The 144179-nt window shown below is 44.0% G+C and overlaps 4 protein-coding genes across 5 annotated transcripts in view; 3 read left to right on the top strand and 1 right to left on the bottom strand.

Annotated features, from left to right (window-relative positions):
• Positions 1-48660: 48660 nt before the first annotated feature.
• On the top strand, positions 48661-50165 carry LOC311223658 (piggyBac transposable element-derived protein 4-like; the record flags this gene model as incomplete). Its single annotated transcript, XM_084308431.1, has 3 exons — positions 48661-48833; positions 48970-49573; positions 49707-50165. 3 exons carry the CDS (start codon positions 48661-48663, stop codon positions 50163-50165), a joined length of 1236 nt encoding a protein of 411 aa, XP_084164557.1.
• Positions 50166-80852: 30687 nt separating this feature from the next.
• On the top strand, positions 80853-103136 carry LOC311224168 (elongation factor 2b). Its single transcript, XM_084309039.1, has 13 exons — positions 80853-80959; positions 82361-82575; positions 82860-83041; positions 90766-90977; positions 91235-91413; positions 91804-91909; positions 92244-92496; positions 93961-94156; positions 95745-96111; positions 98031-98384; positions 100843-101025; positions 102462-102594; positions 102751-103136. Exons 1-13 carry the CDS (start codon positions 80957-80959, stop codon positions 102942-102944), a joined length of 2577 nt encoding a protein of 858 aa, XP_084165165.1. The 5' UTR covers positions 80853-80956; the 3' UTR covers positions 102945-103136.
• A 140-nt stretch (positions 103137-103276) lies between these two features.
• On the bottom strand, positions 103277-135272 carry btbd2a (BTB (POZ) domain containing 2a). Its single transcript, XM_084309040.1, has 9 exons — positions 134732-135272; positions 134174-134293; positions 132912-133068; positions 128238-128343; positions 126413-126610; positions 115896-116088; positions 115503-115590; positions 107164-107310; positions 103277-106836 (listed from the first exon to the last, which is right to left on the bottom strand). Exons 1-9 carry the CDS (start codon positions 134974-134976, stop codon positions 106675-106677), a joined length of 1416 nt encoding a protein of 471 aa, XP_084165166.1. The 5' UTR covers positions 134977-135272; the 3' UTR covers positions 103277-106674.
• Positions 135273-136723: 1451 nt separating this feature from the next.
• The window catches only part of hmg20b (high mobility group 20B), a 14838-nt gene continuing 7382 nt past the window's right edge, over positions 136724-144179 (top strand). The window contains exons 1-4 of one of the 2 annotated variants that reach the window (XM_084307467.1): positions 136724-136760; positions 137261-137384; positions 142428-142631; positions 143525-143645. In XM_084307467.1, coding sequence (XP_084163593.1) covers positions 137292-137384; positions 142428-142631; positions 143525-143645 — 418 coding nt within the window. In that variant the 5' untranslated portion in view covers positions 136724-136760; positions 137261-137291. Of the gene's footprint in view, positions 136761-137243; positions 137385-142427; positions 142632-143524; positions 143646-144179 lie in introns of both variants that reach the window. The other variant, XM_084307466.1, reaches the window with a different exon arrangement.

Raw genomic sequence — 144179 nt, 5'->3', positions numbered from 1 at the left:
AAATAATGCAATAGTGCATTGCAATAAAATAGTTATCATCGTATTTTTTTGGGAGGCCGGTAAGGAGTGCATTACAGTAGTCGAGTTGGCTTGAGATAAAGGCATGGATCTGGTTTTCAGCGTCCTTTTGATTTATAAATGGCCGTACTTTAGCTATGTTTCTAAGGTGGAAGAATTAAGTTTTTGTCAACTTGTTGATTGTGATTTAAAGCTTAGGTCTGAGTCTACCATAACACCAAGACTTAACTCACTCAAATACAGTTAGCAGCTGGATAGACCACAGATGGAAATTAGCCTCTGCTAAATATGGTGCAAACATATTTTCATGTAACAATGATGAATAAAAAAAAAAAAAAAAAAAGGAAATAGATTCGGGGCTTTTCAGAATACATTCGGGGCTTGAGCCCAAGTAGCCACCCCCTAGCCCCGCCCCTGAATTAGATATCAACAAACCTCATACAAATTTAGATTTTGTCATTTTTGTTTGAGTAATGATCTATCAAAGAATTTGGTAGCAAACAGACCTACGGTTTAGGAGGAGATTTAAACTTTTTTATTTTTCAAAAAACTCAATATGGCTTTTATGGACTTTATTCGTCCTTGGGGTCAATTTGTAGAGTAAGGATAGATTGATGTCTGTACCAAGTTTCGGACTTATGACGTAGGAGTTATGACCTTTCAAAGTTCAACATTTTGATCTTTAATTATAGCGCCCCCATCAGGCCGATGTGGTAATATTCCTGGAGTCACATCCTTGTCCTGCTGTCAGCATATGTGGCGTGTCAGCCTTTATGTGATTAGTGATTACATCAAATAAAACCAGCCCAATAATTATTGTACTTGTATGCCGATATTAAATATAGTTTGTAAACTCATTGCAGGCTCTGTAAATGTAAACAAATTGCATAGGGAGGCGAAGTATACAGTAAGTATAGTAGTTTATAGTAGTAGTATAGTAGCTCGGAACTAGGCAAAATCTGCATATGGCTCGCTGATAACAAACTATCATTACACATGGGCAAAACAGAGTCCATTCTCAAATAACAAACTCAGCAAGACCGACGGCTTCTCAGTTACAGTGGGTGACAATATTGTCACAAGGAAAGAACAAATTACCTACCTGGGTTCCATCCTAGAGGCAAATATTTCCTGTGACAAAATGGCATCCAATGTAATAAAAAAAAGTCAACCAACGAACTCGATTCTTGTACCGGATCTCCTCACTGGTAAACAAGAATACCCTGAAGACTCTGGCAGGAGCACTCATTCAAGGGTACTACGACTATGCTTGCACCTCATGGTACCAAAGCACCTCAAAGGCGCTAAAAACAAAATTACAAACATCTCAAAACAAACTGGTCAGACTACTGCTTGACCTTACTCCTAGAACCCACCTCACCCCTGCCCACTTTGACAACCTAGGATGGCTTAGAGTAGACGACAGAGTACAGCAACTTGCAATGGGCCTGGTCTACAAGATACACTACACGACCAAGGTACCCATTGTTACGACCCTGGCTCATGGGTACGCAACCTATGTGTAACCAACACCAAAAACCCTGTGCTCTAACTCAAAATGCTACTAAACCAAGGAACTATTAATGTAAATGTAAACTAAAGTACTAAGGTAAACCAACGGACAAGGACTGAAGAACCTAACAGCTCTTTCTCTAACCACAGACAGTGCATGTGTGTTTCCCTGGCTGGTTTTAAACCTCCCAGCAGGTAACCAATCAGCACTAATTAACTAATTGGCAGCCCTCACCTACATGCCCCGTGACACAGGAGTGATCAGGCCTCTAGTACATAACACCTCCCCCACCAAACTGGTTGCCCAAGAGGCAACCACTACACAACAACCCATAGACAAAACAAAAAACAACCGTGACCCCTTAGTTGTCAGGGCCACTACCACAACAGCGATAACGGGTACCACAAACACCGGTACTATGATCGTGAGAGGGCGTTTGCTAGCACGTTGTCCCTCCCACGATGTGGCGAATATCCAAGTTATACGCCTGGAGGAACAAACCCCATCGCATCAAACGATGGTTCGAGTTCACCATGCTGCGAAGAAAAACCAAAGGGTTATGGTCTGTATACACAACAAGGGGTAAACTGGAGGATCCAACGTAAACATCAAAATAGTTCAAGGCAAGAAACGGGTCGGCCCCTGTCGAACACGACCACCGATACCGATCTGTCAAAATTATACTGCAAACCAAAATCAACCTGAGAACTGCGCTTAACAGAACAGAAAACAGCACAACAAAACTATAGATCACTGATACCACCACCGCACCCATATCCATCCCACCTGGCACTGGCAGTTCAGGATACTGCACACCGTGAACATCCAGAGTAGGCTGTACCGCCTCAGGTACAGCCCCAGTGTACCGGGAACATGGCAGTATGACAGTCACAATAACGTCTGGAACACCATCTAAAATGGCGTCACCCAAAATAACTTTGTCCTGATCAAAATCAAAATGGCTGCCACTCAACAGACCAGGTCGCGAAGGCGGCTCCTGCTCCACAGGACACAGGTAACTAGGTTGACCATCACACCTAGTGCATGGCAGAGAATCAGTGTGGACATGTGGATCAATGTCAGAATCATCACCTGACATACTGGGACCATCCCTGCCCACAAGTGAAACATTAGGGACAATAGAGCTATTGTGGGAAGGCTGGCAGCCTAAGTCAAGCTTAGTAGCCTCTCCAACTAGAACGGTGTCACATGAAACAACAGCACCTCTCATAGCATCCTTCCCACACTCATCCTCCAATTCGTTCGTGGCCTCAGCCACCGTACAGGCTGGGAAGACCTTGAGACACTGCGCTGCCATATCATCTCCTGTCACATGCTTCTCCGGCACGCCTGTCAACTCTGGTTTCACCACCGGGCCTAACACAAAACCACAATCAAGAGAATCATTATGCAGAGGTACATCCACAGTGTGCTTTCCAAAATTCTCAACAGGTACACATTTTAACTCAACAAAGAATGTGTCACTAAGTGTAATGTCCCAAGTCGAAGTATCAACAACATCACTTTTGTCCTTTGACATTTCTCGTGCCACAGCACACACAGGAAACACTCCTGACCTTACTCCTAGAACCCACCTCACCCCTGCCCACTTTGACAACCTAGGATGGCTTAGAGTAGACGCCAGAGTACAGCAACTTGCAATGGGCCTGGTCTACAAGATACACTACACGACCAAGGTACCCATGTACATGACAAAATACTTCCCAAAGGTCAGTGAATACCACGATCACAACACCAGAGGGAGCTCCACAAATCATGTTAAACCCAGATTCGGCTCAAACAAGGGACTTAACACGTTTCGCAATTATGCCACATCAATGTGGAACGCCCTACCCAAAGCTGTAAAGGAATGTGAATCACTACCCACTTTCAAAAACACTCTCAAAAAACACCTAAGGGAGACTGCAACTCGAAACTGGCCCCTGTAAATGTCCGAACACAACCCCCTCCAATGTACAGTAAATTACCAAGTATGGTCTTGTCAATAATCCAATGTACAGTGTTTGTTTGTACAGGTGTACAGTGTCCCCCACCCACCCCTCCTACCCAACCCCCCCCCCCCCCCCCCACACTCCTACCCATCCACCTCCAATGTACAGTCCCCCCCCCACCCCCACCTACCCAATCCAATGTACAGTTTCTACGTCTAATGTATATACTCTTTTCTTTCTGGACTCTTTTTGTATCACAAACAGTACTGTAATTGCAAATCTGGTATGTCATAAATGTATAGATGTAGCAGTACTGTCTATCGGTATGTCATGTATGTCTCATATGTTACGATGAATTGAAAATGGGGGACCCTGATGTAAACAAGACGAAAGTCTTTCTCTGGTCTGCATCCCCTTAACAATTGTATGTATTGAACTGTACTGTACTGTACCCATTCTGCAATCTGTTAATAAAGTTTTCAATCAATCAATCAATCAATGGATGTTTCTGTGCCAGCTCATTAGAGACCTCAGAAACCACAGGAATGGGAGTTACAACCGGAGTAGCCAACACTTTGTCACCAGCCAAATCATTCCCTAGAATGAAGGACACCCCCTTTATGGGAATGTGAGAACATACCCCCACAACAACATTGCCTGATACTAAGGGAGAATTGAGCGTGACCTCATGCAAAGGTGCATCCACAAATCCACCCCCAAAGCCCCGAACAACGACACCAGAATGCAAAGAAGAGTTTTCTGAGAACGGCAAAACCCCCTCCAGAATGAGGGACTGAAAAGCACCGGTATCTCTCCAAATTGTTATAGCCTGTTTGGACTCTAGTGCATTAGTCAGGGAAACAAATCCATTCATCATAAACCTTGAGGAACCCTCGAGTTCTTTGTCCACACGTTTGATACTTTCCCCATCCCCATCTAACGTTGGCATAGGCGTCCTGCATATGGTTTCTACCAGAGCCACGGTTCTGAAATTTTTCTGCTCAAGCACCGGGCACCCAGCAACGATATGACCAGGTTCTTTACAGTAAAAACAGATAATCCCTTCTGGGAATGCACCAGCAGACCCACCCCGCCTAGGAGGTGAAGTTAACTGACCAGCAGACACAGGTTTTGGGAAACGGCCCCCCTGAACAGGACGCCTATCCCCGGACTCAACACGGTAGTCCTCCAAAAACACTGACTTGTGTGTCAACACAAACTCATCGGCGAAGACAGCGGCGTCGCCTATCTTCGATACCCCACGCTCATTTAGATGTGTGGAAACGGTATCAGGAACACATCTTTTAAATTCCTCTAGGAGAATCAACTGCCTAAGCTGCTCTCTTGACTCTGCCTTCTGAGAAGTGCACCACCTGTCAAACAGGTTCTCCTTCTCCCTACCAAACTCAACATAAGACTGCCCCTCCAACCTGCGATAACCTCTAAAACGCTGACGATAGGCCTCAGGGACCAACTCATAAGCCCTCAAAATGGAAGCTTTAACCAGCTCATAATCAGCGCTTTGTTCAAGGGACAGAGCAGTGTAGGCTTCTTGTGCCCTACCAACTAAAACACATTGCAGCAGCAGTGTCCAGGCGGTATCAGGCCACTTCAATGTGGTTGCCACCCGTTCAAAAAGGGGAAAATATCTTTCCATGTCTTTCTCAAAAAATGGTGGCACCATCCTAATATTCCTGCCTACATCAAAACCGGAACGTGACTCTGGATGCAGAGCACCCGCCTGCAAGGCAGCATGCTTATATTCAAGCTCCTTCTGTGCACGCTCGTGCTCCAACAACATTTGTTTCTCCTTAAACTCACGCTCCTCTCTCCTCTCCTCACGCTCGTGCTGTAGCTGCCTTTCCTTAAACTCCAACTCCCTTATCCTCCAGTCACCCTCTACACCAGGTAATAGCGGAGATGCGCCAGACGAAGGAGGCTCCTCCACCCTCTCCTCAAGCACCTGTTCCCTAATGAGCAAAACCCTCAAAGCACCCAAGGCAGATGGTTTCAAACGTTTCTCACTGGGAGTAAGCTCGACCTTGTAGTGCACAGCAAGCTCGAGAAGATGTTCTTTTGAAAACCTCTCCAACATGTCATGTGAAGGGTGATCCACAAAATCCTTAACGGAAGCCATCTTTTCTGCACCAGCGCCACAACCTATTCACTTTAGAGTCACCAAAAGCTGCCAAAAGCACCCTAGTACACACACAATCCACCTAAAGAGCCACCAAAGAAACACTAAAGAACCACTGAAGAACGACTAAAGAACCACGACGAACCACTGAAGAACCATACAGAATGCCAAAGCCACTAATAATAACCATACGCAGTGGCAATGTGTGCTACGGAGCGCACATTTCTAGGACGCAAAAAAAAACATAAAAAAAAAAAACACACTCACCCCAAATAGACGTGTCATACACGCAGGGTGTTAGGTGCTACCAGGTATGCTCACCAAACACTCAAACAAACAAAATAAATCCAACAAACAATTCCAAACAGGTGCGCCTTCTAACCTGATATGACTACATATGCTTCTACGTCTAAACTGCAGAAAAAACCGGCCCACCACATGTCTACCCTAAGAAACACTAAATCAAGCCCTACCACACTACCTGTGTTTTCTGGCCGCCCTAATCTACCTACCCTTAAACTAATGCCCTGTAGACCTAACTTTCTTCAACCACACCTGCTACCAGTCAAAGATCATATACCAATCATTTCATTGACCGCCCCAGGAGTAAGTGGTGCACAGGACGCTAACCAACAACCAGAAAATAATGTCCCTATCTACATGTGATGCCCACTAAACTATATATTTTAACAGCATAAGTAGTCACATCAAATTACAAACAAATACGGCATACTCACCTGTTTGATGAAATGGCTCAGCCCCCACGTTACACCATATGTAACGAACACCACCCAAACCATAATACGATGACACCCCGTGCAACACAGAAAAAAAAACACCAAACAAAGTTCTAGGGGTAAAAGATCCCGGACGAGCGCCCAACTGTTACGACCCTGGCTCATGGGTACGCAACCTATGTGTAACCAACACCAAAAACCCTGTGCTCTAACTCAAAATGCTACTAAACCAAGGAACTATTAATGTAAATGTAAACTAAAGTACTAAGGTAAACCAACGGACAAGGACTGAAGAACCTAACAGCTCTTTCTCTAAGCACAGACAGTGCATGTGTGTTTCCCTGGCTGGTTTTAAACCTCCCAGCAGGTAACCAATCAGCACTAATTAACTAATTGGCAGCCCTCACCTACATGCCCCGTGACACAGGAGTGATCAGGCCTCTAGTACATAACACCCATGTACATGTCAAATTACTTCCCAAAAGTCAGTGAATACCACAATCACAACACCAGAGGGAGCTCCACAAATCATGTTAAACCCAGATTCGGCTCAAACAAGGGACTAAACACGTTTTGCAATTATGCCACATCAATGTGGAACGCCCTACCCAAAGCTGTAAAGGAATGTGAATCACTACCCACTTTCAAAAACACTCTCAAAGAACACCTACGGGAGACTGCAATTCGAAACTGGCCCCTGTAAATGTCCTAACCCAACCCCCTCCAATGTACAGTAAATGACAAAGTATGGTTTTGTAAATATTCAAATGTACAGTTTTGCTTGTACAGTTGTACAGTGTCCCCCACCCACCCACCCCTCCTACCCAACCCCCCATCCCCCACCCCACCCACCCAACCACCTCCAATGTACAGTCCCCCCCACCCCCCAACCCCACCCTACCTACCCAACCTCCTCCAATGTACAGTTTCTACGTCAAATGTATATACTCTCTTTTTTGCACTATTTTTGTATCACAAACAGTACTGTATTTGCAAATCTGGTATGTCATAAATGTATAGATGTAGCAGTACTGTCTATCTGTATGTCGTGTATGGTTATGATGAATTGAAAATGGGGGACCCTGATGTAAACAAGACGAAAGTCTTTCTCTGGTCTGCATCCCCTTAACAATTGTATGTATTGAGCTGTACTGTACTGTACCCATTCTGCAATCTGTTAATAAAGTTTTCAATCAATCAATCAATCAATCAAGTTACTGTACACCCGCCCACTGGTTAACTCATAGCTAACACTATTTTCCATGTACTGTACACACCGTACATCCTGTCAAAAGTTATGAGTTTCATAGGCCAGTTACACATGTAACTGGGTAACTTAGATAGCATAAGGCTCATGAAACTCATTATAATATTTGATACAATGTATGGTTTGCAACCATTTCCTCAGTAAAACATGAAGACAAATCTGATTTTATCGTGATGGTTTTTGAAGGCTAAAACACTAGTTTCAGGGTACAAAAAAGAAAGGTGGTTCTCCTATATCCATCCAATAATTTACTTTGGACCAAGACGTTCATCCTCTCCCCATAACACAACGCTAGTTAGTGTGTCGTGACACACACATTACAGATGACTGCATTAAAGGAAAATCAATCTCACCTTATTTTCCATCTCCGGCCCTGTCTGGGTTACCTTGTCTAATCTTGTCCCGTCTGAGGCCTGGCTGGGCTCCCTTCTGTGACCGTAGAAGGTTCTACTTCACTGCCTGCCTGGTTGATGTGTGCCTTCCTGCGCCTGAAGATTAAGCAAACTGGTCTCCAGGCGCCTTCGGAGTCCCTCTCAGGAGCCTCTCTTAGAAAGTAAAGAAAGTCACAACAAGGGCAGACTGAGTGGAGTCCTTATTTTTCCTGCCAAAAAGCACTTGTCTCTCTCTTTAATCTCCTGAAAGGTTTGTGTGCGTGCGTGCGTGCGTGCGTGCGTGCGTGCGTGCGTGCGTGCGTGCGTGCGTGCGTGCGTGCGTGCGCACATAATGTGCCGCCAAACACGAATATAGCCCACCATGCATTTGGATTGAGCTATCTGTTGTACTGTTGTCTGTAGAGCTATTTTTATACGTTTCTGCTGCCGAGTTGCACACACTACATCCAGACTGTGATTATTGCATTGCAAATTGGAGTTTATTTATAGATGTTTATGCTGCTATTTTTCTAGATTTCATTGATGTCGCTGCTACAATGTCGAGGAGCCAAAAGACATTTAATTTCACTCCTTTATACTGTCGTTTGGATGACGTGATAAATAAAATCTGACTAAAAGATTGACAGACGGTAGGGTCTTAAATGAGTCAGTCACCCTTCAACACACACACACAAAAAAAATATGTTAGAGGTTATTACTTCTGCTGTACATTTTTATCTATATTTTGGGAACAATAGATGGAACGGATGAAAGATAGTCTTCAGCATGGATAGATTAAGCTTTGCAAAATCGTATACGAAGACACCTAGAATTCGATTCACACTAGAATAATGCTTGACCTACATTGTGACAACACAGTTCTTTGAGTCCCAGGAGGAAGTAGACTTGTGAATCATTCTCTATTCCATCAATTTAACACCTCTGCAAGCCCCCTGGAACTACTCACAAAGGAATCCTGAGCCATCCTATTCTGAAAAATTCTGTGTTTGGAAGTAGGTATGGATCGGTGAAAGGAGATAAGTAGGGTAAACCATGTAATGTATCAACAAGCGTAAGAAAATAACCAATATTGTCTCATTAGCCAAATGCATCAAGTAAAAAGTGTTCAGCTTTATCCAAAGACAGATTGCTTTATCCTTCTCACTATTTTTACCTTAGGAGGCAAATAAATGCAATGCTACATCAATTTAACCTGTTAAGCCCTAGCCATATTTTCAAAAGATTCACCTAAAAGTACATACCCAAGTAAATGGAAGATTGATCCACTTCTACAAGGTTCTTGGTATCTATGGACCTCAGGGAATGTATTCCCAGTTTTTTTTTCATCTTTGACGGTGATGTGGTGTTGGGGAAACGCTGTTTGGGGCAACACAACACAGACACTGTATTTATGGGTCAAAACAACATGTTTATTGTCCATAGGGAGAGAGGAGAGTGTTAGAGGGGGTTGCCTGGCCCGTGGTGAACCCCAAGGTATTCCGTGAGGAAAAGTAGGGGCGGGGGGGCAGCCGGTCCAGGCGTGTTGTCCCAGCAGTCGTCACGCTGTGGGCAGCCGTCAGTCTTCTCCATCTTCTCCATCTAGGGCAGGGGTGCCCAACCTTTTTTGAACCAAGATCTACTTTTTAATTTGCCACCTAGCCGAGAGCTACCAGCCCAAATTTGTCCTACTCTCGGCTAAGATAAGATAAGATATTCCTTTATTGATCCCCTTGGGGAAATTCAGGCATAATAGCAGCATGGGGGAAGGGGGGGGGGGGTACAGGTAGTAAAAACAACACAACTGTCAATATAATTTACTATCTAACTAACTGAAAAATATATTCACAGTGTCATAAGGTGCATACGGCTAGTATTAGTAGTAATAGTATTACCCATTCAATATGCACATGACAGAAAATATTATATGCCATATAATATTTTCTGTCATGTGCATATTGAATGGGTAATACTATTACTACTAATACTAGCCTTATGCACCTTATGACACTGTGAATACTGTGAATATATTTTTCAGTTAGTTAGATTCTAACTAACTGAAAAATATATTCACATTATTCAGTGTCATAAGGTGCATAAGGCTAGTATTAGTAGTAATAGTATTACCCATTCAATATGCACATGACAGAAAATATTATATGGCATATAATATTTTCTGTCATGTGCATATTGAATGGGAATATAATATAATATGCTATTTTATATATCATTGTAACAGTGTAGTGTAGGACTTACAAGAATGACAAGACTGTAACTGTAACTTCTCAAGTTTATTTCACACTCTGCATATACAACACTGACAACACACACACTCAGTTCAATGGGCATGAGAAAACATGTGTTTACATTGCCAAAGCAAAAGTGGAACAATACAATAAAAATATATGTACAATAAAAAAAGGAATAGGAATGATGTGTAAACAGAGCTGTCACATTGCAAAATGGAATACAATCAAAAAACAATTCCACAAAAAGGTCTGTCAACAGTCACTGATAGTTCTCCTTTATCTGTTTTTTTTTTTTTTTTTAGTGTCTCTACCTTAGTGAGAACGCTGGCACTGGGAAGAGGTAGCTAGTTTTTCAATGTCTGGGTTGTAGGAGCTGGTTGCAAGCCTCAGGCAGTCCACAAGATGGTCATCTGTTAATGTGGTTCTGTACTTGGACTTGATGATCTTCATGCGGTGTCCTCACCCTGACGTTGAAGTTCTGCTTGCATGTGAGGAAAGTCGCGTAGGTCACTGCGTTGCAGCCTTCTCGCCCACATGGTGAGCTTGCTTTTAAAAGCATTCACTGAGCTGATCATGTTTATTACACATTTATCCTTTCCCTGCAGCTCTAAATTCAGGTTATTCAGCATGCCAGTGACATCGGTTATGAATGCCAAATTCAAAAGCCAGTTGTTGTCCTCTAGATGTGTATATTCGGCATGTTTAGCAAGCTTGAGAAACTCTTTAATTTCAGGCAGCAACTCGCTGAATCTCTCCAGAAATTTACCTCTGCTCAGCCACCTTACATCTGTGTGCAGCAGCAGGTCTGTGTGCTCCGCCCCCGTCTCCTCCATATGTGCACGAAATAGCCTCCTCTGTAGGCTCCTTGCCCTGACAGAGCACACAATCTTCATAGCGATATCCATAACGTCCTTCATATTTAAAATCTTTGCACACAGCACTTGTTGGTGAATTATGCAGTGGTAATTAAGGAAGTCCGGGAAAGCGTCGCTTTTTTTGCACAGTCCGATGAACCCATTATTACAGCCAACCATGGCTGGTGCCCCATCGGTTGTAATAGAGATGAGTTTATGGAGGGGTAGTTTGCTCTGCTTAGCGAACTCCATGAAGGCTTGAAAGATGTCTTCACCTTTAGTGTATCCTTTAAGAGGCAATATGGTGAGCAGCTCTTCTTTTGCGCTCATGTCGTCAAAGGCCATTCTAATGTAAATACATAGCTGTGCCACATCTACCATATCAGTCGATTCATCGAACTGCAGGGAATAACACTTGCATGTATTAATGTCCCTGGTGGACATCTTCGGACATTTCCTCACAGCGCCGGGTCACAGTATTACGTGACAGCTGAAGGTCTTTAACAGCATCCATAATCTCTGTGTGATACTTGGAATTACCGAAGAGTGAATCGGCAGCGGCAGCCAATGCCTCTTTTACACATTCGCCGTCTTTAAAGGATTTTTTCTTTTTAGCGAGAATGTGACTGACACGATAAGAAGCCATTGTTGCAGCTTTTGCCTTGGTGCTGGGCTTCGTAAAAGTGGACTATTGTCCCACTAGTGAAGTCTTCAGCTGCTGGAGTGCTGTTCTTCGTAGGACTGTTTTTGGAGGAAAATCCGTGCAGTGTTTCTTGTGCATCGTTGTATAATGCCGCTCCAAATTACCCTTTTTCGGCACAGCCACAGTTTGTTTACAAATCAGACATACTGACTTTGCGTTGAAATAAACAAAAAAGTAAGCCTCCTCCCACTCTTCATGGAAATGATATGTTTTTGGTCTTTTGGCTGCTCCGGTTCTGCTTGCGGCGCTGACGCTGGTGCTATCCCGCAGCTCATCGGAGGCGGCGTTGGAGCTGCTCCCTGGCGGCGGCTTGCTGCCATGCTGCCTGTGCTGCCTGTTTCTCCCAGCTCTCTGCTGTGGGGCTCCATGGGCTGGTGAATCCCTCATCACAGTGAATAACACCTAACATTGACCAAAAGTGAGAAATCGCCACTGAGCTCATTCAGCATCATTCTTGAGATCAAGTGTAAAAAAAATCTATAAAGGACACATACAAAAACACAACAGAACAAGTACACATTATAAGAGGATATGTCTCTCAATCTCCATCATAATAGGCCTACTCCACGGCACGGCAGCCACATGACGGTGCCACCGCAGGGCAAACAAATATGCTTACCCCGCAATGACACCGCCAGGCAGTAACTAGCTAACCCGTAACCCTAACCTGCATATAGGACAGCTATGCCCCACATCCCCTCACCAGCGCAGGAGCCCCACCGAGGAAGCATGTACAGTTAACCATAAAGTTAGAACATAGAGCTTTTTTAAAGAGGTAAAATGAAGGTACGTACAGCCATATGGAGAATACGCCCCACAGCGCAAACACACCCACATGTGGTCCCTTTTTCTTGCACTTATCGTCTAAGACACTCTGTACTATGTAAGCAGGCACTCGCGAGGTCCGTGCGAGAACAGCGTGCGGCACACCAAGTCCCCGACTTCAGTTCAGAGCGGCGAAAGTGCACGGAGAAAGGCACATTTACATTGGAACAGCTGCGTTTTCTTGTTCGCCCAATAACGTTAACCAAAGGAAACCAATGGAAAGTGTTGAAATATGACACGTATATCACGTAAATGTATAGCAGAGACATTCTCCCATCACTCCACCATACAAACCCCAGTTTCCCTTAAATTCAAATTCTCTCTCTCTACGGACATCTAGCTAGCCAGATGGCCACTCACAGATTCTTAACAGTGACCATAAAAACTCACACACACACACACTGCAATATCCTCAACTGCCCCCCAAGACACACACACACGCTGTAATATCCTCATCTGCCCCCAAGACACATTTAAACAGCTCCGGAACACATAGCCTTAACTCAACTAATTTGACACGAAATGCCACAAGTGACTAAATTATGACTGGCCTAGGATTATCTCGGGATTAGAAGACGGGGCCAGGTAGAGTTTAAGTACCAACGAGAAGATACATACACATATAAATCTCCCTCCCTCTCTCTCCCTCCCTTTAACACACACACACCCAAACAGAACCCCCCACTCACACACACACACACACACACACGCGCGCGCGCGCGCACACACACACACACACACACAAATACACACACACACACAACGTGCACTCAGGACGAAGAGCACAACCACACTGTACGATTGGGGGACCAATAAAACACCCTGACAGAGGAAGGGACGGGACTTCACTTCTCTGCTTGACTTGGACTGGACACTGCTGCACTGACGGACAGACAAGACTGGACTGACGGGACAATGACTTGACTGCATTTTCTTTTCTACACGACCGGCCGGTTGTAACAAACTAGATTTCAATTGTACCTTGCTATATTCACCTTTTATAATACTTTGCTTATTCACTTTTTATATTGCATTGCTTGTTCACTTTTTATAATAAATACCTTCAAAAGTGTTTCATCTCTTATATCTTTAAATATCTTATTACAACTTTCACGTCCGAGTCTATAACGTGACAAAAGAAACACATGCGTCGCCGACACACACACACGCACGCCAACAAACACATCAACATTCTCCCCCGCCGGACTCACAGGCACAGCTCATCAAATAAAAAAAAGAAACATACTTTTCCGGACAGATCATCTGAACTCCACTGTGTTTAAATTCAAATAATCATCTGCCATTGTTGTAACATGTCATCTGTTCTCTAGTATTCAGTCTTTTCGTGAAGTAAAATTCTCTCTAGAAGTGAAAGTGAAACTTAGCAAGGATAAGTTGTTAAAGGGGCAGTAGGCAAGTGGATGCCTGAACACAGAATGACACCAGTATCACTGACTACCACGGCAAGCCTATAGAAAATTATTCTATTTAATAATAATAATTATAATAATTATCATAAATATAATATATACATTTTAAAAAAGATAAAAAAAATTAAAAAATTATATTAATAATTATTATTATAAATATATTTTTTCTGTTGTACCGAACTCGTACCGAACCGTGACCCCAATACAGAGGTACGTACCGAACCGTGGCTTCTGTGTACCGTTACATCCCTAGTACAGAGTGTCTTAGACGTGCAAGAAAAAGAGACCATCAACTGTTTTAGATAGGCAGGATAGTCATAATGGATACATTTGAAAATCAATTGCAGCCAATGTCTCTGTCTTCTTAAAGCAGGAGAAGGCCAGTCTAATGTTTGATACATAGTACAATGGTGCGTTTTGAATGGACAGCCAAGAAATAATCTGCAGAGTCTATTGTAAGCCACATTGAGAGGTGATAGATGGGTTTTGGAGGCAGCTTGATAGACAACATCAGCATAGTCCATTAATGGCAAAATAAGTTGTTGTGCAAGTTTCTTTCTAACACAATGTCTAGCTCTATAAAGGACTCCAATGCTGAGATTCATTTAAATAACAATAGAGGTAATATGGAAATTGAATGAGAGTTCGGGGTCAAGCCATACTCTCAAATACTTGATGCGCTCAGCTTTTTGCAGAGGTGTATTATCGGCACATAAGATAACGCATGCCTGGCGGCTACGTGGCGCAGTGGGCAAGGCGCTCGCAACGAATGCTGGAGACTAGGCTCGAACAGGATGCCTCCTGTTCGAGCCCCGCTCTCCACATTGCTTTCAGTTTAGCTGGTCGTCCACAGTAATACACATTGGCCGTATTACGGGGAGGGAAACTGAAGGTTGGGGATCGGGCGTTGTGGACAGCGACTCCTACAGGTCGGTTGGTGCGTCTGCGCAGTAGAATCAAGAAGCGACGGGGGCGGGGCCCCTCCAAAGCCCAGACCCCCGATGCTGAAAGATCGAGCCGTGCAGGTGAAAAGATGCGACAGCTGTTACCTCCAGTATCGGAGGGGACTCGTGCTATGTATGACTTAGTCCACATTGCAGCTGGCTTGTGGGAGGCAAGAAACAACGTTTGAAGACAGGGGAGGGTTGAATTGGACGATATGAAAATTGGGATGGGAGAAAAATAGAAAAATGGGAGAAAAAGTGGATAAAAAAAAAAGATAACACATGCCTTAGCATTCAGCATTCAGAGTACCAAAAATCATAAAGTGCGATTTGGTTTTATTTAGTATTAGTTTGTTCTCAGCAAGCCATTTCTGTAGTGTCTCAAAGTCAGATTGTAAGGCTGATTGAATCTGGGCTACATTATTTTTGGATGTATATAACACTGTATCGTCTGCATAAAGATGAACGCTGCAATCAGAACAAACAGAAGGTATATTATTTATAAATATTGAGAAAAGAAGTGGACCAAGGGTTGAACCTTGCAGCACACCACGTTCTTGGACCATTGTATCAGATTGGAACCCTTGGATGACAACACATTGTTTTCTATTATGAAGGTATGTATTGAACCAGAGTAATGCATTGCGTGATAGGCCAACAGAGTCTGATCGCGATTTCCAGTATTGATGTCCATCGGGTCCCTGACATGAAATGGCACACAATATGCATGAAGTGTGCTGAACGCGTTACAAGGTGCTCAGATGAAGCGTTTAACTTTGGGCGATACTGCCACCTAGCAGGATTCGGCCGGCATTGCACTCTCGGGGTCTCAGAATGAGTTCCAATGATAACAGAATGAGGTTCGTGAGAGTATATAGGATATTAAAAAGAAAAAACTGATCTAAAAACGTAATATTACGTTTTTGGCGCTCAACGGTTGGCGAGCAAACACGTAATATTATGTGATTGGCCGTCAATGAGTTAAAAATAGAAATACCTTGTCTCAGAGGGACTGCTACCTTATCATTTCACATTCACATCACATTGAGATAATGTGCACAATAAAAGTGCTCCTTTTATTACACTGGGGCCCAAATGACCTGCTACCACAGCTGTCAAATGTGTGATGGACAGTTTCATCCCATCCTGTGACACTCAGCAGCTGCAGCATTAACCTCCTTTTCCTGTATGCATATGAGCTGCTGGTTCTGCGTTGAAGCCTTGCTGGCATGGATGTTAATTCAAGTTCAAAATGAATTTACAGAATATGGTATGTTATGGTCTGGACTCTTCATCTCCAGCCTGTCATGGAGTCCAGGGCCCTGTTTCATGTACGTGGTTCAACTAAGTCGATCAAGATGTCCATTATCCAGCTTCAGTTAACCCGATGTTCGAAGCCGGGATTTTCCTGTTTCACAAAGGTGGATTCAGTCTCGTTAACTCAAGCCAGACTTGCGAGTTAGGCTAAATGCGCGCGCCCGTTTTAGGTGAAAAGCCAGCACGTATCGATGGCAGAGACCCTGATTCTCAACGGCATTGATTGATTAATTGATTTAAGACTTTATTGACAGATTGCAATACGGCTCAATCGCCTCGCCGACAAGTTAAATGCGTTATCTATAGGCTAATTCTAAGTCCCTCATTACCTCAATCAATCAGATTATATTTCTTTAAACTTGCCTGCTGGATTGAATAATCAAATGAGATCTTGCTAGCGAAAATAATTAGTTAACTGTTATACAGAATTACGATACGGCCCTCTTGCCCATTGATTGATGTATAGTCAATCTTTAACTTATCTCCAATGTGGTCTAACGAGTTGTTCTTTTGACTTTCACACGGACGACCGGGGTTCAAGACCCTAGTCGTCTCCTTTTTTTTGCAATATAGGAATAATTCAATTTGGTGCACGTTGAGAGCTATATAAAGAATGACATCCTCAATGCATGTAGATTTATAATATTATAACTTAAAACCAGGCTACTTTGGCATATAATCATTAATATTATATTCAAAAAAATCATATTGGAAACACCGGGATTTGAACCCGGGTCGCAAGGTTGGCAGGCTTGAGCACTACCGCTGGGCCACTGTGCCAGATGTGATAAATTCATTGTTTATACATTAATGAACGAGAGACCCGTGTTTAGAATATTCCTTATTTTGAATGAAGTTTTATTTCTTTATCCTCATTCATTCATGTGACGTCAACGGCTCATTCAATTTCTCAAATCCGTCAAACAGCGCATCTCATCAGACATCTTAATCCCAGTTACAATTAAAATAACCACATAATGTGTACATCGCACGAGCGAGCGCCACCGTCGCCACGGTATATATAACGTGCATTATTTAGGACAAAGTGAATTTAATATCAGCATTTCGGGTCTATTTTACATTTCAAAAGCCCCCTCTGGAAGAATGGAGCACAAAAACGTAATTCAGAATGGTATAATGCAGATCGTAGACTGTGGGAATAGTTTCAGGAAACGAGCTGTCACTTTCTTTGCGGGGGCGTGGCGATGGTTCAGGCTAAGTTGAACTTGAACTCTGCTTTCGACCAGGCTCAAACTTTTGGATATGTTGTCATGGTGATTTGGAAAATCCACGTACATGAAACCGGAAAGTCCGGCTAACCCAGTTATCCAGTTAAAGTTATCCGGCTAACTCAGTTATCCAGGTACAAGAAACAGGGCCCAGGGATCAAAGACGCTGTAATTTATCAACAGCAACACATAACAATCCCAGTGGGTCAGCTGTTAGGAGCTATCCACACCAAACCCTCACTCTGGAAATAGCCAAATAGTGAAAATAATAGGGTTGGGTACCGAACTCTGTACTTTTACCAAATTCCGTCAGTACTACCAGGTACTGATTCATGCTAGATCAATTGGTGCCAAATTTCTGTACCTTGAGCAGGTAGATTAAGAGCCGCCCAGGTAGAAAATAATCAGAATTCCAATTACGTGCAATTGATTGATTGATTGATTTTATTGTGGATTAGAGACATCATCCCAGGGATAAAAACATGATACAAGCACTTATTTCCATCATGGTCCCTGGTATTAAGAGACAGGACATACATCAACATAAAACATTGAACATCATCATAAAACATTGAGCAACTATATGCATATATAGAAGATGAAATAAAATAAATATGCTACCCTCTTTCCTATACCGATGGCCAGGTTCGTACAGACTTTTTGAAGCAAGTTAACCTAGGGGCCTGTTTAATGCTGCTGGGCAGGCTGTTCCACAGTACTGCAGCTGAATAAAGGAAGGTCTGCTGGCCGTATGAAATAAGTTTTAATCTGAAAGGGACTATGTTTGTGTCTCTACCTCTGGTTTCATGGCTGTGATTATTTTTAACATATTGAAAGTAATTGTTCAGGTAGCTTGGCACCAAGCCCCCCCCCCCCCCCCCCCCCCGTTTAGAAATCTTATAAAATAGGCATCTTTGATTGATTGAAACTTTTATTAACAGATTGTAGAATGGGTAGAATACAGTAAGGCTCAATACACACAATTGTTAAGGCGATGCAGACCAGAGAAAGACTTTCGTCTTGTTTACACTAGGGTCCCCCATTTTCAATTTATAATGAATTGTAAGTAGGGTGCAACTAGCACCGTGCAATCCATTCTTTGTGGATCTAGCCCCAAGTCTACTTTCTATCACTGCTTTGTTTTTGTTAGACACCACGAGAGCTGAATCGTCAGTGTAGAGAAGTAAATCACATGAGCAGGCTGACTGCATGTCATTGATATGAGGAAAAGGCCCCAGCACGCTGCCCTGAGGTACCCCGCAGTCCATCGCAGTCCCGTAGTCCAGACTTACCCCTGCCCATTTTGACAACCTAGGATGTCTTAGAGTAGACGACAGAGTACAGCAACTTGCAATGGGCCTGGTCTACAAGATATACTACACCACTAAGATACCTATGTACATGTCGAAATACTTCCCAAAGGTCAGTGAAGTCCACGACCACAACACCAGGAAGTTCCACAAATCATGTTCAACCCAGATTCGGCTCAAACAAGGGACTAAACACGTTTTGCAATGCCACAATAATGTGGAACGCCCTACCCACAGCCGTAAAGGAATGTGAATCCCTACCCTCCTTCAAAACCGCTCTCAAAGAGCACGTACGGGTGGCTGAAATTAGAAACTGGCCCCGGTAAATGTCAAAATCCCCCCCCCCCATCCACCCAACCCCCTCCAATGTACAGTTTCTTCCCCTTCGGATGTATATATTTTTATGATCTCTTTTTCTTAGACAGTACTGTATATTTGTATGTCTTGTATATCATAAATGTCTTGATGAATTGAAAATGGAGGACCCTTATCTAAACAAGACGGAAGTCTTTTTCTGGTCTGCATCCTCTTAGCAGTTGTTTGTATTGAGCCGTACTGTATTGTACCCATTCCGCAATCTGTTAATAAAGTTTTCAAACAATCAATCAATATACAACACTATATATTATCCTATACAACACCATATCTTCTCATACAAAACACCATATCTTCTCCTATACAACACTATATCCTCTCATATACAACACTATATCCTCTCATATACAACACTATATCTTCTCATATACAACACTATATCTTCTCATATACAACACTATATCTTCTCATATACAACACTATATCTTCTCATATACAACACTATATCTTCTCATATACAACACTATATCTTCTCATATACAACACTATATCTTCTCATATACAACACTATATCTTCTCATATACAACACTATATTTTCTCATATACAACACTATATCCTCTCATATATAACACTGTATCTTCTCATATACAACACTATATCTTCTCATATACAACACTATATCTTCTCATATACAACACACAACACTATATCTTCTCCTATACAACACTATATCTTCTCATATATCTTCTCATATACAACACTATATCTTCTCATATACAACACTATATCTTCTCATATACAACACTATATCCTCTCATATACAACACCACATATTCTGATACAAAACACCATATCTTCTCATATACAACACTATATCTTCTCATATACAACATTATATCCTCTCATATACAACACCATATCTTCTCCTATACAACACCATATCTTCTGATACAAAACACCATATCTTCTCCTATACAACACCATATCTTCTGATACAAAACACCATATCTTCTCCTATACAACACTTAGGGTTGTCCGATATTATCGGCCTACCGATATTATCGGCCGATATTGGCATTAAAATGTGATATCGGAAAATATCGGTAGCCTATCGGTTTTCAAAAAAAATTAAAAATTAAAAAAATTAAAAATTTACATTTCTATAACCTTTATTTACCCAGGCAAGCATGTAAGAACAAATTCTGATTTATTTATTGTCAAAAGTATGCATAATATTATGTTAATTCCACAACAAGACAGTAATGTTAATTACCTGAAATTATTCAGTTTTTTGGGGGGGGAAACCCTGCATATATCGGTATCGGTTGATATCGGTTGATATCGGTATCGGAAATTAAGAGTTGGACAATATCGGTATATCGGTATCGGTAAAAAAGCCAATATCGAGCATCCCTAACGACACTGTATCTTCTCATACAACACCATATCTTCTCCTATACAACACCATATCTTTTCATACAAAACACCATATATTCTCCTACAACACCATATATTCTCAATATACAACACCATATCAACACACCAACACATAGTCAGAACAAAGGATCGGAAAAAGGACACATTTGAATCAAGATCTGTAACCTATAGAGTATGCATGTGTGTAATGTGCTGTGGAAGCAGAGGGTAATGGGTCCAAACCTGATGATGACGCATGCAGGCTTTATCCACGTCATCTTCATTGCCATTCATTATTAGCCGCTTCAGTGGGAAGACACTCAAACCCCACACCCAGTGGATATGCTGAAACTGTAATTACTCTAGCCATTCAAACAAGGTGCTTGAAAATTCTATTCTGCATTGAAACATACTAGATGTCGGGCAACAATGGTACAAGTGTGTGACCAGTAATTGTATTCCCAAATCAAAAACAACACCATGGTTTTCAAGTCTTGTTGAAAACAAATGGGAGCTCCATTGCTGTGGAATGAGCGGCTAAACGTGTTCCAACCCGGTAATTCTCTGCCCCCAAAAAAGCGAACAGTGTTTTCTTCAAAAACCTTTGAATTACCTCAACATTATTCTCCATGATGATGAGATGGTATATCCTTCAATATGTATAAACACACTTGTGCTGTGCCGTCTCACAGCAGAAATAGGGTTTTTAAATGCAAATACGCCTCGTTTAAGCTCACTAACTTCCTCACACAACACAACAAGCCAGCTTGTCTGTTCCATGTATCCCTAGTTGATCCACTTTCACAGGGTCATTCTGAATGCTTCTAGACAAGGTTAGCTGCTTATTTTCTATTCTTGCTAATGGCCTGCTAGCCCTATTCAGAAAGCTCAATATGTAAGGCGTTATATTCCTCCTGTATTCTCCCAAAGGTATCCCAGTCAGGGTGTTATTAATCTGTTCAATACCCTTCTTCCAAACTGAGTCAACAGCAAGAAATCTATCCGTCATTGTATTTAGCATAGGCCTTTCATATAAAAATTATGTTAGGTTGCAATTAGTTTATGTTATTGTTCCACAGCCACTGTTATACTGTGTATTATTATTTCCATTCAGGCACTTCTTTGGACAGCCCAGGGGTATTATTAGTCCTAGTCAGGCATCTCTCAGTCTGGACAGCCCAAGGGTCCTTCGTCTGGTAATTAAATACAGGTGGTGAATTGCCGGCACCTGTGTTTCCATTGCAGACTGAGAGCGCGTTCCTGAAGAAGTAAGTTACCAACAGCCTCCAAATGTAGTGCCTATGGTTTATGTTAGATAGATGTCATGTGTAGCCTGCATTGTGTTTCGTTAAGATAGTGATGGCGAGATGAAGCTTCATGAAGCATTGAGGCTTTCCATCCAATAGTACCACACATGTGTTGAAGCTTCATGGTGTATTTGCTCTACTGTGCCATCAAGTGGACAATAAATGTAGAACAGGCAGAGTGATGATGATGCCAATAAACAAATAATAATGTGTCTGTTTTTCTAACAGAATGATGGCAGGGACAGAGGAGAAAGTGCTTGTGTTACTACAACATTCTATAATTTAATATAGTGTGTTTTTCTAACAGAATGATGGCAGGGACAAGTGCTTGCTTCATTCATTTTTATTCAGAAAAAGCAACTCAAAATCGACATGCCATCCTGCATTTGGATCATACAGATGTGATCAGATTAGGCACAGCAAGTTAGACATTGTAACGGAGATGATATCATATGGTCACCTTTTTTGCATTGTGTTTAACTTTCTTCGATGCCCCGAGGGACTTTAGAACCCGGGTCTGCCGTGACACGGGCGACAGGTGACAGCACAGACCGCTACACCAAGGTGAATTCACTCTTCATGACGTGTAAAGTGTGTCTTTTTAAGTGGAGTGAGTTTAACTCGCAGTACCGCTACTCGCCAGTCACTTCACAACGCTTGAAGTCCATCGTGACTGACAGTGCCTCGCGCTACCATCTGTTATATATATGTTGGGATTATTAGGATACACATTTATTTGTCTTTCCCAGTACTCCACGGGATTCTCCAACGCAAAGAAACTCGTAATGAATTCCTATGTCGACACTTGTGTTGCGGGGATGTTCCGGGGAACATAGGGATGATCCCGTGTTGGAGACGAGTTGGGAACCAACCCCGAAGCCATTTCCTGAATCAGTGACGCGGAGTGAGGCTTCGGGGGCGGTACACCCCCGACCGAGGCTTCGGACGTCATCAGTACGTCACCTGATACGCGCTTCGATACAGGCTCCACATAAAAAAAGCTGGATTGCTCGACACAAGCTCCGAAGCCTCGCTTCAAACGTCACATCACTACGTTAAGATGCTGTGACTTATGTGTATGATTATGACTTGGGGGTTGCTGCTTTGTGTCGTGTTTGGTTCGTGCTGCTAATTGAGCTAATGCTAGCCAGCTGGTTATGCTATATGGCATATTGCCATTAGCGTGTTAGCATTGGCATTGGCTCGGTTGGCCGCATGGACCTGGCATGGCACGGAGTAGCGACTAATCATGGTCGTGCATATGGGTCACCTAGCAGCCTGGTGCAGGCAGTGTATAATGTATAATGCATATGACATTTACCTCTGCTAATGACTGTATTGTTTTCTGCTTATGTGTTACAGAAACCACTCTGAAACACTCAATCTCTCATTGTTCCATCCAGCCTTACAACCTGGATGGAAATCACTCACTCAATCACTGAGATATCACTCTCATTCAACAACATATCCTAATTAAACTACAAAGGACTGTTCTGTGTCTGTGTCCGCTCTCTGACCAGGGTGGTGCCGTTTTGGATAAAGTGGCTCCAGCAAACAACATTACAAAACATTATATCTTCAATAGCCACACTCTTCTAGCTATCTTCTCTTGTGAATAGAAGAAACGTGTGCCTGTGGGAGGCATGGCCTATAAGCGTTCGAGACAGGGGAGGGTAGAATTGGACAATACGAAATTGGGATGGGAGAAAAATTGAAAAATGGGAGAAAAAGTAGATAAAAAAAAAAATTACTGATATTTTGAAACTATTTAAGACCAAAACATGCAAAAACAACAGCGTGACACTGGGAATACATTCCCTGAGATCCATAGATGTCCCACAAAAGGTTTAATTAGCAGGCAGGATTGCTTGAGAGCTTGTGTGTGTGTGTGTGTGTGTGTGTGTGTGTGTGTGTGTGTGTGTGTGTGTGTGTGTGTGTGTGTGTGTGTGTGTGTGTGTGTGTGTGTGTGTGTGTGTGTGTGTGTGTGTGTGTGTGTGTGTGTGTGTGTGTGTGTGTGTGTGTGTGTGTGTGTGTGTGTGTGTGTGTGTGTGTGTGTGTGTGTGTGTGTGTGTGTGTGTGTGTGTGTGTGTGTGTGTGTGTGTGTGTGTGTGTGTGTGTGTGTGTGTGTGTGTGTGTGTGTGTGTGTGTGTGTGTGTGTGTGTGTGTGTGTGTGTGTGTGTGTGTGTGTGTGTGTGTGTGTGTGTGTGTGTGTGTGTGTGTGTGTGTGTGTGTGTGTGTGTGTGTGTGTGTGTGTGTGTGTGTGTCCACGTACAGTATAGCCTATGTTTGATGTAATTTGGAGATGATAAGGTTTCATTTTCTGTGTTTGTATTGGAAACCTGATAACGATCAGTAGTCATTGTGATTCCCATCTTTCCATATAGAGGACAAAAACACAAAACAAAGTGACTGCAAGTGGATTGCATCACCTTGCTCAGGAGAATGACAGTCTGGTTGTCAAGGCAAATCAATTTGTCCTCCTAGCAACAATGAGAAAAATAACATTTTTGCCGCTTTCACCTCCACAGTTGTTCCCTGCGGCCAGTTTGATATCAAATGTTTTGTTAGTATGCCCTCAATAGGACATACATTTCATACATTACTTCATCAAGCTTTTTTTCTTGTAAGCAAGCTGAAGCATATTACATATTGTGTGGGAGAAAATAAGCACTCCAAGGCAGGGGGAGGAGGACATTTCTAAACATTGCATCGCTGTCAGGCAAAAACCATGTACTGTTACCGTCAACAACATAACGCTTTAGTCACACATCATTTTTGTCCAGGGGTATAAAGTACTTGAGTAATTGTACTTTGTTACAATACTTAAGTACTGTTATATTATCATACTGGTCATCGCGTCTCGCTCTTTGCCATTATGAGATAACTCTTATCTCCTAGCATCGACTGTGCTCACGAACAAACAATTTGCACTCATGCACGTGACCAGGCCACGCCCCCTGCTATAAGACGCCGGACATGGTCACACTTGACTCTACCTTCCTCTTTTTTTTTTCCAACATGGACGTTGCAGTGCACTCCGTGAACTAGTTGTTATGAAAGGCAGGGAGAAATTACACAATGTTGGGTTTTCGCCGGAGGTTCACCAGCCCCTGGAATCTTCTCGGCACATCCTAACAGCGCATCGGACCTGTCCTGGGGTTCCCTCATCTCGTGACAGCGGATCGAGGGACGTCGCTCGACGCCTAGCAGTCGAGCTAGGTCGCGCACAGGTAGGGTCTGCGCTGCCAGGCATTAATGCTAGCATTTGTGATACTGCTTGTTGTCCCGTGAGACAGCCGAGTTGTGTATTGGCGCGAGGGGCAGGATATTTGGGTAAACATGGTCGTCATGACTCTGAGTTGGATGTTTTCCCGGCTATCCTGGAGCGCGCGGCTAATGCTAATGCTACGATGCTGGGTCACTGTTCCTTTGTGTCCCGCCCTGGGCTGTCACCACTCTTCCCTCCTCTTAACCGGTTCATTGCTGAAGGTCAATCGGTGTCTAATGTGGGGGGTTTTGCTGAGGCTTATTTACCCCTTTTACGGGTGGATGGGCTGACAACAGGGCACAAGGCAGGTGTGCCGTGGCTTGAGGGCCAGGTAGCATCGGTCCTTTGCCCTGGCATGGTTGAACGGTGTCCCACCTGGAAGCCGACGCCAGAGCGCGAGTCGGCCCGGCAGGTGGCTGTATGGGCTGATGAAGTTTATACCGCCGCAGGACGGAATTTAGCGGCGACCAGTGTCATTACTCAGTTGACTGCTTTTCTGTCCACAATGGTGTCAGGTAGTGGGGCCTTAGGGCCAGCCGACGTCAAAAACATCGCCCGTGTTTTTGGGGTTATAGAGCTTTTAACTCAGTCGCAAGCTATAACCGCAGGGAGGACCAGGATGCTGTCAACTCTTATTCACAGGCATCTTTGGTTGGAGCTGTCTTCCTTTGAGGAGGAGAAAAGACTTCTTCTCCTCAGGGCTCCCCTCTCCGCAGAGGGACTCTTTGGTCTTTCCGCAGGAGCGCGGGCGGTATTTGACCTAGGCCCCACACCGCCTCGCACCACGCAGCCAGAGGTCAGGGCGCGGCCTCGCCAACGACTGTGGCGAGGCCCTCAACCAGCGGCCATGTTTCCCCCGCCTGAGGTACCCTGGACACAAAGAAGACAGGTGATCGCAAGGCCGACAGCCTTGGCGGCCGAGGGATCGGCTACATTAGATGAGCACGCCCTAAAAAAACTTCGCCGTCTAACTGTGTCTAGCTCGCTCTCCGGTCACTCCCCCCCCCCCAAACACCAGCGGGATACAGGCTCTGATTTGTTCCCTTTGGCTGCAGGCCGCGTGCCTTCAATGAGGCGCAAGCGGCCCCACGTTTCGCTTCTCATGGGGACAGGGGCTGACACCCAGTTGCTGGCTAGGCCTGGGTCTGTCCGCTCCCACGCCACATGTTCTGCGTCTGTTTGGTGAGCCTGGTGTTGTGTCTGTCAACGACGAAGGTTGTCAGCGGGGGAACTTGAGGCCCATGGGGTCGCAGTGCGAGTTCCCCCAGCCCCGCCCTCGCCAGGCCGGTTATCACGTTAGTGCCTCCCACGGCGGGAAGACCGGTGGTGGTCAGGCAAGCGCGTGTGATTTGGGTGGTAGTAATATCACTGCAGGGCTACGGTAGGAACCCACCCTATCGGGCAGTGTGGGGACCTCGCGCCTTGCATGTCCAGCTGTAGACCGGTTCCTCAGCAATCCATGCCGGGGAGGTGTTCTGTGGGGGAGCTTTTGTCACCCAGTGTGATGTCGGCTTCCCCCGTATCAAACCCTTTCTGTCGGGGTCCCCCCTTGGGTGCGATTGCCTCGTTGGTAGTGTCAGGGTGCGATATCCCGGCGCCATGAGACGCCCTGCTCACGCGGTTGGCGGGTCCAGGGTTGGCAACGCACAGCGGGTGGGACCGGGCCGCCTATCTACGATTCCTGGCGGACCAGCGCCAAATGGCGGTGGGTGCGCTTTGGGATTATCATCACATATGGCTACAGCAGTGCCGTATGTCGAAGTGGATGGAGAGAACTCTGAGGCGGGGGCTTGTGTTGCAGTTTGCGCTACCCCACCCTCCGTTTTCAGGTTTGGTGCAGACCTTCTTGTCAGGGTCAGCAGCAGTGACAGCTCTGGCCGACGAGATCCAATCTCTTTTAGCGAAGCAAGCCATCGTCGTGGTCCCAAAGGAGGACGTGATGTGTGGCGTTTACTCCCGGTATTTTCTGGTGCCCAAGAAATCGGGGGGTGTCAGACCTATTCTGGATCTGTCTGCTTTCAATCGGCTGATTGTGACGAGGCGGTTCAGGATGTTGACCGTCAAACACCTGATAAGCTCCGTCAGAGTGGGGGACTGGTTCACCTCCATAGACCTGAAGGATGCGTACTTTCACATCCCGATCTTCCCCCCTCACAGGAAATTCCTTCGCTTCCTTTTTCAGGGTGTAGCGTATGAATACCAGAGGCTGCCGTTCGGCTATTCTCTGGCCCCTCGCACATTCACCAAGTGCGTAGAGACCGCGCTGGAGCCTCTACATCGTCAGGGGAGTTATTTTCTATCTCGACGACATTCTGCTCCTCAGCCGAATGTCGGAGGAGGAGGAGGTCGCCAGGTCTCATACCAGGCTGGTGGTGGAATTCCTCACCAGTCTGGGTTTTGCTGTGAACTGGAAGAAGAGTACTCCTCTTCCCAGTCAACAGGTGGAGTACTTGGGCTTGGTTCTAAGCTCAAGGCCCATGAGGGCAACCCTCTCAGATCGGTGGCGAGTGGATATTCTCGGCGTGCTCAGGGGGCTCCGTCCTGGCAGGACTGTTACGACGCTGTCCGTGATGCGCCTGCTCGGTATGATGGCATCTGCTCACTCTGTGTTCCCTCTTGGCCTCCTCTTCATGAGGAGGATACAGAGGTGGTTTTCCAGTATGAAAATAGACCTGGTGAGAGGCAAGTGGAAATGACTGAAGGTTCCCATGTCAATACTGGGGGATCTCGACCACTGGGGGAGGACTAGTACCCTCAATGTGTTGGAATTGAAGGCGGTCCTTCTGGTCCTCAAGCGGTTCGGCCACCTGGTGGTGGGCGAGCACGTGTTGGTCAGGACGGACAACACGACGACAGCGGCGTATATCAACAGACAGGGTGGAGTACGCTCCGTCTGTCAGCACTGGGCGGCGGTCGAGCTCTGGCTATGGGCATCTCTCAATCTGCGCAGCCTGAGGGCGCTCCACATCCCTGGCAAGGAGAATGTGGGCGCAGATGTGATGTCGCAGGCGGTCCTCATCCCGATGAGTGGGGACTACGTCCAGACATAGTCAGACAGGTCTGGGACCGGTTCGGGGAAGCCACGGTGGATCTGTTTGCGAGCAGACAGTCTCACCAGTGCCCCTTATGGTTCTAGGTCAGTCGGGGGGACAATCCTCCCCTGGGGGTGGATGCCTTCTCGATGTATCCATGGCCGCCCGGGATTCTGTATGCGTTCCCCCCCATACACCTGATAGCTCAGCTGTTGGAGCGGATACGTCGGGAGCACAGGACCTTGATCCTGATCGCGCCAGACCGGGGCATGGCTGTATGGTTCTCGGTCCTGATCCAGCTCTTGGTAGCCCGGCCGTGGCCTGTTCCTTGGTCACCGCGGGCCCTCTCTCAGGCACACGGATCTCTTTCTGTTCCCTGTTCTGGGACAGCCACTGAAGGTTTGGCTGCTGAGGGGGTGAGTCTGGAGGGGATGGGTCTTGACCCTTCTGTGGTCGACACCATCCGAAACGCGTGTGCTCCCTCCACTATCGCGGTTTACGCGGGTAAGTGGCGTGCTTTTCAAGAGTGGTGTAAGGTGGGGGGCTGGGATCCGGTGTCCTACCCCCTGGACGTTGTCTTTTCCTTCCTTCAGTCTATCTTTTAAACAAAATAAAAATGTAAACACCCGTGAATATCAAGTCCCTTCCTCATCCCTGTACCTTGTGAACATAATTTCCTTATGTGACGTACCTTGGGTACGTGGGTTGGTCATTACCATTATTACTGTATTTATGACACCTTCTGAACATCAGGTTAGTATATTTAATGTGTTGTTTTGTATATGATGTGTGTGTGTGTGTGTGAACATGAGAGTAATGCTGTCTCTTCTCTCCCTGTCAGGTGCTGCCCATCCCTACTGAAGAGTGCTGATTGCCTGATGAATGACAGCTGATGGCAATCAATCTCGAGAGGGATGGGTAGCCAAATACCTGACAGCACACACACGTCTCGGCGCCTCATTCTCAGTCAATTGCTCAGTCTTTGAGTAGAGTGAGGTTGCCATTGTGTTTACATGTTTGTGGGAGATGTATATACTGTTGGCCACCTTGGATTCATCCTGCACATGGGTAGAGTGGTGTTTCTATGTTTAAGAAGGTGAGCTTGTATGTTTAAGTATATGTATGTGGATCTTGTTGGCTTCATGGCATCCTAAACCATGAGCTGTACGGTTAGAGCGGTGGTTCATCCCACACTCCATGTGATAGGAGGTGGATTGGTGTTCATCCTAAACTGGAGCGGCATGGTTAGAGTGGTGGTTCTTTGTGTTTGTCCAGACTTGGTTACTATTATACTTCCCTTGTTTGTTCTCCCCTTATATCTCCCTGTTTGTTAATTGTTGTGGGTTGAAATCCCCACCGACGACATCCCCTTTTCCCTTTGGGAAAAGGCAGTGGGTTGAAACCCCCACATTCCAATAAAACCTTAATTTACCATTTGAAAACATCTTGTGTTTGTTATTACCTACCTGCCCGGGACTATTTTGAAAACATTTACTGAGAGAGGCTGTTTCTGTTCATGTACAGCCTGTTCCAGATACTCTTCAGGTGCGGTCGTTAGACCTTCGTACATGACATGGGGGCTCGTTAGTTTGCACAATTGTATAGTTCCTTGTTGTTATGTGACATGTGGACTTGTCGATTGGAGCGTGTCAGGTAGGTGGCGTTTTGTTCATTTGGTAAGTTATATTATTATTATCCATTTTTCCGTGCTGCACACTTGACTGTTGTAAACCATTGTTGTAAGTTATGCTCTTAACCATTCTATTTTTTTTCCACATAGGTAAAGGGTGGATCACCTGCTTGTTAGGGGGAGGGGGGCACGCGTCGTCTATTCCGGTGGAGTGCGCAATGAAATCGGTAAGCGACTGAAGATATATGTAGCCTTCATTCCGCTAGGGAAGTAGTTTAGACGGGGTAGTTAGTGTTACCCAGTGTGATCCTAATTAGGTGGTTAGAACCAACATTTATTGTTTTCATGAATGTTAGATGTGGATATTGAATCGAATTGGTCAGGTTGTCATACTGCATAATGTGGCTGTTGAGTGTTGCACAGGGACATTATTGAGTACCATAGGTGAGTGGCTATTTTGTGGGGCTTATTGAAGTCTGATTCGTGTAGTATTGTGTGTTGCTACGGGAGTATATTTTCTTTCATAACTATATTCTGCAGGGTGCAGAGTACAGAGTACAGAGTACAGAGTGCATCCTGGCTGATGTCTTGCCGCTAAATGAAAACTCTTACTGTCAGTCTAGTGCGATGGTAAGAGGTATAGAAATGAGGTGTATGCGCATGCCGTTACATAAGGTGCATGTACAGTCAGATCTTATCACAGGTTGTTTTCCGGTCGCCTGTTGGCCTTCCTAGATTTCATCCTAAGCCGTGAGCTGTACGGTTAGAGCGGTGGTTCATCCCACACTCCATGTGATAGGAGGTGGATTGGTGTTCATCCTAAACTGGAGCGGCATGGTTAGAGTGGTGGTTCTTTGTGTTTGGTCCAGACTGGCTGGGGAGAGTGTGATCCCTGTGTTGGAGATTGAAAACGCTCCATTAACTGACTTGTGTTCTGATGTATTGATTAAATAATCACCCCAATGTTTTTCTGCTTGTGTTGTCACCAAGGCACAGGACAGGTGGCCATCTAGTGGCGCGATGGGGGAGAATGTGAGTGGTGTTCAGAGGACGCGGGTGGAGTCAAAGTTCCCTGACGTGCCCTTGCCACTGGCACGTCAGGCGTTGATTGATGCCCAGCGGAATGATTCTTCACTCACAAGCTGTTTCGCGGCAGTAGCCAGTACTGCTGATAGTAGGAAACACACCTTTTTGATAGAAAAGGGAGTGTTGATGCGCACCTGGGTGGCTAGGCCAGGTGTGACAGGCTTGCAGTCTGGAGAAGACTGGAATACAAAGCGTCAAATGGTGTTGCCGATGGTATGTGGACATTACATGTACATGGTGGCACGTTGACCATGTGTGGTCTGCTAATTTAGGTATTGCTAAAATGTTACTAGTGGGGACGCCAAATCAGGGGGTGCATCCGGCTCCCCTGCGCTCCATTCCGGACATGAGGGAACCTTTTGAACATGTGTCTGTCATGGGCCTAAAACAAGGGCGGAAAATCATTACATGTTGACAATTATATGTGGTTCCACCCGTTTCCCGGAGGCGATACCTCTGAGGAAAGTCATTGTTCCAGCCGGTACCAAGGTTCTAATTTGAGTGGCATCATTTTTTATCCTGACCATGTTATTTTTGTGACGCAACAGGAGAGAAGATTTTCCCTGTGTGCTGTCCTGTTGAGCGTGATGAGATGATTTTTTGTGTTTATTTGTTTTTCCAGGAAGTTCCAGTTTGTTGTCTCCTGTTGACAGGACGTTATCGGCAGTGCGGCCTGTCAAAGTAGAGGTTGTTGTTGTTTTGGTTTTTCCTGGTGGGTGGTACTAATCGGATGTTGGGTAATAAGTAATAATGTTTTGCTAACCCTACAGGTTCGCTCTTATGGGGGGAGGTGTGACGTACCTTGGGTACGTGGGTTGGTCATTACCATTATTACTGTATTTATGACACCTTCTGAACATCAGGTTAGTATATTTAATGTGTTGTTTTGTATATGATGTGTGTGTGTGTGAACATGAGAGTAATGCTGTCTCTTCTCTCCCTGTCAGGTGCTGCCCATCCCTACTGAAGAGTGCTGATTGCCTGATGAATGACAGCTGATGGCAATCAATCTCGAGAGGGATGGGTAGCCAAATACCTGACAGCACACACACGTCTCGGCGCCTCATTCTCAGTCAATTGCTCAGTCTTTGAGTAGAGTGAGGTTGCCATTGTGTTTACATGTTTGTGGGAGATGTATATACTGTTTACTGAGAGAGGCTGTTTCTGTTCATGTACAGCCTGCTCCAGATACTCTTCAGGTGCGGTCGTTAGACCTTCGTACATGACACCTTATAAATCAGTTTGAATTGTCTCATGTTTGGACATTGCTTTAGCACCACATTTAGACTGTTCCACAGTTTCACTCCACATATCGAGATGCAGTGTTTTCTCATGGTAGTGCGTACGTTTAGCACCTTTAAATTGTGTTCTCCCCTCAGATTATAACCCCCCTCCCTATCAAAGAACAATTCTTGAATGTTTCTTGGAAGTGCATGACTTTTTGCTTTATACATTAATTGTGCCGTTTTAAATTCCACAAGATCATTTAACTTCAATGTCTTTGACTCCAAAAACAATATGTTAGTGTGATCACGATAACCTGCAATGTGAACTATCCTTATGGCCCTTTTTTGGAGTATAAATGATATAATGGCAATAGCATGATCCTTGCATGTGATTGGCCGCATCATCCACATGGTGTCAAAATAAGGTCCCATTAGTTGGGCGAAAGTGCCAGGTGATTAAAACCAAAGACCTCCTAATGAGTAAAATCTATAAATGTTCTGCATCTCTGACATTGCTGATAAAATATAATTAAATTCGACTCAATGTATCACAGCTAATTTTATTCAACTAAAATTGTGTAAAATGCAATTAATAAATTGTTCAAATTCGTTGAATTCAGCCCAATTTTATTGCATACGGCACATAGTCTTTTTTATTATGTATAAGTTACTAATAATTATTTAATAAATATTAATTAACCCCAATCCCAGTTTTTTGAGTTCAGGCTCATGCATGTGCTATAAGTATAAAGTATAAAGATCAGCTTTGCAAAAAAAGTATGCAGTCCTCAAGTTCAATTTAAAAAATGGCCACTTTTCTGGGCACCAGTAAGAGGTTAAAAAAACAGTCACAGGCTGCAGGACCTCTTTTTCTGCATTCATAGTCATATAATGTAAATGATTTCCATTTCATGATTTCTCTCATTCTCCAACTATTAAATAAACACAATAAAACCTGAATTACCATTTGCATTCCGTTGCAAGGAAATGTTGCCTTGCTCACTTGGTCAAAGTTCAAAATTGTTCAACCCTGCAAAGTCATGACTCACTAATGTTAGAGGCAGAGCAGTTACTGTGAAAGGAGTTCAGCTTTTGAGCAATGATTGATTGAACACCAAGCAGCATCATATTATACCTCCTCATATGCCACCTTTTACGTGATGTCAGGAATAGCGATTGGCAGGGAGCACAGTTGATAATATCACAACCTCAGTAAAAAATCTTACAGGCTGAAACATGTATAACCAATGACCATTACAGGAACATACTGAAAGGTTTTTCTATCCAGGAGAGGGAAGTAATCTAATTGTAAGGGACATTGTTTGGAAATTATTTGAAACTATCACAAATGTTGTCATGTTGGATGGGATCCAATGGGCAACATTTTCCCACGTGACTGAATGGTTGATGTCCCGCCTCCCAGCCAATCAGAAAAAGAGCCATCAGTGGTGACACAGGTTAACAAAGAACACAGTCCAGCCTGTTCTCCTGCAGTCTGCACAGTCATCTCTCACACTGTCATGCAGTCTGCCAGGCTGTCATTACAAAAACAACTCCGTTTTGAATTGCTCTTGAAGGGGCACTTCACCGAATAAGTCAAGTCGAGAGTTTTATTTGTCACGGCATACACGTATACAATGAAATGCGGGTGGTCTTGCCCGCAACGATGTGCAATACAGTAGTACAACATATAATAGAATCCAATAGACAACATTGTGCAATAAACGGGTAACATAGTGGGACATCACGGTATTTGTACATAGTTATTTACAGAGCATGAAGGACATGCTAGGTCCCTTGGTAGTGCAATACACTGTTACTATTCTATTTTTAAAGTGACCTTTCCTTTGTGGCCATAACAATAACAATGATAATTTATTTTGTACATAATCTCACACATATATAACAGTTTTGAATACATTAATTTAGTTTGAGAGTTAAAGAGTTTTAATATGTCCTCCAGCAGTGATATCAGCGGAAGACAGTGAATCCTTGTGTTGTGTTAATTACGGTTCAGTGAAATTGTGTAGATAAAGAAATAGAAGAAGAAGGCTTTATTTGTAATGCACACACATGCACACACATGCGAGATGGGCGACACACAGAACACACACACGCATGCATTGGGTCGCCGATGAAATGCCTCTCTGCGCTTGACCCATCCCGTCATCCTTTCCCCCCAAGGGCAGCTGAGAGCAGACATGTTCTGCAGCGTGGGCTGCGGAGTGGGCTGTGCCCCGGGGACCAATCCAAGTGCTCCTGTCCCTCTTCGTCAGGGACGCGTCAGCATTAGCCATCTGTTCTGCATATGTTTTTTCATTTCCATCCCTTTTTTCTGTAGGGGAAACCATTGTGAGCATGGGGAGAAGAACATGCAAACTCCAGACAGAAAGACAGTGTCAACCACTACACCACCGTGCCTATAGCTATCCCTATTGCTATTTTTCATCTACGGTATATCAATTTGTGCAGAACTGTTCAGAGTATTTATAAATAGGCCTAAAGGTTAAATAATAAGAACAAAGATTTACTGGAATTGGCTGAAACGCTAAACTTCAACTTTAAATGGTTAGTTAAGAGTATGAACCATTGGGTTTTTTACACTTATCTTGTCAAGTCAAGTAATTTATTTATATAGCACATTTAAAAGCACAAGAGCCAACCAAAGTGCTGTACAATCAAAGCTTAAAATCAATGTCCTAATATAAAATACACAAATACAAAAAGGCACAGCAGGACAAGACAGTACATTCAGAGAATAGGACAGTAGGACAACACACGGATAGGGGAACACAAAGTACAGTAGCACACAGGGGACAGAGGAGCATAAGAAGAGATACAAGAGGGAGGGGGCAGGATAAAATTACATGGGAGCGTGTGAGTTAGGGTGTGGGAGAATCAGGGTTTATTGAAGGCCAGGGAATAGAAGTGGGTTTTTAGACGGGCCTTAAATGTCTCCAGCGAGGGGGCAGATCGGATCTCCAGAGGAAGCTGGTTCCATAGCTTGGGGGCCATGGCCTTGAAGGAGCGATCGCCTCTCTTTTTGAGTCTGGTGCGGGGGGGGACCAGCCGAGCCTGGTTGGAGGATCTTAGTGACCTGGGTGCTGCGTAGGGGGTGATGAGCTCGGTGATTTATAGGACAGGATAGAGGGCATCTACCCTCTGGGACCAACGAGTCCCGAACCTTTTTTGATGTCACTATTGGGTGGGGGGTTCATATTAAGCAGGCACAGGCCTTGGTAGATTCAGGGGCAGCGGGGAATCTTACACGAAGGTTTAGCCCGGGAGTGGGGGGTTCCCTTAGAGGGTTTAGAGGAACCAGTCCCCGTCCTGGCTTTATTACTCAGTGCACAGTGCTAGTGCGTCTCCAGGTTGCAGGGGGCCAGTGGAAGTCCTTGCACTTTTACATTATTGTTTCACCTACTTCTCCTATTGTTTTGGGTCATCCTTGGTTGGTAACAAATAACCCATGTATTAACTGGTCGACGGGTGAGCTTTCGCTGGAGAGAGGCGCTCGGCCGGTCTCCATCGAAGGTTCACCCACTTTGCTCTCTTCTCTGTCTCCCTCCAGGGTAGCCGTAGGCACTGCAGACTCTACGTCCTTCCCCAATCCCGACTTAACAGGGGTCCCCAGTATTTATTGGGACCTGGCGGAGGTTTTTAGCAAAACCTGTGCTAAAGCACTACCTCCTCATAGGCCATATGACTGCACTATCGATCTTCTACCCGGTACCTCGGGCCGTATGTTCTCCCTCTCCCGTCCAGAGATGCTATCCATGAATAGCTACATTGAGGAGGCACTGGCCGCGGGTCACATACGTCCTTTCCTTCCACCTCACCCACGGGCGCAGGCTTCTTCTTTGTAGCTAAGAAGGATGGAGGCCAGCGTCCCTGCATAGATTATTGTGGTTTAAACAATGTTTCTATCAAAAACCGTTACCCCCTGCCCCTCATGGACACCGCCTTCGAGTCACTACAGGGGGCGCAAGTTTTTTCCAAATTTGATTTACGTAATGCCTATAATCTAATTTGGATTAGAGAGAGGGATGAATGGAAGACTGCTTTCAACACACCCAACGGGCATTACGAGTACCTAGTCATGCCCTTTGGCTTGGCTAACGCTCCTGCAGTCTTCCAGAATGACGTGCTGCGGGACCTAATGGGTGTGTCGGTCTTCATGTACCTAGATGACATTCTTATTTTCTCTCGTGATATATCGCAGTATCAACATCACGTCCGACAGGTTCTCCAGTGTTTCCTCCAGCATCAGCTGTTCGCTAAGGCCGAAAAATTTGTTTTCCATACAGATACGGTGTCCTTTCTAGGGTTTGTATTAACCAGGGGCGATCTGCGTATGGATCCGGCCAAGGTGAGTGCTGTCTTAGACTGGCGGTGGGGGGGGGTGCTCTCTCAGAGATGCTTAAAGGACGGGAAAGTGCTTAGAGGAATGGAGACAGTGGTTGGAGGGGGCCGCACAACCGTTTATTGTGTGGACCGACCACAAGAACCTGGCTTATATCCAGGGGGCTAATCGCCTTAAAGCTCGCCAAGCCAGGTGGGCGTTATTCTTTACGCTCTTCCGCTTCTCCATCTCCTTTCGGCCCGGGTCTAAAAACGTCAAACCTGACGCGTTCTCCCGGCTCATGTGGCTCGCTGTCGCCGGACCTGGAGCCAGGTTCGGGCGGCGCTGCGGAAGGCCTCTGTTAGGTCTCAGCGTCAGGCCAACCACAAGCGCCGTCCGGCCCGGGACAGAGGGTTTGGCTTTCGACCCGGGATCTTCCCCTCCAGGTCGAGTCCAGAAAGCTGGCTCCACGCTTTGTGGGTCCCTTTAAGGTGGTTCGTCGGGTTAACCCAGTGGCCTACAGGCTGCTACTCCCAACTTCCAATGCGGATTCATCCGACGTTTCACGTTTCTCTTTTGAAACCCTTCCTCACTTCGCCCATGTCCCCACTGTTCCTCCGCCCCGCATCCTTGATGGACAGATGGTCTACACTGTGCGGAGGATCGTGGGTTGCCGGCGGAGGGGTAGGGGGTTTCAGTTTTTGGTGGATTGGGAGGGGTACAGGGTAGAAGAGCGATCCTGGGTGCCTCAGAGGGATATTCTAGATCACAGTCGTATTGATGACTTCCGTCGACGGCACCCTGAGGCCCCTAGGTGAACGTCAGGTGCCGTTCGTCGGGGGGGGGGGGGGGGGGGGGATACTGTAACGTTTGGGCTTTTGCTCTCCCCTGGGAGTGAAAGCCATGGCGTCACTCTGGAGTATTTCACCATTTCCTCTCTTCTAAATTGTCTTGATTGCTCTAATTAACGCCCGCTGTGTGTAGTTTACTTTCCTTCATAATGTTCCTCTGGTAGTTTCAAGTTTTTCAAGTTTCTTTAATAGTTGTCATACAGAAGTACAGAATACTTTCATACAAAATGCTTCTTACTGTTATGCTCCAGAGACTGTGCTAGACAAGATAGTATCAAATAACATAGTATAGCATGTAAATTAGAAGTAGAAAATGAGGTCACAGTGTTCAGTATAGACATATGTACAATGTTCGATGCAGAATAGACGTAACTGAGTTACCATATAATATACAATACTATGCAGTGTACTAATGTACAATACTATATAGTGCAAAGCAGAAATGGGATGAGGTACAATTTAGGTACAATTTACAGTAAGGTGTACGAGTTGTAGTGCAATCCTTCATCAATAAATATAAAGTGTGGGGAGTGGGTGCTACAGTGTGTTTGTTTAAAGTGAGTGTGTGCTATAAAGTGTGGGGAGTGGGTGCTACAGTGTGTTTGTTTAAAGTGAGTGTGCGTGTGGATGTGTGTGCTATGTGCGTTTGATGGTTGTTGTTGTGTAGTGTTCATTGTTCGTTGAGCAGCCTGATGGCCTGGGGATAGAAGCTTCTTCTGAGTCTTTCTGTGCTCGCCTTGAGACTCCGGTATCGCTTGCCTGACCGCAGCAGTTCAAAGAGGCAGTTGTTCGGGTGACTGGAGTCTTTAATGATTCTCTTAGCCTTGCCCCTGCACCGCTTGTTGTAAATGTTCTGGAGGGTGGGGAGCCCCCCTCCAATTGTGCGTTCGGCTGAACGTGTCACTCTTTGTAGTCTGCTTCGGTCTTGTGCAGTGCTATTCCCAAACCAGGAGGTGATGTTGCCAGTCAGGATGCTCTCTATTGTACATGAGTAGAAGTTCTTAAGGATCTTCTGACTGACTTGGAACTTCCTTAGGCGCCTGAGGAAGTAGAGGCGTTGTCGTGCCTTCTTCACAACACTGTCAATGTGTGTGGTCCATGTCAAGTCCTCGGATATGTAGGCTCCGAGGTACTTAAAGCTGTTGACTCTCTCAACCGGTGCCCCGTCGATTCTGAGGGGGCTGTAGTCCTTGACCCCCGACCTCCTGAAGTCCACAATCATCTCCTTTGTTTTGCTGACGTTCAGGGAGAGGCTGTTTTCCTGGCACCATCCCGCCAGGACCTTGACCTCTTCCAGGTAGGCCCTCTCATCGTTAGCAGAGATCAGGCCCACCACCACTGTGTCGTCAGCAAATTTGATGATTGTGTTGCTACTCCGCTGAGCCACACAGTCGTGTGTGTACAGGGAGTAGAGGAGGGGACTCAGAACACAGCCCTGGGGGGCCCCTATGTTGAGGGTGATGGATGAGGAGGTGCAGTTGCCTGCTCTCACCACCTGGGGTCTGCCCGTCAGGAAGTCCAAGACCCACTGGCAGAGGTCATAGTTCAAGCCCAGGTCCCTGAGCTTGGCTATGAGTATGGAGGGGACTATGGTATTGAATGCCGAGCTGTAGTCGATGAATAGCATTCTCACATAGTTCCCCTTCCTCTTGTCCAGGTGTGATGCTGCTGTGTGCAGCACATGGGCTATGACGTCCTCCGTGGACCTGTTGGGGCGGTATGCAAATTGCAGGGGGTCCATGTTGATGGGGAGGGAGGAGCAGATGTAGCCCTTTACTAGCTTCTCAAAGCACTTCATGGCTATGGAGGTGAGAGCTACAGGGCGGTAGTCGTTGAGGCAAGCAGGCTTGGATTTTTTGGGTACAGGGATAATAGTGGACTTCTTCAGGCAGGTGGGGATGACAGCCTGTTCTAAGGACAGGTTAAATATGTCAGTGAATACCGGGGCCAGTTGGTCGGCACAGACTTTTAGGACGCGGCCGGGGATGCCGTCCGGTCCTGCTGCCTTCCTGATATTAACTTTTTTAAAGGTCCGCCTCACCTCATGCTCTGTTACCCTGAACACTGAGTCTCCATCAGCAGCAGACCCCCCCCCCCCCCCCCCCCCCCCCCCCCATTGCCGTGGCTGGTGGGCTGGTGTTGTTATTACCAGCATCAAACCTCGCATAGAAGGTATTGAGGTCATTTGAGGGAGGTGCCTTTGTAGTCTGTCCGTTTTGAGCCCCTGCCACATAGCTCTGGAGTCAGCCTGTTCAATTTTATCCCTGTGGCGCCGTTTGGCCTCTGTCACTGTCCTCCTTACGTTGTATCGCGCCACCTTGTGGTCATTCATGTTGCCTGCCACCAGGCCGTCGTTGTATGCTTTGGTGCGCGCTTTCAGAGCTTCACGGACGGATTTGTCTACCCAGGGTTTTTGATTTGGGTAAACTCTAATTGTGGTAGTGGGGATTGTTTCTTCCACCAGAGTATGAACATAGTCCAGCACTGTCTCCGTGTAGACATTAATGTTATCTGTGTCGCGGAACACGCTCCAGTCTGTGCACTCAAACGCAGCCTGGAGCGCCCCCCCCCCCCCGACTCCACATCCCATTTCTGCACCTCTCGCGAGACTACAGGAGTGCTCTTGATTTTTTGTTTGTACTTTGGAGAAAGCAATATGGCCGCGTGATCAGACTTACCAAAGCCACTAGCAGAATGAGCCTTGTAGCCGTGTGGTATGCTGTTCTTTGTCAGTTCTTCTCTGATCACAGACGTGAGTACTCTACCTGAAAGCATTTGTTATCGCTCACGTCGGGAGCATAATTGTGATACCACGGTTGGTGTCGTGCTTTGTTCATTTAGTATTCATTTATTCATTAAAGTATTTATCGTGTGGATGTTTTCCCTGCAAACATTTCTCAGTTCGAGTTAGAACTGCTTCCTTGTTTTTGGAGACTAATGTCTTCCCTTTTCTTTCCCTGTTTTAAAGTATTTGTTTTGTCGTGTTATGCTTCATGTAGACCAGGGGTGCAGTGCTGGGCAAACGCGGTCAAACGACGTTTGGGCTTCGTCACTGAGGCCGAAGTGCGCGCATCCTATTATTATGCAAAGTCTAGGTGGTAAGTGCCGGCCGGCCACACAAAAATGACTCACCTAGACTTTGCATAATAATAGGATACCGACAACCAAATACAAGCCCTGTAGGTGGGGTGTTGCTTGATCTCTCGACTGGAAGGATGAGACAAGGTGTATCGTCTGTTCTGTGCGCAACCGAGGGAACATGTATGCGCCTTCGCCCATATTACGACTGCACCCCTGATGTAGACAATAAAGAAACTGTTTAATTGTGAAAGAACAACTATCGCATTCCGCCTCCTCTGTTCAACTCTGCACTTGGGTCCAACACGCCTACCCCATTGTAATAGCTATTAGCCTGTTTTATTATAAAAGTACAGTGTAATTTACTTTACCAAATCCACCTACTGTCATTGACTTTAAAGCAAGTATTGCCTGAGGATCCGGTGGATCTACATAGAGCCTACTAACCTGAACAATGAAAGTAATTGAAATTCATCTCATATATTTGCGTTGGAGGGGCGTGACCTTCCAACTGAAATTAATCCTCCTTCCAACTGCTAGACTAGAGGCTACTGCTAGAAGCTGTCCTGATGGGAGACTGGGCCACTCTGATGATCGTCAACATGTGGAAACACCCAGGGGGACGATGTGCAACATGGATATTAGTAACCAAGGGATGATGAAAATGAAACATAGATAGAGAGAGGGGGGTAGAGAGAGAGAGAGAGAGAGCATGTGTGGTCGAGGGACAAATTGGAGGAAATAAGTGGGGATGTAATGTCAGAATCCTGTCTAATTCCATTGTTTGAAATGTCACATAGTGCCAGTAACATAAGGAGTTTTCATCCCTTGCCTTACAAGGCACCAAGGTTAGCTAATAGACGGAAGTGTGGTGTCATTTCAAGCCATAGCCAATTACTTAGAGTCCCCTGCCATCTCTGGCTGCCAATCATTTTGTCTGTGTGCTTCCAGGGTGACAGCCTGCTCCATGCTGGAAGATACAGCTTCAGTGGTGTGGTGAAGTAAATGACGTAATTTTACAGTTTTCTTCCTGTTTGCTCAGATAATTGGCACTGTCAGATTCGTGTGTGTGTGTGTGTGTGTGTGTGTGTGTGTGTGTGTGTGTGTGTGTGTGTGTGTGTGTGTGTGTGTGTGTGTGTGTGTGTGTGTGTGTGTGTGTGTGTGTGTGTGTGTGTGTGTGTGTGTGTGTGTGTGTGTGTGTGTGTGTGTGTGTGTGTGTGTGTGTGTGTGTGTGTGGTCTTTCCACTGGTTAATTGTTTTCAAATGTTGGTGTTTCTCCTCCCGACACACATGCACACGCACACACACAGTAGGATTTGTCAGATAATCCTTTTCTTTGTGCAGAGAGCATGTGTGACACTGGCATGTCTATTCAATTTGTCAGCAGGGACCATAAAGAAGAATCTGTCATGTTTAATTTGAGTCATATTACTCTCAGAAGGAAAATGGTTTCTCAGCTGGTTATTGCTAATGAAACAAAGAAACCACCCTGAAACCCGACAAGGGATGAGCGCAAGGGGAGGGCATTCATGCCTGGCCGCATGTACAGGTAAATCAAATCAAATGTATTTGTAAGGCCCGACAACACACGTTAATGTCCCCATGGGCTGGACACGTCTTCTTTAAACAAGTCAAGAAGAAACATCACAATAAATCAAGAACAAAACAAAAACAGCATAAAGTCCAAACAATTTTAAAATAAATACAAAATAAATGCAACACAAGAACAACTCACTAACTACCTAGCAATAGGAAAAAATGCACCAGAGGCAATGTGGAGGAGAGAAACCTTAGAAGGGCCATTCAAGGGGGGGTCTCCCTTCAGATGTCAGTGATAGTGTTGCAATAAACAGGCGAACAGTTGGTAAGCACATGTATACACACACACACATACACACACACATACACACACACATACACACACACATACACACACACACACACCTTCTCTACATTCTTTCCTCACTCCATAGAAAAGAGGGGTGAGTCATATAATCAGCTTTACCTATTCAGCTCTTTGTTGCCGTCTCGCTGGCCACAGTCACAGGACCCTGCTCTTTCAGACACATGCTTTGCAAATCAATTCACATTTTCTGTGTACTAGACCTTGGAGGGAAAGTAATATGTTTTTGTAAGTAAGTAAGTAAGTAAGTAAGTAAGTAAGTATTTATAAAGCACCTTTCATACATGTCATGTAGCTCAAAGTGCTGTACACAATTATAGGCATATATAACGATAAAAGCAATAAAGTCATAGTGATCAGTTAAGATCAATGTTTAAAAAAATAATAATAATAATAATAATAGTAACGTAAAAATGAAAATAACGTAAAAACAGTCATTTGCTTACCAGTTTGGGAGAACAGGTCCGCACAAACATTTCCGCTCAGTGGCAACCGGAAGTGCACTAAACCAATGCACTTGTATGGTAGGTAGCAATGTTTAGGTCTTATAATGCTAGTGTAGTTACGTTTTTATCAGTGGTCATAGTTGGGTCCATAGTGCTTTACCAAGTCCCATGGATCCATCAGTGGCCGTGTATTGTGTGCGTATGTACCCGTTCGCTCATGTGGTCAGTGGCCAGAGTTGGGTCCACAGGACTTATCCAAGTCCCATGGACCCATCAGTGGCCGCGTCTTGTGGTAGAAAGAAAGAAAAAGAAAAACGTATAAAGAAAACAGTCTAAAGTTTGAAAGTTTGGGAGGTCCGCAAAAACACGCCTTCAGCTCAGAAGCTGAGGCGTGTCAAAAACTTTTGAAAAACTGGAGGCGTGTCTCCTATTGTACCCATTCCTTCATCTAAAAAGTTTGAAAGTTTGGGAGGTCCGCAAAAACACGCCTTCAGCTCAGAAGCTGAGGCGTGTCAAAAACGTTTGAAAAACTGGAGGCGTGTCTCCTATTGTACCCATTCCTTCATCTAAAAAGTTTGAAAGTTTGGGAGGTCCGCAAAAACACGCCTGTAAAGCACATTCCCAGTATACACAAGTGTGTTCTAGATGTCAAACCTCGGGAAGCTGCGTTACAGAGGCTGATAATGATGATTTAATGTTGAGTAACATGACGGGATTAAACTCATATGAAATATTAGAAATGTCTTCCCCCAATTGTTGACGGAGTAACAGTACTGTATAAGTGTCTGCTGCATCAGGACTCTAAGCAGGTGACACTTATCTCTTCAAAGACAGGTAAACTGACAGGCCACTCCAGACACCTTTGCCTTTTTATCGACATTGTAACTAAAAACAAATCATAAACCTTTAATTTTGTAACAGCCAATTGAAGGTCTGAAGATACAGTAATTTACCTCCACATTCCACTTCTCATAAAAGAAAACCATTGCTAATTAGGCTATCCTTATTCTCAGTTATTCAGATTAATTAACATTGCATGATGTTTATGTGAATTGTAGTCTAGTACACTCAAAATATGTTACCAATTTTGGAGTTGTTTATATATTATTATTTGTTTGAGATTTCCTTTGTATTTAAAAAATAAAATAAAAAATGTACAACATTGTTGAGTACTTTCTTTTTGCTAGCTGTAACAAGCAAGTTGAGAACCAAAGTAATTAAGTTCACATATTACGTTGATAAAGAGTTAAATAAGAGGCCAGAGTAACATTTTAAGCAAATTATTTTAATATATTGATTGATGATTGATTAATCAATACAAGTCATCTTAAGCTTAAATTGTAACCTAATGTTAAACATCATCAGACTCCTTCCTCACTCTAGCCTCTTTGCAGGATTTAACAACATAATACAATGTGAAGGTTTTGTAAACCTAACTTAAACCTCCTCAATCATGTCCTCATCAGAGTCCACAATCTCATTGATTTACTACAGATGACTCTGGTGTTATGTTAATGAGTGTGCGTTATACGACAGAGTGTACAGGCCACCATACTCGGGGTCAAGGGGCAGGTACGGGAGGGGCGAGAGATACCTGTGTGATGTTGCTACGGAGTTAAGCTAATAAAGGATATTCACAACCACAGCAGAGGACTCGCGTATTTGTACTGTGAAGTAACACGACAATGACAAACGTGTTGTTTCTGTTTTTCTTTTTGACATACTTGCGGCACACCGAACACGTTAACAACTCACCACTACAGCCCCCAGTAGCGCTGCCTAGCCAGTCTCTTGAAACACTGCTATCTTCAAACTTCCACTCCTCTCGAAACTTTCTTTTGTTAGGTGGCCCTGCTCATCCTTTTTGTCTGAGAAAGCCACAGTGGGTTTTCTTTTTAGCGGCTGGCTTATTCCTTCCATATGGTTCCACATATTTGTAACGTTAAATTAGATATGTCATATTTTCAGAATGTAAACAAGACGAAAGTCTTTCTCTGGTCTGCATCCCCTTAACAATTGTGTGTATTGAGCCGTACTGTATTATTTGTACCCATTCTGCAATCTGTTAAATAAAATGTTCATTAATTCATTCATTCACAGACAGTAACACAGGACAAAAACACATTTCAACCCCCTCCCTTCCCTAATTATAATTTAAATTGTCATTCACGTAAAAGTAAGCTTACTATTCTAACATTATATTCTTGTCTCCAAAGTGTGTGCATGTTTTTTTTCTTCCTGAGGATGGCGCCATCCCCCCATCTAAACATGATGTGTTTCTTTTCTCTTCTTGATTGATTGATTGAAAACTTTATTAACAGATTGCAGAATGGGTACAGTACAGTACAGCTCAATAATTGTTAAGGGGATGCAGACCAGAGAAAGACTTTCGTCTTGTTTACATCAGGGTCCCCCATTTTCAATTCATCATAACATATATGACATACATGACATACAGATAGACAGTACTGCTACATCTATACATTTATGACATACCAGATTTGCAAATACAGTACTGTTTGTGATACGAAAAGAGTCCAGAAAAGAGAGTATATACATTTGATGTAGAAACTGTACATTGGACGAGGTTGGGTAGGTGGGGTGGGTTTGGGGGGGTGGGGGGGACTGTACATTGGAGGTGGTTGGGTGGGGGGGGGGGTTGGGTAGGAGGGGCGGGTGGGTGGGGGACACTGTACAACTGTACAAGCAAAACTGTACATTGGAATATTGACAACCATACTTGGTCATTTACTGTCCATTGGAGGGGGTTGTGTTAGGACATTTACAGGGGCCAGTTTCGAATTGCAGTCTCCCGTAGGTGTTTTTTGAGAGTGTTTTTGAAAGTGGGTAGTGATTCACATTCCTTTACAGCTTTGGGTAGGGCGTTCCACATTGATGTGGCATAATTGTGAAACGTGTTTAGTCCCTTGTTTGAGCCGAATCTGGGTTTAACATGATTTGTGGAGCTCCCTCTGGTGTTGTGATCGTGGTATTCACTGACCTTTGGGAAGTATTTTAACATGTGCATGGGTACCTTGGTCGTGTAGTGTATCTTGTAGACCAGGCCCATTGCAAGTTGCTGTAATCTGTCGTTTACTCTAAGCCATCCTAGGTTGTCAAAGTGGGCAGGGGTGATCAAAGTCCTTTTAGCTTGGCCCTCAGAGCCCACCACTTCTAAATATTCTATATATTTTTTAAAGTGACATATAAAAATGCCACTGTGCACACGTGTATGTGTGTGTGGGGGGGCCTCCACAAGAATCTGGCCCAGGGGCCTCTGAAGTCTTAATCTGGCCTTGCACAGCGGGCCAATGAATTCATAATCACTGTAAAATATATATATATTTTAAATGCACTCACCACACAACAGCCAAAGCAGTGACCGATCTCATCTTCCATTGAATATTGTAGCTTCCCCATCGTGACAAGTCCGACTCGAGTCGAGACACGTTCTTTTATCCCATGGAAAGTGTAAACAATTGACCACTTCCGGTATTTTGAGCTCATGGGAGGTTCGGGGGGGAAGGCAGCGCATTAATTTGATTCCCTCACGCTCTCGTCCCCCCGCCCCCCTCCTCCTCACGAGCTCCATGTAACGCGGAAGTGCAGTGGTCTATGCCATGTCGCGCAGCTCCTCTCTGATTGAGTCTCAGACCGTCGAGGGCTGTCAATCATTAAACCCGCGTTCGTGAGTAGCGTGCACAAAGTTGCACGGGCGGGGCTTAGATGACTCAAATAGCCTATTTTGATTGGATAATAGAATAAAAAGATCAACCCGTGCAGGGAAAGTTGCACTTGAGTGATTGACAGCTAGCCATTACTGACTGCAGGCCTGATCTGAGAGCTCAGAGCTGTCACTTTTGGCCATTTTTGAAGAAAAAAAATTCACTGGCATTTTTTTTACAGAGGAAAACATTTCTAATAAAACAATTAGAATAATAATAATTAAAAAAGAAAAAATGTATATATATATGTAAATTAATAATAATTATGAATTATGAGTGAATTTGTGTTTCACGTGTTGTCATGGAATAACCTCCACTGCTGCTCCCATTACCCCAAGAACATTCCCAATTCATATCTGTTTCATATCACATTTCTGGATGTAACTCTTGCCTACTTGGGAATACTATTAAACATCCTGAAACGCTCCATTCTCTCTTTTCCTCTGTTCAGTGATTGGGCTCTGCTATTCCGGGTCGCTCCTCACGGCGCCGTACAGGAAGTGACGTCATCTGTTTGCGTACGTATGTATGGGAATTGTAGTCCATTTCCGGTTATTTTCGACGCTATTTTATAGAGAACCATTGAAACTACACGCTACTTTTGATTTTGTGTTGATAAACCAATAAATGACTGAACCAGGATCATTTCAATTCGATGGTAAATACACTTTTACGCATGCGTAAAATCTATCGGATTTTATTTGACAGGCGTTACATTTTTATCAATATCTCCGCCAGTCTTTATGCTACAGTCAAACGGAAAACAGTGGGCGGTAGTGCCGAGGGAGCCGGAAGTTCACTGCCGCAAATGAGAGTAGGAGAAGAAGAAAGAACTACCGGAAACTCGTTCACCAGATAATTTCTACTGAACACGCGCAATTTCTTCAGATCAGCAACTAGCAACATCGTTTTTTGGAGGATTTTTGACCATTCGTTTTGCAAATATGAGGCGGCGTGTGTGTGCCCCCCTGTGGGACAGCATCTATCATGGGGATGAACACATGGCAGAGTACCTGGGGGAGACCTCTGCATCCGAAATAGATTAGGATGATTCAGACTATGAAGGCCCATCTTCATAGTCATACGTGGTCAACAACAGCCAGAGGTATGTATTGCTTTTGTAGATAGATGAGCAGTGTTTTATATGTACAATCAATGTGTGTGCCATTTATGTGCAGATATGATGAGCAGGCAGCCTGCTCCAGCTTTGGGTGTACTGTAACTGTTCAAAACGTTACTACCCTTACTGTAGTACGACCAGCAATATATACAGAATATATACAGAATGGAATGTTGAGTGTATATACAGTGTGTGTGTGTGTGTGTGTGTGTGTGTGTGTGTGTGTGTGTGTGTGTGTGTGTGTGTGTGTTGTAGTGTAATAGATGTGCAGTGTTTTATATGTACAATCAATGTGTGTGCCATTTATGTGCAGATATGATGAGCAGGCAGTAACTGTTCAAAACGTTACTTCCCTTACTGTACTCTACTGTATGTGTGCGAAGATTCCTTTTTGAATGTTGAAAATAATGTACTTCCATTGTCTACACCTACAGTGAGGTGGTGGATGAAGAGGCTGGGGGAAATGCTCCTGTCCGACGCAGGCCGGCTGCTCTTCCAGTACGACGCAGGCCGGCTGCTCTTCCAGTACGACGCAGGCCGGCTGCTCTTCCAGTACGACGCAGGCCGGCTGCTCTTCCAGTACGACGCAGGCCGGCTGCTCTTCCAGTACGACGCAGGCCGTCTGCTCTTCCAGTACGACGCAGGCCGGCTGCTCTTCCAGTACGACGCAGGCCGGCTGCTCTTCCAGTACGACGCAGGCCGGCTGCTCTTCCAGTATGACGCAGGCGGGCTGCTCCAGTCCCTCAGACTGACCTCCAGCCCTGGAAGACCGACAGGGATGCTGATTCAGCCCCTCAGCCCCTCCGGTTCATGCCTCGCAGACCCCCAGGACCACAGCTAGATACACATGCTAGATACAGACCAAAGGAGCTCTTCATGCTCTATTTCACTATGGATGTTGTGAAGACCCTGTGTATCAACACAAACAAAAACGCGGCAAAGAACCAGGCAAGTTTCAAGTTTCTTTATTAGTTGTCATACAAAAATACAGGATACTTTTATATGAAATGCTTTTTCCTCTAAAAAATTACTAACTGAGTTACAATACAATATACAGGCAATGGGGCAGAAGACCAAGTGGGTGGATATCATCCCTGACGAGATGTATAAATTCATCGGCCTGCTGCTGTACACCTCACTCATCCCACTGGCATGTCTCCAGGACTACTGGAGACAGAAACACTCGTGTTCAGTGCCGTTGCCTGTGATGGTAATGTTCCGGGACAGATTCAGGTATAATATATAGTCCTGTACATCGTGTCCCATATGTTATTTATGTTTATAGTGTCCCATGTTACTTTGTGTTTAGATTAGATTAGATCTTTTTTTATATGATTTATATGACTTTGCCTTTTGACTTTGACTTCAGGTCCATCTTGTGGAATCTCCACTTGAGTGACCCGGAGGAGGATGCCAGGAACGACGCCAGGAGGAGAACAAAAGACTATGACAAGCTGGCCCGTATCAAGCCTCTCATGCTGTCCATCCTCGAGTCCTGCAAGGTGCACTACCACCCTAAAAAGAACCTGGCAGTCGACGAAAGGATGGTGGCCACGAAGGCGAAAACTGGCATGACCCAGTATATGAAGGACAAGCCGACCAAAAGGGGGGTCAAGCTCTTTGTTCTCGCAGACTCCGCCAACAGCTACACCATAAACTTTACCATTTACATTTGGAAGGCACACGTGCGAACCAGCGAACACGGGATCGCCTATGACGCCGTCATGGACCTCATTGAGCCAGCATGGCTTGGGACTGGGTACCACATTTATGTCGATAATTTTTATACCAGTCCCAAGCTGTTCCTTGATTTGCTGGCCATAAAGCTGGGAGCCTGTGGCACATACCGGGAGAACAGGACAGGGTGTCCCCAGAACAGAGAGAATGCCCTGACAAACAAGGCCGTGAGAGGCAACATTCGTTGGCTCAGAGAAGAGGCCCTGGTCTTCATAAAGTGGATGGACAAAAAGGAGGTATGTACTGTATATTTGTATCAATTTGTTTTGTTATTCTTATTCGTGACTCTTCTGTCTAAATGTCTACTGTGAGCGATTTGTAGTGTCAAATTTCCCTCGGGATGATTCATTTATATTCTATTCTATATAGGTGCACGTGTGCTCCACCATCCACCCAGCGATCACACCTCCTGGTCAGAAGGTCAGGAGGAAGGTCAAGGCGGCCAATGGGACCTGGTTGTTTGTCTGGGTTCCGTGCCCCACCCCTGTCATCGAGTACAATCGGCACATGGGCGGAGTCGACCTATCCGACCAGCTACTGCAATATTACTCGACCCACCGGAGAACTGCCCGGTGGTATCGCACAATGTTTCAACATTTCATCGACATGGCGACCACCAACGCCTACATCCTCAACTGCGACATTTGTAGGGCGAAGCAGGAAAAGCCTCTCGCACACAAAGCGTTCCTGGAGGTGATGATGGAGGAGCTGTGTGGAGTGGACAGCACAGGAGTTCCTGTTGACAGGAGGACTGTGGACAAGCCATATCCCTGTTCCCATCGCCGCTCCCGCAGCGGACAGGAGCCAGAAAGCCACCGCTGGCCTTAAGACCTGTGTACAGTGCACCAAGGTGGGAAAAAGGAGCCTCAGTGCGTGGAAATGCAAGTGCTGTGATGTCGCCCTCTGTCTCATTCTAGACAGAAACTGTTTTGAAGAGTGGCACAGTTGAGCAGTGTCTCTCTCTTCTGCTCTACGGGAGGTTGGTGGTATCTCCATGGTATCTCGTCCACCAACAGGGCCTTCTTCGGTTGATAATGTGTACCTGCAACCTGCACAACCCCGCCCCCACACACACACACGCATTTGATCAACATCAAGCGAGCTTTTGCCCTTCTGCTCTACGGGAGGTTTCTATCCTCCCTGAGCTCGCCTTAGGACGTTACCGTTTGACAGGTGCAATGTTTAGTGCAACATATTTATTCGTGTCATGTGTACTGTATATTATGTATATTGAATATCCCACTTTAGTTTGTTTAGGATCCGCCTCAGGCATATGACTGCACTCTAGTCATAGGTGTACTGTATTTATGTATATTGAATATCCAACTTTACTTTTTTTTTTACTTTTTTACATGGCCAGTACAGAGAGACTCAGAAGGAGCTTCTATCCTAGGAGTTCAAAACTTTTAATCCCTATCTGATTGGATCATATTTGGATTTTGGGTAGTTCAAAACAAAAAAACTGGATTAGGATCACTTTGATATCCGATCAGATCAGGAAATCAAATCCAAGCTTTAATCTGGATCAAATCTTCAAAACGGGTACACAGTATTGGGATCAGTTTGATTATCTTGATCCCACCAGAGGGGTGGATTTCCAGTGGATTACCAGAGCAAAATGTACTATACAATCTATTTAAAAATATGTTTCAATATAAATAAGATGGCAAAGTTTGTTAACTGAAATTACACAATTTTAGCCTTCATGGCAAATCAATTAAATTTGTTATCTTTTGGTCACATTTGTGGTGGCCTATTTTGTTTTCAACCAAATGCTGATGACATAAATGTTTATGCTCATAAAAGTATCACAACAAAGATTGTCAATCACAAATGTAATTTAGATTAAAGAATAAATATCTTCAACATAAAAAGTCCATCTGTCATCACTCACCACCTTCAGCAAACTGAAACCTCACTTAGAATTCAGCTCCTCAAAGCACGACTGGATGATCAGCTGCCTTTGAATGAATGTTTTTTTGTTGTTACCCTATTGGGAGTATTTTTTTTTATTACAATTCCATTGTGATTTTATGTCCTTTATGTATTTAACAATATAATTAGACATTATAGATGTCTCTGCAATGTGGTCCACTCCTTGTCTTCCTTTTTTTTTTCATATCCACTGACTAGATGGAGATCGGTAGGATTAAAGCACTGATATTCAGGATCTAGTAATCTTAAAGTCTGAATCTGGATCAGGGTGATCCTATCCTGGATTGCTTTGAAATACCGGGACAAAATCTGGCGGAGTTGTCTGATCCTGGATCACAAAAAAATGGGATTTAAAAATCTGACCGGATCAGATAGGGATTAAAAGTTTTTAACTTTAGGGCCCTGCAGGCCATCAGGATGCTCAATCACTCCAAACAACCCATCATCTACACTCATCCACATGCACACACACACACACTCACTTTTAAACAAACACTCACCCACTCACTTTAGACACTTTAACACTACATTATATTTATCTATTATTAAAGAGATTTGCACTACATTGTATACCTCATTTGCAATTGCACCTTACCTCAAAGTTTGGTACCTCATTTTCTGCATTATACCTCACTGTTTACTAATTTCTTACTCACTGTACTTAGACTGTACCTAGGTTGTACTTTAGATTGTATATATGTATATTGTATATTCCTCTTTGCTTACTTTTTTTTTTACTACTTTCTTACTTCTTTTTTTTACTGTATGAAGCACACTATCAGGGGCTCATACAGAACCAAGCATTTCACCGTAAAGTACATGTATTTTATTGTGATATTTAATAAACAAACTTGAAACCCCTAAAACCATCTTTGTTTTAATTTTTTCATCTTTGTTTTCATTTGTCATTCCCAGCCAGTGTATTTAATTGTAAGTCTGACCAGAGCTCTTTCTCACTTTCTGGTCAGACGCTCGTGTTACACTTCACTGGTTGTAAACTGAGGATACTTTCTGTGGCCACAGAAAATAAACCACTATCTGAATTTCTACAGTTCACTGCCTTGGCTCCTTTCAAATATTCCACAACAGTATCCATGCAACTGGAAAGGTGGATGGCACCGCTCAGTAAGAGGCTGCAGGCAGCATTGGCTGGTTATGCCAATAACGCTCATACCCACATGTTGCACAGATCTAAGGTGTATATGAAAGGTGTATACGAAATCTACAAGTACAACTCCTAACAGTAAACTATACCATAACAATAATAAAGTATATAAATAAATAATAAATAAAAAATAACATACACAGGATACACTGTACTTTTTCCATCAGTAGAATTCACAAATATCCTCTTACTTGCTTTATTTGTAAGTCCCCTCCTGCTGCTCCATGTTCCCCTGGGTTACCCCACAACAGGCAGGGCAAGTGGTGAACAAGGAAACATCAGTTGGCTTTTGCACACTATATGAACTTGTCAGCAGCACTGAAAAAAGATAAACACTTCTGCCTACAACACAATTTCGTGATACAGATAATCTCAAATTAAAAGAAGTCGGAAAATGTTCAGGGTGAGGTTCCTGCCGTGGCTCTTGCCGGTTCCTGGTCAGATGACTCACTCGTGTCCTCCTCTGGCTCCCAGGACATATCAAGATGTTGGACCATGAAAACAGAAGATGACTCGTCAACATCGCTGTCTGCAAGACTGGTCAGTTTCTCTGTCTGAGTCCCCACACATACAATCTTCGGCTGTATAGGATAAAAAAGAAACATCTACCTCAGGGAGGGGCAACTGGCGGCCCGCGGGCCGCATGCGGCCCTCACCGACGTTCCATGCGGCCCCAGGCCAATATATAAAAAAAAAAAAAATTATAATATTTTTTTTGTTTTTTTATTTTTTTTAATTTTTTTTTTTATTGTATTCGACTAAGAAGAGTTGGCAGTCGACTATGGCTCCTTTCGATCGATTAGTCGACTATTTGACTAATAGGGGTCAGCCCTAGTGTGGACATATGAAACGCTGTTGAAAGTGCCGTGCAGCAATATGGGGGTTTTGATAAACTGTCGGCTGTTGTTACCGATGGAGCACCCGCAATGAAAGAAAAACACACATGATTCGCCGGGCTTCTATGGCAGAGTGGCGTTGAGTGTCCAATGCTGCACTGCATTATACATCAGGTAAGTTCGCTAACATAATTTCCATCTATTGTGGGTCACTATAATGACCAATGCGAGTCGAGTGTAGTCAAATTATATGCGAGAGTCGTTAAATCGTTTTTCTTTTTTTTCATCTGATATAGGAGGCTCTCTGTGCCAAGAAGCTTGACTACTACAGCCATGTTATGGATTTGGTTACCAAGGTTACCAATCTAATTCGTGGAGGCAACAGGTCACTAAACCATAGAAAGTTTGTCTCCTTTTTGGAAGAGATGGACACTGATTATGGCGACTTGCAGCTACACACAGAAATCCAATGGCTGAGCCGTCGGAAAGTACAGGAGCGACATTGAAACACTGCAAATGCAATTCAATGATCGGTTTGAAGATTTCAACGGCATGCAGTCACGGATAGCGCTGTTTGCCGGCCCCCTCACCGCTACGGTGTCAGAGCAGCCCCCACCGTTGCAGCTTGAACTGTGCGAGCTACAGTCAGATCCTTTTTTTCAAGCAAAGAGAAATGAGAGGGGAATTTCCTTTTGGAAACTGCTACCTGAGCCCCGCTTCCCACTCCTCAGGGACTTTGCCCTCTCTATGGCCAGTATGTTTGGGAGCACATACATATGTGAGAGCAATTTCTCAAACATGAAGCACATCAAGTCAAAGTAGAGAAACAGGCTGTCGGATGAAACATTATTTCATCTGATGCAGATTGCATGCACAAACATTGAAGTTGACATTCCTGCTATTGTGCGCCAAATGGAGAGACCACAAGTGTCTCATTAAAGACAGGGGGGGAGGAGATGATGAAGAGGTGTAGAGGGGGGGAAGGAGATGATGAAGAGGTGTAGAGAGGGGGGAAGAGATGATGAAGAGATGTAGAGAGGGGGGGGAGATGATGGAGAGGTGTAGAGAGGGGACCATTATTATTATTATTATTATTGGAGAGGTGTAGAGAGGGGACCATTATTATTATTATTATTATTATTATTATTATTATTATTATTATTATTATTATTATTATTATTATTATTATTATTATTATTATTATTATTATTATATTATTATTATTATTATTATTATTATTATTATTATTATTATTATTATTATTATTATTATTATAACCATTATTGACCCACTGTGGGGCGAGGGTGAATGTCATGCCAGTTTGATAAAGGGTCAATGGGAGGCATGTAGTATTGCACTTTACTTTACTTGCACTTTACTTGTTTACTTTTGTAGTGTTCAGATAACACTAATAACACAAACACAAAGCAGCATTCCTGCTGCATTTCACTACAACAGTAAATCAAAAGTGCAATAATAAATGATTGTTAAATGTATACACTTTTATCCTGCTACTAAACAAAACATTCCTGAGTGCTTCATATCCATAACATGCATTTCAGTGTTATAATGTTTTGTTTAGTAGCAGGATAAAAGTTTATACATTTAACAAAATCATTTATTATTGCACTTTTGATTTACTGTTGTAGTGAAATGCAGCAGGAATGCTGCTTTGTGTTTGTTGAGCAGTGGGCTTTAAGTTCATACATTTATTTTATTAGAAGCCTTAATTATAATTGATAATTTTTGTATATATATGGGGTTACACAGCAATACTTTTAAATTCAGCTGTTTATAAATTCATAAAGTTGAAATTGCATTATGCATTTGAAATGGAATAAAAACAAAGTTACAACAAATTATAATTGTTTATATACCTTGTGACTATTAGGGCTATTTGAGTGATGGGGTACTACTGGCGGGACTGCCGATAAACAATGCGGCCCCCCAGATTGATTGTGGACATTTTGTGGCCCTCACCATATACAAAGTTGCCCACCCCTGATCTACCTTATATAATTGTGCAACATCATACAGGCAATCAAATACAACGGCTCTGCCACAAAATCTGTAACAAGCAAAAAAGAAAACGACCCTGTAGTGTAGGCCTACACCTGTAATGAAAATTCAAAATTTTGTTTTATTTTTTTCTTCTTCTTCTTTATAACTATTAATATTATTTTTAACTTTTATTTATTCATCTATCTATATTTTATTTGATATGTATGTGGGGACGGGTAGGTATGGATATTGGATGTATAGGCTACTATGGATGAATGGATAGGTATACTCGTCCAGGATCAGTAACATCTATACTGGTACTCACTCTTTTGTTTATGTATGCACTTATGTTTTTGTATGGGTGATGGGTAAAACATTAAATTTTTTAATGCTAAAAACTGTGTCAAGCTTTAAAATAAACCTGTACATTTATGTGTGTATGTATGGGTGTACGTATGTATGCATACATGTATGTATGGATATGTGTGTATGTATCTATGTATGTGTGTGTATATGTGTACATATACTACACCTAAATGTAGAGTGACTTCATTGACACAATAAAGTATATATAAAAAAAGGTATTAAAAAAAAAAGCAAAACATTGCAGTATTCAAGTTGAGAACCAAAGTAATTAATATCACATTTATTGTGAGAACAAGCCTTAGTTTATTAGGAAAGAGAAGTTAATTAATACAGTCTGTGTTTTTCAGGAACTGCAAGGCATTGAACACATCATTTGTTACTGAGGTACCTGGCAACCATGGGACCCATAACACCATAGAATTGATTTGTCTTTTCTTTCTCTATTTCCTCATAAAAAGAGATGGGTTTCCGAAGAAAAGGTGCACAGGGTTCAAGGAAATAACACAATACAGAAGGCAATTTAATTTTGCCAAGTACATAAAGCATTTAAAGGGGAACCAACCGAGACAAGAATGTTGATCATGTTCACTAATATTTCTGGACAATAGACCATAGCAATAACATGGGCGTAGTTTCACTTTAACACTTTGAATGCCGACGACGTGTATTGTCATCTTATCATGCCCCCCGTTGAGTGCCGACGACGTGTATTGTTGTTTGATTTTTTTATTAGCGATCTGAATTCATATTTCATCAACGAGTCTCCCGTTGGTACAGCAGACCCTCTAGGAGCTCAGATGGGAAAATACCGCCCCCTATCGTCTATCCCTGTGTAACTGCAGGCCATTCGATTATACTGGGAGATCCCTGTGGGGGGAGCCTACTGGCTCCATTATGCTGGCGATGGATCTGATGAACATGGAAGTGATCGCGAGTTGGAAAGCAGCGTGGAATATATATTTACAGCAGCCAATAATCAATCAATAAACGCGATCGATATTTGGAATGGCGATCAGGAATTGGAATAATCTTTTTGGAGAACATCTGATCTAAGGTAAGGAGTCTATGTTACCAGTTTTAGGATAATCAGAGCTGTATTTACTGAGATATCAGCATGTGCCGTGTGTGTGTATGTGTGTGTGTATGTGTGATGTTGAGGAAATGAGAGAATAGATTTTTCAGCCCGCTTCTATAGTGTGCATAAGTACACATATACTATCGATAATCTAGCGTTTATTTGAAAACGATTCATAAATAGGCCGACAAATGACAACGTGTCTAGTGTATTCGAGAATATTCCAATAAATGCCGTTTATGAAAATCTTTAAATTTTCCGGAAATTTTCGAGAGAACGATAGCTTTTCGAAATGCTATAAAAAGGATATGAACCGATTAAAAAAAACAATCCGTTTCGACAATGTTGACTGCAAACAAGTCATTGATAAGCGACGGGCAGATTAGACACATAGCCATAATTTAAAACATAGATTATGCGTTTTTAACGCTAACATTGAAGTGGATGATGGCATTCAAGGGGGTAAAAAGGGAAACAAGGCCGGCACTGATAGTGTTATCCAGGGGTTAGTTGGTGATTAAATTACATTATCAAGAACATCAATGTTGCTTTTATTTGATTATTTTACTTTTATTTTTATTTAATTTATTCAACCAGTTAGTTCCATTAAGATTAAAATATTGAAAACATTAAAACAACAGTCAAGCTAAAAGTGCAAAAGATATTATGATCCCACTCTAAAAAGGAAATAATGTATCAAGACATGTTAGTGGTATTAGAACGCATATATGTTTGTATTTGTGGAACTCAACATACTACGAAATACAGAGCTCTATGCTAATTATAAAATTATGGAGATGCAGCTGATTATAAACTGTGATTCGTGGCATGCTGGGGACATGATTGGAGCTCAGCACTCAAGGATAAAACATATAGACATGACAGAGGCACCATCTACTGGACGAATAAACAATGTGACAATTCACAAGAAGTCTTCTTCCAGTTTAAATCCCCAATTCAGGATTTTCATCGTCGGGTATGCACATTATTGAGTTTGATCTGTAGATAGGTGACACTTTATTAACCCTTTGCCAATTGTAATATATGCCTAGATGTTTTACTCCAGTGTGTACAAATAGTACCACTTTAAACAGCCACAAAATATAACAAATACATTTAGTCATATTAATCTGGTGTCTAATAGGCTTTGTATCAAGAGCTCACTCACGCAACTACAGAATGAAAGAATGTATCCATTCCCAGTTCTTATATTTGGCCCAATTGTTTGCGTTTGGATCACTGATTGGGCTTTTATTGAATTAAGATAACAACACTATAAATAAGACTTTGCCCTTCAAGAGACCTTCAACCTATTCCATTACCAACATAGTTTCATGGAGCTAGCCTATGCATAAAACGTGCAAGGTACACACTTACCTTGAAGGCAACTCTGACTAACAGAGCAACAAACAAGACTAGTTAAGCTGGATCTGCCATGACACTCAGAGTCACGCATGAATGAGTCAGAATCAGAATCAGAAAGGTCTTTATTGCCAAGTAGTTTTCACATACAAGGAATTTGATTTGGTCGTTTTCGGTGCGACATTAACAAACAGATAATAAAATAAAAAGGTGGAATAAAATAAAATGAAATATGAACTAAATTAAAATAGAAACACAATAGAATAGAATAGAATTATGAAATCATTTTAAAAAGGCAACAGTGGGGACAAAAATTATCCGGCAAGAATGCACACGTTTTCTCACAATATAAAGAATGAATAAGCATAGAAATATGTATGCCATTACTCCATAGGCCTATGGTCTGCTACAGGTATGCTATGTAGTAGCCCATAATAATCATGGAATAGGCAAGGCTGTTACGAGAGGGGGAGAGAAGAACCCAATATGCGGATTGACAGATGAATGGAGGAAACGGACGGCAGTTTGCTCTTCTCAAACACTGTGATCCTTTTATTTGAGAATCACTAGAGCAAGGATATATATTACAGGAACAAACACAAAGCAAAAGGCACAGCCGCGCTGGCACTAGATACAAACACGAACTGTTTACACGAGAAAACAAAGATGCACAAAAACGGAATACTAAACGTACTTACTACGACTCAATACAAAACAGCAAGGCAAGGGAGATGACAGGAGACATGACGAGAAAGGGAACACGGAGGTAACTGGAGGTGACGCCACAACAAAATGAGGAAGGACACACACTTAAATACCAGACTAATTATAAATAGACAACAGCTGGCCAACCAGTCCAAACAGAGAAACCACCAACTAGACACAATAGCATAATACAAACACAACCAGACAGGGGAAAAAATCACACCAGGGAAGGGAACGCCAACAACGACAACACACATAATGAAATCACATTAAACATACTAAACATACTTGACAACAAAGGTGATAGTTTGCACCATCTGATGCACCATCTGATGGTACCCACTAGAGGTCATTGGTAGGACTCCAATGTTTCTCCTCCCATCACAGCCCAACAGAGGGCTGAGTCTGGGCTCGTTACAGGAGGGAGGTAGGGGACCAATGTTACTCTTCCCATCACAGCCCAACAGAGGGCTGAGTCTGGGATCGTTACACAAGGCATACAGTAGGTACCCAGGCTGTTAGGTGCCTGACATAGGCCAGGGATGACAAATTCATCTTTTAGTCTCTAAAAGAAGCATGTGATATGTAAAGAGCATGTTATGTGTAAAGATGCATGTGATGTGTTAAGAAGCATGTGATATTTAAACAAGCAAGTGACAGGTAAAGAAGCATGTGATTGTGATATGTAAAGAAGCATTTTTCCACCATATGATTGGTGTAACATTTGTTGTGATGCATTGGCATACTACTATCTATCAGTGTGCCTAATGTGCCTAACGAGCAACGACACCAGACAGGTATGGCAGGGGGTCCAACAGATGACCAACTACAAACCCAGCCACTCCTCAGCCAACGAGGGTGACCCTCAGCTGGCAGAGGAGCTGAACTCCTTCTTCGCACGATTCGAGGTGAGGCCGACGGAAACAGCCACACTGCACATCAACGCCGCCCCCGAGGTGGTGGCGACAGAAGCAGCCTCACCACACTCACCAGCCCTCAGCAGCATCATCCTCACGGAGCACGAGGTGAGACGCACACTGAAGGGAGTGAACCCAAGGAAAGCAGCGTGGCCGGACAGTGTCGTGGGACGGGTGCTGAAAGACTGCGCTGACCAGCTGACGGGGGTCATCACTAAGTCCCTGTCCCAGGCCATTGTCCCACCCTGCCTGAAAACCTCCATAATCATCCCGGTCCAAAAGAAGAACTCCATCAGCTGCCTGAATGACTACCGTCCAGTCGCACTCACCTCCCTACCCCCATCAAGGTCTTTGAAAAGACACTCAAGCCCCACATCATCTCTAGCCTCCCACCCGGACTAGACCCCCACCAGTTCGCCTACAGAGCCAACAGGTCCACGGAGGATGCCATCGCCACAACTCTCCACTCTACCCTGTCCCATTTGGAGAGAGGGGGGGGGGGAGCTACGCACGGCTGCTCTTTGTGGAATTTAGCTCGGCATTCAATACCATCCTGCCTGACAGACTAGTGCCCAAACTCCTAGATCTTGGACTAAACCACCCCCTCTGCCGGTGGTCGAGGATAGGCCCCCACACCTCCACAGCCATCAGCCTCAGCGCCGGATCCCCCGAGGGCTGCATGCTGAGTCCCTTATTCTACTCCATTTACACCCACAACTTCACCGCAGTCCACCCCAGCAACGCCATCATCAAGTTCGCTGACGACACCACCGTGGTGGGCTGTATCTCAAAAGGTGACGAGACCGCGTACCGCGATGAGGTAGAGCAGCTGTCAGCCCTGTGCAAAACTAACAACCTGCAGCTGAATAAGCTAAAAACCCAGGAGATGATTGTGGACTACAGGAGGAAGAAGACTGACATACAGCCCCTGTACATCGACGGGGGATGCGTGGAGAGAGTCTCAGTCAACAAATTCCTGGGCGTCCACCTGGAGGATGACCTGACCTGGAGAACCAACACCAAGGCGATCGTGAAGAAGGCACAACAGAGACTCTACTTCCTGAGAATACTCAGGAAATACCACCTTAGACAAGACCTGCTCGTGTCCTTTTACCGCTGCTCCGTGGAAAGCATCCTCACCTACTGCATCAACGTGTGGTTCCTCAGCTGCACAGCCGCAGAGAGGAAGGCGCTCCAGAGGGTCGTCAACTCGGCCCAAAAAATCATTGGATGCCCTCTTCCCTCACTGGAAGAACTATATAACTCCTGCTGTCTTAAAAAAGCAGTGAAAATACTTAATGACCCACACCACCCTGGCAACAAACACCTAATACGGCTGCGCTCGGGCAGGCGTTTCAGCATCATGCCCACCCGGACTAACAGACTTAAGTTTAGTTTTTATCCCAAGGCCATAAGTGCACTAAACTCAGCAAAAATGTAAAACACCAATCTCCCCTGCACCCCCCCCCCCCCCACACACACACACACACACACACAACACTAAGGGAATAGTGCAATTTTCTTTTATACCCCTGTTTATGTCCATTATGTCTTACTCTTGTCTTTATTATTTTAATACTGTGTTTTAGGACTGTGTTTTTATTATCTGTGTGACTGCTAGCACCTAGGGCTGCATTTTAAATTTCGTTTTAACATTGTGATAATGACAATAAAGATCATTCATTAATTCATACATGTATCTATCATGTACTATAGCATGGGAAACATAATCATAAACATAAGACCAATATAATTATACTAACTACTGGTCACATACATTGACTCATATTATGTGCATGAGTATGCTAACCATACGTGTGTGTGCATGTGTGTGCGTGTGTGTGTGTGTGTGTGTAATAATAGGGTTCAAGGCCCTGTGGGTTCAAGTCCCTGTGATTGGTAAATCACTAAAGCAAAATTTGATGTGCATACGCTTCATGTGTTAATTGTGATTTAAGGTTTTAAACTGTGTGGATATCAAAGAGGGAAGAAAGTGGGTAAAGAAAAGACGGTTTTAAACTGTTAAACAGTGATTCAGCATTATTTTATTCTGTTTAGAGAGATACACTGCTCTGTTGTGCCACCTAGACTAATTACATCAACACTGTGATTATTGTACTGTAAATGAGGGCTATTTTATTTGATTGAACTATTTTATTGTGCTGCACTATTGCAATATTTTACTCTGTCTATTCTATTTTACTCTTTTTATTATTGTCTATTTTAAAACGGCCATAGAATCAAACCATAAACAAGGTGGCATATTGGGATGTTGGAGCCTAATGTGAAAAACGATGTGATTTTTTTGGACTTTAATTTAAGTGCTCATTCTTTTTTGCTGCTGTGAAGCACTTTGAGCTCCAATTCTTGTATGAAAGGTACTATACAAATAAAGTGTATTATTATTATTATATAAACATAATTGACCTATCTCAAACCCTGCCTTCTTTTCTTGATCCTCCAATCACAACTGTTGCTTCCCGTTTGAGGGAAGCAACCTTTGTAAATGATGAGCATTTACAAAGGTAAAGAAGCTATTAAAAAATTCAAGTTGTCGGTAAGTCGATAAGTCGTCAAGTCGGTAAGTCGTCAAGTCGTCGGTAAGTCGGTATGCTATGGCCCTGACCAAATTTGGTTCAAATGTAACCAACAATGAAGGAGGAGAATGCTAAAATGTGTTTTCTGGTTCCCCCTACTGGTTGATTTAAAGTGCTTCAACGTGCTACAAATGTATTTGTAAAGCCCAAAATCACAAGGAAATGCCCCCATGGGTTGTACAAGTCTTCTTTAAACTAGTCAAGAAGAAACATCACAATAAATCAAGAACAAAAACCACCATAAAATCCAAATATACAAAGGAATACAATTAGGCTTTTAACCCTCTAAAACCGGACGCAACACTATAGACATGTTTTGTAAAACATTAAATATCTTTGGATTTGTTTGTGATAAAGACTTGCTTTATTGTATCGGAATCGATTGTCATCTCAAAATTTAGTGTATCTCTTGAAATATCTAGATTGGTTGTTTTCTCTGGACTGCATCTAATCCGCTGTATCTATCCATTTATCATATATCTATGTCTGTCACTATAGCCAATGGAAATGCTATAATGTACATTTTATATAATATAATATAATATATAAAAAGTACTACGATGACTATGCTTGCACCTCATCGTACCAAAGCACCTCAAAGGCGCTAAAAACAAGATTACAAACATCACAAAACAAACTGGTCAGACTACTACTTGACCTTACTCCTAGAACCCACCTCACCCCTGCCCACTTTGACTACCTAGGATGGCTTAGAGTAGACGACAGAGTACAGCAACTTGCAATGGGCCTGGTCTACAAGATAAACTACACCACACAGGTACCCATGTACATGTCGAAATTAACGCTGTCAAAGTTAACGTGGTATTAACACGTTAACGCCCGATTCTATTAATGCCACTATTTTTTTTAACTCACGATTAACTTGTGGTGTGAGTTCTCAGCCCTTGTGTAGGTGAATGTAACAAGTTCCTAACGTTTTCTTTCCCCTATTATTTCATGCACTTTATTCATTGTTTTAAATTATTATTTTCTTTTAAGTTATTTTGTGCATCACTCTGTTTTGAATTTGATGCAAATTTGCAATGCATGAGGGTCATCCTTTTGTGTTAAATGGCTGCATAAAGCAAGCATTTGTTGACTCATGTTGATAAGAGTATTAAAACTTGAGGACTTCCTGACGGGCAGACCCCAGGTGGTAAGAGCAGGCAACTGCACCTCCTCATCCATCACGCTCAACATAGGGGCCCCCCAGGGCTGTGTTCTGAGCAGTGGCGGCTGGTACTATCTTCCATTTGTGGGTCGCAACTCGACGTTAGGTCGAGTTGAAAATGTAACGTAACGTTAATAAATGCTCTGGAGCAATCTCTCTCTCAGTCTCTCGGATCAATCCAATAAATAATTAACACATGTATATGTTGTCATTTTAAACAACTCACCATTCATTCATTCATACATTATGCATCAGCAGCAGCGAAATTAATGTTATAGTTCACAACACAGCAGCGCGTTTTGAAGTGCTTTTATCATCTCAGCATTTCATAGCCGCATTTCTCGGAGACACAGGATTGTGAGAGAGAGAGAGAGAGCGAGAGAGAGCGAGAGCGAGAGGGAGAGGGAGAGGGAGAGGGAGAGAGAGAGAGAGAGAGAGAGAGAGAGAGAGAGGGAGAGAGGGAGAGAGAGAGGGAGAGAGGGAGAGAGAGAGAGAGAGAGCGAGAGAGAGAGAGAGAGAGAGAGAGAGAGAGAGAGAGAGAGAGAGAGAGACAGAGAGAGAGAGAGAGAGAGAGAGAGAGAGAGAGAGAGCGATATCGCAAATCTACCTTGTTGTTATGTTGACAGCAGGCAGAAGGGCTTGATAAAGTATATCCACTCCATTGTCCAGACTGTGTTGATGTCCATTGTCCATGCATGTCCCTCCACACTGCATCCATATATAGCTTGTTGTTAGCCAACAAGTACTGTGTGAGCTAACAACAAATAGCTGCATCACAACACAACAGCATAAACTCACTTTGTTTAATTGAAACGTGGTCCAGCCGGAGGGCTTGATAAAGTGTATAATCCGCTGTTGATGATGTATATCCAGACCACTGTCCACTGTCCAGACTGCATCCGCCATATAGCTTGTTAGCCAAGTGTTAGCTGTTAGCACCACACAACAAGTACTTGATTTCTTTGTCCATTTCCGCGTCGAACAGACTGCAAACTACCTGGCGTTCTATCGCCATGCTCTAAGACAAACTCTAACCTTAACCAACTTTGAAAGAGTGCCTAAGCTTAACCGTCGAAAGAACTTGCAGTCACGCTCTAAGACAAATAGCTGCATCTCACAACAACACAACTATCTCTACCAAGCTAGAAAACCTAAAATTGGAACATAATAAGTGGCGTCGGCCAATCAGAGAGCGTCTCCGCGAAATGCGGCTACAGAAGAAAAAAAACTGACGTCGGCCAATCTGAGAGCGTCTCCGCGAAATGCGGCTACGGAAATTCTTGACGCTGCTATGGATGCTTGCCTAGACCGCTTCAAATCGCGCCCGGTTTCCAACATAATACATCATATTTCAACCCACAGCGCGTTACGCACTGATTGGCTGCGACGGATACAGCGATCAAACAGTGACGCGCACTCAGAGCGCTATTGCGTCTAGCCCAGGCCGAGAAATACGGCTAGGAGAAATGCGGCAGGAGAAATGCGGCAGGAGTGAGTCACTTCCTGTTCAGGAAAACGAGTATTTTTTATTTTATATGTTAACTGTTATGGTTTGTAACCGACCTCAAACGCAACGGCACAGAGAGAATGGTTCAGAGTTAGCCAAAAGCTAGGGCGTATTTATTTACAGAGTCACAAGATGGAATGAAGTACAGCAAATGAACAAACGGGGAATCTGGCATGTGAAGATTGTTGCGGCTCTGCAGATACTCCCAGTAGGTAGTGGTGAGGAATTGGCTAGTGACGTTGAAGCGGCTCTGCTGATCCTCCCAGCTTTCACTCCCGGTGGAAACGGAGAGAGAGAGAAATCAGAGTTAGCCCAACGCACACACAGAGGCAGAGAGGTGACTGATCCTGTATAAATCCAAGTGACTTGATCTTCGGTGTACCACACACAAGTTAGCAGAGTCCAGAGAAAAAACAATACGGTATCTTCAGTGTTAATCTAACACAAAAATTAGGTGAGTCCAGTACAAACAAAAACGGGATCTCTTCGGTGTTTCACAAACACACAAAAAACTGATGATCCAAAAAGACTGTATCCAAAAACTCACCAGAGCACAACGCGAGAAGCGGGCAGATTACGAGGCGTAGCTCCGAACGGGGAACCAGGTTCTCCACAGCAGTTCTCCACAAAAGATCCTGGAGAGCAAAAAGACAGCAACAGCGACGGGGAAGGCAGGTATATGCAGGTGTAATTCAAAACAGTAGTACACAAAACGACCCGGCATCGAATGACAGAAGGTCAGAGTATATGAAGCCTCTGGGGCGCTGATTAGAACACACATCAGGTGCGTGATGGTAATTGATACTTGACTTAGAAGTGTGCGTTCGGCAACGGACCAATCATCACAGAATCCTCACAGTACCTTAAAGGAACGGAGCGTGTGGCGGGGAACGGACCAATCATCACAGTACTTTAAGAAGCCTGTGGTGGGGAAAGAACCAATCCTCACAGTACCCCCCCCCCCTCCACGGGAGCCACCCGGCGACCCACTCGGCCCCGGCCTGCCCGGACGGGACCGAAGGAAGCCGGCGATCAGGGGCACTGGAGAGGGGGACAAAGACAGAGGCCCGGAGAGGGGGACTGGAGACGGGGACAGAGGACCGGCGAGGGAGGCCGGAGACGGGGACTGGGGCCCGACAGCGGAGGCCGGGCACGGGGACAGAGGACCGGCGAGGGAGGCCGGAGACGGGGACTGGGACCCGGTGAGGGGGCTGGACGGCACCTGAAGACACTGGGCACGACAGGAGGGGCCCCACCCCCTGATGGTGCCGGAGGACCAGGCGACGTGGGGCTCATGCAGCGCGAGCCAAGGCCTGCCCAGGACCACAGGGACAAGAGGAGAGCTGGTGATGAAAAACTGGAGTCTCTCAACGTGGTTACCAGCAATGGTGAGAAGGACTGGACAGGTGCGTTGAGTGACGTCAGCCAGGCGGCGATGATCCAGCGCGAAGACCTCCAAGGGCCTCTCGAGGTCCTCAAGTGGAATGTTGGCCCGGGTGGCAAACCCAACGTCCATGAAACTCCCATCAGCACCAGAGTCAATGAGTGCACCCACCGTCGCCCGCTGGTCCGCCCAGGCTAGGGTGACGTCCGCCAGACAGTTAGGTGGTGCACTGGTGGGGGAACAGGAAAAACGGCTCACCAGGATCTCCCGGGGTCTCGGCGAGCCTGGTCTTCTTGGCCGGGTAGGGCAATTGGAGACACGGTGTCCATCCCGGCCGCAGTAGAGGCAAAGGCCGGACCTGAGCCTGGACTCCCGTTCGGCCGGGCTAAGGCGGTTGCGTCCCAGCTGCATGGGTTCCTCCTCGGTCACGGCTCGGGAGGGAAAAAACCCACCAGTCACGGAGGGGGCAGGACGGTCAGCACTGTAGAGGCGACCGCCGGGAAAGGGAGCCCCTGAGCGGAGGTCGATGGCACAGTCGTAAGGCCGGTGAGGCGGAAAGACCTGAGCCCTGGACTTACTGAAAACCTCCTCGAGGTTGTGGTACTCGGGGGGTACGTCTGGGGGTCCCCGTCGTGCTCGCTCACGCCTTCTCTCCCGGAGGCGTCCGTCGATGCGGATAGCGAGGCTGATCATGCCCTCGAGAGAATCGGGCTCCTCTTGGGTCGCGAGCTGGTCCCTTACTGCGTTGTTGAGCCCCCTCAGGAAGGTGAGACGAAGCGCTTGATCGTTCCAACCGCTCTCCGTTGCGGCCAGTCTGAACTCCAGCACGTAGTCTCTGACACTGTCCTGCCGGAATGTGCCCAACCGAGCTCCTGGGTCCTGGCCACGGGCTGGGTGGTGAAAAACCCTGCGGAGCTCTGCCACGAAGTCTGGGTAGGAAAAACAGAAATCAGCCCCCATTGCCCAGGAGGCAGTAACCCACTGTGCTGCTTGGCCCGTGAGCAGGTTAGTCATGTAGGCTACTCGGGATCCCTCTGACGAAAAACGGCTGGGTTGATGAAGGAAGACCAACTCACATTGCATGATGAATGTGGCACAATCCTCGAAGTTACCATTGAACAGACGTGGTTCGGAGAGACGGGGCTCCCGAGGTGCGAGGTCTGCCGCGGGAGGTGAACTGGCCGAGACTCCTGGGACAGGTGGGGTCAAAAGCAGAGTGTTTAATGATGTACGGAGAGCCTGAAGCTGGTGCAGAGCAACAGCCTGCTGATACTCCTGAGTGCCAATGGCATCCAGAATAAGCTGGACCTCGGCCCGGAGGTCCTGTAAAGCGGCCGCAGCCGCACCCAACTGTTGGGTGTGGTCGTTGACCAACTCGATCTGGACCGCCAACGCTGCCCTAACCCTCTCTGTGTCGGCTGAGGTCGTCATGGCCGGGTCGTAATGTTATGGTTTGTAACCGACCTCAAACGCAACGGCACAGAGAGAATGGTTCAGAGTTAGCCAAAAGCTAGGGCGTATTTATTTACAGAGTCACAAGATGGAATGAAGTACAGCAAATGAACAAACGGGGAATCTGGCATGTGAAGATTGTTGCGGCTCTGCAGATACTCCCAGTAGGTAGTGGTGAGGAATTGGCTAGTGACGTTGAAGCGGCTCTGCAGATCCTCCCAGCTTTCACTCTCGGTGGAAACGGAGAGAGAGAGAAATCAGAGTTAGCCCAACGCACACACAGAGGTAGAGAGGTGACTGATCCTGTATAAATCCAAGTGACTTGATCTTCGGTGTACCACACACAAGTTAGCAGAGTCCAGAGAAAAAACAATACGGTATCTTCAGTGTTAATCTAACACAAAAATTAGGTGAGTCCAGTACAAACAAAAACGGGATCTCTTCGGTGTTTCACAAACACACAAAAAACTGATGATCCAAAAAGACTGTATCCAAAAACTCACCAGAGTGCAACGCGAGAACCGGGCAGATTACGAGGCGTAGCTCCGAACGGGGAACCAGGTTCTCCACAGCAGTTCTCCACAAAAGATCCTGGAGAGCAAAAAGACAGCAACAGCGACGGGGAAGGCAGGTATATGCAGGTGTAATTCAAAACAGTAGTACACAAAACGACCCGGCATCCAATGACAGAAGGTCAGAGTATATGAAGCCTCTGGGGCGCTGATTAGAACACACATCAGGTGCGTGATGGTAATTGATACTTGACTTAGAAGTGTGCGTTCGGGGGCGCCCCAGTGGCGAACCACATAGCGCGCTCAGCCGCGACACGGCCGACCCGGGTTCGACTCCCGAACCCGTCGTTATTTGCCGAATGTCTTCCCCCCACTCTGTCTCCCATTCCTCCTCTGTCTCTCTCTACTGGACTGCCCAGTAGAAATAAAGCGATAAAACGCCAAAAAAAAAAAAATCTTAAGAAGTGTGCGTTCGGCAACGGACCAATCATCACAGAATCCTCACAGTACCTTAAAGGAACGGAGCGTGTGGCGGGAAACGGACCAATCATCACAGTACTTTAAGAAGCCTGTGGTGGGGAAAGAACCAATCCTCACATTAACGTTATATTGTGCATTGGAAACACAAACATACTTAAAATGAGTAAATATTATTCATTTTAAACATGTTTATATTATTTATAGGGCTATAAAACAAAAAACAAACACGTTTTTTTTTTCTTCTTCTCTCATTTAACAGGTGGGTCGGCGCCCTAGCGCCCCCGGTGGCCAGCCGCCACTGGTTCTGAGCCCCCTCCTCTACTCCCTGTACACACATGACTGTGTGGCACAGCGGAACAACAACACAATCATCAAATTTGCTGATGACACAGTAGTGGTGGGCCTGATCTCTGCCAACGACGAGAGGGCCTACCTGGAAGAGGTAGAGAATCTGTCACAGTGGTGTCAGGAGAACTGCCTCTCCCTGAACGTCAGCCAAACAAAAGAGATGATTGTGGACTTCAGGAGGTCGGGGGTCAGGGACTACAGCCCCCTCAGCATCGACGGGGCACCGGTTGAGAGCGTGAACAGTTTTAAGTACCTTGGAGCCCACATATCCGAGGACTTGACATGGAACACACACATTGACAGTGTTGTGAAGAAGGCACGACAACGCCTCTACTTCCTCAGGCGCCTAAGGAAGTTCCAAGTCAGTCAGAAGATCCTTAAGAACTTCTACTCATGTAAAATAGAGAGCATCCTGACTGGCAATATCACCTCGTGGTTTGGGAATAGCACCGCACAAGACCGAAGCAGCCTACAGAGAGTGGCACGTTCAGCCGAACGCACAATTGGAGAGGGGCTTCCCACTCTCCAAGACATTTACAACAAGCGGTGCAGGGGTAAGGCTAAGATAATTATTAAGGACTCCAGCCACCCAAACAACTGCCTCTTTGAACTGCTGCGGTCAGGCAAGCGATACCGGAGTCTCATGGCAAGCACAGAAAGACTCAGAAGAAGCTTCTATCCCCAGGCCATCAGGTTGCTCAACGAACAATAACACTATGCAACAACCATCAAATGCACTCACAACACAACACACACAACACACACATCCATACGCACACACTCACTTTAAACAAACAACACACTGCAGCACCCACTCTCCACACTTTAGAACACCTAGACACACTTTATATTTATTGGTAAAGGATTTGCACTACAACCCATACCTCAGTACACCTTACTGTAAATTGTACCTCATCCCATTTCTGCTTTGCACTATATAGTATTGTATATTAGTATATTGCATAGTATATTGTATATTGTACGGTAACTCAGTTACTCTATTCTGCATCGAACATTGTACATATGTATATACTGAACACTGTGTCTACGTACGTGACTTCTATTTTTACTTCTATTTTTACATGCTATACTATTTTATTTGATTTTATACTTATCTTTTGTGTAGCACAGTCTCTGGAGCGTAACAGAAAGAAGCATTTTGTATAAAAGTATTCTGTACTTCTGTATGACAACTATTAAAGAAACTTGAAAGAAAGAAACTTGAAAAAGATTAAGGTAGATACAAATAAAAATAAAACAATGCGATTAATTTGCGATTAATCGTGAGTTAACTATGGACAATCATGCGATTAATCAGATTAAATATTTTAATCGATTGACAGCACTAGTCGAAATACTTCCCAAAGGTCAGTGAATACCACGCCCACAACACCAGAGGGAGTTCCACAAATCATGTGCAACCCAGATTCGGCACAAACAAGGGACTAAAAAAACACATTTCGCAATTATGCCACAACAATGTGGAACGCCCTACCCACAGCCACAGCCGTAAAAAGATGTGAATCCCTACCCACATTCAAAACCGCTCTTAAAGAGGACCCACGGGAGGCTGCAATTCGAAACTGGCCACCGTAAATGTCCAACCCCCCCCCCCTCCTAATAGACAGTCTCCTCCCCATCATATGTATAGATTCTCTGTTAGGATCTATGGGTAACAGTACTGTATATTTACATATCGTATATGTCACAAATGTAACAGTACTATATACCTGTATGTCATGTATGTCCTGTATGCCATAAATGTCATGATGTCATGTATGTTGTGTATGTCATAAATGTCACTATGAATTGAAAATGGGGGACCCTGATGTAAACAAGACAAATGTCTTTCTCTGGTCTGCATCCCCTTAACAATTGTGTGTATTGAGCCGTACTGTATTGTACCCATTCTGCAATATGTTAAATAAAGTTTTCATTCATTCATTCATAAATGGTCATGTGGACTGGGAGAACCAATGGAAAATTCCTATTGTTTCTCAATAGTCTAGTGCGCTCCACAGAAAGGGCCGTCAGATAGACGCATTGGTTGTGCGTAATGTAAGATAGAACGATAAGAGAGAGGCGCTTGTCTCTGGTTTTATAATAAAATGGCAAAAAGACAAAGATATAATGTTCAGTGCAAATGTGTATGTCGTTTACAGTTTATTATGCCACCTATGCAGCTAGTTTATTTTGTCCATTCTCTGCCTCTGCCACAAATGTATGTCTTAGTTATAAGGTGGTCTGTCACAGAGTTCAAATGTTTTCACTATCAATATATTAAATTAGCCATTGTTTTTGTTTCCGGCCCCCCATACAATGGCTTGGAAAAAATGTGGCCCTTAATTGCCTACAAGTTCAAGTTCCTTTTATTGCCACACGGCCAGGCCGGTGGAATTCAAGCACGGTGCAGGTGGTAGCTGCGACAATACACCACATAAAACATAAAAGGACACATGGAACAGTACAGTACAGAAAACACCACCTAGAACAAATACATGACAGAAACAGTACAGTACGAAAAACTATAGATGTCAGTTCAATGTAACATAGACCCCTTTAGACGTTGTAGGTCGGACAGAAGATGGTATGAAGCTGATCCATGACCTCAGTGGTGCTCATAGGCAGCACGGTGGTGTAGTGGTTAACACTATTGCCTCACAGCTAGAAGGTCCAGGGTTCGTTTCCTGCTTGGGGCCCAGGTTGCCGCGTTGCCAGTTACCCAGGTGGGGTATCTCCCAGGCCTTTCTGTGTGGAGTTTGCATGTTCTCCCCGTGCTCGCAAGGGGTTCCCCTCCCGATAGGATAAACCCAATGGAAGAACATGCAGAACATCACTAACGCTGTCGCGTCCCTGACGAAGACGGACAGGAGCACTTGGATTGGTCCCAGGGCGCAGCCCCACGCCGCAGCCCATGTCTGCTCCCGGCTGCCCTTGGGGGGAAGGACTACGCCGATGGGTCAAACGCAGAGAGGAACATTTCATTGTCAATGTGTGCAATGAATAAAGACTTTTCCAAAGTCCAGTTTAATCTTAACCTTTAATCTTAATCTTAATCTTAATCTTAATAACCAATATGGAGTAGAACAGTCACTGCAATCTGTATAATGACATACTAACACTCGAGTCAACTTTATTCATGGGTACCAAGTTTTACAATGATTAGACCTACAGTAGTCTCGCGAGAGGTGCAGAAATGGGATTTGACGTCAGAGGAGACGCTCCAGGCTGCGTTTGACTGCACAGACTGGAGCGTGTTCCGCGACACAGATAACATTCATGTCTACACGGAGACAGTGCTGGACTATGTTCGTACTTTGGTGGAAGAAACAATCCCCACTACCACAATGAGAGTTTACCCAAATCAAAAACCCTGGGTAGACAAATCCGTCCGTGAAGCTCTGAGAGCGCGCACCAAAGCATACAACGACGGCCTAGTGGCAGGCAACATGAATGACCACAAGGTGGCGCGATACAACGTAAGGAGGACAGTGACAGAGGCCAAACGGCGCTACAAGGATCAAATTGAACTCCAGTTTGAACAGGCTGACTCTAGAGCTATGTGGCAGGGGCTCAAAACGATGACAGACTACAAAGGCGCCTCCCTCAAACTGAACAGTGACATCTCCTTAGCAAATGACCTCAATACCTTCTATGCGAGGTTTGATGCTGGTAATAACAACACCAGCCCACAAGCCACGGCAATGGGGGGGGGGGGGGTCTGCTGCTCAGTGTTCAGGGTAACAGAGCATGAGGTGAGGCGGACCTTTAAAAAAGTGAATATCAGGAAGGCAGCAGGTCCGGACGGCATCCCCGGCCGCGTCCTAAAAGTCTGTGCCGACCAACTGGCCCCGGTATTCACTGACATATTTAACCTGTCCTTAGAACAGGCTGTCATCCCCACCTGCCAGAAGAAGTCCACTATTATCCCTGTACCCAAAAAATCCAAGCCTGCTTGCCTCAACGACTACCGCCCTGTAGCTCTCACCTCCATAGCCATGAAGTGCTTTGAGAAGCTAGTAAAGGGCTACATCTGCTCCTCCCTCCCCATCAACATGGACCCCCTGCAATTTGCATACCGCCCCAACAGGTCCACGGAGGACGCCATAGCCCATGTGCTGCACACAGCAGCATCACACCTGGACAAGAGGCAGGGGAACTATGTGAGAATGCTATTCATCGACTACAGCTCGGCATTCAATACCATAGTCCCCTCCATACTCATAGCCAAGCTCAGGGACCTGGGCTTGAACTATGACCTCTGCCAGTGGGTCTTGGACTTCCTGACGGGCAGACCCCAGGTGGTGAGAGCAGGCAAGTGCACCTCCTCATCCATCACCCTCAACATAGGGGCCCCCCAGGGCTGTGTTCTGAGTCCCCTCCTCTACTCCCTGTACACACATGACTGTGTGGCTCAGCGGAGTAGCAATACAATCATCAAATTTGCTGACGACACAGTGGTGGTGGGCCTGATCTCTGCCAACGACGAGAGGGCCTACCTGGAAGAGGTCAAGGTCCTGGCGGGATGGTGCCAGGAAAACAGCCTCTCCCTGAACGTCAGCAAAACAAAGGAGATGATTGTGGACTTCAGGAGGTCGGGGGTCAAGGACTACAGCCCCCTCAGCATCGACGGGGCACCGGTTGAGAGAGTCAACAGCTTTAAGTACCTCGGAGCCTACATATCCGAGGACTTGACATGGACCACACACATTGACAGTGTTGTGAAGAAGGCACGACAACGCCTCTACTTCCTCAGGCGACTAAGGAAGTTCCAAGTCAGTCAGAAGATCCTTAAGAACTTCTACTCATGTACAATAGAGAGCATCTTGACTGGCAACATCACCTCCTGGTTTGGGAATAGCACTGCACAAGACCGAAGCAGACTACAAAGAGTGACACGTTCAGCCGAACGCACAATTGGAGGGGGGCTCCCCACCCTCCAGAACATTTAAAACAAGCGTTGCAGGGGCAAGGCTAAGAGAATCATTAAAGACTCCAGTCACCCGAACAACTGCCTCTTTGAACTGCTGCGGTCAGGCAAGCGATACCGGAGTCTCAAGGCGAGCACAGAAAGACTCAGAAGAAGCTTCTATCCCCAGGCCATCAGGCTGCTAAACGAACAATGAACACTACACAACAACAACCATCAAACGCACATAGCACACACATCCACACGCACACACTCACTTTAAACAAACACACTGTAGCACCCACTCCACACACTTTATAGCACACACCCACTTTAAACAAACACACTGTAGCACCCACTCCCCACACTTTATATTTATTGATGAAGGATTGCACTACAACTCGTACACCTTACTGTAAATTGTACCTAAATTGTACCTCATCCCATTTCTGCTTTGCACTATATAGTACTGTACATTAGTACACTGCATAGTATTGTATATTATATGGTAACTCAGTTACGTCTATTCTGCATCGAACATTGTACATATGTCTATACTGAACACTGTGACCTCATTTTCTACTTCTAAATTACATGCTATACTATGTTATTTGATACTATCTTGTCTAGCACAGTCTCTGGAGCGTAACAGTAAGAAGCATTTTGTATGAAAGTATTCTGTACTTCTGTATGACAACTATTAAAGAAACTTGAAACTTGAACTTGAGTAGTAGGGTGTGCAGTGTACCATCTCACCGCATCATAGGCGGGATCCCATTTGCTTTTCATTCAAACCCTCAGCCCTAGCATCAAGCGAATGTTTAAGCCTTCGACATTGAAAAAGGATTATGGACTGCATGCAATAAGGAGTGTGAGATCACTTTAAAACTCACATTTACTAGCATGTAACTAGCATGTCCCATATGCTCTGTAAATAACTATGTACAGATACCGAGATGTCACTCCATGTTACCTGTTACCTGTTTACTGCACAATGTTGTTTTTTCATTTTTGATTCTATTATATGTTGTACCACTGTATTGCACATCGTTGCGGGCAAGACCACCCGCATTTCATTGTATACCTGTATGCCGTGACAATTAAAACTCTTGACTTGACTTGACTTGATTTACATCTCAAGCTGCAGTACATTATAATTTTACTCAACATAAAATCACATTACATTTAATTATTTTCTCCAAATATGTTTAATCTTGTTAAAGCCCAACCTCCAGGTTAAACCCTACTGATCAATTATGGGTAGTTTACATCATTGGTATATAATTTCATTATTTATTTTTTTCCATTTGACACCGGAAATGCCACTCTGAAAGAGTTAAAAAGGTCCACGCACGAATAACATGCACGCGCGAATCAAAAAAGCTTATCAAACGCCGACGTCACAACAGGTCAACAGGACAACAGGTGCATATTAATGAGCCGAATCTAAAAGCTTATCAGACGCTAGCACCTAGCACGGCCGTGACGTCACTTCAGGAAACGTATGCCTTATGTCCGTCCGGGTCATAGTACTAGATCAATGGTGGCTCACTCGGTGCATCACAGTTAGCCTATATCTCCGCCGTCCCTGCTACACGCAGTCGGGACCACTACACTCACTGACGTTAGCCTATTAGCCCGCCGTCCCTGCGGGTGGTTCTCTCCTCTTTGTGTGCCCCCGTCCCCGCGGAGGAGCTTGTGGACTCGACGGCGGCGGCGGCCGCGGGGCGCCGGAGCCCGCAGCGCTAGTTAGCTCATAGCTATCGTGTAACACTAGCCTTTGCGGGCTCGGGCGCCCTGCGGCTGCCGCCGCCGTCGCGTCCATGGGCCCCCCGGCAGGGCACCCGTGGGGACGGGTCGGGGTGTACAGAGAGGAGAGAACCATTTTGGGTCGGCCGTTCATGCCGGCCAGCGAGCCGGATGTCGGGATATGTTGTTAGCACAATAGCTACCAAGCTAAGCTATGTTATCTACTAACGTTATAAACACAATATGTGTACAACGACACAATGATTTACATTATTACAAATATGGTAACGTGGTTGTGGCTTTTACAAATAGTGGTTAGCTTTAGAGATGGATGGATGGCTATAATCACGGAGCAATAGTGAGGTGAAACAGATACATTTCCATTCGGCTAGTAGTAGCAAGCATATAATATGGTAGCAAGGCTCTCTGCCTGCCACTAGCTGTGTGACTCTCAGCGCCCCCTGGTGAGCCCCCTGTTGTCCTGCACCTGTTGTGACGATCATTTCGATTACACACGCACGTTATGAAACCATTGATTAAAATATGCACGTGTGTGGTGATTGTGTTGGGCAGACAAAATGTTTGATAAAAACACTAAAACTGGGTCAATTTCAATACTTTTTTTTCCCCTTCTTCATGAAAGCCACTGTTGGCCTAGTCCACATTGTTTATTGAACAAAAATACAACGTGGAGGTTGACCTTTAAAAGTGGAACCTGTAATGCCGTCAAACAGCGACCAATTTGCAAAGGGCAAAATAACCCCGCTTTGTATTGCACTTTGTGTCCATTTTTGTCTTGGTCTGATACAATATGTGCGTTGGAGTTTAGTAACTTATTATTATACTGTGAATTTCTCCAGACCTCTCTTGACAGAGCCTGAGGTGTGACCAGCAATAGCAATACCCATTCAAATACAACGCATAACCCACACATCAGACCAAAACATAAATGTGTGCAGTACTAAGTGGGGCTCTTTTGCCTAGAGATTGCGGTTTGACAGCATTACCAATTCTACCTTTAAGTAAATAACTTTAGTTTTGTTGTTGCTACCATCTTTACTTGAGAGAAAATATTTAAATAAATAAATCAAATTTTAATTGGGGCTGAAGTTAACAGATTTGATCACTTGCTCCAGCTTGCTCCCTCGAGGGTTCAGGGTGTACAGGACTGAACTTGACCTGCATCATTTATGGATTGGACAGACTTTGTGATGTGAGAAAAACAACATCCAGTTTCGGTGGGGATTCCCTGAGGGGCATTCAGCCTCATTGGCTTGATGGGATGTTTACAGATTGGTGGCACAGTAGGTCAGGCCTTGTAATGGAGTAGGTTCAAACACTGCTGATGAAGACAAAACTTTAGACAGTTTGCAAAATGGTTGAGAGGAAAAGAGCTTGGCCACAGAAGAGAAAACAACTTGGGGGGACAAGTTGTGATGTTACCAAAGTCTGTAGTGTCTACAGAAAAAGCAGTTCACTCTGCTGGCATTTTGATAATGTGTACTAACAAGACTGACCGCTATCTCTTTGAATGGGCAGTCAACCGTATCTCTTGTAGGCTCATTATCATTGTTTTTATTTCATATTTGAAGTCACTTGTAAATTACTGACAACAAAATGGTTAATTTGGTCCAAAAAGACAATTTTGCGATAGAAAAAATGCCATTTTCCACTTTGACTAACTACGCATGTGCCATTCAGTGGATTGAGTCCTTAGTTACCATGGCAACCACTCACTACACGATTCCGAGCCTGACACGTCAGACCCCTGCCACGTAGGCAAGCTAGCTCTCCAATACTGTAGGATATCTATATTGCTCTGGGATATCTTGATGCAATAATAGGATTTAGGGTTGGTTAGTCCACAAAAGTGTCCCCACCCTAGGAGGCTGAAATTTGGCATGGAGGTCAAAGTGTGTGTGCATGCGTGTGTGTGTGTGTGTGTGTGTGTGTGTGTGTGTGTGTGTGTGTGTGTGTGTGTGTGTGTGTGTGTGTGTGTGTGTGTGTGTGTGTGTGTGTGTGTTTTGCTTTACAGTTTCCCCCACCCCACCTACCCAACCCTGTGCCTACCCAACACCCCCGACCCAACCACCTCCAATGTACAGTTCCCGCCCCCACCCCACCTACCCAACCTCCTCCAATGTACAGTTTCTACGTCAAATGTATATACCGTACTCTCTTTTTTAGACTATTTTGGTATCACAAACAGTACTGTATTTGTAAATCTGGTATGTTATAAATGTATAGATGTAGCAGTACTGTCTATCTGTATGTCGTGTATGTCATATATGTTATGATGAATTGAAAATGGGGGACCCTGATGTAAACAAGATGAAAGTCTTTCTCTGGTCTGCATCCCCTTAACAATTGTGTGTATTGAGCTGTACTGTATTGTACCCATTCTGCAATCTGTTCATAAAGTTTTCAATCATCAATCAATCAGCCCTACGATGAATGTGGCGATAAAATAATATATATGTTCATGTGACCTCACTGTATAAAATAACTTATTATGACCTCTAGGATTATCACAACATTATGAAACATCCCAACAAATAAAAACTAGAAACCTAGACCATTCAGATAATGCATTTCCTGCTTAGATACAATGACAATAAGTGGGCCATTTGTGAAAAATGTCAGAATGTCAAAATGTCAAAATGTTTCAAATGCCTCCTCTCTGTGAGTTCAGTAGAAAACTATCCGGTTGCAAGCTTAGCACAAATTAATGGAAGCGGATACAGTCTAGCTAGCCTAGCTGTCGGACAAAAACACCTCTCCCAAAGTTTTAAGCTAGGCTAGTGATCCGTATCTGCTTCCATTAATGTGTGCTAAACTAGTATAGCTTGCAGACAGATAGCTTTCTACTGAACACACAGAGAGTGTTCATGCAGAGTTTGATTGATTGAAAACGTTATTAATAGATTGCAGAATGGGTACAATACAGTACAGCTCAATACTAAATAATAAAAAAAGTCAACCAACGAACTCGATTCTTGTACCGGATCTCCTCACTGGTAAACAAGAATACCCTGAAGACTCTAGCAGGAGCACTCATTCAAGGGTACTACGACTATGCTTGCACCTCATGGTACCAAAGCACCTCAAAGGCGCTAAAAACAAAATTACAAACATCTCAAAACAAACTGGTCAGACTACTGCTTGACCTTACTCCTAGAACCCACCTCACCCCTGCCCACTTTGACAACCTAGGATGGCTTAGAGTAGACGACAGAGTACAGCAACTTGCAATGGGCCTGGTCTACAAGATACACTACACGACCAAGGTACCCATGTACATGACAAAATACTTCCCAAAGGTCAGTGAATACCACGATCACAACACCAGAGGGAGCTCCACAAATCATGTTAAACCCAGATTCGGCTCAAACAAGGGACTAAACACGTTTCGCAATTATGCCACATCAATGTGGAACGCCCTACCCAAAGCTGTAAAGGAATGTGAATCACTACCCACTTTCAAAAACACTCTCAAAAAACACCTAAGGGAGACTGCAACTCGAAACTGGCCCCTGTAAATGTCCGAACACAACCCCCTCCAATGTACAGTAAATTACCAAGTATGGTCTTGTCAATAATCCAATGTACAGTGTTGTTTGTACAGTTGTACAGTGTCCCCCACCCCTCCTACCCAACCCCCCCCCCCCCCCCCCACTCCTACCCACCCCCCCCCCCCCCCCCCCCACCCACCCAACCACCTCCAATGTACAGTCCCCCCCCACCCCCACCTACCCAATCCAATGTACAGTTTCTACGCCTAATGTATATACTCTTTTCTTTCTGGACTCTTTTTGTATCACAAACAGTACTGTAATTGCAAATCTGGTATGTCATAAATGTATAGATGTAGCAGTACTGTCTATCTGTATGTCATGTATGTCATATATGTTACGATGAATTGAAAATGGGGGACCCTGATGTAAACAAGACGAAAGTCTTTCTCTGGTCTGCATCCCCTTAACAATTGTATGTATTGAGCTGTACTGTACTGTACCCATTCTGCAATCTGTTAATAAAGTTTTCATTCATTCATTCATTCATACTAACAACTGCTAAGAGGATGAAGACCAGAAAAATACTTTTGTCTTGTTGAAGGAATGAATGAATGAATGAATGAATGAATGAATGAATGAATGAATGAATGAATGAATGAATGAATGAATGAATACTTTATTTAACAGATTGCAGAATGGGTACAATACAGTACGGCTCAATACACACAATTGTTAAGGGGATGCAGACCAGAGAAAGACGTTTGTCTTGTCTTGTTTACATCAGGGTCCCCCATTTTCAATTCATAGTGTAGTGATTGTAATGGTACATAATTCACCCGTCCGCCCGAACATTCTGGAACATTTGTGATGATGTCATAGCCGAACATTCTAGAACATCGAACATTCTGGAACATTTGTGGTGATGTCATAGCTGACGTTCTAGAACATCGAACATTCTGGAACATTTGTGGTGATGTCATAGCTGACGTTCTAGAACATGGGTGGTCGCCGTATGATGTCATGACCAATGTTCTAGAACATTAAGTATATATATATATTCGGCAATTCTCTCAGAGCATTAAATTGAATACATAAATAACCTCCCTCACGTCGCTTTCTCCACAAAGCGAATCTAAAACCATCCGTCAAAATGGTAAGTTGAATTTCTATGTGTAGGCGGTGACTGTGTAATACACGGGAGATCGCTGCTAAGTGAATATTTTGTTCCTAGTCCGAACATTTCCGCGGATATTCTAACCGAATTGTGCATTGAATTGTGCATTGTACAAAAAATAGCAACCATTTTATGATGTGACGTTTTGCCGCACAGTTATGTTGAATTTTGAGTGGACCTAATCCTGGGCTTCCAGCGAGCATATATACCAGCAACTTTTTCAAGTGTAACGCTAGCTGGGTATAGCAGAAACTTGATTATTGCCCGGCTCATCTGGAATGAAAGGGCCAGTGACGTAAGGACGTGACTTACGCACACAACAACACCGGTGACACTCGCGGTATAAAACCGTACGTGTTGACGTAATCGGCCTCTTCCCTGCCTATGCCCTCGTGAGGTGGGCAGTGTAAAAATCCGTGTCTCTTTCTCCACAAAGCGAATCTAAAACCATCCGTCAATATGGTAAGTTGAATTTCTATGTGTATATAGGCGGTGACTGTGTAATATACGGGAGATCTCTGCTAAGTGAATATTTTGTTCCTAGTCCGAACATTTCCGCGGATATTCTGTAACCGTCGTGATTCGTGAATTGTGCATTGTACAAAAAATAGCAACCATTTTATGATGTGACGTTTTGCCGCACAGTTATGTTGCCAACCTTATAGATGGGACTATTGGTCCACTTGTCACTTTGCTAACACATCCTACACGTTCTCTAATATACCTTCTGCCTTTATCTGACTTGTTGTTCCGTTTTTGTAAAGGATTCAGCTGTTTTTAAACGCTTTAATAAAGCACTAGCCCAGGATGAGCAGAGACGTGAGTCATGTCTTGAATTGAGTGATGTGGCACCGGCTGCTGTCGCAGGATGTGATGTGACGTTGTTATCCCAACTGTTCACTGCCTTCTTGTGCCAAGTGTGGAAACCAAAGGGCTAGCGTTGTTACCTCTCTGGTGACACTTGTAAATAGCAAATGTTTACCTAACGTTATCGTAGGCTGCTGTATGGATGAAGCCGGCATTTCGTGTAGTTGGGTGGCTAAGTGTCTGCTAGCTATAGCATGTCGTGCTAACAGTGTGTACACGTGGCCTATTCATACAGAGGTGTCTTCTTGCCGGTCGATGAGTCTTTGTTTTGCAGTGTTTTGACTTATCTCATATTTCTAACTTAATGTGAGCCCGTTAGAAGATGGCTAGCTGGTACGGTTAGCTAACTGTTAACGGTGTTTAAGTTGCTAACTTGAGCTAGCTGGCTAACGTCACCTGCTATAACTACCAACCGCGGATGCCCAACGCCCTTGTTATAGAGGCCTGCTCTAACATCCGTTGCTTTTGCATGGTTTTAGCATGAACTTCTCCTATAACTGCAAGTCAGTGGGTTTTTAATGCACGTTAAATTAAACGTTCGTTGCGTGTTAAACTTAAAGCTAGATGGCTGATGGAAGATGATTGTTCCTGCCGTTTCCTAAAGGAACCTTTCACCCAAAGACGGCTGTCGGCAGATTGCATAGCGAAGTCTATATGTTGCGTCAGCGATAGAACTGTCCATTGGGTCAAATGCAGTTGGGTCTATGCGGTGGAATTCCACAGCCAATGTCCCTATGAAGAATCAGCATTTCCCCCTGGCAGCTGTTGGCCATCGTTATTGTTCAAGTAGAATAATGGGTCAGTGGAAATCCTGGCCCCCGCAAGAACTGAACAGGATGACTGTGCACCTTTCCAACTGGTAATTCTGTCTAGGTGTCAATGAAGTTCAAAGTAGATTTGAGTGGAATACAAATTGTGATGTTCAATCTAAATCTTAATGATCTGGGCCTCTAGGTTTAAAGAATAGTCTACTAATCTGAAATCTGCCCCTCGCAGGTGAACTTCACCGTAGACCAGATCCGTGCCATCATGGACAAGAAGGCCAACATCCGTAACATGTCTGTGATTGCGCACGTTGACCATGGAAAGTCAACCCTGACTGACTCGCTGGTGTCGAAGGCCGGTATCATTGCCGGCTCCCGTGCTGGAGAGACCAGATTCACAGACACACGCAAAGACGAACAGGAACGATGCATCACCATCAAATCAACGTGAGTGTCCCCACTGAATTGCTTTCTCATGTCCTCTATACCGTTCCGCAACATCCCTCTTCATTGGTGCCCTTTGGCCTCTTGCCACCACCAAGTGCTGACTCACCCGGGTGTCACTCCGTGCTTGCCTGTAATTAAAATGCTGTTTACTTTGCGTTAAGTCTCCTGGCACTGTTAAAATGCAGTCTCATTCAGGCAAAATGTTAAATTTGTCAGCTGAATGCAAGACAATATACTTGAGTGTTTACATTATTTGGCTCACTCACTTCTTCCCCTCCCCACAGAGCCATCTCTCTGTACTATGAACTGGGTGAGAACGACATGGCCTTCATCAAGCAGGGAAAAGATGGACTTGGCTTCCTCATCAACCTGATCGATTCCCCCGGGCACGTTGACTTCTCCTCTGAGGTGACTGCTGCTCTCCGTGTCACTGACGGAGCCCTGGTTGTGGTGGACTGCGTGTCTGGTAAGATTGCATGATGAGCTCCTGGACTGAATTTGTTATCAAAAGGGATGCCTTATAATTTTAGATTTCTGAATTTGCAGTGTTTTGCAACTGCCATAACTTTTCCAGGCTACCAAGTACTTGAGCGCACTGCTAGGTTAACACCAACAAACTACTTGCCCACCAGAGGTGTACAGGCATTAAAGTGCTCAGTCTTGAGATGGATTTCCGTCAATTTGATTCGGAGTCATGATGAATTTTCCGTCAATTGGCTGCCTGGTATAATATGATTTGTAGATGCATACAGATTGAAACTAAATTGAGCCAATCGTAGGCGTCAAATATCATGAAAAATGCAATTCCCCCCCCCCCCCTGCCACGCCAAGTGGAGTCATTGGCGAGCAATAATGGCAGGACGCAGCGACTCGAGAGACCGGATTGCGCTAATAGTTTGTAGTCGGAAATGTATAATAATCGCAAGATGCATTCAGACAGTTAGCGGCGGCGTGACTGCTCTACCGGTGAGTCTCAGCCTATTATGATATGAATATGTAATTGTAGTGCTGTCAGACCCTGATACGGGTTGTCTTTTCCTTTTAGCTAACGCTATTAAATAAAAATATGCAGTGGAGGTTAAAATAAGTGACTTTGCCTGAAAAGAATAGTCTGAGATGTTAAGACGGAGATGATGCACCCCGCGGGAATCGACTTTACCATAAATCATAGCTATCTATACGCTACATTCTCTTTAAACATATAAATGTTACAGGACAAAAGTAATAGATTTAATCACTTGTTCTTTTAAACTTGGTCTGACCGACCTTCAGCATACATAGACCATGAACAGGCAGTAGATTGATTGATTGAAAACTTTATTAACAGATTGCAGAATGGGTACAATACAGTACAGCTCAATACACACAATTGTTAAGGGGATGCAGACCAGAGAAAGACTTTCATCTTGTTTACATCAGGGTCCCCCATTTTCAATTCATCAGGACATATATGACATACATGACATACAGATAGTCAGTACTGCTACATCTATACATTTATGACATACCAGATTTGCAAATACAGTACTGTTTGTGATAGAGAAGGAGTCAAGAAAGGAGAGTATATACATTTGACGTAGAAACTGTACATTGGAGGAGGTTGGGTGGGGGGGGTTGGGTACATTGGGATATTGACAACCATACTGGGTAATTTACATTGGAGGTTGTTTGGGGTGGGGGGGGGGGGGTGGCACACTGTATAAACAAGTAAAACTGTACATTGAGGGGGGGGGAGACACTGTACAAACAAACAAAATTGTACATTGGACTATTGACAACCATACTAGTAGGTAAATGACTGTACATTGGAGGGGGTTGGGTTAGGATATTTACAGGGGCCAGTGTTGAATGTAGTAGAAACGCATGTCAGAAAACACGAGTGCTCCTATTGTCCTAAATGTTACAGGACCGTTTTAAAATGCAATGCCTATGCAACATTGTACCCCGGATGTAGCTAGGTTCCCTAGATGGATAAAATTTCCCTTCTCAACCAACAAGCAGAAAAATAAGCATTATTTTTACTTCGGTCGGGATTTCAAAATAAAAGAGCGACTTCTAAAAGCACCGTAAATACGTTTATTTTGTACATTATCTAACGTTAACACAAACCTAAACTAATCTAAAGTTAGTTTAGGTTCGTGTTAACGTTAGAGGATAATGTACAAAATAAACGTGTTTCCGGTGCTTTTAGACGTCGCTCTTTATTTTGAAATCCCCCGACCGGAAGTATTTGTGATGTATTCTGCTTGTCTAACTTTAGGTTAGTTTTAACGTTAGCTAGCAGCAGGGATGGACGCCTTTGTGCAAATGCAGGCAGCTACAGGCACTCGAGGTTGAGGAAGAGCTGCTGAATTTAATTGGCAGGAGGAGAGGGAGCTTGTCAAAGCTGGATATATCCCTGTGGTTTTAGGCACGAAAATGCAGCTCGAACTACCCGTTATATTAAATTAATTGATTGCTGTTTAATAACTTGTCCTTGTCCTTTCGAACTGCCCCACCGTTCATTGTAAACAATGATGCATGTAATTATATTAACGTTACTGTGTGTTGTACATGCATTAAAGCATTCCGTCTCCAGACGGATTTCCGTCAATTTGATTGGGGAGATCCGTCCATTTGATTCGCAGTCTGACGGAAGTATTTGCATGATTTGTAGATGCATACAGATTGAAACAAAATTGAGCCAATCAGAGGCGCCAAATATGGAAAAGGGCTTTTTTTTCCTATCGCGCCAAGCAGTCATCATCACTCAGCGACTCGAGAGACAGGTCGCCTTTTTTGCAGCCTCACGCGTTAACTGCTTGTTTACCAACGTCACAGCCACCACGCTGCTTGCACTCGCTGCTATATACCGATTAGCTAACGTTAGCTTAATAGCGTCTGTTAAATGGAAGGAGTAAGCCGGCCACTAAAAAGAGAACCCACCGCGGGGTTCTCAGATGAAAAAGATCAGCGGGACCACCTAACAAAAAGTTTCGAGAGGAGAGGACGTTTGAAGAGACTGGCTAGGCAGCGCTACTGGGGGCTGTAGTGGTGAGTTAACTTGTTCCGTGTGCCGCAACGATGTCAAAAAGAAAAACAGAAACAACACGTTTGTCATTGTCGTGTTACTTCACAGTACAATATGTGAGTCCCCTGCTGTGGTTGTGAGTATACGTTTATTAGCTTAACTCCGTAGCAACATCACACAGGTGTATCTGTGTAGACAGTCTCCTCCCCACCGTATATATTCTCTCTGTCAGGATCTATGGGTAACATTACTGTATATTTGCATATCGTATATGTCACAAATGTAACAGTACTATATACCTGTAGTATGTCCCTATGCCATAAATGTCATGATGTCAATGTCATGCATGTCATAAATGTCACTGAATTGAAAATGGGGGACCCTGATGATGTAAACAAGACAAACGTCTTTCTCTGGTCTGCATCCCCTTAACAATTGTGTGTATTGAGCCATACTGTATTGTACCCATTCTGCAATCGGTTAAATATTGATTGATTGTTATAACGGATTGCAGAATGGGTACAATTAGGGGTGGGACGATACATCGATCCAGATCGATACATCGATGTAATTATCAACAATCGAATCGGATCGATGCGATGTAATAAGATCGATTCATATCGATACTCTTATTTTGAAAATCCTGTGGCGAGTCTCATATCCGCCCAAGAACAACAGCAGTAGCTCCGTGTGTGTAGACGTTACAGCATAGCATTCTCCCTTTCTGTGTGTGTGTGTGCGCGCGTCTTTGGAAAGACCAGATGAGGTCAGAGGAGTTTGATGTTTAAATGTTATTTAAACATAAACAATATAATACATAATAAATGTAGGCCTATACATGATCATGCAACATCAACAAATTGTTGTAGGAACGGTTTGGGAGAGGGAGGTTGTGAGTTTTGAGTTCCAAAAAATGTAGCTTAAAGTTTAAAGCTCAATACATAAAAACGTGGCACTTTACAGTGAACAGGAGGTCTATTTGTATTAAAAACAATAGATTGATTTTCCCAAATGTCAAATGATATTTTCATTACCTTTTTTTTGTTGATCTAAATGTTACTGATTGTGTTAAATGGGCATATGATATCATCTCATATCGATCGCAGACACCTGAATCTAATCGTATCGTATTGTATCGTGAGAGACTTTGTGATATCGGCAAATATCGTATCGTTGTCCAAAGAATCAATATCGTATCATGATTAAACTGGTGATTCCCACCCCTAGGTACAATACAGTACAGCTCAATACACACAATTGTCAAGGGGTTGCAGACCAGAGAGACTTTCCTCTTTACATCAGGGTCCCCCATTTTCAATTCATCATAACATATATGACATACATGACATACAGATAGATAATACTGCTACATCTATACATTTATGACGTACCAGATTTACACAGTATTGTTTGTGATACAATAAGAGTCTAAAAAAGAGAGCATATACATTTGACGAAGAAACTGTACATTGGAGGAGGTTGGGTGGAGGGGGGGGGGACTGTACATTGGAGGTGGTTGGGGAGGGAAGGGTTGGGTAGGCGGGGTGGGGGGGTAACTGTACATTGGATTATCGACGAAACCGAAACAAGTAGGCTCCCTTAAAACGCCAACGCTATTAAAAAGAAATACAGTGGAGGTTAAAATAAGAATATGACTTGGCCTGAAAAATTTTTCAGTCAGGAGATGTTTTTTTGCTTTAATCCCTGGTTGTAGCTATGTTAATAAATTCTGAATGGCATTGACGTTTGTTGGGTATGATGGAGCATTGAATATCATCAATGCTAGCTGGCTGGATACCACAATGGAGGATGGTATTCCTCGCTGCAGGACTAATATTATTCTAGGACAGCCCGGCCCCCATTCACTACCAACCAATCACTGCTACGCAATATCACTGCAACGGTTGTATAGATTAGATTTTGGGGAGATGTACGCAACATCCTCGCAACACAGTCTACAAGGACCTCTGCAACAACTGCGTTGAAATCGCGCTGATGTTGTGTTGCAGTTGCTTTGAAGTTGCTGTAGCATGTAGAGGCCTTTAGCGAAGTCCTTGCCAAATGCAGTGAAATCTGAGGAGCTTGGTCAACTGAATGAAGAGGTGCGAGCCTACCAGATTTAGGAGCACAGCACAGGCCAAACACTGAGGAGAATACTGAACGAATTGATGTTGACTGTTGGAGTAAGATCTTGGCCATGAAGATGCCAGAAGGAGGGATGATATTCCCCATTTTAGGGAAGTTGGTAAATGTCATTGTTCACTGGCCCTCTTGTCGAAGGATCATTTAACATGGATGACATCATTGAAAAAGACAGGGCCAGGCTGCGTGAATATTAAAGGCAACCAACTTGTGTTCGGCTTTTCTCTGATTGGCCGCGCCCCCAAGAGCAAGCGCGGCAGCGCGGGCAACCAACTTCTGTAGTGTTGGGCTGCTGTTCCAACGCACTTGTGTTGGGCTGCGGTAGCAGTGGAGCGCTGCTGACTGATTATTATGTTTCGCGTTTTTAACAACCAACGGTAGATTCACTCGTCACTGTACATGTATAAACAAAGCCCATACAGTTATGAAATAATAAACACTGTTAGGACTCGCAATAATAAACACTGTCACGACTATATATATATATATATATATATATATATATAGGTACTAAATACCTATATGTCCCTATGCCATAAATGTCATGTATGTTGTGTATGTCATAAATGTCTATATGAATTGAAAATGGGGGACCCTGATGTAAACAAGACAAACGTCTTTCTCAGGTCTGCATCCCCTTAACAATTGTATGTATTGAGCCGTACTGTATTGTACCCATTCTGCAATCTGTTAAATAAAGTTTTCATTCAAATCAAATCAAATCAAATTTATTTATAGGGCCCGACAACACACGTTAATGTCCCCATGGGCCGTACAGGTCTTCTTTAAACAAGTCAAGAAGACAACATAACAATAAGTCAAGAACAGAACAAGAACACCATAGGGTCCAAACATTTTTTAGATGAATGCAAATAAATGAAAGAATGCAAGCACTCCCAGACATACCCCATTCATTCATTCATTCACTATCTGACTCTTAATAATAAACACTAGTGTTAGGACTATCTGACTCTTACTAATAAACACTGTTAGGACTATAAACACTGTTAGGACTATCTGACTCTTAATAATAAACACTGTTACAGTGTTAGGACTATCTCGAGTCACGCGTCACTACTGTAACTAGAAACTCTGGGTGTCACTGTACATCAGTAACGTTATTTCGCGTTTTTAACGTCAGCGGGGCGATGCGGTGGTTTGTCGCCGGCTTCCGTGCACCGCCGCCGGCGTCTCTACTCGGTCCAGCTCCAGCAGCAGCGGCCGTTCCTCCGTTGTAGAACGAAGCCCTTCAATGACCGCGCTCTCATATTTTGCGAATGCATAAACTATGTCTTAAATTATGGCTATGTGTCTAATATGGCTGTCACTTATCAATGACTTCGCGACAGCCATATTAGACACATAGCCATAATTTAAGTTATAGTTTATGCATTCGCAAATATGAGAGCTCTGTCATTGAAGTGGGTGGTGGCAGTGTAACAACGTTCACCCTGATGTAAAGTAGCGATTTTTATTGTTTTGTCATGACAACCCAATTACATAATCCAACATATGTGTAAAGAAACAACATATTCCAGTTAACGGTATATTTTTTAATGATTCATTACGGTATAAATTAGGTTAACTGGAGCTGTGGAGGCTCCTTGCTGAAGAGCCAGCGGGGCAATGCGGTTGTTCATTCACCGGCTTCCGTGCGCCTCCCGCGGCTTGACTCGGTTCAGCGTTCACCCTGATGTAAAGTAGCGATTTTTATTGTTTTGTCATGAAAACCCAATTACATAATCCAACATATGTGTAAAGAAACAACATATTCCAGTTAACGGTATATTTTTTAATGATTCATTACGGTATAAATTAGGTTAACTGGAGCTGTGGAGGCTCCTTGCTGAAGAGCCAGCGGGGCAATGCGGTTGTTCATTCACCGGCTTCCGTGCGCCTCCCGCGGCTTGACTCGGTTCAGCGTTCACCCTGATGTAAAGTAGCGATTTTTATTGTTTTGTCATGAAAACCCAATTACATAATCCAACATATGTGTAAAGAAACAACATATTCCAGTTAACGGTATATTTTTTAATGATTCATTACGGTATAAATTAGGTTAACTGGAGCTGTGGAAACTATTATCTTAAATTATGGCTATGTGTCTAATATGGCTGTCTCAAACACAAGGACCTGGGGGAGCCTCATGCGCATGCGCGGCTCTCTGCCGCGACTCTCTTGTCTCTCTTGTCTCTCTTGCCGCAAGGCCGCGTGCTAGTGGATTGATTGATTGGCCGTGTGGCCAATCAGAGAAACGCTGAACGAAAAGCTGAACACAAGTTGGTTGCCTTTAATATTCACGCGGCCAGGCTGAACATTGAGACATAATTATGAAGGCTTAGCCATTATCAAGTCCCACATGAAGGCAACAGAGAAACGCCTCCAAAATGAAGGGAATCTACTTTAAATATATAAAATGTTTTAAAATGCTATTTTACTGTATTTGCCCTATACACGATACATAATTTGAACTATAGACTATGCTGAATTTGAACTATACACTATACTGAAAAGTTAGTGTTTATTTGTATGACAAAGTCAGTCAACCCTTGCATCAGTTTCATTTAATGAATTGAAAACCGCATTGATATTATGTAAAAGCAAACTGGCAATAGAAAAGATGTTCAAAATGATCTAGTTCCCTTAAAACGCTAACGCTATTAAATATATATAGTGGCGGTTAAAATAAGAATATGACTTGGCCTGAGAAAACGAGTCAAATTTTTTTTTGCTTTAATCCCTGGGTTGTCCCCTCCTGCTGACTTGTTGTACACAACCTGGAATTGCTCTGGATAAAGGCGTCGGCTAAATTTTATTGTAGGTACTTATAATCATGCAGTAGGAATACTTGTGTAACTAGTACATCCAGATATGGATGATGGGAAGAACTTTACTTGAACCTTTTGAGTGCACTCTGTGGATTGACTTGGCGGGGAGCCAACTAGATTCAAATTATGTCTTGCAATATGCAGTTTTGCATTTTTCTACTTTGACAAACGCTTGTGGTTAAAATGCTTGTCCTCGCATGTTCCCAACAGGTGTGTGTGTGCAGACTGAGACCGTGCTCCGCCAGGCCATCGCTGAACGAATCAAGCCTGTTCTGATGATGAACAAGATGGACCGTGCCTTGCTGGAGCTGCAGCTTCAACCGGAGGATCTCTACCAGACCTTTCAGCGTATTGTTGAGAACGTCAACGTCATCATCGCCACCTATGGAGAGGATGAGAGTGGGCCCATGGGCTGCATCATGGTTAGTGTCAACTGATGAGGATGGGGGAAATGAATGGAGGCATTTCAGTGCAATAAAATCACCAACTTTACTAATATGAATTATGACTTTGCATCAGTTTCAAGCTATAAGTGATTCACAAAATGACAATCTGGTATTTTGTTTTAGCTCAACATACCTAAGAATATTGGTAGAATAAAATAAAGCATGAAGAATAAAACATTTTAAAGCACTGAAATAGGTAATTAAGCTCAAACGGTATTGCAATCTCTTTTTAGATTGACCCAATCATCGGAACCGTTGGTTTCGGTTCTGGGCTCCACGGCTGGGCCTTCACACTAAAGCAGTTTGCTGAGATGTACGCTACCAAGTTTGCTGCCAAAGGAAACACACAGATGACACCCGACGAGCGCTGCAAGAAGGTGGAGGACATGATGAAGAAGCTGTGGGGTGACCGGTGAGTTTCTGAAAATATGGCTACTCGTGATGCTAACGATATAGCACAACGCCACTTGCTTATTGGCTACGGTTGTCGTTTAATGGCAGTCAAACCTGTTATTTCCAGGGAGCTCCAGTAGCTCACCACGTACCTCGAGCGCTATTTCGGCGCCGGGGACAACCGTGCTCGTCACGGATCTGGGGTTTAGCGAGTTCGAATCCCGGACTGCAGCCGTGCCTTTCCCAGAGTGTCTTCCCCCCCCATCTGTACCCCTTCAGCCTGTTTCTGTCGGTCATTCTTGACCAGAGTAAATGCGATAAACGCTAAAAAGAGCCAGGGTAATGGCCAAAGTTTAAAAAAAAAAAAACTGTTATTTCCTGTTCTGATGGTAGCTTTTTGAATGTTTAGGTTCTTCGACCCAGAGACTAGCAAGTTCAGCAAGTCTCAAAATGGGCCAGATGGCAGGAAGCTGCCCCGTACTTTTGCCCAGCTCATCCTCGACCCCATCTTCAAGGTGACTGGACTGGAATCTGTAGTGTATACATTACTGCCTTTGTGTAATTGAAGTGACATTAGATGGAAATAATTCCACAGGCCGTCATTTAAACCTTTCTAATGGACTATAGACTAAAAATATGTTAAATGTTAGGATTATTGTAGCAGTCCCTACAGTATTTAGCCTTTATGCCTGCAAGTGATGACATGACATAACATTCTTCACTTTGACCTGATTGTTCAGTGATGAGAATCTTCAGTCTGATCGTGGCAAAGCTAAAGATGGCAGTTTGCGTTTATCTTCCCTCCACCTATGCTCTTGTTAACCCACACTGCTGTGTTCTCCCACATAGGTGTTCGATGCCATCATGAATTTCAAGAAGGAGGAGACCGAGAAGCTGATTGAGAAGCTCGATATCAAGCTTGACGTCGAGGACAAGGCTAAGGAAGGCAAGCCCCTGCTGAAGGCTGTGATGCGTCGCTGGCTGCCTGCTGGAGAAGCCCTGCTTCAGATGATCACCATCCACCTGCCTTCCCCTGTCACTGCCCAGAGGTACCGCTGTGAGCTGCTCTATGAAGGACCTGGAGATGACGAGGCTGCCATGGGTACGACACTCTTCTTTTTCAGTGTAATGAGTTAATTGTTAAGCTCTTGGTTAGGGCCCTATGAAATCTTGTCATCTTCCTGTTTTTGGATTTATCTTTGTGTTTTTTTCCTTTGGATTTAGTTTAACCATACAAAATTAATGTAACTTTAATAACTACATCTGCCGTACAACAGTGCCAGTGCAGTTAAATGATTTTTTTTTTACTAAATAATAATTAAATAGTAATAATAATTAGGGATGCCCCATCAAGTTTTTTGCCACCGATCGTCTATGAGCCATATCGGCCGTTACCGATAATTTTTGGTTTTGTAAAAAAATATATATATATTAATTATACTTGTATTATCTGCGAGACATCGCCACCACGCAACAAGTCAAAATGCTCGCTATCTCCACTGTCTATGATTTGACCAAAGCAGAGTATACACACATTCAGCATGCCCTCAGCAGGGTATATCTGTGGCTCTGCAGATATACCCTACTACCTCACTGCGATGCATGCCAGGGGCTCGAATACGCATTGAATCAATGTTATAAGACATTGATATCAGGAGCTATCTGTAGCTACTGCTAGCTGGCTAGATAACGTTAAGACAACGCCTCTGAACTATTTAGTTTAATGGGACATTTAGTTTTGAACAGTGAGCTAACGGAGCTATCATGCACTACTAGACTATTGCTGGAGCATTTGTTGATCAGTAGCTAGATACCGTTAGACAATGCCTCATGTATTAAACTAAAAGTGAATAGTTGACTGGGTAATTTTGTTTAAACAGTAATGATAGCTAGCTAACGTTAGCTCACAGAGGTCCATGCACTAGAACAGACTATTGCCGGAGCATTTGTTGACACGGGTGTGGGAGGGGCAGGAGGAGGGGCTGTGCGCTGCAGCTCTGTCTGAGAGAGAAGTCAGCGAGTGAGATCTCCGCTTAGAATTGAATCATGTTTTTCGATCGGTTTTCATGATCGGAATTCACCGCTCATGTTTATACTGAATATCGGTCTATACCGATTGCTGGCCATCGGTCGGGGCATCCCTGACAAAAAGAGTTTAAAAACCCTAACTTTACTGTAATGCACTTTACGTTAGGATTATTGTAGCAGTCCCAACAGTATTTAGCCTTTATGCCTGCAAGTGATGACATATAATATTCTTCACTTTGACCTGATTGTTCAGTGATGAGAATCTTCAGTCTGATCATGGCTTATCTTCTAACGACTAATGTAGCTAACGGGGGCTAAACCGGATGTTGTAACCCAAATAACATATTTCCTGATATGTGATTGTTCTAGCAGGCCATGGTGAAGTCTGGGGCATTCATCTAAACTATTTACTATTAACTTATGGATGGAATTCATTAATTGACTAATTCAAGTAATGGAAATGTACATGTTTTTCATGAGATTGTCATGGAATTTGGTCCTGGCACTGAAGACTATTGTCACTGAATAAATTTTTTAGGTATCAAGAACTGTGACTCCAAGGCCCCCCTGATGATGTACATCTCCAAGATGGTGCCCACTACTGACAAGGGTCGCTTCTATGCGTTTGGCCGTGTCTTCTCTGGCACTGTCTCCACTGGCCTGAAGGTGCGCATTATGGGACCAAACTACACTCCCGGAAAGAAGGAGGACCTCTTCGTCAAACCTATTCAGAGGTTTGTTGCAGTGTCTTATAAAATGACTGAATTGTGGATAATTTTGGAAATGTATAGTTTTGTCACATCTTTAAACTATCCAAATATATCAAACCAACATTGAAACGTATCCTGTTGCTCTTGATGAGCCATTCTGAGATAAAAGACTGAGGCAGGGTTTCCGTTAGAAAAAATTGTTGCCGGTCTCCGTGACCTGCAAGATTTCAATCTACCGGACAAATGAGATTAATTCCGGTCATAGTTTATTGAGCTTTAAAACAATTTATAGGCAGACTATATAAAGAATGTCATCCTCAAGGCATGTAGATTTATAATATTATTATTTAAAACTAGGCTACTTTTGCGTATACAGTCATTAATATATTCCAAATAAAATAAGTCCCTCGATACTCCGTGCTGCTGCTGACTTGAAATAAAATAGACCGCGTATGTGGGCAGTCGGTCCGACACTAAACAGCAGTCTGTTATAATCACATTTTTATGAGCTAACGAATTCCGTTATATTGGACATTTGTATTAATTATATCAAGCGAAGAACTGAGAAATTTTGCAGAGAGAGACGGCAACGTTATCGTGGCCGGGTTTGCGTGATGTATTTCTCCACCTCCCAACGACTTGGTGCTGGTCATAATGTCCGGTGAAAACAACTCCCTCCAAGCACAACTTGATCACCCGAACCGTACCAAAACAGGCCAAAATTAAATAGCCCATGCGACGAACGATTCATTACATTCGTTTCATCGTTGCTCCACCAAGCAGCCGGTCCAACAATGAAAGCTGTTATCAGCGCGAGCCGGCAGCAGTTAGTTTGCAAGAAGCATCCAGCTGCAGACCCGCAGAGCAGCTTTCCAGGTCTGGGGACCGCACTGTGCCAGCAAAGCTGGTGGGTTATGTGGGTCTGCAGCTGCATGCCTTCCGCAAATCCAGCAGCAAGCTCTCGCTGAGCGAAGCAACGACAACAAACGCAATGATTGTTTCGTTCACCCAACTCCAGCCCATCCAAATACAATTCAAATAATCAAACTGTGCCCAGAGGGAACTATTTTCACCGGACACTATGACCGGAGAGATTAAATATGTCGGACTTCAACAGATTTTGCCGGCCAAATACCGGTAATTACCGGCTAACGGAAACGCTGGACTGAGGTAGGATCATGTAGACGAAAGCTTGATGGTTCTTAGTTGGCATGATAACATGGATAATATTGAAACAGTTTCTCAGCTAGATTGAACGGTAATATATTTTCTTTCTACATAGTCTTCTCCAATGGCACAAAGCTGTGGCAGCGGTGTCCCTCATTGTTACTGTCATATTTTATACATTGATGATAGGGGCGTGTTTAGAGAATTGTCGGGACATAGGACCAGTTTCATCACGGAACGATACGATATTTGCCGATATCACAGTCTGCCACGATACAATTCGGGTGCCTGCGATCAATAGGAGACTATCATATGCCCATTTAACACAATCTGTAACATTTAGATCAACTAAAAAAAGATCTATTGGATCAATGTATCGTCCCACCCCTACCAAACAGTAGCTAACTGAAATGCTTATAGTTCAATCACTTCTCCCCTCATGCAGGACTATTCTGATGATGGGCCGTTACGTCGAGCCCATCGAGGACGTGCCATGTGGAAACATTGTAGGTCTGGTCGGTGTGGACCAGTACCTTATTAAGACCGGGACCATTACCACCTACGAGGCGGCCCACAACTTGAGGGTGATGAAGTTCAGTGTCAGCCCTGTGGTGAGAGTGGCTGTGGAGGCCAAAAACCCTGCTGACCTGCCCAAGCTGGTGGAGGGCCTGAAGCGTCTGGCCAAGTCCGACCCCATGGTGCAGTGTTTCATCGAGGAGTCTGGAGAGCACATCATTGCTGGAGCTGGAGAGCTGCATCTGGAAATCTGCCTGAAGGATCTGGAGGAGGATCACGCCTGCATTCCATTGAAGGTAACTTACCAGAGTTTAAATGAATGTGTGTATCGTGTAGGGATGCCCCGATCATGTTTTTTGGCACCGATCGTCGTGAGCCAGATCGGCCGATACCGATCGTTTTTGATTATTTTAGATTTTTTAGATTTTTTTATAAATATATATATTGTATAATTAGACTTGTACTTGTATTATCTGCGAGACATCGCCACCACGCAACAAGCTCCACTGTCTGTGTACTCTAGTAGCCTCCAGCTACGGCCAGGATTCTCCGGAGCTGCAGCTCATACGCATCAAATGAGTGTTATAAAACATTGATATCAGGAGCTATCTGTGGCTACTGCTGGCTGGCTATATAACGTTGATACACAGGGCTCTACGCTAACCTTTTTCCCAAGGATCGCATGTGGTCCTAAATGAAGAAATTTAGGAGCACAGTGAAAATATTTCAAGTAACATGAGTTTTTTTTTTTTTTTTTTTCAAAAATAAATGTATATTTGTACTGTGCGTGTAAATTAGCTCTTGCTACAACCCTGCATGTTTACATTTTGTATTTTGTACTTTATGTTCATTAACATGTGCTGTCCCTATCAAATAAACTATCAAATCAAACTACTGCTACAAAAGGTTCAGTCACTTAACTTTAGCTTTTGCCCCTTTTATGCATACAATGCCTATGTTTTGGCTGTGTTGCTCTTCTAGAAAAATAATCCTTTCAGGGTTGCCTATTGAAATACTGTACACCTCCAGTACAGAAACTTTGTTTATGCGTGTCAGGTAGACCATTGATGACAGTTGAGTCTGCCAATTACATCACACCGCTTGCACTCTGGCCGTCCGGCGCTGCAGCTGGACCCTATTGCCCATCTCTGCTGTTGATAACGCTAGCCAAGTTATTATACACAGTGGGCCAGTGACTTTGGTGTAGGGGTGTAACAATGCATCGATCCTAAGGGGGAAATTCAACTGCATCGATTTGAAAATGTTAGAATAGATTATCGCAATTTTAATGTGTACACGTTATGTTATTGTCATGTCCGTTACAGCCAACACACCGACATACGCTACTGCATAAGTAAACAAGCAAAATGAGAGCTGCCGATTGGTCATTTGCTTTATTTCCCATGAAACCAGTCACTTCACTCTACTGTGATTACACCATTGGCTTGAGTGCAATGTGGGACTTGTAGTTTTTTAACGATTCTCTGCGGAGAAATAAAAAGTACGACTGAGGCTGTAATCTGCACTCGCGCGCACGTAATTGATTTTTGAGGTTCGCACACATATTTTTAGGGGCATATGCGAGCAATATGGTCTCACTGTAGAGCCCTGATACAGCGCCTCGGTGAACTATTTAGTTCAGTGGGACATTTCGTTTTGAACAGTGAGCTGGCGTCAGCTAACGTGAGCTAGCGGAGGTATCATACACGTCTACTAGACTTGCTGGAGCGTTTGTTGATGTCAGGAGCTATCTGTAGCTGGCCGGCTAGATACCGTTCTGTTAGACATGCCTCATGTATTGGACTGGAAGTGAATGGTTGACTGGGTCATTTTGTAACGGTAGCTAACGTTAGCTCAGGGAGACCCCGTCCCACTAGACTAGACCCGTGTTTACATGCGTGCGGGAGGGGCTGGAGGGAGGAGCAGACGCCGCACCACTGTGGGAGTGTGTGCAGCTCCCGGTGTCAGACAGAACTCGGCGAGTGAGATCGGTTTTGACGATCGGCGAAAATAAAGCATTATCACCGATCGCATATTTATACTGTATCGGCCGATCGGTGGCCGATCGATCGGGGCATCCCTAGTATCGTATGTTATGAAGCTCTTGAAGACTACACATGCTCTGTAATCTGCTAATGCAGCTTTGACTAATTTGCATAGACATCAAATTGTGTTTGCAGCCATTTAAAATATGTTTTCCCCTTTTTTTTGGTAGAAATCTGACCCTGTGGTGTCCTACAGAGAGACCGTCAGCGAGGACTCCAGCATCATGTGTCTGTCCAAGTCTCCCAACAAGCACAACCGTCTGTTCATGAAGGCCCGTCCCTTCCAGGATGGCCTGGCCGAGGACATCGAGAAGGGTGATGTCTCCAATCGTCAGGATCTCAAACTCCGTGCCCGTTACTTGACTGACAAGTTTGAGTGGGAGGTCACAGAGGCTCGTAAGATCTGGTGCTTCGGACCCGATGGAACTGGCCCCAACCTGCTTGTGGATGTGACCAAGGGAGTGCAGTACCTCAATGAGATCAAGGACAGTGTGGTGGCCGGCTTCCAATGGGCCAGCAAGGAGGTAAGAGCTGAAATAAGATGAGGCTGGATGGTGATTTTAAATGAGTAGTTGTGGTGATCTGTTTAAGCGTAAATGGATGGACGTTTTCCATCCACTTTCCATTCGAAAGCTACGAACATTTTCGCTTTGAATTCTGCTAAAAACATCCTTGTAAGCGCCAATGTTACTTCACCTGTTTGGAAACACTTTGGCTTTCCCTCTTCATCAGTCTCAAAGCCAAAGAATTTAGATGATGCTGTGTGCCGCATTTGCAGAAAGAAAATAAACTTAGTAGGAGCGGATTAACTATGTAGCTAACAGAATAAAGACACTCGCAAACAAATACAGAGGACTCGCGTGTATACTTGTGGAATAACACGACACAGCAGAGTGTACTATCTGCAACGGTGGCAGCAACACTGGAAACTCCATGGACTTAATTAAACACTTGCAGATTCATCATGGAAGGAAACGGTATGTCGAGTTCATACGTGCAATGAAATGCTGAGAGGAAATGTATTGCTACAGCAGTTAACGTAGCTGGAATCCCTTCAGAAGCGCGAGAAACTCCCTGCAGACGGTAAAGCAAAGCTTATAACCGAGAAAATAACAATGTTGTGCTAGCGGTTCCCAAACCTTTTTGGCCGTGCACCCCCTGTCACCTCCCGACCTAGCTGACGCACCCCCAATGGGTTTCTGTTAGAAAAAAATTGTTGCTAGTCTACCCGTGCACAGACTTTATTTTTTATTTTATCTCTTCCCACGGCGACTATGGATAGGGAATTTCTTTATTTAATTAAAATTTTCACGACAACATGGATGCATGTAGTCCAAAAAAAGATTTTATGGAAGTTACCGCGGCAATTTGAATGGCTTCGCAAATTTGTGTTGTGTGGTGCACCAGGTTATGAGGCGAGAACACCTGCTATTACGTTTCCCGCGACATGAAAGGATTAAGACCACCACAAACGTTGTGCCTGGACTCAAGTAATCTTTCATGGACATGGAGGGATGAGTTTGTGCTCTTGTGGTTTTATCAAGTTGGCGGTGACGATGGCTGGCGAACGGTTTGGGTGATGTAGCTAAGGATACCTGGAAGTTAGCTGACATTATCAAATGGTTTGATGAACACTGCAACCCTGCCATTACTGAGACTGGCACGTTATCGTTTCTTTACAAGGGACCAATGTGCCAGTGCAAATATGGACAGCTATGTCACAGAACTTTAATTGTTGGCGAAGACTTGCATATTTTGAACGTTAACACTTTGAGCGCCACGCCGTGTTTTCCTTTTTACCCCCTTGAATGCCACGGTCCACTCCCAATGTTAACGTTAATATCTCCTAATCTAGGTTTTAAATTATGGCGATGTGTCTAATCTGCCCGTCGCTTATCAAAATCATTTTCCAGTCAGTGTTGTCAAGGCAGATTGGTTTTTTATCGTTTCATTTCGGTTTGAGAGCATTTTGAAAAGCACTCGTTTTCAGGTTAAAAACGGCCCATTCTGTGATCGCCGTTTACTGGAATATTTCAGAACGTTGATATTTGTCGGCCTATTTATGAATCGTTTTCAAATGAACGCTAGATGATCAATAGTATACGTGCATGCACGCACGTTCGAGCCGCGCGCTGATAATGGCTGATTTCATTTCCTCATGGATTTTACAGTGAAACGGAGCACATATCACAAAAAAGCGATTCCTTACCTGACATCAGATGGTATCCAAATGGTATATTCCAATTCCTGATCATCATTCGAAAAAATCGATAAGTGTATAGATCTAACGTGTATACAGTAGAACTCATGATCCGCGGGGCTCAGAGGATCCAGAATGAACTCTGGTAACCCCGGCTGCATCAGTGGACTGGAATATTTTTTTTCCCCCATCCATTTTCATTGAGTCCATTCCAAAAGGGTGATTTACCATCTGGGAGACGATAGGGGGCGCTTTTTTCACATCTGATCGCCGGCGGCCCTTGGGTAGGCTAGGGTAGGCTCGCGTGATGCAATATGATTTCAGATAGCTAAAAAAAGATTATCCGAGAAATCTCTTGCGTGGCTTTCAACGTAACTATCGTAAACACAAGATTAGCCGTGAGTGGCTCTCAAAGTGTTAAGAGACTCACTCATTAGGGATCAGAGTGTGAGCAACGAGGAGAGGGGCTACTCCGTGAGAAATTTGACGCTTGACATACGTTTCTATATGTTTAATATGCAATGTTGTGAGCGTGTTGTTCGAATGCAATATGTTCCTGCTGTATAAATAAACACTTTGAGCAAACTAATGCATTTGGTATTTTTAGTTACAATTGATTGATTAATTGCTCGTTAACGTTATCAATGATCGAGTCAGGAAAGTGCTTACAATTTGCAACTCTTGTGGCTGCCATTAAATTAGTTTTCCTCTTCAAAGTATTATAAGTCATAGTTGTGCCTTTTCACCAGTACAACAATATCTAAATGTTGTTTTGTCCCCAGGGTGTCCTGTGTGAGGAGAACATGCGTGCTATTCGCTTCGACATCCATGATGTGACCCTCCACACTGATGCCATTCACCGTGGTGGTGGCCAGATCATTCCCACTGCCCGCAGGGCACTGTACGCCTGCCAGCTCACAGCTCAGCCCAGACTCATGGAGCCAGTCTACCTGGTAGAGATCCAGGTACGTTTTCTTCAAAGTCTTTCACTCTTATGTATTCAGTGCTGTCCCTTTAAGCAAAACAATCCCATGAGTTATTATTATCCACCTCTGGTTTTTAATGAGACTCGCCAGGCTAAACCGCTTTTTACATGGAAGAACTCTTATTTGATAATGAGGGAATTATGCACATGGTAATGTGAGCATGTTGGGACCTTGGTTATTGGCAGCACTGGCATGCAACTCAGGACTTATATAATCTTGTTGGAATATGCTACTGTTGTGCTCATAATTGCACCACGTTTCTAAGCAACTGTTTATTTTATTTGGAACTAAAATGAAGCTCGGGAAGAGGGAAACAATCACAGTACAGTGTGAAGGGAACATCATAAGAGTCCAAAACAAGTGTGAAATATCTAGGAATCGCTCTTGACCAGAAGAAATTGAGAAGAAATCGCAGTGACAGTCCTGTCCAAAGAAAGTAAAATGTCTATATACCGGTAGATACACGTGATCTAAACCTAAAAGTCACAAATTATTAGTTTCATCTCTAATCCAGTGTAATTTCGAGTTGTCTTTCCCAAAAGCTAAAAAAAAAAGTCACATGGGACCGAAGTAGGACTATTACCAGTAGATAAAAGAGAACCCACTTAAGCTAAACCACATGTTTAACATTGTTAACGACGGGGCCCCTGTTTGAAAGGTCATGTGGTTATGGTAAGAGCTACTCAACCATAACACCAGAGCTAGAATTATGTCTTGGCAGTGTTCCTAAAGTTAAGAGTAAGATGGCAAGAAGCTCCTTTTTTTTTTTTACACAGGTGTAGTACTCTGGAATGAACCTACCTACCAAGCAAAGTCAAACCAAAAGCATTTTTAAAACGAAGGCTAAATTATTGGAAGACCAGGGCTAGAGTAGACACGGTACTGAAACTCTAGTTATTCCTACTAGGCTATAGGTGCTGTTTTTTATGTTTTCACTTTTTTACGTTAAGTCTTCCATTGAGCTCCACCTTGGAAATAAGTGTTTTGATTAATGCTTTTTAGGTGATATCATCAGGAATACAATTGGTCATGAATTTGTGATGGGTTTTTTTTATTTGGAAATTAACACCAACCTGAGTAAAGGTGCATTGGAATGAGAAGTTGGTTGGATAAATGCCTTCATTGGTAAAATTGTATTGGGACTTCAAAATTTACTCATCCTGCAATTTGATAGTATTGGTCCTACATTGACATTTTCACTGCTGTAGATGTTCCATAGCCTTTGTCCCCTTAACTATTGTCAACGTGTTTTGAATAGACTGACCAGTGATGTCATGAAGTGAATATTTGCTTGAAATGGATTGCGTCTGGTGTGTTTTGACTGGGAAATCAGACCTTGCCCATCCCCCTTTTTTTTGTTGTCGCTTTAGTTAGTTCTTTAACATGATTGTGACTAATGGCTGTCTGCCCTGTAGTGCCCTGAGGCCGTGGTGGGAGGAATCTACGGTGTGTTGAACAGGAAACGTGGTCATGTGTTCGAGGAGTCCCAGGTCATGGGAACCCCCATGTTCATCGTCAAGGCCTTCCTGCCTGTCAATGAGTCATTCGGTAAGTGTCTGGTCTTGCCTACCCATCTTTATTCTACTCGACTGCGAGGAACCGAAAATGGCTAGTCGATGAGCCACAATACTATTAAAATTGAATAATAAACCTGTATACCTGGCCATTTGTGCTCTAACCTCCTTTGTGCCGTTCCCCCACCAGGATTCACTGCTGACCTTCGTTCCAACACTGGTGGCCAGGCCTTCCCACAGTGTGTGTTCGACCACTGGCAGATCATCCAGGGAGATCCCCAGGATCCTACAACCAAGCACGCTGGGATCGTCGCTGAGACACGCAAACGCAAGGGGTTGAAAGAGGGCATCCCTGCCCTGGACAACTATCTGGACAAAATGTAAAAGGCTGTGCCCCCTCCCCTCCACCACCTCCTGTCATTCCTTCCCTTCCATCATTTCCTCCACAATGGTGGCCAGGACTGTACAGAACACCATGAGCACTAACATTTGCCAAATGGATCGTCGAGACATTACCAATAAAGAAACAGATTTAGAGAAAAACATTTAACGATAAATAAAGGAAAATAAAAATTGTGTCATGGCTCAGGCCTTTTCATTTGTGGGCAATTATGGGGGCTGGTATAGTGGATTACCAAATCTTGTTTAGGCTTATCAAATTGATTCTCTTATCAAGTCACCCTCTTTTCTTGAATCTCCTTGAATCAATGATTGTGGAGGATCAGGAAAAGGGAGGGGCTTGAGAGATGTGTGTGTATATATGGCAAGCAACATGGTAAATTAATTCAAGGTGAGGCGATCGGTATAATTTATTTACAATGTACATAGGCAAGATCATAGATGTGAAGTTACATTTCTTAACATGAAACATTCATTATGCACTTGACATTTTTAGTGATGTCATCTTACAGGTCAACCTGTATGGCACTGTGGTTTGGTAGTGTCATCAATCACCATAATGGAGTTTGTTCCAACATGTTTCCTTTTGAATTTGGCAAAGCCCACACATGTAGAACTGTTTTCTCCTGCATGAATATGTATCATGACTTCACCATCTTGTCATCTAAGACACTTATTCCACTTTGTAATGAAGTGGTACTCACATTTTCTATGCACAATAAATTGACATCAGATCGAGTAAATTGCACAAGTCTTAATTTGCCTTATTCACATAGCCATCTTTATTTTCTTTGGTCTCAACGCTTTTCAATGGACTTACATATATTTCAAAAGATGACCGCAGGGCAAAACCTTGTCGGGTGATCTTGAGTTTGTAATTCCTGTATTCAGCCTGTGATTTGTGGCTCAAGTTTTAACATATTGAAATTAATGGACACATCCTTGTATCAATGTAGGAACATGACATGTAAATAAGGCAAATTGTGGCTTTCATCTAAATTAAGATTGGTAGTTGACCAACATACATTTCTATTTAATTCATATCTGGTCCACTTTAATTTATTCTTAAATTCTGCAAGGAAAGGGATTCTTATGGCCAGAGAATCCTACAATGATTAGAGGATGGTCTACATCCTCTAATGGTGTATTTGTGCTGCTTCCCTCCTGGGCTGGACTGGGACAAAGGAGGCCCTGGCATTTTTGGCTTACACCGCCCCACCAGTATAATATAATAGATTTAATTTATATAGCACACTTTAAACTCTGAGCTCTCAAGGTGTTTCACAGCAGAAAAATAAAATAAATGTTTAAATCAAACATTCAAATAAAATAAAAACAAGAATAAAAGGTTTAAAACATTTAAAATGAATAAAATAAAAGAGCAGGAAGGGTACAACTCTTACAGCTGAGTAACAATGTTCATCAAACAGTGCCGCAACTTTCAAAGACCATGATACGTGTACACCATCCGTATGCGTACCTACTGTACTATTTCCAAACCACTACAACGCTGACTTAAGTGCCGTGGACAAGTGTACCACTCATTCTTGACTCACCATGCTGATCAGAGGTGGCTGTGGAGTACACCATCTAGTCTACACTGTTCCTCCAGTGCTAACTCAAGAACCTGGCTTGATTAGACATAAGGAGAGATGTATTACAAGTAATGAGCGTTGAGGTCCAGAATTGTTGGAATTCCCTGACACAGATGTCCAAAAGCTCTACAATTTAAACTACCATACTGGTAATGAGCAAATACTTTATTCAATGAGTGCATGGAGCTGTTCCATCTTATTTCATTTCATACTAACTTCTGTTCATACAGATTTCAAGTATCCAAAAATGTCAGTCTACAGTTATATCACCTTTTTGTTTTATATTAAGATTCAAAGAATAAGTTAGATCTTTGTATTTGATAGATCAATGGTTGTCTGTGGAGAGTTTGACCTACAATTAATCTGCCTGCCACATGAAGACGGCACCTTACGGTAGATGGAGAGCTACCCAGCAGATACAGTAATTCATATCCTAATAGTTGCCACCATACCTGGGCCTGGCTGAAGGCAAACGGGACAACTTTGTTGCCTGTTGTAAATTAAAACTTATCTTTACCAAGGGATCTCTTAACCTAATAATTGTAATATTAGCTATAATTATATGATATGGACCTAGGTTAGCAACGTGGGCTTAGCCAATGAGATTCTGACAAAATAAAGTGCGCTAGTTAGAATATTCAACTGAAGTTGCGACTGCATTGGGGAACTATGCATGCAACAAACACTGCCAAATTGCATGTGTCAATCGTGAAGCTACTCCATACTTGCTGCTTCAACTACACCCCTTGATTACTGTCCATACTCTGCACAAGCCTCTGCCTGGTAGTCATGGCCGGCCACCTCTCCCCTTTCAAGTTCCACCTGTTGCTGCACAATGCCAGGTACTGTAGAATATGTTGAAGATACTGCAGCAAACATGTCTTATTTTTGCGCAATTTGGCAGCATCCGCCTCTAGCTTTTAAAATGTTTGTTTGTTCCGCAACTTCTCTGCACTTGTTGATCATTCGTCCACAGATTTTTGGCTCTACCACAGCATCTGCCAGGAGAAACCGGGGGAGGGGCTAATAAGAGATGTGATTGGGTCAGCCCAGTGTCAGTATAGAAAATGAACCAATTGGCTGCTGTCCCTACTTTATGGGCCGGTCATTGGCCAAAAAACAATTATGAATTCAATTATATCGGCCCCAAGGTGTGTCGGCCCACCGGCAAAATGCCCGGTATTCCAGATTACCAGTCCAGCCCAGCCCATTGTCCATAAACCACATTGTTTTCATGCACAGTCATTTTATTCCTCATTAGCCTTTCTTGGTATGCATGTATTGAGTCAGTGCATTAGGATTGCTCACCTGGCAGGTATGAGGTTGTTTCAAAACGACATTAGCCTCAACATGCAGCACTTTGAAAACAAAGTTATTTTGGGCAATTATCAAATTCTGATTAACCTATCCTACATTGTCAAGCTACCAGGTCGCTGTTTTTAAGCATGGGTTGGTTGGGCAGTCTACCTTTCTAATTGAAAGGTATAGTTTTATGTACCCATAAAAGTGCTAAGCTCCATCCATACTTCTGGCATCCCGCCTGACATCCTGTCAAAGTGCTTCAGTGCAATTACTACATAACTAGAATGGTAATGAACAGGCAGGAAGGGCTATCAAATGTCAAGGTATGAAACTCATCGATGCTCCTGAAGCCCTGCATGGTTTTTGCATTGTTTCTGCTCTTATTTACATACTGGAAGGTAGTCGTAAAGCCTCACTAATAACCGCCCTGCATGCCATGTTCCCAATGACACCTAGCTAACCAGATTGCCACAGATTAGCAGGCTATCCCAATGATGTGGTGGAAATCAATGTCTTATGGCAAATAAACTTCAGCCACTATGTGCAAAAGCACCCCAGCCCCGTTAGATGACGTGGTGGTGATAAGCTGGTGGTTGTCCTCAGCAGAGGCCTACAGCTATGTGGTAATAATTCTGACATTGAGACACCTATTTGTCCTGGAACTCTTAATTGCCAGGCAATATTAGCTTACAAGGCAGTCAGACAGAAACCTTTGAACTTAACTACTTCAATATCCATGTCGGCAGCGATTGGTATAATAATGGAGGAACTGCCTGCACTTCGACAGTTATTAAGTTCTGAGTTTTTTTTCAGGGTCATTATGTATAGAAGATGACCTCTGGGATCTGTCCGTCCTCGACCGAGGTGCCATTGTTGTTGCCTGCGGCGTAGCAGAAGGTAAAGCATGTCTTGGTGCCTGTGGCAGCGCCCTCGTGGGTCACCTTCCGCATGCCTTTGGTGCCGTAGTGAGAGTCTGGCCCCTATGAAGGATGAGACATGGATCATGAAAAATACCCCATTTGAATCATTCATGGCCTTCAAGAGCTAAGACAAGTGAAAATGTAGGTCAATGAACAGTCAACAAGTACAGTAGAATCTAAAATGCAAGCCTTGCCCACAAAACATGCTTCAGTTACCAAGGCATTCTTCAGGACTACAGCCTAAATATCAACAATCTCTTTTTCTCCCCTTTCCCCAACCATTGTCAATGTATTCGAGTGTTTCCCTGCCTCTCTTCAATTGCTATAGTTCAAATGTCCAAATCCCCCCCCCAAAGGCCACTATGTGCGGTAAACAAAGACCTTTACCTTGAGGGTGGCGCAAGCTATATAATTGACACTGGGAAGAATCTCCACTGGTTCCTTGAACATGACCCGAAATGTGTTGGCGGTGCCGTCACAGCTGAACCCTGTGTCATTCTGGCCCAGGATCGTATTGCTATCTGTGTGAATGATCTGGGAGAAATGGAGACAGAAAGTAGACCGATGTTGTACAGTAGCTTCTACAGTGGTGTTCTCTCTGATGGCTCAGATTGTTGATGCACATGGAGCATGTTAATTATTTAATTAATTATTGAAATAAAAATAACAGTATGGGAATTTCAATATGGCATCTATTCTACCCATAGACAATATATACGACTAGAGACCAAAAACACTATAAACGATATTGCCTATGTGGTGGAACCGGAGAGGTTAAACGTGCGCATGGTCAAATCTTCATGGTTGATACAAATTTAAACATGGCTAATCAAATACTATTTAGGTTATGAGTTCAGTAGAGGCCAGGAGACTGGGTCAAGCACCCACCTAATTCTGTTGGTTTCTCTTTTAACTCATTCAGCGCCAATCACGAAAAAAGTGGTTTTAATCGTTATTTCTTTTATTTGCTATATCCATTCATTTTTCATCCATCCAGCCTGACGTTATCATTGGGAATGGGTCTGAGCTCGCAAAAGGCCAATACCGCCGCCTAACGCCATGCGGCCGGTATTGCACATCATTGGAATCCCTCTGGCTGGGGCTGTGCATCGATCTAAGAAGTCCGGTCCAGGTTTTCCTTCTCGGGCAAGAAAAACGTTATAACACACGGATTGGGGGACACTGGAGAAACGTGGATTCATGTGTTTTGGTTGAGAAACGTTGGATCAATAAACGCGATCAATATTTGGAATGGCGATCAGGAATTGGATTAGTCTTTTTGCAGTACATCAGATGTGAGGTAAGGACTCTATGTTACCAATCTTGGGTTAATCCGATGTTTCTTTCGTAACGATCACAAGTGTGTGTGTGTGGGTGCTGTTGGTGCCGACCAAAGCACGGAGGGGTGACTTTTCAGCCCCCGCTTCCGTGCGCGCATGATGAAACATATAATACCGATAATCGAGCGTTTATTTCAGAACGATTCATAAAGCAAGCGACAAATGGCACGATTTCTAAGGAAATGCATTGAAGCGCCGTTTGCTGGAGTTTATTGGGATTCGACAGGATCACTCTAAAACTATACTCATATTCACCACGGTATGAAACGGAAATGTATGAAAAAATTATCTGTTTTTTGCATGTTGACCAGAAGAAACTCACTGACAATCGACATGTTTATTAGATCCATAGCTATAATATTTAATATAGTTTTAGTACTCGCAAACACCGGCATTATCACCATTGAACAGAGCGCTGGCCTTCTTACCACAAGGTAAACAGCGACCTCTAGGCGCGGAATGAGTTAAAGGTCCCCTATTGTAAAAAATAGCCTTTTCCAGTGTTTTGCATTGTTTTCAAGCAATGTGGGGTTGTACCAACTAGGGCTGACCTTCGAAGCTTTTTTTGACAATCGAAGCTTCGGGGCCGAGCTTCGATTTTAATTCGAAGCTTCGGGATTTTTTTTTTTTTATATATATATATTTTTTTTTTATCTTATGTTGTGGGACTTGTACAGCACTTTGGTAAACGTTGTTGTTTTTAAATGTGCTCTATAAATAAAGTGGATTGGATTAATTAATTAAGTAGCCCCTTAATTAATCATGACTGTGACGCAGCCAACAAGGTTTCACTCGGCTGCCCTGCCTGCTTGTATCCTTTCGGCAAGCAACCCTCCCTTCCGCGTTGCTCTGATTGTCCAGCGATCTTCTACGCTCGTTTCGCCCCTACGCCGGTAACGCGCATTTTGTTTTTGCCACCACACGCCCACACACTCACACACACGCAGGTTTTAATAGGTTTTGCCGCCGCGGCGGTAGATAATAATAATAACTAGACAATTCCGCGCGGGGGAAATTGTGAAAGTGTGGGTGACGCCTGTGCACCGCCGGCCAACGGGGGAGAGGGTCTCTCGCGAGTCTCTATGACAAACGGTTCAAAGGATACAAAAAGGGGGCGCGGCCTAAGGATCGGGGGAGTGGTCAACATAGACCAATCAAAGAGGATATCCCTACTGAGTGCAATGACACAACCCGCAACACTATTACACTATTACACAATATTACACTATTACACACTATTACACACTATTACACACTATTACACTATTACACACTATTACACTATTACACACTATTACACTATTACACACTATTACACACTATTACACTATTACACACTATTACACACTATTACACTATTACACTATTACACACTATTACACACTATTACACTATTACACACTATTACACACTATTACACATTATTACACTATTACACACTATTACACACTATTACACACTATTACACTATTACACTATTACACACTATTACACACTATTACACACTATTACACACTATTACACTATTACACACTATTACACACTATTACACTATTACACTATTACACACTATTACACTATTACACACTATTACACACTATTACACTATTACACACTATTACACTATTACACACATTACACTATTACACACTATTACACACTATTACACTATTACACACTATTACACTATTACACACTATTACACTATTACACACTATTACACTATTACACACTATTGCACTATTACACTATTACACTATTACACACTATTACACTATTACACACTATTACACTATTACACTATTACACACTATTACACTATTACACACTATTACACTATTACACTATTGCACACTATTACACTATTACACTATTACACACTATTACACACTATTACACACTATTACACTATTACACACTATTACACTATTACACTATTACACACTATTACACACTATTACACTATTACACACTATTACACTATTACACTATTACACTATTACACACTATTACACACTATTACACTATTACACTATTACACTATTACACACTATTACACTATTACACACTATTACACTATTACACACTATTACACTATTACACTATTACACACTATTACACTATTACACACTATTACACTATTACACACTATTACACTATTACACTATTACACACTATTACACTATTACACTATTACACTATTACACACTATTACACACTATTACACTATTACACGCTATTACACACTATTACACTATTACACACTATTACACTATTACACTATTACACACTATTACACTATTACACACTATTACACACTATTACACACTATTACACACTATTACACACTATTACACTATTACACTATTACACACTATTACACTATTACACACTATTACACTATTACACTATTAGACACTATTACACTATTACACTATTACACTATTACACACTATTACACTATTACACACTATTACACTATTACACTATTACACACTATCACACTATTACACACTATTACACTATTACACACTATTACACTATTACACACTATTACACTATTACACACTATTACACTATTACACCGAGTACAATGGCACAATCCGCAAGTCTCTACGACAAACGGTTCAAGAGATACACTGAGGGGGTGTGGCCTAAGGGGGCGTGGTCTAAGGATCGGGGGAGTGGTCAACATCGACCAATGAAAGGTGGTCAACATCGACCAATGGCACAATCCCCAAGTCTCTACGACAAACGGTTCAAGAGTTACACTGAGGGGGTGTGGCCTAAGGGGGCGTGGTCTAAGGATCGGGGGAGTGGTCAACATCGACCAATGAAAGGTGGTCAACAGGGGGAGTGGTCAACATCGACCAATGAAAGGTGGTCAACATCGACCAATGGCACAATCCGCAAGTCTCTACGACAAACGGTTCAAGAGATACACTGAGGGGGTGTGGCCTAAGGGGGCGTGGTCTAAGGATCGGGGGAGTGGTCAACATCGACCAATGAAAGGTGGTCAACATGGACCAATGAAAAATGAAAGAGGATATCCCTACCGAGTACAATGACACAACCCACAAGACAGAGGGCGCTGTCCAGCAATTCAGTAGTGCAACACAGTGATGGCCAATGATGGGTTAAGTGGATGATGTCATTGGCAGGTCAGCTCAGCCATGAGCCCTGAGCCTCACAGCTGTTAAGCCTGAACCAATCAGCCATGAGCACAATGACTTGCATATTCTGAAATTTCTTTACATGACTGCATTGTCACGTTGATTAAAAGAAAACTATAAGAGATGAAGCGTTGTGACTCGCACAAGAGCACTACAACGAGTAGGCGAAGGGTTGTGCGCGAGATTGTGGCATTCGTGCGATATTGTGGCACTCCTTCGGCGATCGGAACAGAAGGCTAAAAAAAAATTGATTTCTAGAGGGCGATTGCATGGCGGTCAATGGGGAGGAGAACCTTCAAACAAATGGTCGTCAGTTGAGATAGAAATGTCCAATTCCATTTATTTTTCTTTTGTGAGCGGGATGACAGCCGTGTCATCGTTTTGATGTGTTTGTTTTATTTCTACGTCCAAAATTGAGATCACACTCGCAATTCACCCAAGGTAGGGGGAAAAAGATTATTTCAGCTGCTACACTCTAAGTTGCAATGCATTCCCAATGGGACAGAAATTTTACCGTTTAAAGTCGATTCGTAGCCAGACGGTGCGGTGAAACTTTTACGAGTTCGGAGACCGCAGTTGCCATAGGCAAGCCGCTCGTTTTGATACCTTTCACGTGTATGGTGCGCGAACGCTTACGTGTTGCAAAGTGTTTGAAACTCTAAATTGCACTGTATTTCCGAAATGTTACCGTTTAAAGTCGATTCGTAGCCAGACGGTGCGCTGAAACTTTACGAGTTCGAATAGCACATCGAGTTGGAGCAAGCCGGTCGTTTTGATACCTTTCACGTGTATGGGGCGCGAACGCTCTGGCACGAGTGTGTTGTCAAAATCGGTGGAATAAAGAATAATAAAAAGAGTATAGATATGTATAGTGTGGGTTGCAACCTGGCTTCGCCAGGTCACCCACACTAATAATACTTAGAATAATAATACTTAGACAAACGCACGCAATTGGCACAAGTGTAAATTATGCATTCGTCACTCAGTTTTAACATCGACGCACTTAGCTCAACTAGGTTTTAATAGGTTTTGCCGCCGCGGCGGTAGTTAAATAATAATAATAATACTTACGGCACAAGTGTAAATTATGCATTCGTCACTCAGTTTTAACATTGACGCACTTAGCTCAACTAGGTTTTAATAGGTTTTGCCGCCGCGGCGGTAGATAATACTTAGACAAACGCACGCAGTCACGTAAGGGGCTACTCTCTATATTGACGTGATTCCATCAACACATAGGTAATATTTAGATCACAGGCTGGTCATGCATAATCTCCCCCACCAGGCTGTAAAAATCATCAACTTATTGCCATCATGGACCAATAACAACAGATTGACAGGTGGTGACAAAGCACAAGACTGGGCATTTATTTAAAAAACATACATACCCTAACCACATAACAGATATTTAAAAGGTAATTAACAGGCATGTTCTGCAACATATATCCACTCTTGAACAATGAAAAACTCCTTTAATATGGCGTGTTCTGCGATACCCGCTTATTATTATTAACCTGCGTGTGTGCGAGCGTTGCTAATATGGCGTGTTCTGCGATACCCATTTATTATTATTAACCTGCGTGGGGGCTTGCCTGAGGGGCTTTATCGCGGCTCATGCGCATGCACGCTCGCACGGGCTTAGGGGGGATTATCGCGGCTCATGCGCATGCACGCTCGCACGGGCGTAGGGGGGAAACGAGCGTAGATCGCTGGCCAATCAGAGCAACGCGGAAGGGAGGGTTGCTTGCCGAAAGGATACAAGCGCCCTGCCTGGGTGCAGTGGGGCTGCTCTCACAGCCAACGACATGATATTACATAATTATGTTGCAACCTTCGTCTATCAAGCAAACAATTATATAAATATTTATATGTAGTTGATAGAGACAAAGGCAGAATTCGACTTAATTAAGCATGTTTTATTAAGACATATTTTTATATGGGTCGGGACACTATAAAAAAGCAGCACAATGAACACAAATCTGTCCGACATAGTCTTAAATAACAAACGGCATTGCTTCGCTTCTTCGTCGACATGTCTGCTGCACATGTCCATGTTGTTTTCAACACAGATAATCTCCACATGCTTGTTGTAGAGAGGTGGAGTCGAGGCGCCGCTTACTTTCGCAAGATTTTGGAGGCCAAATTTTTTTTAAATAAAAGCTTTTATTTTTATTTTTTATTATTATTATTTTTGTTATATGTTCGAAGCTGATCTGCCACCGCCCGCCCAGAATCAACTGTGATATGTTGAAATTATGAGCAGCGAGTGGAAATAATGCGGAAGCGGTTTCGACAGCAGAGTTGCTACCTTCAGCTGTTCCACTGTCAGCACTTCCTCAAAAGTGTTCGACAGCATAGCTCCAGAGTGCTTTGGTCGAAATAAGTCCCAGCTTTCCCCCCTGTGCTGTTTCTATGTGCAGTGAAAACTTCAATGCTTCTAATAAGCTTTGCAATGCATCCTCGTTATTCCTGATGCCGAATAATGTTAGCCGCTAGCTAGCCAACCCAGTCACACAGACAGAGAAGACAGCAGCTCCACTAGTAAAAAAGGGTGGGAGGGATTGGGACTGGGGGGCTCTCTCTCTCTCTACTGGTGCGCTCTGAAAAGGTTCCTCCATCCTAGCATATCTGCCAGTGCAGGTGGGTGACTGTCAATCCAAGCGCATTGCGAATATGGGCGGAACCCAGCCAAAAACAGCTTGTACTTTGGAAGGGGAGAAAGTGGTGCACCAAAGTACTTAATTAAAAATACAAAACAATGAATTTGATTGAAAGAAACCTTACAGATGTGTTCCATAGACTCACAGGAATTGTGTAAAATTGCCCAAATAGTGAACAATAGGGGACCTTTAGGCCCTGTCCACACGAGCGCTGGATTTAATGTGACCGAAGTTTGAAAAAATAAACCTCTGTCCACACAGGTGAACAACCGCATATAATTGCGTACACACGGCGGCTGGAAAAACCAGCAACCGATACATGTAGTACAATGCCAAAACAGTAGGCGGCGATGTTGTTCAGACATGAAGGCCATTTCAACCAATCAGAAAAGGTTGAACGCTCACTAAACTTCCTGTTTAGAAACACCATAGCCGCCATCTTTAAATATCATTTTGCCAACGGAACATATATTTTCAGCAAAGAAAGAAACTGCAATAAAAGTGCAATAAACAAACGGATACATTCACTGTGTGTTCTGCCTCTCATTTGTTGATGAAACAAAACCAACAGCAACACAATTTACCACCAAGAGCGGATAGTTTAGTCTCACAAAAGACCGCCGGTGTTGTTAGCTACATGCTAATGTGAATGGCTATATCTATGTATAGTATATAGCTTAAATGCTAACGTAATGTGGTAACGTTACCGCTATGAATGGATGCAAACGTTATTCAACACATTGCAGAATGGGTACAATACAATACGGCTCAATACAAACAATTGTTAAGGGGATGCAGTCTGGACTGGGTTCCTTATAACAATAACTTGACAACACATGAGTTTAGTTTAGCCGCAGCTACATGTTTACTCTGAGCATCAGGTCAGGAATGCGACAACAGACATCAGTCGATCACAACACTCTTCAACACAGACGATACGTTTCGAACAAAAGTTTGTTACAATCATTTTCATATAACGCTACTTGGGACAGCTCTGCTGTAAACACTGGTGTAGCTGGCTCTGCTCTAATCTCTCTACCCCGCGCTCGGTTGCTAACTTGCTATTGTTTGACAGTCTGCCGTGAACATGGGAAATAATTGCGACAGCTCTGCTGTAAACACTGGGAATAACCTCGGTTGCTATGCCCACACGCAACCGCAAAACCGCAAAACTTCACCCTGGACTCCGGTTTTCAAAGACCGGGGTTGCAGTGTAGCAAATCCCCGGTTGTGTGTGGCCGAACAGTGCAACTGCGCACATACAATCATGGTTATATTAAATCCAGCGCTCGTGTGGACTGGGCCTTAAGCTATCTGGGAGGAAATGGGCGGGGGAGGGGTGACCAGGTGAGGGGAGAGGAAAGGAAGATACAGGGGGGAGGGGAGGTGTTAACAAAAGGCCTTGAAAGGAAATTCCACAACTAATTATATCCCAGCAATAATCATATATCCCACCCTCCCCATGCCACGGGGGCAAAGATTTACCTCAGTAGTTGCATTGCCAACCACCACAAGGTAGATATATAAACACCGTGACTTTTATTTCTTCTTACCTGTATGTTGACCTGGTAGTCTGTGGGGCCATGTATTGAACCATATAGTCCAAACCCCACCACGAATATCCTGCGGTTTACTGAAAACCTGGGGATAGACATTGGGCTCAATAATGGATCACAATAAACTCTGTCTGTGTGTGTGTGATTGATTGATTGAAAACTTTATTAACAGATTGCAGAATGGGTACAATACAGTACGGCTCAATACAGACAACTGTTAAGAGGATGCAGACCAGAAAAAGACTTTCGTATTGTTTACATCAGGGTCCCCCGTTGTTTGTGTGTGTGTGTGTGTGTGTGTGTGTGTGTGTGTGTGTGTGTGTGTGTGTGTGTGTGTGTGTGTGTGTGTGTGTGTGTGTGTGTGTGTGTGTGTGTGTGTGTGTGACTCACCGGATGCGGTCACTGGTCCCGCTGTAACCCCAGCGGCTCTCCACCTGACAGAAGCGTGTGATGCTGCACTCTTTGCCCCTCAGGCAACAACGCGGGCGGTCGATGAACTCCACGTGAGGCTTGGGGTTGACTGTGAAGTGGAGGAACAGGCTCACCACCTCCCTGTCAGTCAGGATGCCAGACTGGGCAGGGCCTGAAGTCAAACATAGTGTGTATATATATATATATATGAAATGTTTACAGTGTATAGTGTAGACAGTGGAGTAGAGACAGTAGACTATTCATGACAATAATCAATAATATCAAGAGTGGGGAGAGAAGTGTCAACTTGTGCGGAAAGATCTGATTGCGTTTTACCAGACATATGATGTCAATGTCTTATCTTCATCCATTACATGCTTATTAGATTGCAGATGCATTGAAAACAAAATGCCTGTGTGTGATAGCATCCAACTCAAACACTGAAACACATACATAATCAGTAAACATGGAGAGTGTGTGTGTGTGTGTGTGTGTGTGTGTGTGTGTGTGTGTGTGTGTGTGTGTGTGTGTGTGTGTGTGTGTGTGTGTGTAAGTAAACTTTATTTGTATAGCACCTTTCACAGATAAAATCACAAAGTGCTTCACAGAAGTAAAACATAGCAACATAGAGGTGAACACACTACACATAAAACAATTCTGACAAGCATAGGCATAACATAAGAAAATTAAATAACTAAATGAGTGCAACATAGATGTCAGTCCTAAAAACAAAACAACAATTATAAATAAATAAACAAAGTATACAACCATGAATTAATTAAAAGCCTGTCTGAATAAAAACGTTTTCAACTGTTCCTTAAAAGTGGATAGGGAGTCAAGTGAACGCATAGAAAGGGGGAGGGTGTTCCAAAGGGTAGGGGCCATAAATTGGAAGGACCGGTCACCTTTTGTTATTAACCGGGTCCGTGGGACAACCAGGAGATTTTGGTGGGAGGACCTAAGTGCACGACTGGGGGAGTAGGGGCGCAGTAAATTAAAAATGTACACAGGGGATCTACCTTGGAGGGCTTTAAAAGTTAAAACAAGAATTTTAAAATGGACACGATAATTAATGGGGAGCCAATGTAGAGTGGATAAAATGGGGGTGATGTGGGCACGCCTACTTGTCCCAGTTAAAAGCCTTGCCGCTGCATTTTGAATGATTTGCAGGCGGTTTAGCACAGATTTATCCAGACAGGTAAAAATTGAATTGCAATAGTCCAGGCGTGATGAAATAAAAGCATGGATGATCATTTCCATTTCAGCTCTAGAAACAACAAATCTTAATTTGGCAATGTTTTTGAGCTGATAAAAACATGACCGTGTGAGCTGGTTGACATGGCTGTTAAAAGACAGAGAGTCATCAAAAATTACACCTAAGTTCCTCACATGAGGTTTGACACACTGACTGTAACTGAGGGGTACAATTCCCTGACTGTATTGTTAGATATGATATTTAATACCACTACCTCATGTACTTTAACTTCTGGCCACCCAGTACAAGATATAAGTATGATGAACACTTTCCCACCTGATGAAACGAACCAACACAAATGTACCAAATCGAAGGTTTAATACAGCAAAGGGTGTATACAACGATCACTTAATTACATTTATGATTTGAAATATGGAATATGCACTTTTATGGCAAATGAGTATTCGTAGGTAAATCAACATTGAATGTCCAATCTCTGGTTGCGCAGGGAGTAAGTATACAACCTGGAATATTTAGGAAACGATAGCGATGGTACTTAAATGATTATAGCTGGATACACTAAGGGGGGGGGGGGGGTCCCGCTGGTTGTAAGACAGTAGGAGGGGGGGGTTAGAGAAGCCGCTGGCGGTATCCCATCTGGCCGACGGTGTCTTGGGAGAATCCAAAGTCTTGGACACGGTGCCCACAGAACCTCGGGCCGCAGACGAATACAGCTGGACCCTCTGTGGAACGGTATCTGCCGGTCCACAACGGAGAGACGTGAGGCGACCTCACGTGTAGAGCGCCGTCTCACCTGGAGTCCTCTCCGGGGGGTAATTCCAACACTCAGCAGTGTTGGCCTTTATCCATGGAATAATCAAAGCACACAAAGCATAATCCAAGCCGTGGAAGGCTCGCCGTCGTCTGGGTAGAGTAATCCAATATACAGGTCCAGTCGCTCTTGGCCCGGAGCTCCTCGGATGCAATCACCACTAGGGGTCTGACCAGCCTGGTTAAGCGTCCAGATAACGTCAGGAACGATGGGGGTACTGATAACTGTAGAACTCTAACCGAACGATGCACCATACATAAAATAGACTATTATTAGCTTAATAGAATACGTCCAACTCGACGGTATGGTGCCAAACTATGACCATTCAACTATTAATCTACACAATATCTCAATGCCTATTCTGGGCCAAGTAGGCCTTACTACACCGCACGTGCGTCGTGGGGAGGCTTTTGCGTCTGTCACTCTGTTGGAGGGTAAAGAACTGGACTAAAAGAAAGTTCTACTTTACTGGCGCCATATATATATGCGCTATGAACAAATAGTACCATTCGTATTTCGCCCGACATATTACTGCGCAGAACCGGGGGTTGCCTCGACATGTTAGGCGGCACGATTGAACTTGGACCTAGGGGTATGGCAACCTGGCGCCAGGTTCTCGTCCAATGGTAGAATGAAACTATTATGGGCTGTTTAGTAGAAACGGGGATATTCAATGCATATTGTACAAAGAATATACAGGGGATATCAAACGATATACAAATACAATTAAATATATATATATAAATAAATATACATATTCGGTTTAATCTGATCCTTCACAACAGCCGCCCCCTAATTAGTCCCACCTAATTAGCTAAGCAGAGACAGATTAACCGCACTGTCTTCCACTCAAGGTCCGCTGTAAGGGTCAGTCAACTCACAAAGTCATAGGGTCATGGTCATCATCGATAGTATCTGGGAGTCGGGGCAGTTCTATTAGCCTCGCCACGGGACGTGTGTAAGTGCGCCCTTGGACGAGCACTTCAGCTGCTCGGACCTTGCCATCGGCACCGGTGATCACTTTGCTTACGCGGCCAGCCGGCCACATAGCTCTGGGTAGCGACTGGTCAATAATCATGACGACTGTTCCTTCTGTCAAATTGTCTCTCTCTTTTACCCACTTCTGGCGGGTCTGTAGAGACGGTAGGTAGTGAAGTAGGAAGCTGCTCCAAAACTTGTCAGCTAGTACTTGGCTGTACCTCCACATTCTTCGGCCGTTCGCTTCTTCAGGCCTGTACATTGTCTGGGGTAGCGCGGGGTCCAGCCGCCCCATTAGGAGTGTGTTGGGGGTGACTGGGTCGACATCTGCTACATCACTGGAGACGTATTTCTTTATGATCAGCTCTGTGACCTTGTGTCGGCTGTTCAAGACGATCGGGTGCTTAATGTCATCTGGTAGATCGGGGGCTCTCCGCAGGCGACCACCCACTCTGATGAGATTATGTGCGTCACTCTCTGGTGCCAGGTGAATCAGTCTGCTGTCTGATGGGACGGGGTTTCCTCCCTGTAGACAGTCTAGCTCATCGGGGAACGAGTCTCTCTGGGCTCGTTGTAGTAGAAGAAGTTCTGCTTCTTCGTAGTCAGCTGCTGACATGTCAGTGGTGGACTGAATCTCTGGGTGGTGCCGCAGGAATGTTCTTTGTTGCGCACTCTCTAGGGTAATGCAGTCATCTATGTTGGGGTCTGTGGAGGCGACAGTGCTCAGTCCACAGAACATAGGCTTCTTGTTCTCAGCCTCCTCGTTACTTGCTTCCCTCGGGGTGGGCGTAGGCCAATCTCCTTCCGGGAGCTTGAGGAATGCTGGTCCGTCACTGTAGATGTTGCGACGGGTTAGGTCATCCAGGGACATTCCCCGGGTGATGACGTCAGCTGGGTTGTGTTTGGTGTCCACATACCTCCAGCTTGCTTCTTTTGTTAATTCTTGAATCTCGGTGACTCTGACTCCCACGAAGACTTTGTATCTGCATGAATCAGACTTAATCCATGTGAGTACTGTCGTGGAATCTGACCACAAGATTGTTCTATGCACCGGAATGGTGAGTTCACGTTGGATTAACGTGGCTAGATGCGCTCCTGCGAGGGCTGCGCAGAGCTCTAGACGTGGGATAGATTGTTGCTTACGTGGGGCTATTCTTGAGCGGGCCAGTATGAAAGCAGTGTGTATCTTTCCTCCCATCTCTTGGGCACGCAAATAGGCAACTGATCCGTAGGCTACTTCGGAGGCGTCGCTGAAGACGTGTAGCTCAATCTCGCATGTCTCTGGCCTCACTGTGGATGGGAAGTAGCTGCGGCGTATATTGACACCTGGGAGTGAGCGGAGTTCCGTCTCCCACTCTCTCCATGTTGAGGCAAGGTGTGCGGGTATTGGGTCGTCCCAGCCCTGGTCCTTGTCCCATAGTGCTCGTACAATCATCTTTGCCCTGGTGGTGTAAGGTAGAATACATCCCAACGGGTCATATTGTCTGGCGAGTGTTCTGTACACACTCCGTCTGGTGGTCGGTATCGCCGCCGACCTTCCTTGCTCTGGAGCCAAGGGTTTGTGTCTATAGTGGAGCGAGTCTGTTTTGAAGCGCCAGACTAATCCTAGTGTCATTTCTTGGGCTTCTCCTGGGATTGTCGCCATCCAGGTCTCGCTGCTGGCAGCCTTGTCCGCGGAGGAGAGGCTGCGCAATACTTGCGGGTCGCTGCTGGCCCACTGCCTGAGATCAAAGCCGCCTTTGATTAGGGAGGCGCGTAACTTGATTAGGAGAGCCTCGGCTTCTTCTTGAGTCGAGCCGCTTTGTAAACAGTTGTCCACGTAGAAACTGTTCTTCACACTGTGTTGGACCTCTTCATCTGCTGCTGGGTCCTCTGTGACGTGTTTCTGTAGTGCAAATGTAGCACAGCACGGGCTGCATGTGGTTCCGAAGGGGAGTACTTCCCACTGGTAGATGGATGGGTTCTCATCTCCGATCTTCTCTCTCCATAGGAACCGTAGCAGAGGCTTGTCCTCCTCTACTAGTCTCACCTGCAAGAACATCCCTTTGATATCCCCGCTTATAGCCACCTTGTCCTGGCGGAAGCGCAGTAGCACGCCTAGTAGGGAGGGGCCGAGTGTGGGGCCGGGCAAGAGCTCCCTATTCAGATCTTGGGATCCGATCTGGTAGCTGCAGCCAAACACAACGCGATCCATGCCACCGTGATGGACCCTGTGATGCGGCACGTACCATGATTCGGTCGTCTGATCGGCCTCTTTAATGTCAATCTTTGTTACGTGTCCCGCTGTGATTAGCTTCTCAATCTCAGCTCGGTACACACTCTCTTGAGCGGGGTCTTTGGCTAGGCGCCGCTCTGTGTTTAGTAGATAGCGCTCCGTGGCGTCTTTCTTTGCGTGAAAGGTGGGCATTCCCTCTCGCCTCAGGAGTGGAGTTGCGTATCTCATCACTCCGCCGACTGTGACTCTCTTTGTCCCCTGCTCGAGTAGGTTGATGGCGTAAATGTCTTCTTTAGAGCGAATGTCTTTATTTTCGTTCTTAAAGGGCATTGTCTCTAGGGTCCATAGCCTCTCGACATGCTGCAGGAGAGTGGTGTCTTCTTCTGTCGTTCTGGAGTGGAAGCAGCTAGTGGCTGCTGTTCGGTTGAGAGATTTAGCGAGGGGGCCTTGGAGGGTCCACCCTAGGCGGGTCTCGACTGCTGCAGGACAGCCTCGGGGGCCTGTATGGACCCGGTCAATCGGGACTATGAGTTCTGCATGGTCGGAGCCTATCAACAGGGTCGGGGTAGCGCCGTCTATGAGCGGGATCGGTAATTGGCGCAGGTGCACATATTTATCCATCAACTCGGCGACAGGGCAGGTGTACCGCGATAGTCCTATTTCTTGGCTGGTGAAAGCATTTGTGATCTTGTACCGTCGCTCTGGCTGCCCGTTGGCTGCGATAGTGAAGGAGACATTCTCGCCCTTTATCGTCTTTAAATCTCTTCTTATTGTCCGAATCGTCATTTCGTTCTTGCTCCCCCGCAGTCCCAGCTGGGTCGCAGCGGAGGCGAGCAGAAGGGTCTTCTCTGACCCGTCATCAAGGACGGCGTAAGTGTCCATGACTTTATCTTGGTAGCTCAATGTCACACGGACTACCTTTAAGAGCACTTGAGCTCCGTTGCTGCTGGCGGGGTCAATGTACATGACACTTGCCTTGGTGCCGCTCCGTGGTGCAGGTATAGGCCGTCTTCCGTTACTATCGTGTAGTATATCTAGATGGGCTCCATCGCACCGGCTGCACCTTTTCTTTAGGCGGCATTCGGCTGCCATGTGGGGCCGCGCACATCGATAACAGCGCCGGTTGGACTTTATCCATTGACTCACTTCTTCTGCATTCATCTTTGTGAATGAGTCGCATTGTGACAGCCAGTGTTCTTTCTCACAGTAGGGACACGCTATCTTCCACTTCTCTTTTCTCGAGGGGGTGCTGTGACTCCTACTGCTCGGTACTGACTCTGATTGGTGCATGACAGTCACCGATCTTCTTCCATCATTTATTCTCCTGGGTCCCTCTCTGGAGCCTGGTGTGCTCCGCCCGAAGGTGTCCAGTCGTAAGCTGCTGACCCCTCTCGCCAGGAAGTCGGCCAGATCAAGGAGGGACGGCTCGGGGCCGTCGGGATCTCGGTAGTCCCTCTGCCGCCTAAAGCGCTCCTGTCTTGCGGGTGGCAGCTTCTCCAAAATCCTCTCAACGTTAGAGTTGGCGTATAGCTCATGCATGCCCTTCTCCCGTTGAGCTCCCAGCATCCCCACCAGGGACTGCACCTTGATCGACAGGTCGTCTAGTGAGCGATTGTCTGTGGCTGGGGGTAGGCGGTCAATATGCCTCATCTCCTGGATTACGTAATTCCATATACGTCCATATCTCTGATCCAGCGCTGCAAGGGCTGCTGTGTATGGAGTCGAGGAGGTAGCATAGGCTAGCGCTATATTGTGCGCTCGCGGTACTTTCAGGTGCTTCAGTAATATTGCATACTTGTGGCGTTCATCAGCGACATCCACCATCATTGTCTCTAAGCACATCCGGAGCTCCGTGTACTGTGCTCGACTCTCATAGGCGAAGTCTGGGAATGACGGCGTGGCGTTGTATGACGCCGTGGATGGCTGATACATCGGCGAGCGTTGGGGGAGAGACCTCCTGGGCGAGTCCCCTCTTGCGCCTCGCTGTGGGCTGGTACTGGCAGGGTACCATGGCCCGCTGGTCCAGGTACTGTTTCTCGGGGCTGGTCGTGCGTCGTGCTCACCCGTGAATAGAGTCGGGGGTCTGTAGCGCAGCGCCGCGGGGGTATAGCCTGGACTGTATGGGACCTCCTGGTCCGGTGGAGTACTGTGCTGTCGGCGGGCTTGGTTCTCCTCTTCTCCCTCTTCTTCCTCTATCAGATCTTCCAGATCTTGTAATCGTTTATTTAGCTTCTCCGCAGTGTATGCCGCTCCTTCCTTGTAGCTGGGTCTCGCTTGGACCGGTATGGGAAGGGGGTCTGCGGGGGGTCTAGATTCGGTCTGTTGGTCAAGTTCAGGGTCGCTTGCTCGTTGTGGTGACGCTGCTCTTGACTGTTGTCTCGACGAGTTCCTTGAGCCCCTGGCGGAGGGAGAGGGAGTCTTTTTGATCAGCTGCTCTATTAGTTGCGCTTGTAGTCTGTCGCGCTCTGCGTCTCTTTGGGCACCGGCAGCGGCGCGCTGGGCGTCGGCGGCGGCGCGCTCTGCTTCTCTTTGGGCACCGGCAGCGGCGCGCTGGGCGTCGGCCCGGTCTCTTGCCATATTCTCTTCCATCTGGAAGCGTCTCATCTCCAGGTGTGTGCGCTGTTCTTCGCTCCGTTGCTGTGCTTGGAGGTGGTCGCGCTCGCTGGTCGCCTGTGCTTGGAGACGTTCGCGCTCGCTAAGCGTCTGTGCTTGGAGCCGATCGCGTTCGGTAGAGGCTGTCAGGCTGACGAGGAACGCCTGTTGTAGTGTCCTCTCCGCTTCGCTGGGGGAAGGCGGTTGTGGAGGTGAGCCGCTCCTGCGTGAGCCGCTCCTGGGGGTACTCGTTGGGGAGTCCTGGAGCTCTAGTTCCTCGGCGCTCTCCTCCTCTTCTTCCGTGCAGAGTTCTCTCTCTGTAGGGTTGTCTTCCTCCCGGGGCTGTTCGGGGACTACTTCTTGAGTAGTGGCGGGGGGTAAAGGCATGTCAATTCCCTCCTGGTCCCCACCGTGAGCTTGGTCAGTTGCATTAGGACCTACTAGGGGCTCTGTGGTCGGGGAAACCTGCTCGTTAAGGTCAGACATAATTTTACTTTCTACTTTTACCGCGTTTACCGTTTGTCTAAGGCTAGGTAGTTGACTGACAGTGTAAGCCTCTAAGTACTGAGGTGTCTGTCGTCTGCGACGCGGGCGTTCTAGGTTAGGAGGATCGTTTCGTGGAGTGTTCATCATAGGCCATTTCGATATTAATAACACTATATTAATATTACACTAGTTACCCTCCGGCTCGAAGGACCAATTGTAACTGAGGGGTACAATTCCCTGACTGTATTGTTAGATATGATATTTAATACCACTACCTCATGTACTTTAACTTCTGGCCACCCAGTACAAGATATAAGTATGATGAACACTTTCCCACCTGATGAAACGAACCAACACAAATGTACCAAATCGAAGGTTTAATACAGCAAAGGGTGTATACAACGATCACTTAATTACATTTATGATTTGAAATATGGAATATGCACTTTTATGGCAAATGAGTATTCGTAGGTAAATCAACATTGAATGTCCAATCTCTGGTTGCGCAGGGAGTAAGTATACAACCTGGAATATTTAGGAAACGATAGCGATGGTACTTAAATGATTATAGCTGGATACACTAAGGGGGGGGGGGGGTCCCGCTGGTTGTAAGACAGTAGGAGGGGGGGGTTAGAGAAGCCGCTGGCGGTATCCCATCTGGCCGACGGTGTCTTGGGAGAATCCAAAGTCTTGGACACGGTGCCCACAGAACCTCGGGCCGCAGACGAATACAGCTGGACCCTCTGTGGAACGGTATCTGCCGGTCCACAACGGAGAGACGTGAGGCGACCTCACGTGTAGAGCGCCGTCTCACCTGGAGTCCTCTCCGGGGGGTAATTCCAACACTCAGCAGTGTTGGCCTTTATCCATGGAATAATCAAAGCACACAAAGCATAATCCAAGCCGTGGAAGGCTCGCCGTCGTCTGGGTAGAGTAATCCAATATACAGGTCCAGTCGCTCTTGGCCCGGAGCTCCTCGGATGCAATCACCACTAGGGGTCTGACCAGCCTGGTTAAGCGTCCAGATAACGTCAGGAACGATGGGGGTACTGATAACTGTAGAACTCTAACCGAACGATGCACCATACATAAAATAGACTATTATTAGCTTAATAGAATACGTCCAACTCGACGGTATGGTGCCAAACTATGACCATTCAACTATTAATCTACACGATATCTCAATGCCTATTCTGGGCCAAGTAGGCCTTACTACACCGCACGTGCGTCGTGGGGAGGCTTTTGCGTCTGTCACTCTGTTGGAGGGTAAAGAACTGGACTAAAAGAAAGTTCTACTTTACTGGCGCCATATATATATGCGCTATGAACAAATAGTACCATTCGTATTTCGCCCGACATATTACTGCGCGGAACCGGGGGTTGCCTCGACATGTTAGGCGGCACGATTGAACTTGGACCTAGGGGTATGGCAACCTGGCGCCAGGTTCTCGTCCAATGGTAGAATGAAACTATTATGGGCTGTTTAGTAGAAACGGGGATATTCAATGCATATTGTACAAAGAATATACAGGGGATATCAAACGATATACAAATACAATTAAATATATATATATAAATAAATATACATATTCGGTTTAATCTGATCCTTCACAACACTGACCTAAAGGTCCAATAGAATTTTTTATAATGGGGATGATGTGGTCGGGAGCAATAATGAGGGCTTCTGTCTTACTTGCATTAAGCTGAAGGAAATTATCAGCCATCCAGCTCTTGATGGCATAGATGCATTCATTAATAATGCAAAAACTATTACACTCACTGGGCTTAAAAGAACAATACAATTGGATGTCATCCGCATAAAATTGATCAAATATTCCATTAAAACGTTTAATAATCTGGCTTAGGGGAAACATATATAGGGAGAACAGCATTGGCCCGCTAGCACAGAACCCTGCGTAACCCCACAGGACAGTGGGGTAGAGTCCGACATGAACTGACCCACTGACACAGAAAAGCTTCTATCAGCTTTGTGTGTGTGTGTGTGTGTGTGTGTGTGTGTGTGTGTGTGTGTGTGTGTGTGTGTGTGTGTGTGTGTGTGTGTGTGTGTGTGTGTGTGTGTGTGTGTGTGTGTGTGTGTGTGTGTGTGTGTGTGTGTGTGTGTGTGTGTGTGTGTGTGTGTGTGTGTGTGTGTGTGTGTGTGTGTGTGTGTGTGTGTGTGTGTCAAACTGATATTGTACCTGCTGCAAACTCCTCAATAGTCATGAGAGGGAAGCGGATGAGAGACAGGGCTTTTCCCAGGACCTTGCGTTTGTTCTCTGGAGTGGGTTGAAACTGCTGCCTCTGGGTCTCTGCCTCCGCCCAGCGCACAGCTGCTGCAAACAGACGCACCTCACGCAGCCCTAACGTGTCCCTCTCCAGCACCGCGACCAGTGTGTCTGTACAGGAAACCGGTTCAATGTTGCATCAGGATTATTGCTAATCTTAATAACAAAGCATCTTTGGCTTCTTTCCTCCTGCAGGACCTGATAATCCAGTTATTAATTTATTCTTGTAGAATTGTTAAATTAGTCCATAAAAAGGCTCAAAATGACGAGAATCTCTCTCCCATCTTGCCCTCTTTGACACAATCCTTTATTTTCAACAGGAGGCAAACCATTAGTTAATGCCGGCTGGCAGAGTTCTAACATGACATGTCTGGGAGACATAATAAATCACTGAGGTGAAAATAGTTTCATATAGTAATGTAAAGGAACAGTAGAACCTAAATGATGCCTAAAGGATCGGCCTCTAGTTTGTATTAATTAGTGAGCCTCTCTACAGCTCAAAGTAAGACACTAATACAACCTTGCTGGGAGAAGGACACAGGGCCAAATGGCAAAGAATATGGAACACTTAAATAATATCAAAATGTGTCAAATATAGAATCATTCAAATTCAAATTTAGCATAGGGCCTATATTACCCCAGTGAAATGTAATAAAATGAATGCAACGGTCTCAGACAAATATGATAAGATAAGATATTCCTTTATTGATCCCCTTGGGGAAATTCAGGATGCTGGCATGGCTGAGGTGAAAGAGGCACCCTGATACACTGTCTGTGAGAATGCCCTGGCTGGAGTGAAGTCCCTCTGGTCAGTGGTAACAAATGCCCTCACAGAGATCCTCTAGGTTGATGTTCCTCAATGTCCTATGCTGTGTCTATACTAGGAGGCGTATCTGTAAGGAAAGTGAGATTTGTAACATGGCGTGTCTCGCTGCTAAAACAGAAAATTGGTATGAATTGGAAGATAAGAATTCCAACTTGTGTTCGCTTGGGCAGATGGTTGGAAGAGTTTATAGACTTAATAGGGATAGAAAGAACCACCGCCACACTAAGGCACCTTGATCTGGGCCTAGAGAGATTGTGGGATACAACAAGGTCATATTTCAAGTCCCTACTGGATTATGTGTAATGGTGTATAACATGATGAGCTACAGCAAGTGTTTGTTTTTTTGTATTTATTGATTGTATTGATGTGTGTAATGCATGTGCACAGTAGGTGTGTGTTAAACAGTTTTAAGGCACAACCTTAAAGCGGAAGAACCACCCGACTAATCACCAAAAAGAATAATACTGTGTGTGTAATTGCAGAATAACTATACATGTGTAACACAGCCGTACAAAACAATGAATGGTGTTTAATGTAAGCGCACTGATGCCAGAGCGCATTTGGCTGAATAGTGAGATGTAGCACATCCTACCTGGTCAGCAACATTGTTGTAAACCTTGCCCCATAGACACTATACTATTGTATATTAAAACTCTGAGAAACTGACTAATAGACTAGGCTACTACATATATTTGTGCAAGGATATTCCTCTCTGTCTACATCCCTTCCTTGCAATTCAACTCGTAAAACAATTAACCATTTCACTACCACATGACAAAGGGTTAACTGTATTGTCTCAGTGAAGGGGTTAAGGGTTCATGTCCTTGAGGCTACGAGTCGACTGACGGTGATACAGCTACCATGTGTTTTTGGGGGACCATGAGACGTCCCAGTAAGCAGTGTTCTACCTACCCAGGTCGACGTCAGTGAAGCCCTCTGCCGCTAGAGCATCCAATGTGTTCTTGTCAATACTCTCCAGACAGAGGCTGGCCAGCTGGGGTTCATCAAACAGCCGAGCCTAGAAAAACAAAAGAGCATTGGGCCTCATGCATGAAGCGATATAAGAACAGATCTCGTTCTTAACTAGCATTTCCTCTTACTTTGTTCTTACCTGGGATTCAGCAAAGTTTTCTTATTGTTGCTTTTTTCTCAGGCAAGAACAAATAATAAGAGTGGTCGAGAGCACTCATACCGAAATAAGAAATTCTTACCCCAAAAAAAATTATAAAAGAAAAAGCCTACCATTGGTTAATTGCCCCCAAATACAACTTTAAAAATACAGAACTTTTCAATAATAATAATTATTATTATTATAACTTATTGCGTGCGTTCTGTCTGAAATGGATTATATATTGCTGTTAGAACAGTTATGCTCTGGCCGCCCAGGCCATTGATTGATTGAAGATTTTATTAACAGATTGCAGAATGGGTACAATACAGTACAGCTCAATACACACAATTGTTAAGGGGGGCAGACCAGAGAAAGACATTCGTCTTGTTTACATCAGGTCCCCCATTTTCAATTCATAATGACATTTATGACATACATAACATACAGATATACAGATATATATCATGACATTTATGACATGACATACAGATATGCAGTACTGTATACGTAGCATAGAACACATATTTAGAGATCGTCTATATCAGTGGTTCCCAAACTTCTGTTTTATGCGGACCACTAGATTGTTATCAAGAACATTTGCGGACCACCTCGTATGCAAACAGTAAAACATAAATAAATAAACAACTGACTTAAACCCAGTAATACACAAGACCCTCTTCTTGGACCAAGTAGGTTTCGTCGATAATCCAATGTACAGTTACCCCCACCCGCCTACCCATCCCCCCCCCACCCCACCCACCCAACCACCTCCAATGTACAGTCCCCCCCCCCCCCAACCCTCCAATGTAGTTTCTACATCAAATGTATATACTCTCTTTTTTTTTTAACTCTTTTTGTATCACAAACAGTACTGTATTTGTAGATCTGGTATGTCATAAATGTATAGATGTAGCAGTACTGTCTGATGTAAACAAGACGAAAGACTTTCTCTGGTCTCCATCCCCTTAACAATTGTGTGTATTGAGCTGTACTGTATTGTACCCATTCTGCAATCTGTTAATACAATTTTCAATCAATCAAGACCCGCGTCGCGGGCACTGCGTTCTGTTCTCAGAATGGATTTGAGAGAGATGTGTCATCCAGTTTGACTTGGAGCATGCACTGTACTATGTGCACTGCCAGTCATCAGGCTATATATGCGGAGATATTCAGACTCTAGATCTATTTGCAGAGCCAGATGAGTGGCAACCTGTGCGATTGGCTCTTGACAACACACAGTCGTTCAGTATTGACAAAGCCTACAGTACTTTGCTGAAACGATTCATTTAGCACGTACTGTATACAGTACGTGTGTATGCGCGAACTGCGGGAGGTGGCCAGAAGCGTGCAACTAGCCAACTACTATTATATTACTATATTAATACAGTATATTCCACTATATAGCTATAGGTGCTGTATGATGACAATACATTTGATTCCTATCTAATTTTGATCCATCGCAAAGCGCTCCAGCGCTTGAATACGGCCGGGGGATCCGATGCAGACCCACGGCTCTCGTATTATAATGAGCCCGCGAGGCGTGTCTCTGTATGCAAATGACTTGCGCGAGAACGTGCATCCAGTTTAGAATGAGTGGGATTCACCATTCAAAAAACCTGGGTAAGAACAGATTTGGACTTTAAGAACGGCTTGATGAATGTGGCGGTGGCTTTTCTTATTGTTCTCTTAACAGACAGGTAAGCAAGAATATAAGAAAAATAAGAGAGTATTGTTGAATGAGGCCCATTGACTTCTTATATAGCAATCAGTCCGCTCTCTGGTATCATCACAATGTCATTACTGTACTGTATATCTGCTTGTATATATATTGTATATCTATCATTCAACAATAATCTCCATTTCTACTTTGTATCATCTACAAATCTGGTAGAGGAAGAGGTGAAATAATCAGTTGTGAACAACCAAATATTAACATGATGTTGTGTTTGTATGTTTAGTTAATCAAATAAAATCACATTTGTTTAAGGCCCGACAACACACGACACAATACATCAAGAACAAAACACCATGAAATCCAAAATAAATGTAAAATTTATTAATTAATAAATGAATGCAACACTCCCAGACATACCCCACGCGGAGGTAAGGAAAAACTCACTAAAAACCTAGCAATAGGAAAAAAGCACCACAGGCAATGTGGAGGGGAGAAACATTAGAAGGGCCATTCAAGGGAGGATCTCCCTTCTTAGATGTCGGTGATAGTTAGTGTTGCTATAAAACAAGTAGTTAAATACATGTTATCAGTTTAACTTGATAGTGTACTCACTACCGCCAACCTCTACCACCATCATGTTTCAGTGCCTCCTAAAGAGCACTGATTGTTCTTCCACACCTCTACTGGCGGGGGCTCCAGGCTGCTGCCTGTCCTATTCACAGCGGGTAATGTAGCCTTTTTAGTAAGAACTGAAGGGCAAAATGAAAATATGGGAAATTTACAGGAAAATATTGAAACGGGAGGACGGCGGGAAATAAGTGTCAAATATGGGAGAATCCCGGGGAAAACGGGAGGGTTGACAGGTATGCCTCCATCACACATCTGCTGTTTGGACTTATTTATTTAAGTCTGTTTGGACAGATGTATTTTTGTCTACAATAGAGATGGATCAAACAGGGACTGAGTGTGAGAGTTGCACTATGTGAGGTGTATGCGACTGTCAATACATTTAACATTATGGCCCAGTTTGTATCGCCCCGGTACCAGCTCAAGGAGAGATCCGGGAAGGCAAAAGCAACAATAAAAAGTATTTACACAAAACAACCTCTGCATTTAGATTCCGACAGGACAAAATCCATAATCAAATCCTTAATCTCGTTATTTACAGTGAACTATATGCAGCCCAATGCAGTAGTGGGTAGTTTGTTCTTCCGGTGCACAATGTCAAGCCACAATGTGAATATTTCCTCTCATAGTCACTTCAGAAACAGGTCATTTCCAAACTTGAAACAGACACTAGGCACAATTGTCATAGAGTTATCCAACACCTAAACTATACTGTAGGCCTACACAGAGACCTCCAGAGCAGGGGCGGGGCTAGGGGGTGGCTACTTGGGCTCAAGCCCCGAATGTTTTCTGAAAAGCCCCGAATCTACTTTCCAAAAAAAAAATATATATATATATATTTATTTTTTTGACAATTAATCATTGTTACATGAAAATATGTTTGCACCAGATTTAGCAGAAGCTCATTTCCATCTGTGGTCTATCCAGCTGCTAACTGTATTTGAGTGAGTTAAGTCTTGGTGTTATGGTAGACTCAGACCTAAGCTTTAAATCACAATCAACAAGTTGACAAAAACATAATTCTTCCACCTTAGAAACATAGCTAAAGTACGGCCATTTATAAATCAAAAGGACGCTGAAAACCAGATCCATGCCTTTATCTCAAGCCAACTCGACTACTGTAATGCACTCCTTACCGGCCTCCTGAAAAAATACGATGATAACTATTTTATTGCAATGCACTATTGCATTATTTTATTCTATTTTACTAACTATTTTATTGCACTGCACTATTTTACTTTGTAAGTGATAATCAAACCGTAAACAAAGAGGCCTATTAACACTTTCAGCGCCAGCTGTCGCTGTTTACTGTTACAGTTGAAAGGCCAGCGCCTTTTAACATGGGGATACGTGGCTGTGTTTGCAGGCCTAAAGCTATATTATATCTATGGATCTAATAATAAGGTCGATTGTCATTGAGTTTCTTCCGGTCAAGATGCAAAAAACTGATAATTTTTCCATCCATACATTTCCGTTTTATACCGTCGTGAATATGAGTGTAGTTTCAGTAAACGCGTTATCGTTTCTTCCCTGGACTAGCTACTGTTCTCAAATCAAATTTAGATTATCTGTATTATGTTTCATCATGGATGCATGAAGGGGGGGGCGCCCCTCCGTAATTTGATCGCAACCAACGGAACACGCCACACACACACACCACACACACACCCCGATCGGCATGAAGGAATTTTTGGATCAACGCAATATTGATACCATATAGTCCTTACCTTGACCAGGATCTGTCCCGAAAAGAATATTCCAATTATCTGATCGCCATTCCAAGTACTGATGTCGATCAAGGTGCCAACGTAATCCAGCATTGAACATGAACCCGACCCTCGTCGATGCATGCGTTATAAGCGTTTGGTTTGACCGAGTAGTTAGACCCCGCCCGCAGGCCGCAGCTCGGCCCAGACACCAAGCCACATAGTTTCAAATGGAGTGCAATAGCGGCCGCAAGGCATTAGGCGGCGGTATTGGACTTTTGAGATCTCAGACCCATCCCCAGTGATAACACAGGCTGCCGGCATGTTTTGGTGAGGTGAGGTGAGGTGGGGTACCTAAGTGAGGAGGAGGTGGTGAGGTGGGGTACCTAAGTGAGGAGGAGGTGGAGGAGGAGGCGGTGAGGTGGGGTACCTGGGTCAGGAGTGAGGAGGAGGTGGTGAGGTGGTACCTGAGTAAGGAGCATGAAGGCGTTATCCGCCCTCAGGTTCTTCTTCAGGAAGTCCACACAGTGAGCCTCCAGGGCAGGGACAGCGTACTTCTTGGCTGTGTACAGAGTAGTCATCACTGTCTCCGGACCGATCTGCACCTCGTCCGAGTACAGAAACCTACACATACAGGCCACAGACATGAGTCCTCTGGGTAGTTCACATAGGTAGGGCTGCCAACTCTTATTAGGCAATCATTTGGTCTTAGTCGACCAAGGCTTTGTTAAGTTGATTTGTCACTTTTGATCCTTTTTACACGTGCTGAATCTGTTACTTACAGGGAAGAAATGATGAGCACACCTCTGGTAAGCACTAGATTTAAAGAGGTCCTGCATGATAGCACGTCCGAAACTCACATTTCAGATTTGTCAATGAAATCAACTAATCGATTAGTCAACAATGTCCTATGATTATTAATCATCGAAGAATTTCTTTAGTCAAGGACAGCCCTACAATAGGTAATATCACAGTCATAAACAGCCTCCATACAGCAGTCAGAGAGAGAGAGAGAGAGCCTTCATACAGCAGTCAGAGAGAGAGAGAGAGAGAGAGAGAGAGAGAGAGAGAGAGAGAGAGAGAGAGAGAGAGAGAGAGAGAGAGGAGAAAGAAAGAAATAGTCTATGTTTCAAATAGATGATCATCCAGGTAGAGATGGTCATCTCTTCAAAAAAGGTCCTGCTTGAAGACACATTTTGGAACCCTAGCCCTCTTTCCTACTTACTGTTCAGTGATATTGTTGGTGGGTAGTCCTTTCTCTGGACAATCCATGCTGTTGCTCAAACTGGATACCTTCAGATCCAGCAATTTAGCCACAAAACAAATGGAAAGTCAATTGGGGCCACAATCCACTCTGTACAAGCCCTGAAATAAACACAGAAACTAGCTTTATTTCAGAGCTTGTACCCAATTGACTTTGCACTCGTGTTGTGGTTAACTAGCCAGAGCTGCAGTTAATCCAATATGAAGAACACCATGGATTGTGCTGAGGAAGGACTGTCTGTTACCGATTGACAACATCATTTTGTAAGCACGAAATAGGGCTAGGGGTCAACAATTCTCAACTTTCCCTTTAAAGGCACATGTAATGACTAATGGGAATAATGGGAAGGAGGCTCTGATGGACCACAAGACATGACTTGACAATCCTCTATATATGATATATTATAGAAGTATTTGGTCCTTTTCTGCATTCAGTTGAGGGTGCTGGACTGCTCTCTAAGCTTACTTGAGCAGGGCGAGGAAGGCGGCAGGCTCCACGTCAGGCAGCTCGATCTCGGTGGAGGTAGTGGCCATACCGCCATTGAACATTGCATCGAACACAGCACTTCCAACTGCAAGGGCAAATCTACCGACATAAATGGGCATAGATAAAGCGATGGCACCGTCTGTTCATTTGAATATGTGCTTGCCCATTTAGAAGTGGTCAAATGCGATACAAAATCATTTTACAGACGCAGTCATTATTGGTATTTTTGCATTGGAACCAATTCGATAGTCCAACAATGCCAAGTAGTGTCAGTGTGATAATTCCAATTAACGGTGTCAATAAGAAAGATGCTTATTAAATTGTAAACATTGTAGTCTTCCGCAGCACTAGGCTGGCATGTACAAGGCTTGGCAGTTGGCAATAAGCTTTAAAGCCAGCCATTCCCGAATCCCGCATGAAGGGCGGGTGTTTGTGAATGCAATACACCATGCTGTAAAATATCCATTCGTCGGGATAAATTAAATGCGCATTCAATAGGCCGACCCCGTATCCCAGTCAAATTTAAAAAGCCCTTACCTGTGAGCTGGTATCCGCTGCACTCCCATTCCCTTCCCGACCAGAAAATGCACGTCGCTCAGCACTTCATTGTTGAACAGAAACGCAAACCTTTCTTTTACCGTATTTTTGGTGGCCTGCCAGTTGTACACTGGCTCCCGGTACACTAACACGGCCGCAGACGACGGGCTACTACTGCTGGGTAGCGAGGAGGCTGAGACGGTCGGAGGGTCTGCTGTGGAGGATGCTGCCGACGCTGTCATCATGTTTGTCGCAGCAGATGCAGCTCCTCCTGCGGCCGCCGTGGCTGCAGCTCTGGCTGCCGTAGCACTCTGAGCCACTGACTGCGGGGCGGCGTGCTGTCTATTCGGGGAAGTATCTACTCGCACATCGGCGCCACCAGTGCCACGGCCACCAGGGCCCCGTTGAGGGTTTGAGATACTCGCTGTTGTCCGTGAGGCCCCTCCAGTGGCTCCCGCTGGCCCCTCGTTTGTGGCGGGCAAGGAATGTGCGTTGTTGATAGGCTGAGCGTTACCCAAGGGCCCAGGTGTGGGGAAATTGAGGGATGGTGCTCTGCTATTGCTTTCCCCAGTAGTAGCCATCTTGGATCAGATGGAGAGCACTGCGGGGTTTGCTACTGGGAAACAAGCACTACAGCGCAGACCCAGAGACAGGAGGAATTAGAGGCTGAGGCCAGAGAGACAGGGGTGGCCTAGATAATTACCAGGGGAATAGTCACTGAAAGCAGTCAGCTTTTCATATTGGAATAAGATGTATCTTCCTAAGTGTATTACTGGGGTTAATTATAGATGATCAGAATTCCCAGTCGAGGGCAGGTTGTCTAGGTCCTAGGAGGTTATGTCCTTGTGTAACCTGGCCCACAGGCCTATTATTATGCTAGTTGATAACCACACATTACAGATCAACTTTGTGTCTGTGTGGTTGTGCTGTGTAATGTTATCAGTATTCTGAATAGGGGGGGCAACGCATCTACATTTTATAGGGAAATAAATGTAACTTTTCAATGATGCAATGTGAATGTGACAAAAATAGTTATATAGGTTTAGTTCATAAGCTTTGTAGAATTGTGAAAGCAATGTAGGCAAAATAGAAGAAATAATGGCTAACTGTGTGTCTTGTAAAAACAAACAAGAAGCAGCTCAAGCCTGTCAGGAACCCAGCGCACTGTTTGAATCAGATGTCACATGCATCTGGGCCACCTATTTTCCTGATTAATTGAAAATGGGGGACCCTGATGTAAACAAGACGAAAGTCTTTCTCTGGTCTGCATCCCCTTAACAATTGTGTATATTGAGCTGTACTGTATTGTACCCATTCTGCAATCTGTTAATAAAGTTTTCAATCAATCAATCAACCTGCTGCTAAAGAGCCAGCGTTTTGTCTTACAGCCTTGAGGCAGCGTCCTGCTTGAAATCTTGAATTTGTTCTGGGCTTTTTGACACAATTTGATTTGCTATGCTCTTGGGGGTGGTACACAACCCGATGAGAGTCACTAACTAATGAAAAATGTATGTAAAAGGCACTATTATTGAGGAAATAGCAAATATGTGCCATTTGACTTGTAACAAAATGTTATAGTTAGGGTGTTTTGTCTTGTGTGCACTGCTTCAAATCAAGCCTATGGCTATTGACAACACTTTGCAACTTTAAACAAAATGTCTATACAATTGAAACCGATTACTATTATTATTATTGCTGTTGTTGTTATTATTATTATTATTATTATTTATATTTATTCATGCTTAAACAACTTAGGCTTTAGTTTAGACTAAACAAATCTGTTTCGAAGTTATGGTCTTACTGACTATAGGTATAGCCTTGGAGCATGGCCTGCAGAGATGCCTGACTTGGTCAAATTACTTTTGTACGCCAATTTACCAATGCAATAATATTATTATTATTATAGCAAAACTACTGCTAATGTATCGAGCCAGGGCGTCAGAATTGGATAGCCAACCAGGAAGGACCATTGTATCAGCCAATCACAGGAAAGACACTCTTCCTGTTTGGCTGCGAAATTCATGATAGGGTAAGTACGGTCATAATAAGACGTTTAGCTAGCGAAATACTCTAAATAATTTCCCACATAAATCATCGCTTGTGGATAATTATTCACATATCAATGCATACAGATGTTGTCGCATTTCCGTTATTTATTCCTTTTCACCAAGCGTAACGTTAGTCGATAACCGTTCCCCCCCATTGTCCGGTGTCTCTGTACCATGCGAGCTGCAGTGCTGCACAGTCTGCTGCTGCAGAAGGCAGCTAACATCAATACGTGCCAGCTAGATAGATGGTGACATTCCTACCAGTGTTACCTCGTAATTAGAGCCCGTCAAGCTCGCTAACTTTAGCTAATTACCAGAGGTAATTCTGGAAACTACAACACCATGCATGATTTAAAGTTGGTCTTATCTTTTCCTGTTGTTGTCCCCCCCCCTGTCCTCATTATTCTATGGCGGTAATTCCTCACAGTAACGCTAAAGGACGACATGTTTTTTGTTTACATCAGTGGCACCTTCCTTTCAGACAGTAGTCCCCGGTGGTTTGGATGTGAACCATGGGAGGAGTTAAACAGGAGCAGAGTGATGGACCACCACCACAACAACAACAACCCAGGGGCCCAAACTCATCTGATGCACCACACGATGAGGTGAGAAATGGCTCAGGCTATGTGGGAGACAAGGGGTCTGTGTTGGCTATTTTAATGGGAAAATCAATCGTAAAATAAAATTCCAATATGTTATTTATATAATACTGTACAGCTCAGTTTCGATTTGTTTATATGAACAAATCTCTCCTCAAGCTGAATACCAGAGCATATAAGCTTAGGTGGACCCTGATGGAAACAAGACAAACGTCTTTCTCAGGTCTGCATCCCCTTAACAATTGTATGTATTGAGCCGTACTGTATTGTACCCATTCTGCAATCTGTTAAATAAAGTTTTCATTCATTCATTCATTCATTCATTCATTCATTCATTCATTCATTCATATCCATCCAGATCATTTAGGTATGATTTGCGTTTGTTTTGGAGATATCTGCCGTAGAGATATATGCTGTCACTCTAATACAATGGAGCTGAATGGCACTTGGCTTGTGGCGCTCAAAGCACCAACAAATATATTTCAAAGATTCAAAAGCAATGTCTCTTTCCAGAAATCATGACCTGGTTACTCCAAATAACACACAGACAGAACTTGATGTGATAAGTTTCATGTAGGAAATACTTTCTACCCAACTACGCCTCCCATAATAATGCATGGTGGGTGTGCTTGGGTAGAAAATAGTTTGTGAATGAAGCTGCTCACATCAAGGTCTGTGTGTTATTTTGAGTAACTAACTAGGTCATGATTTCTGGAAAGAGACATTGCTTTCAACTGTTTATTTTTTGTGGGAGGGGGGGGGGGTATTTGAGCGCCACAAACCAATTAACATTCAGCTCCATTGTATTGGAGTCATGGCAGATATCTCCCAAACTAGGTAGATCACACCAAAACTATCTGGATCGATGGTGCCCTGGCCCTATTCCCCGTACCTGGTTCAACTAAGTCGATCGAAAGTCCCATTATCCAGATTCAATTAACCTGATGTTTGAATCCGCGCGTTCCCTGTTCCTCGAAGGTGGATTCAGTCTCGTTAATTCGAACCAGACTTGATACTCAGGATCATTGCGCGCGGCCGCCTCAGCTGAAAAGACAGCAGGTGTCGATCGCAGAAATCCTGATTTTCAAACGGCATTGATTGATTGATTTTAAAACTTTATTAACAGATTGCAGAATGGGTACAATACAGTAGTACGGCTCAATAGCCTCGCCGACAAGTTAAATGCATAATCTATAGGCTAATGTTAAGTCCCTCATTACCCCAATCAATCAGATTATATTTCTTTAAATGTGCCTGATGGCAGTAGGCTTAATGGGTGAATAATCGAATGAGATCTATTGCTAGCGAAAATAATTAGTTAAACTCTTTCAGAATAAGTAGATACAAACAAGCCCAAAGAGTATCTAATTGATACGAATTAATAGATGCTTATGAGGATATCTGTACTGTATGTGCTCGGCTTAGGTATCATGTACTTTATATATAAACACAGTTTTCAAGGCGCGACCCCCGAAATAACGTGTCAGAGAGGCTTGGAGCCGGCTATACAGTTTCACTATTAATCAGGTTTTAATCTGTTTCGGACATAATCCATACATGCATTGAATTGATTAACCTTTGGTTTATACCAGTGACACCTCATGTTCATCATCAGATAACAGTGCTTGAACAGATACATGCATTTTCTCAAATGCATTAATGTCAACGGCTCATTACATTTCTCAAATCCGTCAAACAGCGCATCTCATCAGACATTTTAATCCCAGTTACAATATCACAATAACGTGTGAGTGACAGTGATACAATTCAACAATCCACAGATTCAGATTCCTCGTAATTCATAATCCACAGTCCACGCATAGACACTTCAATTTATGCTTGAATGAAACACAATCCGGGCGCTCCGTTAAGCAAATACATCCACAGCAGAGAATATAAAACGAATCAGAGCCAAACGCCCGATAGGTTTCATTCATTAATAATATCCCCGCGGGATTCACATTTGCAATGCGCCGTTATTAAAAATAACCACATGCAGTGTGTATCGCGACTCCGAGCGCCGTATCCGTATAAATATGACATGCATTATTTAGGACAAAGTAATTTTTTATTTTTATTTTTTTTTAATCTACTTTTTCTCCCATTTTTTCCATATTTTCTCCCATCCCAATTTCGTATCATCCAATTCAACCCTCCCCTGTCACGGATGCTGTTTCTTGCCTCCCACAAGCCGGCTGCAATGTGGACTAAGTCATACATAGCACAAGTCCCCTCCGGTACTTGAGGTAACAGCAGTCGCATCTTTTCACCTGCGCAGCTCGATCTCTCAGTGGCGAGGAGTAACGCGTGGGAGGCTCACGCTGCCCCCGACACTTCCTGATTCTACTGCGCACGCGCACCAACCGACCTGTAGGAGTCGCTGTCCACAACGCCCGATCCCCACCCATCAGTTTCCCACCCCCTAATACGGCCAATGTGTATTAGTACGGACGACCAGCTAAACTGAAAGCAAATGTGGAGCGCTGGGCTCGAACTGACGAGCCCAGCGTCTCCAGCATTTCGTGGCGAGTGCCTTGCCCACTACGCCACGTAGCCGCCCCCGGACAAAGTAAATCTATAGGCTGAATATGATTTATTATCAGCATTTTAGGTCTATTATTTTACATTTCAAAAGCCCCCTCTAGGAAAACGAAGCACAAAAACATAATTTTTTGATTTGATTTGAAGTCTTTATTTCGAACATGCAATGAATACAACAAACAATAACAAAAAAGAAAAACAACTCAATCTGCATGTTCGAAAAGGAGTAGGAAGAAGTATACACTTATTTAATCCTACCCCTTTTCCACTACTCAAATGAGTGTACTATTTTAAACATAAAAAAGAAAAGAAAAGAAAAAAAAAATATATATATATATATGCAAAACAAAAAACAAAAACTATATATGTATAAAATAAAATAAAATAGAAACAAAATAAAAATGTAAACACCTGTGAATATCAAGTCCCTTCTTCATCCCTGTACCTTGTGAATTGAGTGGTATAATGCAGATCTACACTGTGATAATTATTTCAGGAAGCGAGCTGGCATTTCTTTGCGAGGGTGTGGCCATGGTTCATCCAGCTAACTGAACTAAACCCTGCTCCGGAGCAGGTTCAAATTTTTCGATCTGTTGCCATAGCGACTTAGAAAATCCGACGTCGGGGAACGGAAATGTCTGGCTTAAGTCAAGCTATGCTGAAAATTATCCGGCTAACTCAGTCAGGTACGGGGAATAGGGCCCTGGGTAAGGGGAAACTACGTTTTGTTTTATTTTGGGTGAACTACCAGTCCAAGATAACTGGATTAGCACAGTATAGATTCTGTTTAAGGTAGTGTTGTCACGATACAAAATGTTTTACTTCAATACCGATACTAGCCTAAGTATCACGATACTGGTTCTAAAACGATACCATGGCAAAAACCTAAAATATCAGGAAAAGTAATGGGATGTAATATTAGATGACAGAACATGGAAAATGCTTTATAAAATGATTTTAATTAATAATATTTTGACGCTGTTGAAACTTAATAATACCTGTATTATTATACCTGAATAATAAAAAATAATAAAATGATTGATACAGCTGCTGAGCTAATAGTCTGTAGCTAATCTCCATTTGTTATTAGGCGGCGGCCTATGTGTATTGTGTTATCTCTCCACTCCACACTATGTTAGTGCGTGTGCCAACATATGAGATAAGATTATATATATATAAAAAGATTATATATATACATATGTAAATCAATATCTTCCTTTTTAATAAAATAGGCTTCAGGATTGTTAGCCTAATTCATGTCAAAAAGAGTAGCCACATATACACACGCGAGAGAGGGAGAATGGCTTATAGCTGACTTAATGATTTTAGAATATTTCAGCTAATGAAATGAAATATTCATCATCACCTATCCAGTTCGTTTTTATGGTGTAATGTTTGGCTACTTGAGAGAGAGAGAATCTTTGGAACCAGCTTGGTTGACATTAGCAGCTAACGTTAGTTTAGATCATCGAACTGTCACATGTGGTCCTAAATAATTTTTCCGGTTCATATTTTAGTCACAAATGCTCACACTGTCGATTCTTGGGTTTAGGCAGAATCACGATATGCACACATAGCGTAGCAAATTCTGTGGTCACAAAATGGTTAGGAAAAGTTAGACGTACATAGTACCTACTTACTGGTCACAGGAGTCTTCAATAATGTTTGGATGGTAATCCATTTTGTGAATACATCTGTTGAAACAACATCTTTGTTGGTAGATGGCTCCTTATCAACGCTACCTTATGTTAGCAAGCTAAGCATGCATAGCTCAACCTGTGTAACGTTAAGTAACTTGTGTTCTGCCGGGAAAGATCATTCATCACTGCATACCATAAACCACAACTTGATTTAATCCAAATGTCCATTCAGAAACCTTTTATTATGAAATAAGACATTCAGGGATGTCTGTGACTATTTTCCCTATGCCTTGGTGTGTGACATGCCCACTACGAAAAGCGTACACACACACGCACACACACACACACACACCAAGGTATTTCTCCTTTAACTTTATGGTAGGTTGCCTATAGATAGCCCAAATAAACTAACTTACCAAAGCTACACCTTCCTTAGATATAGGCTAGGCCATAATTTCCCCTCATATTATTTTCAAGGTGGATGTTGTTTTTTTGCTAATTGCAATAGGAGATGTTGGTGTCCACGGTGTGCTGGGAGTGACACAGATGATTGCTCAATTAAACAAAAAGGGGATGTTTTAAATATAACAAAGTCAACATCATCATTTGTCGTTACTAAGCCCAAGTTGTTCAGTTGTATACATCGAAGTTGCTTCTCACATTCTCTCAATTGAAGTTTGTCTGTTTAGGAAGAAGGCAACAAATGTATTATCCTGACTGGAAAGTTTCTATGTTTATCTATTTTTATGCATAGTCGGTGCACTGGTCACAATGTAATCCAAGTGCTATGTAGCAGAACTATTAAGCCACCCGTGTCTGGTTCTACCTGTATTATTTATAACAATATGTATGTTCCCATGCTGTTCAGCCTGCCAAGAAGAGAGGCTGGCCGAAGGGGAAAAAGAGAAAGAAGGTTATGCCCAACGGTCCCAAGGCACCAGTAACAGGATACGTTCGCTTCCTGAATGAACGGCGGGAGCACATGCGTGCCCAATACCCTGATCTGCCCTTTCCAGAGATCACCAAGAGACTAGGGGCAGAATGGAGTAGACTAGCCCTTAATGACAAACAGGTAACCTACAGGTTTTTTGTCTGGTCTTTAGTTACTGGGATTATGGACACTGCCAATCGGACGCATGTCCTTCACATCTATGCACATCAGCGCTGCACGCAGTACAGAATGCCCTTCTCTATTATTATGGTTCGGTAGCGCAGTGGACTAAGCACTCGCCTACCACCGCAGAGACTCTGGGATCGAATCCAGCTGTCAGCAGTACCTCCGGCTTGGTCAGTCGTCCCTACTAACACAATTGGCACTGGCAGTGTTAGTGGGTGGGAAGCCGGTGGGGTATGTGTCCTGGTATTTGTAAACTGCGACTCTTACTGGTTGGTTGGGCGCCTGTTCAGCAGGGAGGGGATCTGGGGGAAATAGCGTGAACCTCCGCACGCGCTACGTTCCCCCAGTGAAACTCCTTGCTGTCGGGTGAAAAGAAGCGGCTCCACATGTATCGGAGCAGGCATGTGGTAGTTCTACACCCTCTCCAGGCCGGCAGTGGGCCAATGTGCGCAACAACCAGAATTGGCATAATGACTAAATTGGGATGGGTGAAAAATACAGAAAGCCCAAAAATAAATAGAATAAAAAAACAAAACTAAAAAAACATTGGAGTATGACACGTGCACGATTACAATTTGGCTGCATTTCCATAAATTCTGTCCCCGAACACTCCACCAGTGCAATCTGATATATTGCCTTATTTTATATATTGCCTGTTATCCACAGCCTGGATTGTGCTGAGAAAGGACTTTTCCATAGACACGACGGCATCAGCGAAGTCTGAACCTATGTATCCTTTCACAATACGTTTGCGTTCAGCTTAAGCTTATGCGAATTTTGAAAAGAATATGAACCTTTCACTGAAATGTAATCAACGCTACATTCCCACCTGGTCTGTTGTTTTGTAGCGGTACCTGGACGATGCAGAGCGGGAGAAGCAGCAGTATGCACGGGAGCTGAAGGAGTACCAGCAGAGTGAGGCCTATCAGATCACCGCTGCTAAGATACAGGACAAAAAAGTCAAGAAAGGTGACAAATGTTTGAATTTTTTTTTGAGTGATGTGTAATTTGACCAGATATTATTCACAGAGGCGGACAACAGAGTCTTTGATTAAGGATGGAGTTTACTGACAGAATGACATGTTGCAACATGGTTATAGCAATGGCCCTATATCCTAGATCCTCTGTAGAATGGCGAGCTAACAAAGTATTCATACAGGAGAGTAGACAAAATGGAAAAGTGGAGCATTGGTGTACAGAATAATATAAATTCTAGATATGATGTACAGAGATGTGTTGTCACCATTTATGATACTAATCCGTGGTCAGTCAAAGTGGGGAACGACTCGTCTATACCAACAGCTGACACGGGTTATTACTGGATAACTGCACTGGTGTAAAGGGGGTATTAGTTGATTAATTAGTCATTAGGGTCTTTTGTCATTTAAAATTGTATTAGTTGATGTAGTGTTTATTTAAAAAGGTTTTCACATTGAATGAGTTATCAATCATTAGTGAAAATAATAAGCACCACATAAGCACTTTGATTTAAAGAGGTCATTC

Source organism: Notolepis coatsorum (genome assembly GCF_963971535.1).
Source record: "Notolepis coatsorum genome assembly, chromosome: 2".
NCBI classification, from domain to species: Eukaryota; Metazoa; Chordata; class Actinopteri; order Aulopiformes; family Paralepididae; genus Notolepis; species Notolepis coatsorum.
Note: the sequence above shows the minus strand (reverse complement) of the source record. Positions and strands in the feature narration are given on the sequence as shown.

Excerpts from the sequence above, each read along its gene's own strand:
- LOC311224168 (XM_084309039.1), top strand. Across the intron at positions 90,978-91,234 it reads GGCCCATGGGCTGCATCATG|ATTGACCCAATCATCGGAAC; the intron begins GTTAGTGTCAAC and ends ATCTCTTTTTAG. Across the intron at positions 98,385-100,842 it reads TCCAATGGGCCAGCAAGGAG|GGTGTCCTGTGTGAGGAGAA; the intron begins GTAAGAGCTGAA and ends TTTTGTCCCCAG.
- btbd2a (XM_084309040.1), bottom strand. The coding sequence starts at position 134,976 with ATGATGACAGCGTCGGCAGCATCCTCCACAGCAGACCCTCCGACCGTC. Across the intron at positions 134,294-134,731 it reads CAGCGGATACCAGCTCACAG|ATTTGCCCTTGCAGTTGGAA; the intron begins GTAAGGGCTTTT and ends TTATGTCGGTAG. Across the intron at positions 116,089-126,412 it reads TATTGAGGAGTTTGCAGCAG|GCCCTGCCCAGTCTGGCATC; the intron begins GTACAATATCAG and ends GTTTGACTTCAG.